This window comes from Rana temporaria, chromosome 8 (genome assembly GCF_905171775.1).
Source record: "Rana temporaria chromosome 8, aRanTem1.1, whole genome shotgun sequence".
Classification (NCBI taxonomy): Eukaryota; Metazoa; Chordata; class Amphibia; order Anura; family Ranidae; genus Rana; species Rana temporaria.
This window is the reverse complement of record NC_053496.1, coordinates 136613380-136739581: the sequence shown is the minus strand read 5'-3', so window position 1 is coordinate 136739581 and position 126202 is coordinate 136613380. Positions and strand designations below refer to the sequence as shown.

At 43.7% G+C, this 126202-nt stretch overlaps 1 protein-coding gene across 1 annotated transcript; it reads left to right on the top strand.

Moving 5' to 3' along the window:
* The first annotated feature begins 9992 nt into the window (after positions 1-9992).
* GPRIN2 (G protein regulated inducer of neurite outgrowth 2) lies at positions 9993-84772 on the top strand. Its single transcript, XM_040320746.1, has 3 exons — positions 9993-10307; positions 42612-42808; positions 82863-84772. Exon 3 carries the CDS (start codon positions 82885-82887, stop codon positions 84691-84693), a length of 1809 nt encoding a protein of 602 aa, XP_040176680.1. The 5' UTR covers positions 9993-10307; positions 42612-42808; positions 82863-82884; the 3' UTR covers positions 84694-84772.
* The last annotated feature ends 41430 nt before the right edge of the window (positions 84773-126202 follow it).

The following is a 126202-nucleotide window of genomic DNA, read 5'->3' as shown; positions in this document are numbered from 1 at the left end:
AGCTAACCATCAAGCGCATGTGTGTGGCCGTGGGGCTCACCCTCCCCGGTCACCAACAGCATTCATATATTATGTGTTCACAATCAATCAAAAAGAAGACAGCCTGTAATCAATGACAGTTTAAAAACCTACGACAATTTTCAAACTAAAACTTAAATACTAATCTACTAATCGTATTCCCACACTACAACTGGTTAAATTGCTAAACAAAGGAAGTACACGTTAGTTAATTATATAATTAGTAATTAACTCTGCATTAAACCTAATTAAAAAAGTGAGGTGGATACAATGATTGATCAATTCACCAGATTGTATCCACTCCACACTTTGGCCACATAATAAAAATTCTTATTAAAATTACATTTTAATAATTGCAGATGAAACAGTTGACGTCCAGTTCTAGATTTAAGCCACTGGGCGTCAAAGTATTCATCAGAAATATCCAATGAGTTTCACTCTTAGATATTTCTCGTATTAGATTGGAACCTCTCCAATTGGGGTGGATCCTGTCAACACCCCAAAATTTCAAACCAGGCGAATCCTGGTTATGATGTTTTTTTAAATGCATAGAGACGCTGTGGTATTTAAACCCAATCTCAATATTATGTATTTGTTCAGAAATGCGTTTAAGCGTTCTTTTCGTGTGACCCACATACCTCAAATTGCACGGACACTGTAAAACATATACAACATGTGTAGTACCACAGGTTATGAATTCTGTGATCTTAAAGGTCCTGTTATCAGTTGAATTGAATTCAGTCAATCCATGGATTGGCTGATTGACTATAGAACAAGTCTGGCACCTTCAACAGGCATAAAACCCTGCATGGTCCCAGAACATCACCAGTCTCACAGTGGATTTAGAACTTTTTTACCCTCCTTATCTCCAAAATTGGGGGCTTTTCTATATATGAAAGAGGGATTAGATGGAAGAGCTTGATTAAGCAAGGATGTGCCAATGACGTTTAAAGATGTTCTCTATTTCTCTATATTGCACATGGAAATTAGAAATAAATCCCCATTCTTGTCTAGAGTTACTCTCATGTGCTTTGTCTCTCAAGCATGTTTCTCGTGGAATATTACTGACGTCAAGAATAATTGTATTTAAATCTTGCTCGTTTTACCCCTTTTGTACGAACCTATTTTCTTAATAATTATAGATTGCAACTGAAAGTCATTATACGTCGTACAGTTTCTCCTCACCATAATTATCTGGCCTTTCGGAATATTTCTTAGCCAGTGGGGGTGATGGCCACTGTTGAGCAGAAGGTAACTATTCCTGTCCATAGGTTTGAAATAAAACAGTGGTTAAGACATCACCTTGTCTCAGAATGTTCACATCCAAAAAATGGATTTGATCTTTGTTGAACACATAATCCAATATTATGTTGTTATTATTGGAATTAACTACTTGCCGACCTGCCGCCGTCGTTTACGGCGGCAGGTCGGCTCCCCTGCGCGAGAGCCCGTAGTATAACGTCGCTCTCACGCTGGCCACTAGGGGCATGCACCCCCCCGTTCGCCCCCGACTCCCGTGCGTGTGCCCGGCCGGCACGATCGCCGCCGGGCACACGCGATCGCTCGTTACAGAGCGGGGACGGGAGCGGTCCTGTCAGGGAGGGAAATGCTGATTTTCTGTTCATACAATGTATGAACAGAAGATCGGTCATTTCCCCTAGTGAGGCCACCCCCCTACAGTTAGAACACACCCAGGAACATACTTAACCCCTTCCCCGCCCCCTAATGTTAACCCCTTCACTGCCAATGGCATTTTTATAGTAATCCAATGCATTTTTATAGCACTGATCGCTATAAAAATGCCAATGGTCCCAAAAATGTGTCAAAAGTGTCTGAAGTGTCCGCCATAATGTACCGGAAAAAAAATCGCTGATCGCCGCCATTACTAGTAAAAAATTGTCGCTCCATTTTTGTTAATAGCGCAAAAACTAAAAACCGCAGAGGTGATCAAATACCACCAAAAGAAAGCTCAATTTGTGGGGAAAAAAGGACGCCAATTTTGTTTAGGATCTACATCGCACGACCGCGCAATTGTCAGTTAAAGCGACGCAGGGCCGAATCGCAAAAAGTGCTCTGGTCTTTGACCAGCAATATGGTCCAGGGGGTTAAGTGGTTAAGCTCCACCATAAATTCATTCAATGAGCTTTCAGTACCCTCCCATATAAACAGGAGGTCGTCTATGTACCTCCTGTAAAAGAGGAGGCAATCCCTCTTTTTAGCAAATACTGACTTATCTTCCCACTCTCTCATAAAAAGGTTTGCCAAACTGGGGGCAAACTTAGCCCCCATGGCTACTCCTCTCCTCTGTGAACAAAACTGAAGATTGACTGTACCAAAAGAAGTTATGAGACAGGCAAAAATAAAATGCCTGTCTCAAAAATACCTTCTGCTTAAAAGGAAGGTCATCCCTTTGACCCAATTCAATGCCAACAAGGCATCGTCGTGTTGAGTAATGGTGTATAGTGAAGACATGTCTGCTGTAACTTCATGTTTACCTGATCAATTTGGCTGATAACTTGTAAAAGATTCTTTGTATCCTTTAAATAGGCTTTTGTCTGTAGACAATAGCCTGTAAAAAGGTGTCCAGGTACTGTCCAAGTTTCGCTGTGACAGATCCAATGCTATTCACAATTGGGCATGCTGGAGGGATTTGGGGATTTTTATGCACTTTAGGCAATGTATAGATCATTGGAATTCTACAAAAGCTAGGCACCAAGGGTCAGATTCACAGAACAGATACGACGGCGTATCTCCTGATACACCGTCGTATCTCTTGTTCTATCTATACGGCTGATTCATAGAATCAGTTCCGCATAGATAGCCCTAAGATCCGACAGGTGTAATTGACTTACACCGTCGGATCTTAGGATGCAGTACCTCGGCTGCCGCTGGGTGGAGTTTGCGTCGTATTCCAGCGTCGGGTATGCAAATTAGCAGTTACGGCGATCCACAAAGGTTTTTCCCGTCGTTACGTCGGCGCACGTCTTACTTTCCCGTCGCAAAGTTAGGGCTGCTATTAACATGGTGTAAAATTACTCCACCAAGTATGCCCGTCGTTCCCACGTCGCTTTTTAATTATTTTTTTTTCGGCGTAAGTACGTTACGCACGTCGCTATTCACAAACACGTCGAGCCGCCGTAATTTCGCGCAAAGCACGTCGGGAAAATTGCGAACGGAGCATGCGCAGTACATCCGGCGTGGGAGCGCGCCTAATTAAAATGGTACCCGCCCCATTTGAATTGGGCGGGCTTGCGCCGGACGTGTTTACGATACACCGCCGCAAGTTTACAGGTAAGTGCTTTGTGGATCGGGCACTAACACTGAAAACTTGCGGCGGTGTAACGTAAACGGGTTACGTTACACGGCCGCAATTCTATGTGAATCTGGCCCCAAGAATTTAATCTCTTTTTTATTCAAAACCCTTTAATCAAATCCCAAGTCATTTATGTCTAAACCTCTGGCAACAAAAGTGAGTATACCCCTAAGTGAAAATGTCCAAATTGGTCCCAAAGTGTCTATAATTTGTGTGGCCACCATTATTTTCCAGCACTGCCATAACCCTGCATGGAGTTCACCAGAGCTTCACAGGTTGCCACTGGAGTCCTCTTCCACTCCTCCATGACGACATTACAGAGCTGGTGAATGTTAGAGACCTTGCGCTCCTCCACCTTCCTTTTGACGATGCTCCACAGATGCTCAATAGGGTTTAGGTCTGGAGTCATGCTTGGCCAGTCCATCACCTTTACCCTCAGCTTCTTTAGCAAGGCAGTGGTCATCTTGGAGGTGTGTTTTGGGGTCATTATCATGTTGGAATACTGCCCTGCAGCCCAGTCTCCGAAGGGAGGGGATCATGCTCTGCTTCAGTATGTCACAGTGTATGTTGGCATTCATGGTTCCGTGAACTCATACAGCCCCAGATCATGACACTCCCACCACCATGCTTGACTGTAGGCAAGACACACTTGTCTTTGTATTCCTCACCCAAATACGATTATCTTGGTCTCATCAGACCACAGGGCATGGTTCCAGTGATCCATGTCCTTAGTCTGCTTGTCTTCAGCAAACTGTTTGCAGTCTTTCTTGTGCATCATCTTTAGAAAAGGCTTCCATCTGGAACAACAGCCATGCAGACCAATTTGATGCAGTTTGCGGAATATGGTCTGAGCACTGAATGTCTGACCCCCCCCCACACTCTTTCAACCTCTGCAGCAATGCTGGCAGCACTCATACGTCTATTTCCCAAAGACAACCTATGTATACGATGCTAAACACGTGCACTGTTCTGAGTGGAACCTGTCATGTTAAACCACTGTATGGTCTTGTCCACCGTGCAGCAGCTCAGTTTCAGGGTCTTGCCAATATTCTTATAGTGTTGGCCATCTTTATGTAGAGCAACAATTATTTTTTTCAGATCCTTATAGAATTCTTTGCCATGAGGTGCCATGTTGAACTTCCAGTGACCAGTATGAGAGAGTGAGAGCGATATCACCAAATTTACAACACCTGCTCCCCATTCACATTCCCCCCATTCCCCATTCACATCTGAGACCTTGTAACACTAATGAGTCACATGACACCAGGGAGGAAAAATGGCTAATTGGTCCCAATTTGGACACTTTCACTTAGGGGTGTACTCACTTTTGTTGCCAGCGGTTTAGACATTATTGGCTGTGTCTTAAGTTATTTTGAGGGGACAGCAAAATGACAAGCTATACACTCACTATTTTACATTGTAGCAAAGTGTAATTTCTTCAGTGTTGTCACATGAAAAGATATAATACAATTTTTACAAAAATGTGAGGGGTGTACTCACTTCTGTCAGATACTGTATTTTTTTTTAATAGAAAGTTTTCAGTTTATTAGATATTTCTAAAACATAGCAAGAATTACACCCGAAAATATATTCTGCTACTCTACTACTTCTACTATGGCAAAACCACATGTGTGAGACTTTTTCACAGCTTACCTAAAGAAAGGGTTAACAAAAGTTGTCCTGTTGTTAAAGTAGAGCAGTTGTCCGCAGAGGAGAGCATTGGTTCAGGGAGGAGGCATAGATGTGGTCTGCAACAGCCAAAGGAATCGTCCAGGCAGCAGGCAGAAATATGGTCCATAAAAAAGTCCTGTGTCAATTACAGGAAGCAGGCAGAGATATGATCAGCACAGCCAAAGTATTAGTCCAGGGAGCAGGCAGAAACATAGTCCTTAAAATGTCCTGGGTCATTACAGGCAGCAGGGAGAGACATGGTCAGCACAGCCAAAGTATTGGTCCAGGCAGCAGGCAGGGACATGGTCCATAAAAAGTCTTTGGTCCTTACAGGCAGCAGGCAGAGATTTAGTTAGGACAGCCAAAGTATTGGTCTAGGCGGCAGGCAGGAACATCAAGCTTAGATCCTCGGTCAGGAAAGAATGGGGACAGTTAAAGGGAAAAGGTAAATTGCAACTTTTTTATACCAGTAGAGGGACTTTCTTTTTGATAAATAAGGCTGTAGCGTCTGATCGTTTAAATCCCCTGCCCCCCCCCTAAGAACTGATTATAATCGTGAATAGGCTTTTGGGTGGGACCACGTTAGGCACTAGAAGGATAAGAGAGATGTTTACATCCTGTTCACCATCCACAATGACACCTCAGTGGAAATTCAGGGAAGACGAGGTCTGGGTTTGCCACATCATCCCTTTAAAAGCGAACACATATTAATTACACAGGTTCTGTTGCTGATTAAGGTGGTAATTTATAGACATGTGCAATGCGGAAAAATGTGTTAGTTTTCGTTTCATTCGCTTTTTTTTAGAAAATTTTAAATTCGTAAATTCGAAATTTCGTAAATTCAAAAATTCGGAATTCGGAAATTCAAAAATTCGGAAATTTGAAGATTCTGAAATTAGAAAATCCGAAAGGAAAATCCAAAAATTCAAAAAGAACGAAAATCCAAGAAACGAACTAACTAATAACTAACTATTAAATTATAGATATTGGAATTTCCTTTCAAATTTGGCTGTTAGTGAACGTAACAAATACAAATTTATCTGAAGTTACGAATTATCTGAAATAACGAATGCCGCACCTAAACAAATGGAACGCAACGAGATAATAATAAATAATAATACATTTTTATTATTATTATTATTAATTTGTTTGAAATTCAGAATTTCTGAATTTCAAATTTCCAAATATAAAAATTTCAAACTTCCGGATTTTTGAATTTCCAAATTTCCGAAATTTAGAATTTTAGAATTTCTGAATATTCCAAAAAAAATCTGAAATTCAGATATTTTTTAATTAACAAATCTGTCTAAATTCCTTAAAAAACTAACTCGGAAATAAATAAATTGCACATGTCTAGTAATTTAACTCACTTGGTGCCTTATCTGGATTAAATTAGCCTCAGAACCTGTGTAATTCATATGTGCTTGGGTTTAAAGGGATGAGGTGGCAACCTTAGGCTGCATCTTTCGTGAATTTCCACAGAGGTGTCATTGGGGATGGTGGACAGGATGTACACATCTCTCTTATGCATCCATTTCATGGCCAACACTTCTTCGTTCCTCAGACTTGCTGATTCCCATTGCCTTTGTAGCCTTGTGTGGTGACCAGACTTTGTGGGAAGCACTTCCTATTTTTTTGGGTGGTACCACACACCAAGGTTTTTTAATGGTACAGGTGGCAGAAAAGGGGCAGACTTGTATAGTAGTTATCAAGGTAGATATAATAACCTTTTTTGAACAGTGGGAATGGCAGGTTCCAGACAATTTTTCCACTTGTGCCGATGTAGGTTAGCCACTCAGGGGGCTGGAGCTGCAAGTCTATGCCTTCGTACACACATCCTGTGGCTCTTTCACAATCCATCCTGGCCCTTTTACTGGGAAAGCATTTCTTGAATTGCAGCCAGCCAGTGAAGTGGACAAGGGATTCGTCCACATAAATGTTTTGGTCAGGGACATAACGTTCAGCAAATCTAAATAATTTATTAGTGGACGGATTTTATATAGTTTGTCATAATTGGGATGATCTTGGGGAGGGCACTGAGTTATTATTGAAATACAGGAAGTGCATGATCATATCATAGTGTGACCTGGACATTACAGCAGAATAAATTAGCATGTGATGGATGGGGTGGGTGGACCAGTAGGCAAGTCATTTGTTTTTCTTGTAAGCCCCATGTTAAATGTAGGGCCCAAAAATAATTTAAACTCCTCTACTGTGAGATGTCTCCAATGAAACAGACAGGCATATGACGAGTTAGGGTTGTTTGCAATATATTGCTCTGCAAAAAGGTTAGTCTGGTCCACAATGTTTTGAAGTAAATCGGCAGGGAAAAACAAACTAATCCATTTCGGAAACATTCTCTGTGTTGGCCTGCACACCTGGATGTTCAGTGAAAGGGATGGTTGTAGCTGACCCTAATAATTGTGCCCTGATTATTTGGGTCTGGTGTGATATTCCAGTGCTGGTACTGGGCCTTTCATCCTGGGGTCTAGTGCCGTTGGTGTGGGTGCCGTTGGGGTGTATGGCGCTGCTGGTGGTTGCCTGTTCTTCTGAGCATGTTATTTTTTTTTTAGGAGAGACTGTTTCCTCCTCCAATTCGGTCACTGATCCAATGGCTCATTTTACCAATCGGAAATGGATGGTGAGGGCTCCTTGCTGCTCTCATGTGACATACTAAGGATTTTACATGCCTCCTCACTAAAAAATTATAAAAAAATGAAGAGTTGGGATCTTACTAGCTGCTATGTGCTGTTTAAAGGGGTTGTAAAGGTAAAAAAAAAAAAAAATCCCTAAATAGCTTCATTTACCTTAGTGCAGTCCACCTTCACTTACCTGTAACTACACACAGTAATGCAAGGCTTTCTCCCTGGTGTGGAGAAAGCCTCTTGAGGGGGGAGGGGGCGAGCAGGAGGCTCAGGACGCTCTCTACTTTGCAGATAGAGAAAGGAGCTGTGTGTTAGTGGGCGTCCTGACACTCCTGCTCGCCCCCTCCCCCTCAAGAGGCTTTCTCCACACCAGGGAGAAAGCCTTGCATTACTGTGTGTAGTTACAGACAGAAGAACAGGAAGTGAGGATTTCTCAGAAGAAATAAGGACATTTAAAAGCAAAATCGAAGGTAAGTGTCCTTCACTGCACTAAGGTAAAGCAAGCTATTTAGGGAAAAATGTTTACCTTTACAACCCCTTTAAGGTTACTTTTCACTTGTGTATTTATTTAATAAAAATAAAATAAAACACCCACTAATCTGCAGTATACAGTAAAACCTTGGTTTGAGGGTAACTTGGTTTGAAAATGTTTTGCAAGACAAGTGTAGCGCCTGTGTACTTTCAGTCCAGGTGCTATTTTAAATTTAGAGGGGGATGAGAGAGCTAATTAGCTCTCATCCAAGTGATTTGTGTAAATTGGGCCTCTGTTCTAGCTGGACTGTATTGTTGGTTCATTCTGTGTTCCTGAGGTGCCTTTCCACCCCTGGGCGACAGGTGGCAGCAGTGGAGTTCAGTCTGGAGCGCCTCTTGCCAGCAGCCAATCAGGAGGGGTTTTCCCTCGCGGGGCATGCTGGGGGAGGGTACTTCTAGAGCAGACGCCATTAGGCAGGGTTTTGTTCCGGGTGTGGCACCCACCTTCAGGGTGTCCCCGCATCACGGGCCCCGGGGATATGGCCTACCAGGCCGGGGTGCACGTGATATGCAGTGTTCTTGGTTCCGGGACCCTATTGGCCCGGGGCAACTGAAGCTATGGCGGGGCCCCAGTGATTGACTGGGTCCCCAAATTCCTAGAAGAGATCCCAAGTGAGTTGTGCTGTTCGGTGGGGAGTCAGCCTGTGGAGAGCCAGAGAGGCAGGCGATCCAACAGGGCCTCGACAATCCATCGGGTATCGTGGTGACCGGACACTGAGAGGTTGGATGTTAGCAACCTGTCAGTCGGTGACCAGTTGAGAACTACCTGAGGGAGATTCAGGCACTAAATTCACTAAGGAAGCTTTACTTCATGATCTACGTTCTGGGACAGGGCCTGTGGCAGAGGTTCCTCCCTGATATTCATTTGCACCAGGTCTGTGGCAGAGACTTGTTCTTATCCAAAGGTTCCGAGTGATACTCTGGCTGCCAGGTCAGTGTGAGAGGCCTGTCCAGGTACACTATACCCATTCCGGCTGGAGTGGCGACAAAAGCAAAGTGCTGTTAGAAGCAGGACTGCTTCTGTATTGTTTAAGCCTGAATCTGCTATTCTTCTCCTCTTCATACATCTCTCCTATCTACCTCAAGTTTATCATGTACCGTGTTGGTACAAATAAAGCACAAGAAAAGACACCCGTTGTCTGGACATTCCGTCATTGCTGCTCTCATCAACTACCCTAGACGTCGGAGCTATAGAGATAACAGGCCATCCCAAATCTAACCAGCGGCTCCTGCGGGGGTAGCGCTACACAAGCAAAATATTTTAATACATTTTGCCTTGATATACAAGCAATGTCTTGATATAAGAGTAGCGTCATGTCACAACTGAGTATAAAAAAGAAGAGAGGAGTCTCTAAGTGTAGCAATATGGTTACATTTAATGAAGGTACAACATTTATAAACTTATTGCCACACTTAGAGGTGCCTCTCTTCTCTTTTATACCCTGTAAAAAATGCTTTGATATACAAGTGCTTTGGATTACAAGCATGTTTCTGGAACGAATTATGCTCACAAACCAAGGTTTTACTGTACTTGTTTTTCACAATTGCCTTCACTCAATATTTGCTTCAAATGACAAAATGAATGAAACATGATTATGACATAAACAGAACTCTGCAATATTGAAAATAATCAAACATGTTCTAACTACCCTTCATGACTCAAATTCAACAATCGATTAAAGTGATTGAAAAGAGCTTGCATGTGTCAAAGTTTTGTATTGTAATGTGACAGAGCTTTAAATGATCTGCTCATCTGTATGTATTTTGCAGTCTTCTCATTTTTTAGACTGCCAAACTAGTGTCTCCCTGACCTCCACTTTATGCTCGTCCGCTTTTGTCTTTATTCCACGCTCCTCCCTGTAATCAGCTGAGACTGCAGCTTATCTCCCCCCTCCTCCTCTAACACCATCTTGTCCCCTGTAACACAAAGGGTGCGAGAGAGGAGGGGGGACAGGGGACACCTGTGGAGGTACTCTGCCTGATGCTCATTCCTTGTCTCCTCCTGGTTCACCAGGACAAAATCAGTCACATCAACATCACTCAACCTGTCACAGAGAACATCTTCATCTCCAAAGACATTCAGCATCTCTGATGTGGCCGGCTCTGCTGTTTCCTTAATAAAACTCCAGGTAAGAACTATCATTTCTATAATATAGAGGTTAAGTAGCCAATCACGTTTTCATAATATTTGATTGTAATTTGCATTTACTCTGCACTTTTTTACATACTTCTAAATATTTTACTACAAATGTTTTCCTGCTCTTTCATTACTACTGACAATAGCAAAATAAATCTTTACATGTATAATAAAACACATATATTCCGTTTAAAGTAATACTAGACATTTTTATATTGGGTTTCACATTGCAAATTAAGCAGCCGTGGTGTATTATTTATTTTATATATAAATGCATCCTCCCCGAAATCTACACCCTATACACATCAATACACACAGATTACTTGATATAGAAATAGTGGAAGGAAATTAGAGGAAAGGGCAATAAACAAAATACAGACCCCCCTGATATTGCTCTAAGAATGTTTTCTTTGGTTCTTTTACTATGAGCAAAAGTTCATTAATATTAGGCGGTGAGTTAGTTTGCTAAGGTGTACATAATAGAACTCTGAGACCCGTACAGGCTCAGCATTGCCCAAGGCATAAGGTAAACCTGACATGAGAGAAACAACTTCTTTCTGAAAATACAAGCAGCCTGACTGTTATACTAACCCTTAGCTTTAATACTTTTGAAGTCAATTATAGAGAATCACGATCATAGGTGTGCACAGCCTATTGCATTAGGGTGTGCACCCCAAAGCTCAAACACATATGCATGTATGTGCATGTGTATATATACTGATGGTGTCAATAAGGTAGTGGACGGTGTTAGTACTTTTTATTTTTATTTATTTAATTTTTTATTATTTAAAAAATATATATATATTATTTTTTTATTTTTTAGGAGCCCCATTAGAGGGCTTTAGTGAAATATCAGGGGTCTAAACACTGTGAATCTGCACCACACGGGGTGATTAGGGTGTGCCCAGGCACACCTGGCACACCCTGTGCGCACGCCTATGATCACGATACATATACAGATGAGGAAAATTGATAAAAAGACAAGTGTCCTCTTCTGCATACTTGGTTTTGATCATCATTTAAAGTAAAAAAACGGGAAAAACACTGCGCTAAACAAAAAATTGAAAATGCTGCTAGTACCAAAAATATAGATACAAATATTTAAGCAAAATAAAGAAAAGAAGAGGTACAGCGCAAATTCTAGTGTATAGAAATTCTGATGTGATACCAAAAAATTCCTGGCGTGACACAAATAAGTGAAGGTGACACAAAATCGTAAGGTCAATTGCTATGCATCACTGAAACTAAACAATTGACTATAAATAAAAATGCACGTGAAAAACCAAAATAACTTGTAAATGAAAACAATATATGAATGTGTATAAAGTCTGTGAATGAATGAGATTGTGCAAGCAAAAAAGACTACAGGTGAGGTATTAGTCCATATGCTCCCAGATATCTTAAAGAAAACTTCTTTAAAAGAGTGAACTTCACAGCGAATGTCTTCAGAGAAAAGGATAGTACAGGGCTGACACAACCTTCCACCAAGGCACACCTGAGTGACAAAACAATGCCCTTACCAGATGTGGAGACCACAACGGTGGTCAGACTGGACCCGGGTATATTTAGAGTCACCCAAATTTTGTGTCACCTTCACTTATTTGTGTCACGCCAGGAATTTTTTGGTATCACATCAGAATTTCTATACACTAGAATTTGCGCTGTACCTCTTCTTTTCATCATTTAAAGTAGTTGAAGCATCAGTGTGCAATCTGCATTTTCAAAATGAGCTCAGCGATGGAAGCTTTCATGACAGAATTCTGTGATGGAATGTGATGCAAATATAGCTTTTTATTGAGTCATTTGGCTCACTATGCCTGGTTGGACCAGGTGTCAGAGGAACACACTCAGGAAGAGTTAAAAATTTTAATTAAAGTAGTATTTAACCCAAAACCAATATTGTAATATAATGCAGCTTGCCAGTTCTTAGATGTGGTGTTTTTTTTTTCTTCTTCTTTTTTTCCCTTTCTGTTTTTAACCGGTAAACTGTCCAGTAACAAACCTGCCGTATTAGAGGGCCAACAGCCGTGGCCAAAAGTTTTGAGAATGACACAAATATTCATTTTCACAAAGTCTGCTGCCTGAGGGGCAGATCCACAAAGAACCGCCCCGCGCAGCGTATCAGAGATACGCTACGCCGCCGTAACTTACTTGTGTTATCTTCGAATCCTTAAAGATTTTGCCCTGTAAATTACGGCGGCGTAGTCTATCTCTGGCGGCGGAATTCAAATCGGCGATAAGGGGGCGTGTATCATTTAAATGAAGCGCGTCCCCGCGCCGAATGAACTGCGCATGCGCCGTCCCTAAATTTCCTGCCGTGCATTGCGCTAAATGATGTCGCAAGGACGTCATTTTTTTTAACATAGACGTGAATTACGTCCATCCCGATTCACGGACGACTTCCGCAAAAAAAAAAAAATTCAAAATAAACGCGAGAACGATGGCCATACTTAACATGGCAGGTCTAACTATACGCGACGAAATACCAGCTTTAACTATACGCCGGAAAAAGCCGACTAGAGACGCCATAAAAAAATGCGCCGGCTGCTCGTACGTTCGTGGATCGTCGGAAATAGCTAATTTGCATACTCAACGCGGATTACGACGGGAACGCCACCCAGCGGACGCCAAAGAATTGCATCTTAGATCCAAAGGCGTACGAAGCCGTACACCTGTTGGATCTAACCCAGATGCCGTTGTATCTTGGTTTGAGGATTCAAACCAAAGATACGACGCGGGTAATTTGAAAGTACGCCGGCGTACTTATTAGTAGATACGCCGGCATACTCGCTCTGTGGATCTGCCCCTTAGTTTTTATGATGGAAATGTGCATGTACTCCAGAACTTGATGAAGAGTGATGAGATGAATTGCAATTAATTGCAAAGTCCCTCTTTTGACATGAAAATTAAGTTAATTCCATAAAATAAAAAAAACATTTCCACTGCATTTGTAAAAAATTATTTAGGGCGGCCAAGAAAATCCAGCAAGCGCCAGGGCTGAGTTAATTCAGCAATTCAGCTGTGGGATCGGGCCACCACCAGTGCAGATCTTACTCGGGAATGGCAGCAGGCAGGTGTAAGTGCATCTACACGCACAGTGAGGAGAAGACTTTTGGAGGATGGTCTGGTGTCAAGAAGGGCCGAAAATAAGTCACTTTTCTTTAGGAAAAACATCCAGGAGGGACTGATATTCTGCAAAAGATGCAGGGATTGGACTGCTAAGAAGTGGGGTAAAGTCATATTCTGTGATGAATCCCCTTTCCCATTGTTTGGGGCATCCAGAAAAAAACATTGTCAGGAGAAGAAAAGGTAAAACATCCTAAGACCATTCATATGTGGGGTTGCTTCTCAGCCAAGGGAGTGGTCTCACTCACAATTTTCTCTAAGAACACAGCCATGCATAAAGAATGGTCCAAACACATCCTCCGCAACACAACTTCTCCCAACCATCCTAGAACAGCTTGGTGATGAACAATGCCTTTTCCAGCATGATGGAGCACCTTGCCATAAGGCAAAAGTGGTAACTAAGTGGCTTGCGGAACAAAACATTGAGATTTTGTGTCCATGGCCAGGAAACTCCCCAAACCCATTGAGAACTTTTTTTCCATCCTACTCCTTTGAATTTTCTCATCACAATAATCAGAAACATTTTGTTTATTTGACCTCAAACTGTCAAGGATTGATTTCCTGACACAATTTCAGGATTAAACCCATTCTGCCGTTTGATTCAAATTAATAAGGTGAAATATGCCGTCCAGACAAAGAATCTACATCTCTCACCTTCCAGCTTCTCAGCCCAACAGGCAGTGACTGGGCCTATCCAGTTCTGGGATCATTCTGGATTTTTTTTTTTACTTTTGTATGGCCAGCCTTAAAGTTATGTTTCTTGAGCACTCCACATCCCTTCCTGTGCCTCAGTATTGATTGCTATTTTCATCCAACCAGTTTAAAGGACATGTACTATTTACGTGCACTTTCTATATATTTTATTTACTGTAACAGGTTCCACTTTCCTTATTTTAAAACTTAATGACTAACATTTTACATATCTGTGTTATATTTCAAAGATGCCAAGGAAAAAGGACATTGCCCTACTAAAGATCTGTGCGCAAAAAGTACACTTTATAGGGGTTGTAAAGGTTTGTTTTTTTATTTTCGAAATAGGTTCCTTTTAAGCTAGTGCATTGTTGGTTTGATTTCCCTTCTAAATTTTTTTTTTCTTTTGTCTGAATTTCTCACTTCCTGTTTCTTCTCAGTAAGCTTTCCACCATCATCCGAGCGGTGGAAAGTAATTTAGAACAGCTTACTGAGGAAGAACAGGAAGTGAGAAATTCAGACAAAGAAAACAAAGAAAAAAAACATTTAGAAGGGAAATGGAAGGAAAAGGTAAGTGGACCAACAATGTGCTAGCTTAAAGGAACCTATTTAGAAAATAAAAAACAAACCTTTACAACCCCTTTTAAGCAGTAATAGTCAGGTGCAGGAGGCTGCAGGTCAACCATGAATTGGTGACGCTACCAGAGTAATCAGGGAGAGTCTGAGACGTTGCTGTCTTTTTTTTTTTATTATTGATTTTCCCATTTTGCATTGTTTTTATTTTAAAGCAGTTTTCAATTAAAATAAGCATGTTGGTAAATGCCATTCTAGAAATGAAGAAAAATTACATATTATTGTAAATGTAGCTTATGGTAAGCTTAAAACATATACTATCATTTTAATATAAGTGGACAGGAAGGTTTAGTTTACATGCATATGAGCAGCTGAGCAAATCTGATATCCTTCTGGCTTAAAGAGACTTTCTGGCTCCCCTGAGCTAGTGCTTTCCCTCAGCTGTATCTGACCTTCTTACAACTGGCTAAGCTAACAATCACCTGATAGCTTTGTACAGAATTCCCCGCGGCTCAGCCTTCACTGCCAGTTTCTACAGTTTTTCTGGCTCAGAGTAATACCATCTCCTCTGTGTAAGGAACTGGGTTAGTCTGAACTGAGGCGTGCACAGGAAATTCATAGGAATCTATAAAAAATCGGTCTCTCATCATATGGATGTAGGCAAGCGTCGGTAAAAAAAAAAAAAAAAAAAAAAAGGCAATGAGGAGATGTTTACCTCATTGCAGGAAAACTCTGCTGACTAATATTTTTATCTAAATTAATGATATAATCTTTTCTGTTAAAAAAAAAAAAAAGTTGTGTTTTTTTTTGTTGTTTTTTTTTAAATGCATACTATTAAAATCACATACAAATGAGACAATAATACATAATAAAATATAATAATAATAATAATAATAATAATAATAATAATAATAATAATAATAATAATATTAATAATAAATAAAATAATAATACATTAAATAAAATTGGAAATATTCTCCTCAGTATGTTATACTTTAGCAAGTGTTAACCAGAAACAAAACAATTGTTATCCGTGATGAACAAAGATGTGCTTTCCTTTCTGTTTCCTGCATTAGTTAAACAGGGAGCATGGTCTCTATTTTCTCACAATGATCACAATTTGGCAAATCAAATAGCTTTTAGTTCATTTTATTTAGTGATTTTTGTATTTGTGTTTTTGTACTTTTTTGTGTGAATGCTAGGACTCATTCACACAGGTGCTTAGCACCGTGCAGCGTGAAGAGCACTTTGTTTACTTTTTCTACTAGTGCTGAGCTGCATGCAGGCAGCCAATAAAAAATTATGGGGCAAATCCACAGAGATCTGCACCCGCGCAGCGTATCAGAGATACGCTACGCCGCCGTACCTTACCTGGCTTTAAATCGAATCCTTAAAGATTTTGCGCCGTAAGTTACGGCGGCGTAGTCTATCTCTGGCGGCGGAATTCAAATCGGCAATTAGGGGGAGTGTTTCATTTAAATGAAGCGCGTCCCCACGCCGAATGAACTGCGCATGCGCCATCCCTAAATTTCCCGCCGTGCATTGCGCTAAATGACATCGCTAGGACGTCATTTTTTTAACATAGACGTGAATTACATCCATCCGGATTCACGGACGACTTACGCAAAAAAGAAAAAAATTCAAATTAAAAGCGGGAACGACGGCCATACTTAACATGGCAAGTCTAACTATACGCCGCAAAACACCAGCTTTAACTATACGCCGGAAAAAGCCAACTAGAGACGACGTAAAATAATGCGACAGCCGCGTGTACGTTCGTGGATCGTCGGAAATAGCTAATTTGCATACTCGACGCGGAAAACGACACGAACTCCACCCAGCGGATGCCCAGCAGACGCCAAAGTATTGCACCTACGATCCGAAGGCCTACAAAGCCGTACGCCTGTCGGATCTAACCCAGATGCTGTTGTATCTTGGTTTGAGGATTCAAACTAAAGATACGACGCGGGTAATTTGAAAGTACGCCGGCGTATCAGTAGATACGCCGGCGTACTCGCTCTGTGGATCTGCCCCTATGTTTGTATAGGCTCTTAACAGCTGAGTTTAACAGGTACACAGGAACAGGTGCACAGACTGTGTGAATGAGCCCTTCTGTTTGTGAAAAAAAAATAGTAAGAAAGATTAGTGGCTTGTTTTTGACACAAGAACAAGTAATAAATAGCTGAAAGGAGTTAAAAATTTTAAAGCACTCGTGAAAACAACTTTCATTCAGCCTTCCCCATTGGCTCCAGTGTATTATGTCAAAACTGTAAAATGTCATCAAAATCTCAAGATTTTCACCAAAATTTTAGGAAACTTTTTTCCCTGATCATGTGATAGGCTCACTGCTTTTCCTGTAAATTGTTGTCTAAAGCCGCCTTACTTGCGTATGTTAGACTGCATACAATGTAATTAATGAAATCTGAGCTATTACAGCCAACAGAATTAAAACCCAACTCCAGTCAAATCTTTTTATTTTGTTTTATATTAAGCAGAGAAGAACCAGTGCCTGACCAAGAAAAAACACATTTTTAGTAGAATGAAGGATTAGAACTTCTGACAATGTTTCTTTGCTGTCCTTAATTTTCTGTCCTAGCAAATCCCACACCTTCAATGTTTTTTACAGATGTTATAGCATAGTTTCTATAATAGGGGTTAATGAAAGAAATAAAAAATAAATAAAAACCTATGATCCAATGAAAGAAACCAGCAAGTTTCCAAGAGTCCAAAGTTTGATAACAATTGATTCGTAGTCAATAGAGCCAACACGTTTTGGGGGCCAAACACACTCCCCTTCACCAGGGCTCCAAAACAAATACAAATACAAAGGTTATAAATCTAGAGATAAAAGGTCATAAAAATATGATAATACATGATAATTATATTTTTGCATTTGTATTATAATTTTTTAGATTTATTTATCTTTAGAAAAACTTTTTTGCTTAAATGTGCATCCTCACAGGGTTGATACTGTGGATGCATCAGTAAACATGTGCCAACGTCCCGATAATTTGAGAATTAATACTTATTTTTAACTAGACATTTGGGGGCAGATCCACATACATCTGCGTCGGGCGCTATGGGCCAGATTCTCATACATTAACGTTGCTCCTGGGCAGCGTAATGTATGTGCTGTACGCTACACCGCCGCAGGTTTACAGGTTTACATCCTGATTCTCAGAACACTTACCTGTAAACTTGCGGCGGTGTATTGTTAATTCGCTCTGCGCAAGCCCGCCCAATTCAAATGGGGCGGGCACCATTTAAATTAGGCGCGCTCCCGCGCCGAGCGTACTGCGCATGCTCCGTCGGGTAAATTACCCGATGTGCATTGTGCTAAATGACGTCGCCCCGACGTCATTTGCTTAGACGTTTACGTAAATGGCGTCCAGCGCCATTCACGGACGTCTTACGCAAACAACGTATTTTTTTTAAACTTCGACGCGGGAACGACGGCCATAGTTAACATTGGTTGCCCCTGCTAATAGGGGCAACCTTACGCGTCGCGTACGCTACGGAAACAACGTAAATTCTCAGCGTCGGACGCGCGTAGGTTCGGGAATCTCGCGTACTTACCTCATTTGCATAGACGACGGGGAAAACGACGATGCGACACCTAGCGGCAGGAAAAAAAAATACTTTTAAGATCTGACAGCGTAACAGCCTTACGCATGTCAGATCTAATGGGTATCTATGCGCAACTGATTCTAAGAATCAGTCGCATAGATACCCGGGGCCAGATGAGGAGTTACGACGGCGCTAATGGTGTTGCGCCGTCGTAACGCCTTTGAGAATCTGACCCAGTGTATCTAAGATACGCTACGCCGCCGTAACTTATCTTTTTTAGTTTGAATCCACAACGAATCCGCGCCGTAAGTTACGGCGGCCTAGTGTATCTCTCGCGGCGTAAGGGCGCGGAATTCAAATGGCTGTGATGGGGGCATGTTTTATGTTAATACGTTGGGGGCCATATTTTGACGATTATTATATTGTTACTTATAAATGTACTTTTTTTATATATTTTTCTACTAATAAATATCTATAGATTTTTATATTCAATACCTGTGTGCCGTTTAAAGTCCAAGCGTCTAGTTAAAAATTATTTATTGTTAGATTTATGATCTTTGAATTTGTACTTGTGTTGTAGCCCCAATGAAAGGGGGGGGTTTGGTCCCCAAAATGAGTTAGTTCTATTTTGCTTTGAATCAATTCTATAATTGTATTACTTCAGACTCTCTTGGATGTTTAGGGCCAGATTCATAAAGAAGATACGACGGCGTATCTCCTGATACGACCGGCCGGATTCGGAGATACGACGGCGTATCTATGCGCCTGATTCATAGAATCAGGTTACGCATAGATCTCCCTAAGATCCGACAGGTGTAAGCAGGCCCAGACTGGGATAAAAAATAGGCCCGGGCATTTTGGATTGAGCAGCCCGTGACATGTTAACCGGCCCTTTCCCCACTCTTAACCCTGACGGAATCCCGGAAGAGGTGTGTGTGTGTGTGTGTGTGTGGGGGAGGGTAGACGAGGGGGGACCAGGAAAGGGCATAGGGGGTGGAGAGCACAGGGAATAACCTTGAGAACATGGGGTGGGGTGAGAGCACAAGTGAGGCAGGGAACACAGGGAGGAATAGGAGAGCACAGGGGGGCAGCGAGAGCATGGGGGAGGTGGAGAGCACAGGGAGGTGGCAGAGAGCACGGGGGGGGGGGGTGGTGTGTGGAGATTACAGGGGGCGGGGAGAGCATGGGGGGATGTGGAGAGCATGGGGGGATGTAGAGAGTGGGGAGCACAGGGGGGGATGTGGAGAGCACAGGGGGATGTGGAGAGCACAGGGAGATGTGGAGAGCACAGGGGGATGTGGAGAGAACAGGGGGATGTGGAGAGCACAGGGGGGATGTGGAGAGCACAGGGGGGATGTGGAGTGTGGAGAGCACAGGGGGGGGGATGTGGAGAGCACAGGGGGGAGATGTGGAGCAAAGGGGGGAGATGTGGAGAGCTCAGGGGGAAGATGTGGAGAGCTCAGGGGGGATGTGGAGAGAACAGGGGGGATGTGGAGAGAACAGGGGGGATGTGGAGAGAACAGGGGGGATGTGGAGAGCACAGGGGGGATGTGGAGAGCACAGGGGGATGTGGAGTGTGGAGAGCACAGGGGGGATGTGGAGAGCTCAGGGGAGATGTGGAGAGCACAGGGGGGATGTGGAGTGTGGAGAGCACAGGGGGGATGTGGAGTGTGGAGAGCACAGGGGGATGTGGAGTGTGGAGAGCACAGGGGGGGATGTGGAGTGTGGAGAGCACAGGGGGGATGTGGAGTGTGGAGAACACAGGGGGGATGTGGAGAGCACAGGGGGGATGTGGAGAGCACAGGGGTGGTGTGGAGAGCACAGGGGGGATGTGGAGAGCACAGGGGGGATGTGGAGAGCACAGGGGGATGTGGAGAGCACAGGGGCGATGTGGAGTGGGGAGAGCACAGGGGGGATGTGGAGTGTGGAGAGCACAGGGGGGGATGTGGAGTGTGGAGAGCACAGGGGGGGGTGTGGAGTGTGTAGAGCAGCCAGGGGGGATGTGGAGAGCACAGGGGGGGATGTGGAGAGCACAGGGGGGATGTGGAGTGTGGCGAGCACAGGGGGGATATGGAGAGCACAGGGGGGATGTGGAGAGAACAGGGGGGATGTGGAGAGAACAGGGGGGATGTGGAGAGCACAGGGGGGATGTGGAGAGCACAGGGGGGATGTGGAGAGCACAGGGGGGATGTGGAGAGCTCAGGGGGGATGTGGAGAGCACAGGGGTGATGTGAAGTGTGGAGAGCACAGGGGGTATGTGAAGTGAGGAGAGCACAGGGGTGGATGTGGAGAGCACAGGGGGGATGTGGAGTGTGGAGAGCACAGGGGGGATGTGGAGTGTGGAGAGCACATGGGAGGGGGGAGAGCTTGGGGAGGATGTGGAAAGCACAGGGGGGAGGAGGAGAGCACGGGGGGGATGTGGAGTGTGGAGAGCACAGGGGGGATGTGGAGAGTACAGGGGAGGGGGGAGAGCTTGGGGGATGTGGAAAGCACAGGGGGGAGGAAGAGAGCACAGGGGGGTGTGGAGAGCACATGGGGGATGTGGAGTGTGGAGAGCACAGGGGGGGATGTGGAGAGCACAGGGGAGGGGGGAGAGCTTGGGGGGATGTGGAAAGCACAGGGGGAGGAAGAGAGCACAGGGGGGGATGTGGAGAGCACATGGGGGATGTGGAGTGTGGAGAGCACAGGGGGGGATGTGGGGAGCACGGAGCGGACGGACAGCAAAGAGGGGGATGTGGACAGCACAGGGGGGTGTGGACAGCACAGGGGGGATGTGGACAGCACAGGGCGGGGGGTGTGGACAGCAAAGGGCGGGGGGTGTGGACAGCAAAGGGGGGATGTGGACAGCACAGGGATGTGGACAGCACAGGTAGGGGGGTGTGGACAGCACAGGTAGGGGGGTGTGGACAGCACAGGTAGGGGGGTGTGGACAGCACAGGGGGGATGTGGGCAGCACAGGTAGGCGGTGTGGACAGCACAGGTAGGGGGGTGGTGACAGCACAGGTAGGGGGGTGTGGACAGCACAGGGGGGGGGATGTGGACAGCACAGGGGGATGTGGACAGGGGGGGATGTGGACAGCACAGGGGGGTGTGGACAGCACAGGTAGGGGGGATGTGGACAGCACAGGGGGGATGTGGACAGCACAGGTAGGGGGGGTGTGGACAGCACAGGTAGGGGGGTGTGGACAGCACAGGCAGGGGGGTGTGGACAGCACAGGCAGGGGGTGTGGACAGCACAGGCAGGGGGTGTGGACAGCACAGGCAGGGGGGTGTGGACAGCACAGGCAGGGGGGTGTGGACAGCACAGGCAGGGGGATGTGGACAGCACAGGGGGGATGTGGACAGCACAGGGGGGAATGTGGACAGCACAGGGGGGGATGTGGACAGCACAGGGGGGGTGGACAGCACAGGGGGGGGGGGGTGGACAGCACAGGGGGGGTGTGGACAGCACAGGGGGGGGGGTGTGGACATCACAGGGGGGATGTGGACAGCACAGGGGGGGGATGTGGACAGCACAGGGGGGGGGGATGTGGACAGCACAGGTAGGGGGTGTGGACAGCACAGGGCGGGAGTGTGGACAGCACAGGGGGGTTGTGGACAGCACAGGGGGGGTGTGGACAGCACAGGGGGGGTGTGGACAGCACAGGGGGGGATGTGGACAGCACAGGGGGGATGTGGACAGCACAGGGGGATGTGGACATCACAGGGGGGGGTGGGCAGCACAGGGGGGTGATGTGGACAGCACAGGGGGGGATGATGTGGACAGCACAGGGGGGGGATGTGGACAGCACAGGGGGGGATGTGGACAGCACAGGGGGGATGTGGACAGCACAAGGGGGGTGTGGACAGCACAGGGGGGGATGTGGACAGCACAGGGGGGGGTGATGTGGACAGCACAGGGGGGGTGATGTGGACAGCACAGGGGGGATGTGGACAGCACAGGGGGGGGGGGTGATGTGGACAGCACAGGGGGGGGGGGGTGATGTGGACAGCACAGGGGGGGTGATGTGGACAGCACAGGGGGGGTGATGTGGACAGCACAGGGGGGATGTGGACATCACAGGGGGGGGGGTGTGGACATCACAGGGGGGGGTGTGGACATCACAGGGGGGGTGTGGACATCACAGGGGGGATGTGGATATCACAGGGGGGGGGATGTGGACATCACAGGGGGGGGGATGTGGACAGCACAGGGGGGTGATGTGGACAGCACAGGGGGGTGATGTGGACAGCACAGGGGGGGGGATGTGGACAGCACAGGGGGGGGGATGTGGACAGCACAGGGGGGATGTGGACAGCACAGGGGGGGGGATGTGGACAGCACAGGGGGGGGGATGTGGACAGCACAGGGGGGGATGTGGACAGCACAGGGGGGGGATGTGGACATCACAGGGGGGATGTGGACAGCACAGGGGGGGATGTGGACAGCACAGGGGGGTGATGTGGACAGCACAGGGGGGGATGTGGACAGCACAGGGGGGGATGTGGACAGCACAGGGGGGGATGTGGACAGCACAGGGGGGATGTGGACAGCACAGGGGGGGATGTGGACAGCACAGGGGGGGGATGTGGACAGCACAGGGGGGGATGTGGACAGCACAGGGGGGGGGATGTGGACAGCACAGGGGGGGGATGTGGACAGCACGGGGGGGATGTGGACAGCACAGGGGGGACCTTTCCGAGACCTGCAGGAGGAAGATGAAGAGAGTGATTGTTCTATATGCAGCAGCCCCCACTGCTCCTTTTATCCAGGTTACAGGAGGGGGGGCTGTACTCACGGTTTCTGTCATCAGGGCGGGCATTATCCTCCGGGCATCGTGGGACCTTTCTCGGCAGGAGACAGCAGCTCTAGCTCCTCCCCATTCTTAGTCACACCCCCATCACCGACGGCTGACCAATACAGGCGGCCGTATAGTAGCTGTGTCATGTAGCTGCTCCTTCTTTGGTTCCGTCCTCCCAGCGCCGATGGCTGAGTTTAGCTGACAGCCGTGCGGCCGCGGAGAGGCTAGCTGAGTGGCGCGGGCTTAAAGAACAGCCTAGCTCTCTTGGGCCCTGCAAGGACTTGCAGCCTGGTGGCCCTAGCGGCCGCGGCACACAGGGCATTTGCCCGGTTTGCCCTATGGCCAATCCGGGCCTGGGTGTAAGTGACTTACACTGTCGGAGCCTAGGCTGCAATTCTAGGCCGGCCGCTAGGTGGCGATTCCATTGCGGTCGGCGTAGAATATGCAAATGAGTCGTTTCGCCGATTCACGAACGTACGCTTTGCCCGTCGCTGTAAATGTACGCCGTTTCCGTAGCGATATGCGGCGTAAAGATAAAGATGCCTCCTAGGTGGTCTAGCCAATGTTAAGTATGGCCGTCGTTCCCGAGTCGAAATTTGAAATTTAACGTCGTTTGCGTAAGTCGTCCGTGAATGGCGCTGGACGCCATTTACGTTAACGTCGAAACCAATGACGTCCTTGCGACGTCATTTAGCGCAATGCACGTCAGGAAATTTTAGGGACGGCGCATGCGCAGTACGTTCGGCGCGGGAACGCGCCTAATTTAAATGGTAAACGCCCCATTTGAATTAGGCGGGCTTGCGCCGGACGGATTTACGATACGCCGCCGCAAGTTTACAGGCAAGTGCTTTGTGAATCAAGCACTTGCCCATAAAACTTGCGGCGGTGTAACGTAAATGCAATACGTTACACCACCGGGATTCTACGTGAATCTGGCCCTTAGTGTCTCATTGTGTGCAAATTCTCAACTCTGTGTTCTTTCCATTTTTCCTGAGGGTAGTGTACCCAGTGACAATTTTGGTGACCTTCTTCTCTGTGGCAGTGTCAGTGAACGTCTGTTCCCTGATATAGGGAACGACGATCACTGACGTCACGCGTCCAGCCCCGCCTCCCTACAGTTATAAACACACATGAGGTCACACTTAACCCCTACAGCACCCCCCTAGTGGTTAACCCCTTTACTACCATTGTCATTTTCACTGTAATCAGTGCATTTCTATAGCACTTTTCGCTGTGAAAATGACAATGGTCCCAAAAATGTGTCAAAAGTGTCCGATGTGTCCGCCATAATGCCGCAGTCACGAAAAAAAAAAAACACTGATCGCCGCTATTAGTAGTAAAAAAAAAAAATATTAATAAAAATGCCATAAAACTATCCCCTATTTTGTAAACGCTATAAATTTTGCGCAAACCAATCGATAAACGCTTATTGCGATTTTTTTTTACCAAAAATAGGTAGAAGAATACGTATCGGCCTAAACTGAGGAAAAACATTTTTTTTTTATATATTCTTGGGGGATATTTATTATAGCAAAAAGTAAAAAATATTGTTTTTTTTTTCAAAATTGACGCTCTATTTTTGTTTATAGCGCAAAAAATAAAAACAGCAGAGGTGATAAAATACCACCAAAAGGAAAAAAAGGACGCCAATTTTATCATGTGCCACGTTGCACGACCGCGCAATTATCCGTTAAAGAGACGCAGTGCCGAAACGCAAAAAGGGGCAAGGTCCTTAACCTGCATATTGGTCCGGGTCTTAACCGGTTAATTAAGCAACTACTATATGTGGCATGTGAGGTTTAATGTTGATAAATGTAAAGTTTTGCATTTGGGGGCTAAGAATATGCATCCATCATTCATACTAGAGGGAGTACAACTGGGTGAATCCTGAGTGGGGAAGGACCTGGGGATTTTGGTAGATCAGAAGCTTAATAATAGAATGAAATGCCAAGCTGTGGTTTCCAAAGCGAGCAAAGTCCTTTCTTGTATTAAGAGCGGTATGGACCCCAGAGAGAGAGATATCATTTTGTCCCTGTACAAATCATTAGAAAAACCCCATCTGGAATCCAGATTTTTGACACCCTAGACGAAACCTCATTTTGCCGCATACCAACCCCCCCCCCCCCCCCCCCGGCTCATCTGTGCATATCAAATGCAGCCTCACCAGTGGCAATCAATGCAGCCTCACCAGCGCCCATCAAATGCAGCCTCGCCAGCGCCCATCAAATGCAGTCTCACCTGTGCCCATCAATGCAGCATCACCCATGCCCATCAAATGTAGCCTCAACAGCACCCATCAAATGCAGCCTCCCAGCACCCATTAAATGCAGCTCTCCCGTGCCTATCAAATGCAACCTCACCTGTGCCCATGAAATGCAGCCTCACCAGTGCCCATCAAATGCACCCTCACCCGTGCCCATCAAATGCAGTCTCATCAGCACTTGTCAAATACAGCCTCGCTTGTGGCTATCAAATGCAGCCTCAGCAGTGCCTGTCAAATGCAGCCTCACCTGTGTCCATCAAATGAAGCCTCACATGTGCCCATCAAATGCAGCCTCACCTGTTCCCATCAAATGCAGCCTCACCTGTGCCAATGAATGCAGTCTCACCAATGCCAATGAATGCATTCTCACCAGTGCTCATCAATGCCGCTACACCACTGCCAATCAACGCAGCCTCATGGGGGAGCCCTTGGTACACACTTAACATTTGGCAGATCAGTCACTATATACATACTGTATATGCATTTACAAATTGTATGTGATAATACAATCTCATATCTCAGCCAGCGACAGTTTTCTCACCACACCAGGTGAAGGTCTTGTGCTCAGCAAACTGCTTTTTATCCGAGGACGTGACCATGTGCTTGGTGTTCCTCATTCCCGACAATGTTAAACTCTGCCATGCCTGCCTCGGTCGGTGCCTCCTACAGGCTCCACCTGCCACCAAGCCTGGAGCACCACCGCCAGGTGCCATACTATAAGCCATGAGTTATGGGCTCCAGTGACACTGCCAGGACAGGCTAGGAGAGCGGCCTCCATGGGGGGTTCAGGTGCAGGTGCTGTCCAGCCTCAGCTCCAGCGACACTGACACAAACCAGGATGCAGAGCAGCCTCCACGGGGGGAAGGGGGGGGTGGTGGTGTCCAGCCTCAGAGGCTGCCTGGTTGATAGTTGCTGGATCTGTTAACAGAGCGGGAGTAGGATCATCAGCGGCGGGCCTAGTCCGTCTAGTGGTAGCACCGGCCCTGTCTGAAATATGCAGTTCAGTTTTGGGCACCAGTTCTCAAAAAGGATATCAAGGAACTGGAGAAAGTGCAGAGGACGGCAAATAAACTGAAAATTGGCACGGAGGAGCTCAGCTATAAATTAGAACTGAATTTATTCTCTCTTGAGAAGAGGCAATTTGATCAACTATTACAAATATATAAGGGGTCTATATAGTGAACTTGGTGTTGAGTTATTCACTTTAAGGTCATCACAGAGGACAAGGGGGCCACTCTTTATGCCTAGAGGAAAAAAGATTTCATCTCCAAATACGAAAAGGTTTCTTCACAGTAAGAGCTGTGAAAATGAGCAATAGACTCCCTCCAGAGGTGGTTCTGGCCAGCTCAGTAGATTGCTTTAAGAGAGGCCTGGATTCTTTCCTAAATGTACATAATATAACTGGGTACTAAGATTTATAGGTAAAGTTGACCCAGGGAAGATCTGCATCCAATTGCATCTTGGGGGATCAGGATGGAATTTTTGTCAGAATTTACATTGCACAGGCTCATGGTAATCAGGTGCAAAAGCCCCAATACTGAAAATACACAGATTGAATATGGGAGCTGTTTGTATTTCTGTCTAGGTCTGAGATTTACACAGTTCTGCTGCACAGCACAGTCCTGTCTGGCAGTTCAGGATACCTGATGTTACTCTGCTGCAGTTAAGTAGCATATAAAGCCAGCCATAGATCGGTCAGTGTTGATGGGGAATCCCATCGGGGGGGTGGGGGGGGTATCAGACATCCCTGCTGGCAGAATACACAGTGTTTATTGCTAGCGGCTATAGCCACTGGCAGTAATTGCATTACAAATTCAACATTCTGGTTGTACCCAGGTTGATTGGTCAATCAACTTGAGTACAATAAGCCTGTCCATACATGGTTTGAATCTTGGCTGATTCCTGCTGAAGTCCCTGAAGAAGTCACGTGGAGTGTGACGTAACGCCGTAGGGAGATTGAGGCCGACAGCGCAGACCGGGAGCAGCGGAGGGCACAGTAAGACAGTGTCATTACACTGCAAGAATACCCCGCTTTTTTTATTGATTTTAATTGTAAGAGTCCAATTTTATGTCATGTATTAAAAGTTTACCGAAATTACTACACTATAGTAGTCTCCTCTCCTCCTTTTGAGCTTGGGTTGGAGCGATCCCCCACTGCCCCCCTTCCCATATTTCAGCTATCAATCTCAGGACACCGGATCGTGGAGATCAGTGCACCATACGTTTGGATAGTCCATAGATGTAAGGAGGCTGATACCACTCATAGGTGCCTATTACCCAGATCCGTGAGGTGAGAGTTTTGGGAGACAGGTGGAGGATCACTAATATGGTTCAATACTACAACTAAACCAGGGGCGGACTGGAAATTTGAACTGTCAGGAGGATTTACCCTCTCATCCATGGGAATAACTTCATATTTGATTATTTTCCATTTTTCTTTTCTTTTCTTTTTGCATTATTGAACCATTTTTTCATCACGGACATTGATGTTTAAGGAGGCACGTGTTGCACTTGATTATAGAGTCGTTGTATTTAACAACAGTTCACGTTTCCTGTTTCTAGCAACAGTTTATGTTTGTTGGTTCTAGTCACTGTTTGGCACAGAAGCACTTTATATTTATCAAAAAAAATAAAAAATACTGCGCTATCTTATAAATACAAAAGCTGCTAACACAGCAAAAGAGATCAAAAAATTTGGAAAAGTGTAGCGCTAACAGTGACACAAATTGTGATAATACAATAGAAATTATATCTGTGAATGAATGGTATTAGAAAGTCCATATGTTAATGGTTGAATCGGTGAGTCAGTTCCAATGAGTAAAACAGATACACAAAATCCAATGCATAAAAAAGTGAGAAGTCCACCACCACTTATGACAAGGGGCTTACCGGATCGATTGGACCTAGACAGGCATATACCCACTAGGCCAATCAGGCTTTGTTAAAGTTGATATACTGAAGCGGGTACACCATACACGTCATGCGATTCGGTATCAATGAAGGCAAACCTCAGACAGATGATTCAAAAATGGTTCCCAGCAAGCAGCAATTTTCAACAGATCACACAGAGGGCATATCAGTAATCCAACCAATAAGCATGAAGAAGAAAAAGCAGGGCGCACATAGCATAATTCCGTAAAAAAGTCGATATTTATTTTAAAAGAGAGTAACTCACATTTTGCAATGGTCAATTGAGCTCATAGAAAAAGGGTAGCAGGAACAACAGCAGTTCATCCCGACATGTTTCGTTACAAAAAGAACATCATCTGGAATTTACGGAATTATGCTATGTGTACCCGCTTCAGTATATCAACTTTAACAAAGCCTGATTGGCCTAGTGGGTATATGCCTGTCTAGGTCCAATCGATCCGGTAAGCCCCTTGTCATAAGTGGTGATGGACTTCTCACTTTTTATGCATTGGATTTTGTGTATCTGTTTTACTCAGTGGAACTGACTCACAGATTCATCCATTAACATATGGACTTTCTAATACCATTCATTCACATGTGGTGTTGCACGATATAATTTCTATTGTATTATCACAATTTGTGTCACTGTTAGCGCTACACTTTTCCACATACATTTTATATTTATATTTGATATTTACATTTATTTATATCAATATTTATTCATATATATTTTATTCTACACGTTTATACTACATTACCTGTGAAATTTATTAGCACAATATCACACAGAGTTAGCACTATTTGTATGTATGCATTGACTTTAGCGCTTATCATTTATTTATACTTATCCATTTTTATGTTTGGTGAACGTTACTAGATTGAGCAGCTTTGGGCATCATCATATCTCTACACATTTATCCACTTACTCACAGTAGCGCGAGAGATTCACTTCATTCACTTTCTCGTCCTGGCTTGTCTGGAGTAATCACGCCTTGCTGCCTGAGGAAGAGCTCTGAGGAAGAGGTGAGTCCTTGAAGCGTATTAGCCTGTTGTACTGCTGGACATTCTATCTGTTATGCGTTATGTCACACTGTAGACACAAAGCTGCTGTGTGTATGTTTAGCTGTGATACATGCATACTTTTGTGAGTATACTGTATTACTAATTCTTTTACCTATTAAAGACTTGTATTGAGAATAATACACTAGGCCTGTGCGCCCTCTGTTCTATTTTCTGTGATGTCAGTGATCCAGTGCTGTGCCCAGCTGCAGTATTCTCTTCCCTTTCTTCCTCTCCTTACAAAGACTCGGGCAGCAGCGGAAGCCATTGACTGTCAGTCAAATCCAGTGAGGAGGGGGGCGGGGCCGAGTTGCACTGTGTATGTCTATAGAGCCCACTGGCACACTAAGAAGAGGAGGAGCCTGGAGTTCCAGAATGCGACCCCTGAAGAGGAGGATTGGGCTACCCTGTGCAACACTGCACAAAAGCAGGAAAGCATGACTTGTTTATTATTCTTAAGCCCTGTACACAGTGCCGAAGTCTTATCGAGCATGCCCGGGTTTCCATGGAGGCATGTAAGTCTGCTGCCACCTTTTGTTTGGTTCTAACTGCTTAAAACACCTAATGGATATCTTGGTGAGTGAAATGTTCACTTTGCTGAATGTTCATTGAGCCAGCGGGAAATCAACAAACCTTAGATATAGTGCCTTTATCCCATTGAAGTCTATGGGATCCAATTCTTGTAATTTATTTCAGGCATCTTTTTAAGTAAAATTTTCAAGCTTTTGGTAAAAAAAAGGCCCGGGCAGTTGGGCACTGCCATGATGTACATGTACCAATGCATGTTTAGCAGGGTGCATGTATTTTAATAAGGCTCAGAGGGTACAATTTATTGAATAACATGTTCTAGAAAATGCCTGTGACGTGGCACACCTGTGGCATTTAGTACAGCAAGAGTAACATTAAATGAAAAATATATATATATATTGCCGTTAAATAACAGTTCCTTCCATGCTAAATTCTGTTTGTAAAGAAAATGGCAGGGGGATCAGGGGTGACATCATTGCCCACATATGGTCAGTGGCGGCGCCTCTATCTATGTGTCCGGCAAATGAATATTCGCTATTTTCACACGAAATCTCCTCCCCACCAGTCAAGAAGCGGGTCTGAGACCCATTTCCCAATTGTCCAAAACTTCAGGCGATCCTATTAGATCCATGGGAGGCCCACCCTCACCTATATAAGAGCTGTCAAAGCAAAAAGACAGAAGTCTCCAGGAGGCGACTTACATTTTGGTGTGGGGTTCCCCTTAATATCCACACTAGACCCGAAGGGCCTGGTATGGACTGGGGGGGGGGAACTCTATGCCATTTTTTTCCCTTGATTTTTCATCTATATTGCCAGGAGCCGGAAATACATTACAGCCGCGGGCAAGTTTAAATGACATTTTTTCCTTTTCGAAATGTCATTATTGCTGCGGCACTGTTCTACACATCGCATAGATGCGCCACTTTACAGGCAGAATAAGGGGACCCCCAGGCACAATATTTAAAGGAATATTTAACTTCCATTGGTCACTTTAAGCATTATTAAAATCACTGCTCCTGAAAAAAAATATAATTAAAAAAAAACATTTTTTTGCATTGATACATAGCCCCTGGGACAGTACCCGGGCCCCCATACACCTTTTATTGCAATAACTTGCATATAAGCCCTTTTAAATGAGCACTTTTGATTTTTCATGTTCATGTCCCATAGACTTTAATAGGGTTCGCATGTTCGCTAGAACTTTTCGCAGTGTTCTGGTGCGAACCGAACCGGGGGGTATTCAGCCCATCCCTATTGACAATATTGAGAAACATTCCACCATTGGAACATGGGGGAGCTTTGTCTGCTGGTGGAGGACTGGGTAAGTAAAATGTTTTTATTCTACCCTAGACCTAAACAAGCAGTTAAGTCTTGCAGTGTGAACATAGCCCCATTGCAAGTAGGAATTTTCTGAATGTCTGTGTTGTGCCTAGTACACTCGTACGGTATTCCCGGTGGTAAAAAGTCTGTCAGGAATCCCGAGGGGAAAACCGAAAGCCTGATCGGTAAGTTTTTCCCCCTACACACGAGAGGTTTTCCCGACAGAAAAACTGTGATCGCAGTTTTTCACATAGAAAAACTGCCCGGAAAAAGACATCTGGGAATCATGGTGGGAAAAAAGAGAGCTGGTCCTCTTTTTTTTTTTTCTCGGAGCATACACACAGCCGGTTTTCCCGGCCAAAAGCTCTCATGGCAGTTTTCCTGACGGGAAAACCACTCTTGTGTACGAGGTTTTGGGCTTTAATTATGCAACATTGCACCATCTAACAAGATCACAGTTCATCTCAAACAGTTGTCAAAAAAAGCAATGTTTGGTTTCAAATGCATCATCCTTACTGGATTTAAAGACATACAGTACAGTATATGTAAAATTATACCACTATGATCATAATTTTGCCGGCACAGACCCAAATGCCATATAACACATCAACTCCTATACTCATATAAAGTCAGTTGTCTTTAATGAAGATTAAAAACTGGCAGATTTATTTAACCCAGGTAAAATTTTTGCCTTCAGCTGATATATCCACCTCATTTCACTCATTGTAATATTCATTGATCCCAAGTCCCTTCAAGTCTAACACATGATGGATCATAATTACGATAACTTGAGCAACATGTTTACCAGATGGTGAGTATAGATCACCACTCTCTATCACATAGGCATGATAATAAATCCTGCTTCGTTTTCCCACAATTACAGATAAGCATATAACCTTCTGAATATTGCTGGATCTGCAGTTCATTAAACGTTTATCTCTATTTGTTTCTCCATTTGGTAGCACATGAATGCTCATATCTATATAATTATGATGTGAACATGCTCCACAATTAAAAGTGCCATTTCTCTGACATAGGTCATTTAGGTTTTATTACCTTTGTAATGGCTGTGGACTAACTTGTTCTTGATAGAAGTCAGTCTCCTCATTTCTGGAACTTTTGGGATAAATGTATTCATTTTCGGATCACTCTGTAGCAGATACCAATATATTTGTGTAATTTCCCTATGTTGCATACTGCATGATCAATATACAATCTCTGCCTTCTCTTTTACTTCTTATTCTGCATACACACGACCGTTTTTCAGGTTCTAAAAAATTAAGTTTTTAAGGGTCTAGAAAAAACAACTTTTTTTCAACCCGATCATTAAAATGGCCTTGCCTACACACAATCGTGAAAAAAATGCTCTAGCAAAGCGCGGTGACATACAACATGTACAACGACACTATAAAGGGGAAGTTCCATTCGGATGACGTCACCCTTTTGGCTGCTTTAGCTGATTTTGTGTTAGTAAAAGACGATTCACGCTTTTCTGTTTGTTACAGCGTGATGAATGTGCTTATTCCATTACGAAATAGACTCCTTTAAATGAATAGTGATGTGTGTATAACCATTTGATGTCACCTTTGATGAAACACATTGAGTGAAGCTACTGCGCACGTGCGACTTATGTTCGGCAATCTTGGTTATGGGAAACTGACCTGTCTACGGTTTCTGATGGTTTTTATCGTCATTTTAATGTGTGTACATAATTTTTTTTAAATAAATGAAACGTTTGTACAGTACTGTACTATGTGGAGTCTTCTATTTCTCATATATATCGGTCATTGAGAATGAGGGAGGATCTGTTGGCTTGACTTCCTGATTACTTGTCTGCCTTCCATCGCTGTTTTTGCTGCCTAGGGCCACCTGAGTGGATGTTCGAGCTTCTGCCAGTGGATTTAGGTGTTGATTGAGCACTTTTAGATTTCCCTGAGTAAGGGTGATCGCTGGCCTTCTGGTAAGCCTCCAGTGTGATCACACCTTTGGTGTCACGTTTGCTGTCCTTGGATTTTTCTTCACTTAGCACGGATTTTTGTATGGGACTTTTCCATATGGACACTTTATACCAAAATGTTTTTGTATTTGGATATACACTCATCATTATTAATTTAAATTAGTCTATTTGTCACAAATGTATTTATTTATGCAAAAATGCGAGGGAAACTTGGACAGCCGCACTCCAAAAATGTTCTTTTAATTAAAATCGATCACAAAATAAACATGCCACAGCAGAAAAAATTGGAACAAAAGCTAATGTTTCGCACTGTAGCTTCAGTGCTTGGTCATAGCTAGTACTAGCACTGAAGCACTGAAGCTACAGTGCGAAACGTTAGCTTTTGTTCAAATTTTTTTGCTGTGGCATGTTTATTTTGTTTATTTTGTGATCGATTTTAATTAAAAGAACATTTTTGGATTGCGGCTGTCTAAGTTTCCCTCGTATTTTTGCATCACTATTGCATTGCCGGCACCCATGGTTTGGTTCCAGTGAGGAGGTTCTTTGAAGACTACTGAACGGTTATTTTCTTTCTCTACAATGTATTTATTTAGTTCATATGTATTATTGTGTATAGTGCTGCACTTTCTTTTTCATTAAATAATAATGTCAGCTTTTTCAATAGCTCTCTTCATAAGTTTTTGACTAACCTCTCATTCCTAGGCAGGTCCATAGGGATTCTACCTCTTTTTTTAAAAGAATATATTTGAGCAATTTTGTCCAATCCGCAAATATTATTCTTAAAGCAGAGTTCCACACACTTTTACAAAGTGGTCTTAAACTAAAGACCACCCCTCATTTATGGATATCTATATATATATATTTTTTTTTTTTTCTTTGATACCTTTTTTGAAATACTAAGGCCCTGTACACACGATCAGTCCAAACTGATGAAAACGGACTGAAGTTCAGTTTCATCAGTCCAAACCTACCGTGTGTATGGCCCATCAGACTTTTGTCCTTCAGACCAAAGTTTTAAAACTTGCTTTAAAATCAGACTGATGGACTGATGACCGATCGGTTAAAACCGATGGTTAGTACGCAAAAGCATCGGTTCAAAACCCGCGCTTGCTCAGAATCAAGTCGACGCATGCTTGGAAGCATTGAACTTCGTTTTTTTTAACACGTCGTTGTGTTTTACGTCACCGTGTTGGCCTCGATCAGATTTTGAACTGATGGTGTGTAGGCACATCAGACCATCAGACTTCAGTCCGTTTTCATCAGTTTGGACTGATCGTATGTACAAGGCCTTAGTGTACTTCCATCCTAGCTTGTCCTCTTTGCAGCGAGCTCTCCTTCTTCACCCCTACTACCTTCTGGGACCTGTGTGTGTCCCAGAAGATTAGCTGGCCATTCACAAAGTGCCACGCAACTCGCACATGTGCAGTAGGACGAATCAGCCTCGGGCTGGCTACATCCCGTGCTCCCTGGACAGGTAAGCGTCCTTATTAAAAGTCAGCAGCTACAAGTAAAAAAAAAATTTTTGTGGCTGGAACTCCGCTTTAGGCAATATATCTAATTATGATGCAGAATGCCAACTACCTGCTCTCAGGATGGTATTTCTTGCTGTGGCCTTATGATATAAAGTACTAGTCAAAATTTTCTAAGAAGGTGATCATGTGTCAATATGAATTTCAAAACATCCATCACAAAGGTGTTATATTCCCTTTGAGATTGGGCATTCTGTTTCTAATCCTTTGAAATGTAATATGCACAGATATTCCACATCAATTGCTACCAACCATACATCATTCTGGACATACAGTAAAGCCCTTTGATTGTTTGGATAAGATAGACAGTACTTTTTGTATAGTGAAGTCTTAAAAATGTCTCTCTGGTTGATCTTTGTGCATTGCAGAGATTTTAACAAACTTTGTTGCAGATTCCTACCTTTTGTTATTCTGGAAAAATAGCTGTGTTTGTCTGTGTCCATGTGCACAGTCAATGGGCACACATTGTCATCACTGATGGGCACAGATTGGTGCTTTTTTAGGCACAGATTGCTATCACTGATGGGCATAGACTGACAGCACTGCTCAACACTGTTGGGAGGGCACTGACAATCAGTGCCCTGATTATCTGTACAAGTCTCCCTTGTAAGGAGATGCCACTGATCGGCTCTCCTCTCCTAACTCTCTGTCAGTGTGAGCCGAGAAGAGAAGATTACCAGTGCATTATTATTCTGTGGCCATCAGTGATACAAGTCAGTGCTGCCTTTCAGTGCCCATCAGTGCCGCCCATCAGTGACACCCATCAATGCCGATTAGTGCCGCCTATTCGTGCCACCTATCAATGTCCATAAGTGCTGCCTATCAGTGCCCATCAGTGCCACCCATCAGTGCCCATCAGTGCCACCCATCAATGCCCATCAGTGCCGCCTATTTGTGCCACCTATCAATGCACATAAGTGCTGCCTATCAGTGCCCATCAGTGCCTCCTGTCAGTGTCCATTAGTACCGCCTATCAGTGCTCATCAGTGCTGCATGTCTGTGCCACATATCAGTGCTGCATATAAGTGCCTCCTCTTCAGTGCCACCTCATCAGTGCAGCTTATCAGTGCCCATCAGTGCAACCTCATCAACGCACATCAGTAAAAGAGAAAAATAACTTATTTACAACATTTTCTGACAGAAACAAATATTTTTATTTTTTTCAAACTTTTCAGTCTTTTCTTTCTTTCTTTTTCTTAGCAAAAAAATAAAAAACCCAGCAGCAGTGATTAAATACCACCAAAAGATAGCTCTATTTGAGGGGAAAAAATTATAAAAAAATTATTTGGGTACATCGTTGCATGACCGTGCAATTGTGATTCCAAGGTTGACAGCGCTGAAAGCTGAACATTGGCATGGGCAGGAAGGGGATGAAAATGCCCTGTAGGCAAGTGGTTAAAGATATTCCAGTCTTAGTCCATAGGGTTCAATGTTGATTTGGCCCACCCTTTACAGCTATAACGGCTTCAACTCTTCTGAAAAGGCTATCCACAAGGTGTAGGAGTGTGTCCATGGGAATGTTTAAACATTCTTCCAGAAGCGCATTTGTGAGGTCAGGCACTGATGATGGACGAGAAGAAATTCTTCATAAATTCCAAGAGCACTGCCAGTGCCACTGAACCTTCCCTATGCCCATCATTATTGATTAGAATTTGGTTGCACATCTTTTCATAATGATAAATATCTATTAACACTACATTCCTACATTTTTTATGGGAGGGCTTTATTTTTATATTTTGGTTAGTTTGCAAAGATTACCCTGCACCCAGATTTTGGCATAATTTGAAATTCTGTTATAGTTTGATTTACAAAAGCAGATATATTTGCATTAATGCTAAATTGAGGTTACGGTTACCATTTCGTATTGAACTTTTTTTTTTGTGTTGGCATCTCATCAAAGTGATCTGGCACAAAATAATACAAATCTAAGTCAATCTAATCTCATCCTCGTATTCGTTTTCATTTTGTAGTTACGCTAATTCTTTGAGGTCCTTAAAATCCCATTTACTATATTGCTCTTCCTCTAGTATTTCTATGTCTCCAATATATTTTCCAGTTTACAGTTTTAATTCCTTTACATAGAAGAATCTTGATACTTGATGTGGCATTTGTATTTTATTGTAGAAAATGTATGAAAATAGAGGGATAATTTCATATACATGTCTGTGAAAACTGTAAAGCCTCGTACACACGGCCGAGGAACTCGACGTGCCAAACACATCGAGTTCCTCGGCCAGTTCAGCACTGAAGCCGCCGAGGAGCTCGGCGGGACGAGAGCTCCCATAGAACAACGAGGAAATAGAGAACATGTTCTCTATTTCCTCGTCGAGCTCCTCGTCGGCTTCCTCGGCTGAAAGTGTACACACGACCAGTTTCCTCGGCAGAATTCAGCCAGAAACTCGGTCGGAAGCTGAATTCTGCCGAGGAAACTGGTCGTGTGTACGGGGCCTGAGGGTGATGAATTTGCGTAGATGGCAATAAGATTAAATATAATGACTGTAGGAAGGTATTATATAAATGAGAATGATAGGAAAACAGGATAAGCATACAATGTATGGATAATGTACTTTTTATGTACAAGAGGACTTTATGAATAACAAAGAAGTGCACTTGTTTTTTTGTTTTTTTAATTGATTTGCACAATAAATTACTGTAAGATTTTAAAGAATATATTCCATGAAGTACCTATGGGAAATTCTGTTTTGTATTGTTTAGAACTGGTATTATATTTATATGGGGAAGAACAATATTTGATGAGAATCTTACCATACATATCTGCTTTGTTGCTGTAAACTCTTAAAACGTGTTAGCTTGAGTCAAGTCCATCTAAATTTGCTAGTGCATTCAATATTACCCTCTCCCCTGATTGACAATGCTGCTGTCCAAAGGTGTCTCTGTTGCTTCTTCATCCAAAGTGGATGGCTCTCGTTTTATAATCTAAACTGCCAAGGACACTGAGATTCAATTTTCTGAGGGCCAGTGACATCAAATTGGACTTACTCTACAAATTATCCAAACTCTGCACTGAACCAAAGACCAACTGAACTCCACCTAACCACTTAAGGACCCCTTCACGCCTATATATGTCGGCAGAATGGCACGGCTGGGCACAATCACGTACCTGTACGTGTCTCTTTAAGCCCAGCTGTGGGGTCGCTCCATGACCATGCCCGCGGCACCCGAGGACCTGATCGCCACTGGTGTCCCGCGATCGTTCACCAGAGCTGAAGAACGGGGAGACGTGTGTGTAAACACACCTTCTCTGTTCTTCGTTGCGGCAGTGTCATTGATTCGGCACTGCATCGCTTTAACTGACAATTGCGCGGTCGTGCGACGTGGCTCCCAAGCAAAATTGGCGTCCTTTTTTTCCCACAAATAGAGCTTTCTTTTGGTGTATTTGATCACCTCTGCAGTTTTTTTTTTTTGCGCTATAAACAAAAATAGAGCGACAATTTTGAAAAAAATTTTTTTTTTACTTTTTGCTATAATAAATGTCCCCCAAAAATATATAAAATTTTTTTTTTTTCCTCAGTTTAGGCCGATATATATTCTTCTACATATTTTTCGTAAAAAAAAGCATTTATTGATTGGTTTGCGCACAAATTATAGCGTCTACAATGGCTAGTAATGGCGGCGATCAGCGATTTTTATCGGTACTGGAACCTTATGGTGCACACTTCAGACACTTTTGACACATTTTTGGGACCATTGGCATTTTTATAGCGATCAGTGCTAAAAAAATGCATTGATTACTGTAGAAATGCCACTGGCAGGGAAGGGGTTAACACTAGGGGGTGAGGAAGGGGTTAATTATGTTCCCTAGGTGTGTTCTAATTGAAGGGGGGTGGGACTGACTAGGGGAAATGACAGATCGCTGTTCATACATTGTATGAACAGACGCACGGTTATTTCTCCCGCTGTTTACACACACAGCTCCCAGTTCTCGCTCTGTAACGAGCGATCGCGGGTGCCCGGTGGTGATCGTGCCTGCCGGGCACGTGCGTCGGCACCAGGGGCGAGCAGGGGCCGCGCGCGCCCCTAATGGCTGGAATGTGAAATGATGTATAGCTACATGATTTCACACAGGCGAGCCGACCTGCCGCCGTATAACTGTGGTGGCTGGTCGGCTAGTGGTTAACCTGCATAATGGTCCGAGTCTTAAGTGGTCAAAGCGGAACTTTACCCAAAAGCCACTTTTCTGCCTCCTCCCTTCCCTCCTCCCCCCTGCCCGCAGCCTTTTGGGACACAGGTCCCAGAATGCAGTGGAACCATTCATAAAGCGCAGCGTGGCTCACGCATGCAAAATGGGAAGCCGACTGTGAAGCTGCAAGGAGTCACTGCCAGCTTCCCACACTAAATCTACCAGCGCCGGGCACCCCAAGACTGATGGGGAACCAGCTCGGGTGAGGACAGCACTGAATTCATGGACAGATAAGTGTCCTTTTATTAAAAGTCAGCAGCTACAGTATTTGTAGCTGCTGACTTTTAATTTTTGTTCCTCTTTAAAGCGGGGGTTCACCCTTAGAGGGCACTTTTCCCCCTTAGATTCCTGCTCGTTATTACTAGGGGAATCGGCTATTTATTTAAAAATATGTGCAGTACTTACCCGTTTACGAGACGCATCCTCTCCGTCGCTTCCGGGTATGGGCTTCGGGAATGGGCGTTCCTTCTTGATTGACAGGTTTCCGAGAGGCTTCCGACGGTCGCATCCATCGCGTCACGATTTTCCGAAAGAAGCCGAACGTCGGTGCGCAGGCGCAGTATAGAGCCGCACCGACGTTCGGCTTCTTTCGGCTATGAGTGACGCGATGGATGCGACCGTCGGAAGCCTCTCGGAAGACTGTCAATCAAGAAGGAACGCCCGCTCCCGAAGACCATACCCGGAAGCGACGGAAGAAGATGCAGCTCGAAAACGGGTAAGTACTGCACCTATTTTAATACAAATAGCCGATTCCCCTAGACCGAACGAGCAGGAATCTAGGGGAAGAAAAAAAAAATTTTTAGAAATGGGTGAACTCCCGCTTTAAGTATTTTTAACTTTTGGAACCCTTATACTTTACTGTTGCTTATGTGTTTTTTATTTTTTAATATCTCTTCTGTAAATATTTCCTGCACATCATTTTTTTTTCACATTAAAACAAATTTAAAAATACTTAAGCTTATTCTCTAAATGCTATAATTAGAAATGGCATAATTTTAACTCTGTAAAGAGATACTATCTATAATGTAAATGTAGCTATATTCCTGTCTGGGTGTGGCAGTGGGAGATATAGACCTGTTTTAAAAGTCTGATTTGCAAGATGCTGTAAATGTGATGTGATGGGTTAACTGCTCAGTTGGCAGTCACTCTCAATCTTCTGGAAATTTGATTGTTGTCCAACAAGTTGCAAAATGTCTGGGCCAGGTGAGAGCATAATCATCAGAAAGATGTTTTTCTCTTTAAAGCTGTTGTCTGAGAACAGTGGTTCTTTTAGCAGCCCCTGCTTCCATGAACTCCTCTTGCAGATAGGTTGGACTTGAACATCCCCCTATGTATAGTGTTCACACCGAATTAAATGTTTAGTAAATGTTTTCTTAACATGGCAAATTTTGACCCCAGTGTTAAAGAGGACTAACTTGTCTACCATAGACTCTATCAACGCTGTAAACGAATGGTTCAATCCAGGGAAAATTGATTAAAAATGCTCCGGAAACACATTATAATTTACCCATCCATGATGCCCTTATCTCCAAATCCTTTCAACAAATTCAACACGATCGCCAGTATAACATTGATATAATTTTCTGTTTTCATTTCTAAGATTATAAAGCAAATCATTTCTAATCCAGTGTTTACCAAAAGCCTTTTTGCGCTGTAATTTTAACTTTCTGTTATGTAAGTAGATTGAGGATTAAAGAGAGTTATTAAATAGTGAATTTGAGATTCGTTTTTAATATGTGTACAAAGAAAAGTATTCTTATAAGATCTAGATTGGTGCTGTTATTTGCAACCCTCCATGGTATTTAAAGCCTGCAGACAACTAGGCTCTGTGTAGTGCCATCAAGCATCCTAAAGAAACGGGGAAACAATAGTAATATATTAGCCAAGATGTCACTCTTGCATACTAAAAGATTGATCACAGGCAAAATGTTTGAAGGAGAACTTGTCATTTCATCCAAAATCAAAATTCCCATACGCTTACAGTATACACACTTATACGTTACCTGTAAATATGTCCCTTCTGTAGACTTTGAAATTCCCAAGCCTGCTGTTGGGTGCTACATTTTAGATGTGACATGAGTAGCCCCAGCAGACTCACAACTGTCAACTGTATTCTCCTTTGCTCCTCCCCTGACAAGAGATTATGTAGGAAGGTGAAGGGAGGAGCAGATGAGTTTTGCCAGCACAGAGGAATTTGATTAAAGAGTATCGAATTGATATACTAAATATCTAATTTAGTATACTAAAGAGTATCCAATTGCCCTAGAGGTTAGTGATTGTGGTGAAGTTTCACTTCAATCATGTCATAGGAAGTAAAAAAAAAAGATTTTTGCTTACATTTGATTAGATGATAGAAATCAGCAGAGCGTCACCTCTTTCACTAGGCGCTGGGACAAAATTCCCTTGCAAAGTGCAACTTCCTTTGTCAATTGAACAGGCTATTATCCCTTAGTAAAATCAACACATTTGTATGTATGTATGTATTTATTATGTTACGCATTATTGTTACCTTATAGATTATTTTCGTTATAAATACAGAACAGACCAAAAGTTTGGACACACCTTCTCATTCAAAGAGTTTTCTTTATTTTCATGGCTATGAAAATTGTAGATTCACACTGAAGGCATCAAAACTATGAATTAACACATGTGGAATTATACATAACAAAAAAGTGTGAAACAACTAAAAAAATATATTTCATATTCTAGGTTCTTCAAAGTAGCCACCTTTTGCTTTGATTACTGCTTGGCACACTCTTGGCATTCTCTTGATGAGCTTCAAGAGGTAGTCACCTGGCGCAGCACCCCATCATTCTCCTTCTTGGTCAAATAGCCCTTACACAGCCTGGAGGTAAAAATAAATGATGGTCCAACTAAACGCAAACCGGATGGAATAGCATGCCGCTGCAAGATGCTGTGGTAGCCATGCTGGTTAAGTATGCCTTCAATTTTGATTAAATCCCCAACAGTGTCACCAGCAAAGCACCCCCACACCATCACACCTCCTCCTCCATGCTTCACGGTGGGAACCAGGCATGTAGAGTCCATCCGTTCACCTTTTCTGCGTCGCACAAAGACACAGGGGTTGGAACCAAAGATCTCAAGTTTGGACTCATCAGACCAAAGCACAGATTTCCACTGGTCTAATGTCCATTCCTTGTGTTCTTTAGCCCAAACAAGTCTCTTCTGCTTGTTGCCTTTCTTTAGCAGTGGTTTCCTAGCAGATATTCTACCATGAAGGCCTGATTCACACAGTCTCCTCTTACCAGTTCTAGAGATGTGTCTGCTGCAAAAGGTGGCTACTTTGAAGAACCTAGAATATGAAATATATTTTCAGTTGTTTCACACTTTTTTGTTATGTATAATTCCACGTGTTAATTCATAGTTTTGATGCCTTCAGTGAGAATCTACAATTTTCATAGTCCTGAAAATAAAGAAAACTCTTTGAATGAGAAGGTGTGTCCAACCTTTTGGTCTGTACTGTATGTCAGGTTAAAATGTACTTAGGTAGACAATGGTTGTTCAGGGGGAACTTGCACGGATGCCAAATTGGGGCCAGCATGTATGTCTTGTGCAGATGCTGCGTGCCAATTGACATGAATGGAACTGATTGCATGCAGATGTACAGAAACACCTGTGCATCCCCTGTGGGCAAAGGAGGCCCTCGCACTAATGTATGCAATAATACACCCGTGTGAATGAGGCCCTAATGCCGATGACTAACTCCATCATTTATGTTCCTTTTATAATCTGATCTGTGTATTAATGAATTGTTTTCATGATTTCTTTCAGCTCGACTTTAGTTTGCTTCTAGACATAACTGCAGCATCTTTCAAGTCCTCTTTTGATGTGCAACCAGGAGACTTCGGTGGCAGCAGATCAACAATGTGGTGAATTACTGAAAGATTGGGCATGTTGGATTCGATGCTAATAGGGTGTGCATGATAAGACGTTGTTTTTATATGGCAGAGTTGGAACCTGGTAGTCTGGTAATTAGTTTTTTTTCCTAGAACAATCATTATTATTTGATGAAAACAAACGTTTATTGATCAAGCTACCCTTTTATTGCAATTCATTTCTAAACAATACAGTTTTTTCATTAAAGTAATTGTTATATTTACTAGCCATACACATAACAATACCATTGTATTGTTATGTGTATGGCTAGCATCCGTGTGATAAGAAGAAAAGCAGTGTTCTCTGCATTTTCCATAACTATATGCCTGTACTTCACAGCCAAACATTTGTAGATACCTGACAATCACACCTATACAATCTGGTTACATGTATCTTTCCAAGGTCCCCCTTTTGAAATTTTATTGACCTCCACTCTTATGGAAAGGCTGTGCCTGTAGGAATATCAGCCTATTCAGCCAAATGAGCATTTCTGAGGTTAGGTATTGATGTTGGACTAAAAGACCTGACTAGCAATTGGTGTTCCAATTTATCCCAATGGTTCAGTAGGGTTAAGGTAAGGGCTTTGTGTAGGCCACTTATTTTCCGCCACACCAAACTCTATAAACCATGTCTTTGGACCTCGCTTTGTATACACAGTCATGCTCGAACAGAAAAGGGCCTTCCTCAAACTTTTAAAATCAAAAGGATCTTTGTGAGCATCTAAAAAAGAAAATATAGATATTTATTGGGATCTAGCTGCTAGAACTTATCACATTCGAATACTAATGTGCTGGAAAAATAAAAACTAATAAATGTGTCGCGCTATTTATCCTCTACTTGAAACAAATTAATTTAATACATTTCATATAACCATAAACCTAACAGAGAATCAAAATGTGCAAAAAGAATCATATGTGCCAATATTTAAATGAGTAAATCCATAAAAATTATTATATAATACAAAATATATCAAAATAAATAATAATGCAGTCCCATCAGTGATAAGCAAATCAATTCATCAATGGTGCCGTGCTTGCACCTATATCTCCTTGTGCTTCTTACTCTGTTAACTTAGTGCTCCATTTATGTGCCAATGTATTAAAGGGGTTGTAAAGGTAAAAAAAAAAATTCCCTAAATAGCTTCCTTTACCTTAGTGCAGTCCTCCTTCACTTACCTCATCCTTTCGATTTTGCTTTTAAATGTCCTTATTTCTTCTGAGAAATCCTCACTTCCTGTTCTTCTGTCTGTAACTCCACACAGTAATGCAAGGCTTTCTCCCTGGTGTGGAGAAAGCCTCTTGAGGGGGGAGGGGGCGAGCAGGAGTGTCAGGACGCCCACTAACACACAGTTCCTTTCTCTATCTGAAAAGTAGAGAGCGTCCTGACTCTCCTGCTTGCCCCCTCCCCCCTCAAGAGGCTTTCTCCACACCAGGGAGAAAGCCTTGCATTGCTGTGTGGAGTTACAGACAGAAGAACAGGAAGTGAGGATTTCTCAGAAGAAATAAGGATATTTAAAAGCAAAATGGAAGGATGAGGTAAGTGAAGGAGGACTGCACTGAGGTAAAGGAAGCTATTTAGGGATTTTTTGTTTACCTTTACAGACCCTTTAAATCACTAGTGCTCCCCCAACAGATGTGTTCTCACCTGATGATGTGTGACCTTACATTTAAGTTTAGTCAGATATCACTTTTTAGTCCTTCTAGGACCAGAGCAGCAGATGCCCATTTTGTCTCCTGTATCTCCTCAAATCATATTGGCGTTCCTTTCCTTATATTTATGGCTCTGATGAAACTGGTATGATTTAAGGAGATATAATGGCAGCCTTTCCGAGGGTTTCCGACTGCATCCCAATGGTCTCTGAGTATTTTCGAGTCTCTCCGGCACCCCCCACCTCTGGCCACATGCGGCATTGCATGCAATGGAAGTCAATGCAGAACAAATTATCTTTGTTTCCATTGACACTATGGGGAAACTTGCTCTGATGTGAGTGCCTTGGATTACAAGCATTTTCCTGGAACGGATTATGCTCATAATCCAAGGTTCCACTGTATATATTCATGAAACTGTTTTTTCCCCCAAAAAACGCATTTGAAAAATTTCTGCGCAAATACTGTGTAACATAAAAAGTTGCAATGACCACCATTTTATTCCCTAGGGTGTTTTCTAAAACAATATATATAATGTTTGGGGGTTCTGAGTAATTGTAAAATTATGATTATTACATATAGGCGAGAAGTGTCAAAATGGGCTTGAGTGACAATGGCTTAATTTCCATAAGTAATATACAAATAATTATTATATATTGTTTCTAACCACTTCAGCCCCAGAAGAATTTACCCCCTTCCTGGCCAGAGCACTTTTTGCGATTTGGCACTGCGTTGCTTTAACTGACAATTGCGTGGTCGTGCAACATGGCTCCCTCTTTCTTTTGGTGGTATTTGATCCCCTCTGCGGTTTTTATTTTTTGCGCTATAAACAAAAAAAGATTGACAATTTAGAAAAAAAAGCAATATTTTTAATTTTTTGCTATAATAAATAAATAAATATCTACAAAAAAATATTTTTTTTTTTCTCAGTTTAGGCCGATATGTATTTTTCTACATATTTTTTGGTAAAAAAAATCACAATAAGCGTATATTGATTGGTTTGCACAAAAGTTATAGCGTCTACAAAATAGGGGATCAAAGTGTGAATAGGAGTGATTGATGTGTCCTCCGTTGCATCCGACACCTCATCCCTATGAGTTATATTATAGGGTTGTGAAAAAGAATGGGAGGGATTATGGCGGTGCCTTAAACAAGTCACAAAAAATTATAGTCAAATCAGTAAATAAATATAAGCATTTTATTGGTAATACAAAAATAGTATTAAAAACATTAACAGTAGACTAGAATTGACATGGGTTATTACAAAGTCCTGACATGTTTCGGCAAAATGTTGCCTTCCTCAGGGGTATGAATCAAAGTATTTTGTACAATCTATTAAAAGATACATACAGGTAATTAGTTCAGAGAATATGAAAAAATGAATGTTTCAAAACAGGGCTGCGTTCTCAGAGAATAAATGAACAAATATGGATCCAATATGTGGAAATTAACCATTGTAAAGAAGCTGAGACAAGCACTGTACCTACCCTGGGTCCACACAGGAAGCAGAGCTATGCTAGCCCTTGCTTGGGGACAGGTTACCACAGGTGGTCCTTTCAATCCCTAATTGGTTCTTTTTGAATTTTTGTTTTTTAGTATGCAATACTAGCCCCCTGCAACCACACTAAGGTCTGATTGGTGTTTTGGGTGACTTTGCGATTTTCTGCATCTGGCTCTGCTTCCTGTGTGGACCCGGGGTAGGTACAGCGCTTGTCTCAGCTTCACAATGGTTAATTTCCACATATTGGATACATATTTGTTCATTTATTCTCTGAGAACGCAGCCTTATTTTGAAACATTAATTTTTTCATATTCTCTGAACTAATTACCTGTATGTAACTTTTAATAGATTGTACAAAATACTTTGATTCATACCCCTGAGGAAGGCAACGTTTTGCCAAAACATGTCGGGACTTTGTAATAACCCATGTCAATTCTAGTCTACTGTTAATGTTTTTAATATTATTTTTGTATTACCAATAAAATGCTTATATTTATTTACTGATTTGACTATAATTTTTTGTGACTTGTTTAAGGCACCGCTATAATCCCTCCCATTCTTTTCACAACCCTATAAAATAGGGGATCGTTTTATGGCATTTTTATTATTCTTTTTTTATTAGTAATGGCGGCGATCTGCGATTTTTATTGTGACTGCGACATGGCAGACACATCGAACACTTTTGATGCTATTTTGGGACCATTGTCATTTATAGCGATCAGTGCTATATTAAAATGCACTAATTACTGTGTAAATGACACTGGCAGGGAAGGGGGTTAACCACTAGGGGGCGAGGAAGGGGTTAAGTGAGTCCTAAGGAGTGATTCTAACTATGTGGGGGCTGGGCTACCAGTGACACAACACTGATCACTGCTCCCGATGACAGGGAGCAGTAGATCAGTGTCCTGTCACAAGGCAGAACAGGGAAGAGCTTGTGGCAGGGGCGTGCGCACATCGGCGGCCCGCGCGCTCACACATTGCTTTGCACAGCCGTGCCATTCTGCCGACATATATCTACTGGCGGCGGTCTGCAAGCGGTTAAGATAATTTACTATATTTTCAAAAACTGTACTCAAGCAGGTGGCTTACCCGACAATCTACTGAAGTTTGAAGTTATAACTTCAAACCAGTAATTTCACAGTAAATAGATAAATAATAAATTATTATCTTATAACATATAGCATAATAATATATGATTTAGCTTGAATATAACAGTACCTTTTAAACAGCAGCAGAATTGGATTTTCCCTCTTAACTGTGTGAGAAAAACATGGGGTTGTGGGTAAATCTTATACCCATAAACCCATGTTTTTCCTTGTGGTTATTGGACAGCTGGGGCTAATGGTACTTTACCATTGGTCCAAGGCTCCAAGCTGTCCATTGAGCTCAGTGCCTCTGACAAGAATTGAGGAGAGGCATTGTGTGAGGGACCTGCCAATAGATTCCGGCTCCGCGCGCACACTGCTGTGCAAAGTGAACAGCAGTAGCTGTCTGTGCATGTGCGTCGGCACGTGCCAATGGCACACGCATGACGGGTGCGTGCACGGCTAAAGCGCGCACGTGCACGCTAGCACACGATTGGCACCATTTTGCCTTTAAAAGTCAGCAGCTGCAGTGACACTTTGCTGTCTGATCTGCAGCGTTGTACCAGTATTCTGTGACCCTGTTGAAACCTGCTACCAGTACCGACCCGGCTCCGCCTGACCACCCGAACCTCTCCAATCCGACGTTTGGCTTGTTCTGACCCCGCTCTGCCGCCTTCCGTTGCCAGACCCCCTTGCCTGAACCTTGACCACGCTTATAGCCTTCAAGAACCTCTGTCTGATCACCTGCTTGACCCGGCCCGTCTGAGCCCGCTACTGTCTGATTGCTCTGTACCTAACCCGGCTTGCCTCATCCAGCTCCTGCTGCCGCTGTTCCAGTACCTGTGCTAGCTCCAGAGTCGCTGACCTTCCACTCCTGAAACAGCTGTCTCCTGTGCCAGCCATCCCTGAAGGATCACCGTCCTGTGCCTGACTGCTACCATCACCCAGGCACTTCTACGTCACTGCGCTCCCGAGCTCGCTGTCCCCACTCCAGCAGCTCCTGAGCCAGGGCTGTAAGAGAGGCCTCCTCCTGCAAACTAGGCTCCGACTACCAGGTACGTTCTTGTACATAACACACTGTGAGCTCAACCTCTCAGTCTTCTGCAAAAAGAGTGTGTCAGCTTGTATTTAAACTGCCCGCTCTGTATGTAGCTTCTGACAGGCTGTGCAAGGAGCCCCGCATCTCTGGTTCCATAGGTCGTAGGAGACCCAAATTTTTACCAGTGGTGAGGTAGGACTAAAACCACGTACATGCGGTCGAATTTCCGATCATCTGATATACCGACCGTGTATATGCCAAATCTGACTTTTTCGTCAGAATTTCCGATGGACTTAGATAGAGAGCAGGTTCTCTATTTTTCCGATGAAAAATTCCGTCTGAGATTTGCCCGGTTAAGTCTGACCGTGTGTATGCGGCATTAGGCTACCTACCCCCAATTTGGGGTCTCTGTGACCTCAGGTCGCCGAGCTACAACCCTCGAAGCTCGTTTTTTTTTTATGTTCATTGCATGTGAAGCTCTGCCTCCCCTGATGGCACGTCCCTGGTATCAACCGTCTCTCTCAGGTTCAAAAGACATGAAAAGAAACTAAAATTCAACAAGGTGAATGAGCCTAATTAAGAATAAATCCAATTATTTTAGGAGTCCTAAATCGAAGAGATGCTAATACCAAGGTGTATGAACACTTTAGTATGATGGCCCATCCCATCTGATCGGATTACTTACCACTCTGCTGGATCCATCCGCGTCTTCTCTCTTATGGCGAGACCAAGCTGTTTTGACCAGTTGTTAAAGCAATGGTCCATCCCATCTGGTAAGGAAGCATTTCTCTTGTTGGTGCAGGTTACATCACTTTCGTTTGAAGAGTTTTTGCTGTATCACTGGGTGTCATCTTCAGTTACTTTTATATGGACTTTCATTGCGCTGCACTTACATATTTTTTTCATTTGCTACATTTGAGGTCGTGATTACCTTTTTTTGTGTTCAGCTTGCAATATTTTTAGTTTAACTGTATTATTTGTGCGCTGATTGTTGCTTTTATTGTTTAATAATCTGACATGCTGGATCGATGGATTGACTTGGTTACATTTAGCCTAGATATAGATGGATCGAATCTAAGTCGGTCTCTGCTGAACCAGCTGAGATTCAATCCATTCATGGCTGGCTTAAGATCTTTAGTGGAAATAGAGTTTTGTTAATGGGGCTTTAATGTAAGGCTGGTAAATGCCTAGTAGCTGCCCCTAAGCAGTTAACTATAGGCTTGTAGTCTCTGGTGAAGTGCTCTGTGGATGCACAACATCTGATGCAAATGTCAGGATTCCTTAAAAACTTTTCAAATGGCTTTGAACACGTTTGAACAGAGGATATGGGTTGTTGTGAATGAGACAGCAGGGGTTTGGGTCTTTTTGACTTTGTTTACTGTTGCTGCTGATAGTGGATGTAACTCATGTCTTTTCTAAGGGAGACATCACTTCTTCAATTTGTTCTAATCTCTCCCATTATAGATTAAGGCCTTCATCTAGCTTGTGTTTATGAACAGTTTTAGGTCTCATAACACAGTCTGCTGACTGAGGACTTCACCATCTGATTACAAAATCAAGTTCTTGCATGGGTTTGATAAGGCTCAGCTCATAAAATTTCAAACAAATTTTCTTTTCGAAAATCAGAAATTTTGTGATTTGATGGTGCCACCATTGATTTTAAAAAGTCTACACCAGTAGGTGGCACTGCAGTGTTACAGTTTGTATTCTATGGTAATGTAATGAGAGGAAGTGTTTGTCTTTCCTTCCTGTGCACTCATTTGTGCTCTCTTCCTATTGCGTGATGATAAAGACATGTTCTGATATTTCTCCATGGCAGTAAAGTATTCTCTGCATCTAAGAAGCTTCCTCGCATGATTTCAATGTCCTGCTAATAGATTATGTGCCCAGCAAACCCAGCAGCACCCAGGCACTGGAAAGAGAGTTCTGCAACTCAGTGAGTACAGTGAATCAGTAAGTACTGTATACAAGCTGCTTAAAGATGGCAAGTAGTTCAGATGAGAAGTTTGCAATTGCAAAGCTGAACAATGCCAATTATCAGCTGTGGAAGTTTAAACTAGAAATTATTCTAACCAAGGATGACTTGTGGCGAGTGCAAACAGACAGACCCACAAGAGGAAAAATAGGCAGGCAAAAGCAACCATAAGCTTACTAGTAGAAGATGACCAGCTTATCCACATAAGAAAAGAGAAAATGACCAAAGGTATGTGGACTTCAGTACATAAACTGCTTGAGCATTCATGCTTAAACAACAAGCTGTTTCTACTAAGAAAGCTGTATAAGATAAGACTAGAAAAAGGCCATCATATGGGTGACCACATTAAAGATATGCTAAAAATCATAGAGCAGTTACCATCTGAGATGCCATCAAATATAACCATATAGTTTCCCTGCTCCTCTGCAGCCTTCCAGAGACATATACTGCTCTTAACGCTTTAGAAAGCAGACTCGAGCAGAAACTGACACTGGAATATGTAAAAGGGAAATGAATCAATAAATATGACAGAAGGAAAAAAAATCCGCACCATGATGACAAAGCTCTTAAGATGTACAAAGGCACAAAGTACAACAAAGAAAGCAGAGCCTGTTTTCGCTGTAAAAGGACCAGTCACTTAAAAAAGAACTGTTCTATCTGGAAAGCCGAGCAGCGAATAATACACAGTGACAATGGTGGAAAATACATAAGCAAAGAAGTAGCCTCATACCTGAAGAGACAAGGAATAGTACATCAGACAACCACACCATATACATGAACAAAACAGTGTAGCAGAAAGGACAGCGTAATGTCTTCTTAGACGATGATGTTTTCTTAGACAAAACACAGTGGGACAATCCCTGCTGATGCCATTGCGTTGCCCTTGAGATACCTAGATGTTAAAACTGCTTTCCTATATGGAGACATAAGGGAAGACCTTGACATGGAGCAACCACCAGGGTTTGAACAAGGAGACAACCTTGTATGTAAACTGCAGAGGAGCCTCTATGGTCTTAAGCAATCTGCAAGGATGTGGAATGATAAAGTTGAACAAAGTACTTACTAAAGAGGGATTCTCAAGAAGTAAAGCATACCCCTGTCTCTACTCCAGGAATTTAGAAGACAGATGGATAAACATCCTTATGTATGTAGATGACATTATAACCTGTTTTGAACAAGAAGGGGATTATTAACAGATATTTCACAAGCTGAAAGGAAATTTTGAAATCAAAGAACTTGAGAACATTAGCTATTATCTGGGAATCCAAATAGAGAAGAAGATGGAAGTTATCTTCTCAACCAATCTCATAAAATCTTGGAGCAATTCATATGCAAGATGCTAAGGAAATGAAAACCCCTATGGAACCAAGCTATCTAAAGACCAATGAAGAAGAAAACTTTCTACCAAACAATGACATGTATTGCAGAGGAATTGGTAAGCTGCTATATGTTGCCACTGTGACAAGACCAGACAGCAGTAATGGGCATACTATGCAGGAAAGTCTCCGCTCCCTGTCAGTGTGACTGGAACGCAGTGAAGAGAGTGATGTAATACCTAAAAGGAACAATTCAGATGAAGTTACGGTTACCAGCAACATCAGATCCAAAACTGGTCGGATATGTGGATGCTGATTGGATCGGGGACTGCACAGACCACAAATCCACAAGTGGATTCATCTTCCAGTATGGGGAAGAAACCATAAGTTGGTCTAGTCAAAAGCAAGCAACTCTCTCGCTCCATCTTCAAGTGAACCAAGCAGCACATGCATGTCAAGTAGTGATATGGATTTGTCAACTTTTTGTGGACATTGGGATAGACATGTCAAACCAATTCCCCATTTATAAAGCTAACCCAATCAGAAAGGGTTAATCCTAGGACCAAGCACATCGATGTCAAGTATCACCTACTGAGGGACAATCAAGAGCAAGGTGCTAATGACATTCAATACTTCCCGTCAGAGGAGATGACTGCCGATGCACCGACCAAGCCTTTGTTGAAGGAACATCATGTTTTTTTCCAGAAGAAGCTGAATGTAATTTGACAGCCCATGCTGTTAAAAAGGGGTGTTAAAAGAAGCAACAGAAAATAGCTTTTTATATTGTGAAGTATGTATTATATCTTTCTACACCAGTAGGAGGCACTGCAGTGTTACAGTTTGTATTCTATGGTAATGTAATGAGAGGAAGTGTTTGTCTTTCCTCACTGTGCACTCATTTGTGTTCTCTTCCTGTTCCATGATGATAAAAACATGTTCTGATATTTCTCCATGGCAGTAAAGTATTCTCTGCATCCAAGAAGCTTCCTCACATGATTTCAATACCCTGCTAGTAGCTACAGCCCCACAAATGGTGCGAAATTCAAAAGAGAATTCCTAGTTACGATTATCAGAAGAAAATTCTTTCGAAATTCAACCCATGTATGGCCTGTTTTAGTGAGGACTTGTAATATGTCTAAAGGTCGATCGGTATTTAGAAGTTTATATTTACTAACACTATTGCATTTCCATATCCTGTGTAATGTGGGAGACCAGATATAGTGAATGCATGGTCCTGGAGATGCATGATCATCAGATAGATTATCAGACATTTCTCTCTTGTTTGAGTTATAATTCTCTTAAAGCTTTGAAGAAGAAATAAAGTAGAATAGTAGCGTCAACCTAACTAATCTTAAAAATGCCTCCCCGCCCCTCCTAACACCTATGCTTACTATCCTGTGTAAAAAAAGATGTATATACTAACCTATTCTCAGCCTGCTCTGGTCATGTGACCTCATGTTCCAGATAGCAAGCAATTGCGCTGCAAGTTTGAAAATTACTTGCCAAGCTATGGCTAGACTTGTCAGCACAATTGCAGCAAGTCCGCATTGTATGACTCCAGATCAACTTTCTTTGCAAACATTCCGCAAGTCTGCTGCAGGTTCTGGTTCAGTTATGTTGTGCTATAGGCATCTCATCACAGGGGTCACTATGGCTGAATTTACATACTGCAGACTTGCAGAGCTCTTGCTGTAGACTCACCACTACAACTTTACTCTTATTAGAGACTTGCCATGCAAATTTGCTACACATTGGAAAAATGTCAAATATAACTTGTGTTTCAAGTGCTCTGCAAGTGTACAACTTGCCAGTAAACATGTGCAGCAAGTTAACAGACTTACAATTCAACAGTGCCACAAATTGCTCTATGACCCGGCCTTGTGTAGTATGTTCTGGCGCTGGATACTGATCAGACAGAGAGAGGGAGAGATTTTTATCTAGCTAGCTAGAGCAGGCAGGCTAGTCAGTTAAAGTTACAGTGTGTAGAGGATATATATACATCCCAGGTGTTGTACATGTATTTATACACTGTATAGTTTAGTTAGATTAGTTCTTCCTAATCTGTCAGGCAGTTGATTGTGTTAGCAGCAGTGTTCTTCTCACGTGTTGTATTGCCCGTGTGCTCAGTGCACCTAAACCTACTTGGTGTATACTGCAAGTGTGCTCATTACTTTGCACCTAAACCCACTTGTGTATACTGCAAGTTTGCTCATTAGTTTGCACCTAAACCCACTTGGTGTATACTGCAAGTGTGCTCATTACTTTGCACCTAAACCTACTTGTTGTTTACTGCACTTGTGCTCTATAGTTTGCACCTAAACCTACTTGGTGTATACTGCAAGTGTGCTCTATAGTTTGCACCTAAACCTACTTGGTGTATACTGCAAGTGTGCTCTGTAGTTTGCACCTAAACTTCTTGGTGTGTACTGCACTTGTGCTCTGTAGTTTGCACCTAAAGATTCTAGAGCAGTGATTTTAATGATGCTTAAATAAAAAAAAAAAAAAAAATGAAAATTCCTTTAAATATTGTACATGCTGGGTGTCTATAGTATGCCTGTGAAAACATCTTTGAGAACCCGGTGTTGTAAAAAATCCTTGGACCTGTGAAAAAATCGAACCGCGTCACTTCCGGTGCTCCTACGTCAGGAGCACAGCTGATCGCGGGTCCACGGCGCATGCGCAGATGCTTTTTTTGGTCCGTGAATATCCTAGACTGGGGTAGGCGGATCAAGCTAAAATCAGAGACTCAGGTGGGCGGGCGGAGGCGGAGCAAGAGTTTTAATGACATTATCGGCAGCACCGCCTCCAGCCCCGTCCCTAAACACACACTAGCCTGCTGCTGAGATTGGAGGATCCGCGGAGAGCGGAGGACATTGTATATAGAGTATGAGATCTCAGTGTATACCTTGTATTCTCTATGGGAGGATCTGCACCATCAGACAATTAGATTCTATCTTCAGATTTTCAGTAAAACTTTGAAAATGAAATCTAGAATCTGATTGGTTGCCGTGCAGAGCGGCACCACATTCTGTCTTCTCCAGTCTTGGTAAATCTTCCCCCCAATATATCACACATTGTAGGGATCACCCTCCCAGCTGTAGGGATCAGACCCCCCATCCTTCCAGCTGTAGGGATCAGACCCCCCATACTCCCAGCTGTAGGGATCAGACCCCCCATACTCCCAGCTGTAGGGATCAGACCCCCTATCCTCCCAGCTGTAGGGATCAGCCCTTCATACTCCCAGCTGTAGGGATCAGCCCCCGATTCTCCCAGCTGTAGGGATCAGCCCTCCGTCCTCCCAGCTGTAGGGATCAGCCCTCCGTCCTCCCAGCTGTAGGGATCAGCCCCTCACCATCCTCCCAGATGTAGGGATCAGCCCCTCACCATGCTCCCAGCTGTAGGGATCAGCCCTCCGTCCTCCCAGCTGTAGGGATCAGCCCTCCGTCCTCCCAGCTGTAGGGATCAGCCCCTCACCATCCTCCCAGCTGTAGTGATCAGCCCCCCCCCATACTCCCAGCTGTAGGGATCAGCCCCCCCCCCATCCTCCCAGCTGTAGGGATCAGACCTCCATCCTTCCAGCTGTAGGGATCAGACCTCCATCCTTCCATCCGGAAGGTACAGACCCCCCATCCTTCCAGCTGTAGGGATCAGACCTCCCATCCTCCCAGCTGTAGGGATCAGACCCCCCATACTTCCAGCTGTAGGGATCAGACCCCCATACTCCCAGCTGTAGGGATCAGACCCCCATCCTTCCAACTGTAGGGATCAGACCCCCATCCTTCCAGCTGTAGGGATCAGCCCCTCTCATCCTCCCAGCTGTGGGGATCAGACCCCCCATCCTTCCAGCTGTAGGGATCAGACCCCCATCCTTCCGGGGGTCTGACGTTACCTACTATGATATGACAATCTCACATATATATCTGCATAAAGTTACATAGTTATCTCATTTAGCTGGTTGAAAAAGACACTAGTCCACCCTGTTCAACAAACATAGAATAACCCCCCCCCCCCCCACACACACACACACACAAATCCATATACACTATCCTACACCCACAGTTGATCCAGGGTAAGGCAAAAAAATCCTCCAATAAAGCATGATCCAATTTGCTCCAGCAGGGGAAAAAAATTCTTCCTGATTCCCCAAGAGGCAATCAGATATTCCCTGGATCCACTTTACCTATAAAAACCTACTGAAAGCAGACTAAATATTTTTATGTCTCATGCCAAAATGCTAGCAATAAAAAGGGACCAAATTCCTGTCTTTGAAAAAACATGAAATCCTTGGATTAACTACCACTTATCACCATTCTGCGATAACATAATTCTCATGCCATGGTAGCTGACAACCTTACTCAGATAAAAGTAACTTATAAACCCAAACTCTTAGAACCTAGCTGTTAAGCTCTGTACACACGATCGGTTTGTCCGATGAAAACAGACCGATGGACTGTTTTCATCATACAAACCGATTGTGTGTGGGCCCCATCGGTGAAAAAAATATATGGAACATGTTTTAAATTTTTCCTATGGATAAAAAAAGATAGAAAAAAAACGATTGTCTGTGTGGAAGTCCATCAGTCAAAAATCATGCATGCTCAGAATCAAGTTGACGCATGCTCGGAAGCATTGAACTTAATTTTTATCAGCACGTTGTAGTGTTTTACGTCTCCGCGTTTTGGCATGGTCGGATTTTTGATTGATGGTGTGTAGGCAAGACTGATGAAAGTCAACTTCATCGGATATCTGATGAAAAAATCCATCGAATTAGATTCCATCAGATATCCGATTGTGTGTACAGGGCTTTACCCTACTCTTTGCTGTGAAGATCATAATTTTATTTTTACATCCTCAGACAAAAAGCCATGTTACCTGTGCCAATCCAGTGAACTCCTGCACTTTCTTTTCTATCTCTCCTACTTCTCTTTCCTACTCTTCCTTGTAGCTCTCTTTTTCTGTGTGTCCCTTTTTTTTTTCTTTTAAAATTTTATTTTTGGTTCTATTTTTTCCTTTTTCCATTTTTTCTTTTTCTTCTGAATAGTAATAAAGTATTATTCTACTTAACAGTTTTAATAGTTCTGGTCCAAGCTATTACCTCTTACAGTAGCAGAATTTTTACCAAAGTCAGTTATCTTACGTTTTATTAACTAATGTACTTTTTCTATAGTAGTTAATTAATCTACCTATCGGTAGTTTACTGATGGACCTTAGAGTTTTACCATTTTTGTTAAACACGTATGGCTCATTGTAATATTGATTACAACTGTATTGTAACATACTTGCTTATTCAATCAATAAAATACTTTGACAAGGAAATCAACTTTCTTCTAAAGGCTAGCTTAGACAGGCTCTAGGAAGCCCTAGGTATCCCTCAGCATTCCTTATGTTGCACTCACACTGACACTTCTAACCAGTGAGTGTACTGTGACTTGGAAGAGGGGGTCCTGGTTGTTGCCGGGGACACTATAGTCCAGTGTAAGTGAGTGCAGACCAACAATGGAGTGGCAAGGGAGTTCAATCTCAGGCACAGTTCAGTTTAAATGGTCCTAATATGAGTGCACCCTTATGCCGCATACACACGATTGGACATTCTGACAACAAAACTGTGGATATTTTTCCAACGGATGTTGGCCTTAAACTTGTCTTGCATGCACACGGTCACAAAAATGTTGTCGGAAATTCCGAACGTCAAAAACGCAGTGAGGTACAACACGTACGACGAGCCGAGAAATCTGATAGGAACAACTGATGTAAAGGGGCACTCTGATAGGGATGTCTGATGTAAAGGGGCACACCTAATATAGAGGGGCACTCTGATGGCCACACCTAATGTAAAGTAGCACTCTGATGGGCACACCTGATGTAATGGGGACACCCGATGTAAGGGGTCACTGTGATGGGGAACCTTATAGAATGGGGACAAATGGGGCCATCAAATGTAAGGGGGCCTTCTGATGCAGAAATCTGATGTAGGTGGGGATACCTGATGAAGGAGGCACTCTGACCGAAATACCTGATGTAAGGTGGAACTTTGATGGGAAAATATTAATTTAGGGGGCACTCTGATGGGGACACCTGATATAAGGGGGTACTCTGATGGAAACTGATTCATGTGGGCAGTCTGATGAAGTCACTCAATGTAATGAGTTACTCTGGTAGAGGCACTTGATGTAAGGGGGGACACTAATGGGGATATTTACTCTTACATCGTTTTACCAGAGTGTGTGGAGGAAACAGTAACCAAAACGCCAGAGTGCATGGTTTGCCCCAAAAAAAGGGAAAGTAGACTGTACAATCTTTCTGAGTCATAGCACAGGCTTGAGATTTGGATCTCGGGCAGAAGAAAATTTTAGTGACCTACTTGAAGTTTAATTCAATACCCCTGACCTATGAGATAAAATGCCTAACATCTATTAACATCTAATATTTGGTCTAGTATTTGGTCTTAAAATGCTGGTCATTTAAATCCATGAATATATTCTTCTCTCTGTATTGTTATCAGCTCAGGCGTTTTGAAAACAAATTATGTTTTGTATCTAGAGATAGCCAGTCAGGAATGTGTACTTTTTTACAAGCTAAACTACTTTACAATAGGGTAATAAAGCCAGCCTGATGCTATTAGCCAGGATGGATACCTGCTTAAGGGTTCTAATGACTTAATCCTGGAAACTGGAATGTTATATGAAAGCTATTAAAACACCAGACTTGGATGCTTATTCACTTATTGGCTTAGGTCCTGTTAATGAGGTTTGTGATAGGCATCATTAACAAATTCCTGTTTATTAGTTATCTGCTAGATAATGTTACAACCGAGTGGATAATGGCCATTTCTGAGTTGAATCATGAGGTTATAACAGGTGTCATAGTACCTGTGAAGTGTGCGTACCTGAGTGTTGTCTGAGTAGTGTGTGTGGATAGTTAGTACTTGTGTATTGTGTACTTGTGTATTGTGAGTGCACGTAGGTCCGTTGGTCTGCAAGTGCACGTAGGTCTGCGATTGGATGTAGGTCTGCTGGTCTGCAACTGCATGTAGTTCTTTTGGTCTGCGAGTGCACGTATGTCCATTGGTCTGCGAGTGAACGTAGGTCTGTGAGTGCACATAGGTCCATTGGTCTGCGCGTGAATGTAGGTATGTGAGTGCATGTAGGTCTGCTGGTCTGTGTGTGCACATAGGTCTCCTGGTCTGCGAGTGCACGTAGGTCTGCTAGTCTGCGAGTGCATGTAGGTCTGTGAGTGCACGTAGGTCCATTGGTCTGCGAGTGCACATAGGTCCGTTGGTCTGCGAGTGCACATTGGTCTGCGAGTGCACATTGGTCTGCGAGTGCACATAGGTCCGTTGGTCTGCGAGTGCACATTGGTCTGCGAGTGCACGTAGGTCCGTTGGTCTGCGATTGTACGTAGGTCCGTTGGTCTACGAGTGCACATAGGTCTGCGAGTGCACGTAGGTCCGCTGGTCTGCGAGGGCACGTAGGTCTGCAAGTGCACGTAGGTCTGCTGGTCTGCGACTGCACATAGGTCCGTTGGTCTGGCGAGTGCATGTAGGTCTGAAAGTGCATGTAGGTCCGTTGGTCTGTGAGTGCACGTAGGCCTGCCAGTGCACGTAGATCTGTTAGTCTGCGAGTGCACGTAGGTCGGCAAATGCACGTAGGTCGGCGAGTGCACGTAGGTCTGTGAGTGCACGTAGGTGCATTGGTCTGCGAGTGCACGTAGGTCTGCAAGTGCACATAGGTCCATTGGTCTGCACATAGTTCTGCGAGTACCTGTGTATTGTCTTGTTGAGTACTTGTGTATTGTCTTGTTGAGTATTAGTGTCAGGAAGCTATAATCCCCAATCCTCATTTAATTAATAGGTACGATGCCCGGCGGGTGTGGAGAGGCAACTCAATGTACATCTTGCGGGATGTATGTGTTCCTTTATCATCCGATCCAGGGCGAATACTGCTGTGCAAAATGTAAGCACATTGTTTCCCTGGAAGCCCAGGTTCTGAATCTGGGGAAGCAACTGTCAGCACTGAGAAAACCCTCCAAACTAAAGGAGAGCCAGGAATGTACCCAGCAGGTGCCAGCAGGGGCCAGCACAGAGGTGGGTGGAGACACTAGAAAATAGTAGATGGGTGACAGTCAAGATGGGTAGAGGGGAAAGTGCCAGGGAGGCTGATCCAGGACTGGAGCATCCCAGTAAGCACGCTCCATTGAGTGACATTGGTAAAACCATTCAGGGACCAGCGCTGCTGGAGCTGAGGGACTTTTCTAGCTGCCAGGGGAAGAACTCCTCCAGTGAGAGTGGGGGGGAAGCGAAGGGAAAGGAAAGATAGATTCTGGTGGTAGAGGACTCAATTCTTAGGACAGAGATGGCAATCTGTAACAAAGACCTGAAGCTCCAAACTGTATGTTGTCTACCGGGCACTCGAGTTCATCACATCACGGATCTGGTGGACAGATTACTGGGAGGGGCTGGGGACGGCCCAGCTGTCATGGTGCACGTTGGCACCAATGACATAGTCAGAGGCAGATGGAGTGTCCTCAAGAACAATTAAAGGGACTTGGGAGCTAAATTGAGGAAAAGGACCTCCAAGGTAGTATTCTCAGGAATACTACAGATACTTTGAGCAGGGCCGGATTAACAATGGGGCTGATGGAGCTGCAGCTCCAGGCCCCTTTCTCAAGATAGGCCCATTTGCCCAAAAAAAAAAAAAAAAAAAATGTTTTTTTTTTTTTTTTTTAAGATCGAATTTGGGGGGTTGTAGCTCGATGACCAGAGGTCACAGAAACCCCACATTTGGGGGTAGGCATGGGAAGACCTACCCCACAACTGGTTAAAATATGGGACGGCTATCATTTATGGTTCCGGAGATACGGGCCTGCTTGCACAGCCTGTCAGAAGCTACATTCAGAGCGGCCAATATAAATACAAGCTGACACACTACAGCAGACTGATAGGATCACAGTGCTTATAATAATTATTTGTATATTACTCATGGTAATTAACCCCTTGTCACCCAGGCCAATTCTGACACTTCTCTACTACATGTAAAAATCATCATTTGTTTTTTGCTAGAAAATGACTCTATGGTGGTCTTTGCACTTTTTATGTTGCACGGTATAGAGCTGCATGATTCTGGCTAAAATGAGAATTGCAATTTTTTTGCTTAGAAGATAGATCACGATTCTCTCACGATTGTTGCGGCGTAACATCATCTTTCACATTAAAACAAAACAAAAAAAAAAAATGGGCTAACTTCACTTTTTTGTTTTTATGGTTTTTATTATTCATTGAAGTGGGAAAATGCAGTGTGACATAAAACAATGCAGCAATAGCCATTGTATTCCCTAGAGTCTCTGCTAAAATATATATAATGTTTGGCAGTTCCAAGTAATTTTCTAGCAAATAATATTGCTTTTTAACTTAAGAAACAAGTGTTGGACTTTAAGTGGTTAAATTTAGTTACAATGTTAGTTAGTTACAATGTTTCATTTTGTTTACAAACTTCGCAGACTGCCTAGATTTGTTCTTTACACACAGAAGTTTATCCCTTTGATCTAAGAAGGAAGTGTCAGTTACAATGTTTCCTGTTAAAAACTTGGCAGACTGCCCAGATATTTTCTTTTGACAGCTGAAAGTCTCTCCACTTGTTACATGAAAGAATCAGCAAACTCTGCATTGAAGATCGTCAGGGGGGTTGAATCGAGATCACGATTTTTTTAACGATTAAATGTGCAGCTCTAGCACGGTATTTGCGCAGCAATTTTTCAAACATGTTTTTTTGGAAAAAAATGTTTCATTCATTAAAAAAACAGTTAGTTAAGTTAGCACAATTTTTTTTGGTATCCTAAGCGATGCTTTACATTTTTTTAGGTTACATGTTTAGAGTTACAGAGGAGGTCTAGTACTAGAATTATTGTTCTCGCTCTAACGATCGTGGCGTATGTAACCTGTGTGTATCTGGCTCTGATACTACCAGTGCCTACCCAGCCACTGACTAGTATCTCTCCCCAGCCTGTCCCCACACACCCTCTCACCTGCTGACCTGTGGATGGGGGAATCACTCCTGCAGTGTTATTGTGTTCTGCCAGTGCGTACAATGATCAGTGTTGCTAACTTTAGCTGGCAGCACTGATTGTCTTGGGAAAAACCTAACAGGCTGGTTGTACTCAAGTTGATTAATAGATTGACTTGTGTAAAACCAGCTAGCCCATACATAGATTGACTATGGCTGGTCTCTGCATAATTGGCGTAATTTCAATCCATGTATGACCCGCTTAACCACTACTCAGTCCCTAAATATCCTTCCACTCCTGTACATAGTGCTCACTGTCATACTCTCCACACTACTTTCCTGTACATAGTGCCCACTGTCATACTCTCCACACTTCTCTCCTATACATAGCGCCCACTGTCATACCCTTCACACTCCTCTCCTGTACATAGTGCCTGCTGTCATACACTTCTCTCCTGTACTTAGTGCCCACTGTCGCACCCTCCACACTCCTCTCCTGTACATACTGCTCACTGTCATACCCTCCACACTCCTCTCCTATACATAGTGCCCACTGTCATACCCTCCACACTCCTCTCCTATACATAGTGTTCACTGTCATACCCTCCACACTCCTCTCCTATACATAGTGAATGAATGAATGAATGAATGAATGACTTGTATAGCGCAACGCATGCGAACTGAATCGCCTCTGGGCGCTTTTTCCAGCCAGTATCTGCTTGGCTGGTGCGGTCATTTTTACCCCGTAGGATCATGACACACTAAGGACACACAGTCATACACACATATATACATATATACTGGGCCAATTTGGACGAGATCCAATTTACCTACCAGCATGTCTTTGGAGTGTGGGAGGAAACCGGAGTACCCGGAGGAAACCCACGCAGACACAGGGAGAACATGCAAACTCCAGGCAGATGGTGTCGTGGTTGGGATTCGAACCAGCGAACCTTTTGCTGCTAGGCGAAAGTGCTACTCACTGCACCACTGTGCTGCCCACTATCATACCGTCTACATTCCTCTCCTGTACATACTGCCCACTGTCATACCCTCCACACTCCTCTCCTGTACATACTGCCCCATCATACCCTCCACACTTCTCTCTGGTACGTACTACCCTCTGTCATACCCCCTCACTCTTCCTGTACATACTGCCCATTGTCATACCCTTCACACTCCTCTCCTGTACATAGTGCTTTTTTCCGTACCCTTTGTACTCCTCTCCTGTACATAGTGCCCACTGTTAGACCCTCCACATTCCTCTCCCTCACCTGCACATACTTCCCACTTATATACCGTCCATACTCCTCCCCTATGTCGCTTACCCACAAAAACTGTTCTTTAAAATTATACTGAATATCCTCAATGTTACCAGCTCTAGAATGGACACACTTTTGTTAGTTCAACTAAAGGAAATATCAGTTCTCATATTTGTTCAGTCCCATTATTAGTACTCATTTAATTTTGTGATTACTACTATGATGTATAGAGGAACATCGGGGATCTCAGCTACTCTAAATATAGCACTTATATAAAAAAGTGGCCCTGAAAATATTTTTTAAATGTTGGCAACTGTGCACTTAGGCACTGCCCAAGGGCCACCGTCCACCGGGTTAGTAGGGGGGCCCCATGAGAGGCTCCTGGGATCCTGTGATAATAAAGCGGTAGTAAACTTTCCTGACATTACTACTTTTTAGAGGCCCTGGGGTAGGTTATGCCACAACGTACAAGTATGCACAGCATATTAGCACATTAGTGTACACTTACATTTTCAGACTGAGCCCTCCAGTGCTGCGATGAATCAGGCGGGGCCTGGACACTTCCATCTTCACCCGGTCTTCCTTCTGGGTTCTGTGCCTTTGGTCACTTGCCTTGGCTGGGCTGCGTTCATGTCATTCCCACGCATTTATTTATTATTTATTACACCCCATTCACACCTCCGCGACAAAACGCCCGACGCCGGCCGCTCGTGCCGCTGGAGGGGAGAATTCCCATTGCTGTCTATGAGATGGTTCACATCTCATAGACGCCGTACACCTGCGGCATGAAAAAAAGTCCCGGACCCTTTTTTTCAGGCGGCATTGGCGTTCGGCCATACAAAGCAATAGGAAGGATTTGTAAAAAAAAAGTTACACTATTCGCGGCAAAATACGCCGCGTACGCGGCGTTACTTGTCGCGGAGGTGTGAATGCAGCCTAAAAGGCCCCACCAAAATCCTCAGCACCAGGCCCATGATGTTCCTAATCTGGCCCTGACATCGAGCCACACCAGAAAGGCAGAGGGAGATTAGGGAAGTAAACAAGTGGCTGAGGAGCTGGTTTAGTAAGGAGGGGTTTGGGTTCCTGGAGGACTGGACAGACTTCTCAGTCGATAACCAGTACTGTAGAAGGGATGGGTTGCACCTAAATGAGGAGGGTGCAGATCAGCTTGGAATGAAGATGACTAGGTGACGGGGGAGGGTCCAGAGGTAGAGATATTCAGCGTGGAACATATTACAGAGGGTAGTATTGGGGGCATTAGTGGTAGGGTAACCAAAGCACATAAACCCAAGGTAAGTATAGTAGCAAGTCCTAGTTGCAATCTCAGAACATCCAATAAGAGGATAGTATGCGACCGGTCTAAACTACGTGGCATGTTCACCAATGCCAGGAGTCTGGTGGACAAGATGGGTTAACTAGAGATACTGTTGTACGAGGAGGATTTGGATTTTGTGGGAATTTCAGAGACCTGATTCAACAGCTGTCATGATTGACTGGCAATCATTCAAGGGTATACCCTTTATCGCAAGGACAGAGAGGGTAAAAAAGAGGGAGGGGTATGCCTATATATCAAGCATAATGTACAAGTGAATGTAAAAGATGACATCACTAAGGGAGCTAGGGAGGAAGTGAAATCCTTATGAATAGAGCTCCACACAAGCGGAATTTCTGTCGGAAAAAAGTTGGATGGTTTTTCCGACGAAATCCTGCTCAAGCTTGGCTTGCATACACACAGTCACACAAAAGTTCTCTGAACCTTTGAGCGTTAAGAACGCAGTGACATACAACGCTACAATGAGGCAAGAAAGGTAAGTTTATTTCTTCCGAGAATGCGTCAAATTGTTTCCGAGCATGTGTGTTTTTTTCCAGTTGGAATTCCATACAGACGAACACATTTTCCAATAGGATTTTTTTCCATCTGAAAAATAGAGAACCTGCTCTCTATCTGTCAGAAAAAGTCAGATGGGGCATACACACGGTCAGAAAGTCTGACGATAAGCTCCCATCTGACTTTTTCAATCGAAAATCCGATCGTGTGTACATGGCATAAGGAGGAAATAATACTGGAAGTATGATATAGGCCCCATAACCTGAGAGAGGAGGGGGAGACAGATCACCTATCACAATTTGGATTAGCAGCAAGGATGGTGTTATCATAATGGGGGATTTTAATTATCCAGATATAGACTGGGTGGAGGGAACCACGCATTCATCTAAATCTCGCCAGTTTCTAAATGTCTTGCAAGACAATTTTATGGGTCAGATGCACCAACTAGAAATAAAGCGTTACTGATTACCATCAATACAGACCTGATAACGGATGTGGAAATACGGGGCAATTTAGGTAACAGCGATCACAGGCCAATTGGCTTCAGTATAAATCACACAAATAGGAAACATAAGATGAATACAAAGACACTGAATTTCAAAAGAGCCATCTTCCCTAAACTACAAACCTTGCTAGAAGGCATAAGTTGGGATAAAATCTTAGGAACAAAGAACAAAAGCATATTAAATAGGGGCATTAGCCAATGCATCCCATTGGGTAATAAATTTAAGAGCGATCAAAATTCCTGGATGGCTTAACTCCAATGTAAAAATGCACATAAACGCAAAGGAGAAGGCCTTCAAAAAATACAAGGTTGAGTGATCATCATCAGCATTCAGACCTTATAAGGAATGCAACAAGAAATGAAAGGGTGCAATTAGGACGGCTAAGATAGAACATGAAAGACACATAGCGGAGGAGAGCAAAAAAATCCTAAGAAATTTTTTAAGTATGTAAACAGTAAAAAAGGAAGGACCGACCATATTGGCCCCATAAAGAATGAGGAAGGACATCTGGTTACAAAGGATGGAAAGATGGCATAGGTATTTAATTTATTCTTCTCCTCAGTCTTCACAAGGAAATCAGGGGGCTTCAGTAAACAAAACTGCAGTGTCTATCCTCATGACACATCACAGGAAACACCTCCATGGTTAACAGAGGACAGAATTAAAATAAGACTTGGGAAACTTAACCGCGACCAGATGGCTTGCACCCGAGGAAACTCAGTCAACTAATTGCCAGACCATTGTTCCTAATTTTTACTGACAGTCTACTGACTGGAATGGTACCAGCTGATTGGAGAAAAGCCAATGTAGCACCAATATTTAAAAAGGGCCCAAAATACATCCCTGGGAATTACAGACCAGTTAGCCCAACATCAATAATATGTAAGTTCTTGGAGGGGATGATAAGGGACTATATACAATATTTTAGTAATGAGAACGGTATCATTAGCAGTAATCAGCATGGATTAATGAATCATTCTTGCCAAACCAATCAATTAACCTTCTATGAGGAGGTGAGTTGCCATCTAGATAAAGGAAGGCCCATAGACGTGGTGTATCTGGATTTTGCAAAAGCATTTGACACAGTTCCCCATAAACGTATACTGTACAAAATAAAGTCCGTTGGCATGGACAATAGTACTCGAAATAGTCAGGGGTGGGTAGTGGGGTCCCCCAGGTTTCTGTGCTGGGACCAATCATGTCTAATTTGTTCATAAATGACCTGGCGGAGGGGGGTAAACAGTGCAATCTCTGTATTTGCGGACAATACCAATCTAAGCAGGGCAATAACTTCTCTGCAAGATGTGCAAAAAGATCTGAACAAAATAATGGGGTGGGCAACTACATGGCAAATTGAGGTTTAATGTAGAAAAATTTAAAATAATGCATTTGGGTGGCAAAAATATGAATGCAATCTATACACTGGGGGGAGAACCTCTGGGGCAATCTAGGATGGCAATGCCAAGCTGCTGCTAACAAAGCAAACAGAATATTGGCATGCATTAAAAGGGGGATTAACTCCAGAGATAAAACAATAATTCTCCCAATCTACAAGACTCTGGTCCGGCCGCACCTAGAGTATGCTGTCTAGTTCTGAGCACCAGTCCTCAGGAAGGATGTATTGGAAATGGAGCGAGCACAAAGAAGGGCAACAAAGCTAACAAAAGTTCTGGAGGATATTAGTTAAGAGAAAAGGTTGCGAACACTGAACTTATTCTTTCTGGAGAAGAGACGCTTGAGAGGGAATATGATTTCAATTTACAAATACCATACTGGTGACCCCACAATAGGGATAAAACTTTTTTGCGGGGGAGTTTAACAAGACACCTTAAACTACATAGAGGGTTCTTTGCTGTAAAAGCGGCAAGGATGTGAAATTCCCTTTCACAGGTGGTGGTCTTAGCAGGGGGTATCAATGGTTTCAAGAAATTATTATATAAGCACCTGAACGACCACAACATACAGGGATATACAAGGTAATTCTGACATATAATCACACACATAGGTTGGACTTGATGGACTTTTTTCAACCTCACCTACTATGTAACTATGTAACTATGAATCAGCCGTTCTTGTGAAGCTTCCATACCCTTGGAGAAATGTTTACTCCTGGGGTATAGTTCTTGGAGGGAGTCACTGTTGGCTCTGTGTCTCCTATTTAAAAAAATATTTCATTATAATCACAATATCTCCATAGACCCAGTCTGTCTGGACAGTGGGCCAGATTCTCTAAGAATCTGCGTTGGCGTAGTGTAAGCCATTTACACTACGCCACCGCAACTTACAGGAGCAAGTGCCGTATTCCCCAAACACTTGCTCCGTAATTTGCGGTGGCGTAGTGTAAATGGCCCAGCATATGGCCGCGTAATTCGAAGGGGGCGGCTTGCATTGAAATTAAACTGCGAATGCGCCGGGCTGAAAAATAGCCCAGTGCGCATGCTCCAGCTCACGACGGAAAACGTCAATGACGCCGACGTGTGCGTCATTGACGTAAAGTCGTATTCAAGAACGACTTAGGAAAACGATGTAACCGACGGAAAAAGACGACGCGGACCCGACGCCATACTTAACATGGCATATGGCGGACTGGCGTAAGGTTACCCCTCATATAGCAGGGGTAACCTTACGCTTACGGAAACGACGTAAGCGACGAGTACACGACGCAAATTTGTTCGGGAATCGGCGTATCGGGCTCATTTGCATAGTCAAATGAGACCTGAACGTAAACGCCACCTAGCGGCCGGCGTTGCATTACATCTAAGATCCGACAGTGTAAGTGACTTACACCTGTCGGATCTTGGCCGTATCTATGCGAGAATGATTCTAGGAATCACTCGCATAGATACCCGGGCTCAGAAACAGGGATACAACGGTGTTTCCTGAGATACACCGTCGTAACTCTTCTGAGAATCTGGCCCAGTATGATCACTGATGACTTGGGACCATCTACAGGCAGCTCAACTTTTTAATAAGACACATAATTTGAATCCAACACAATTTTATCTCAAGTAATGGATAGTACAGAGGATTTTTTTCAGTCTTTTAGAAGTGTAAAAAGACAACAGCTTTCATCTTTCAAGCTAAGTCTCTGTGAATAACTAACACTGACTGAACATGGATGAAATAATTATTACTAGACAGGAGGGGAGGAAAGAGGAAGATACCAAATTCACACAGTAAACCCAAAACCGCCACTAGATGTCAGCATACTGTAAAACCGTAATAACCTGATGCAGTTCAATAAAATACATAAAATATACAAGAAGTGGGGAAGGACATTACTCATATTTGCAGTGGCAAAAAAAAATGATATGAAACCCCCTGAAATTAAGTTGATTCCTCCAGTAATTTGCCATAAAATGTGATCTACTCCTCATCTAAGTCACAACAATGGACAAACACAATGGGCCAGATTCACAAACAGCGGCGCAAATTAAGTTACTCAAAACGTATGTCATTTAAGTTACGGCGCCTTAATTTTGTGTCGTAAGTGCTGTATCCACAGCGCATTTGCGCCCCAAATTGCGCAAGCATAACTTAAATCCCGAGGTGTAAGGCGGGGTTATTGCAAGTGGGAAGGAAGTGGGCGTGCTCCATTGTAATGAGCCGTGACCCCATGCAAATGAAGGGCCGGCCGTACTGCGCATGCGCGTACGAATTTGCACCTCACTGGGCATGTGCAGAACTTGGCTCGGCGCAATCAGTGAGATAGGAAAAAGGCCAAGCGTACTTAGTTTGAGAATCGCCCTGTGTATAAATAGCCCCAGACAAACACACTTCCCTTGCAAAAGTACATCCCTGTGTTCCCCTTCCTAGAGCAAGTTGCTTCTGCTCTGTCGTCTGTTGGTGTGTGTTGGTGAGTTTAGTGTTAGTTAAAAGATTTGGAGGAGTAGTAGAGTGTAGTAGTTGTGTGTTTTTTTTTATTGTATTTTCTGTTTGTTTTTTCGGAGTTTGTTTTAGAATTTGTATTAGCTGTCTGCTTGTGTGGTTTGATTTTTGTGTTTGTTTGTTGTGTGAGTATTTTTGTTTGTTTGTTGTGTGAGTATTTGTGTTTGTTTGTTGTGTTTGTTTTTTGTTGTTGCTGAGTGGTGGGTGTTATGGCACCGAAGCGCAGGAAGCTTAATTTTTCTACCACAGAGAAGCAGATACTTGCTCGGGCCATCGCCCAATATGGGCATTATTTGCATGGCCCTGAGAGCCGGAACACCACCCCGGCCAAGAGGAAGGAGATCATCCAGAAAATCACGGATCAGATCAATGCGGCGGGGGGGGAGACAAGGACCCCCAGTGGGATACAAAAGAAGATAAATGATCTTAAGAGCCTGGTCCGTGACAAGATGGCCAAGATCAATGCCCATGCCACGGCACTGGAGGAGGCCCAGCCTGCCCCGTCAGGCTGAGTGAGGAGGAATGGGCAGTGGTCCAGTGTTTCCACCCACAGCAGGTGGTGGGCCTGCCTGGCTATCAATCTGATTCTCCTGTGAGGACAGGTAAGTTTTGGGTTTTTCTATCTGGTGATTAGCATGTGTGGGTGGGGGAAGGGAAGATGTGCCAAGTGTGTGGATCCTCCAACCTGTGATTGTTTTGTGTCCTCCACAGATGGCCAGGGGATTGCTGGGCCATCAGGCCAGGAGGTTGCTGGGCCATCATGCCAGGAGGTTGCTGGGCCATCAGGCCAGGCTGCTGCACCATCCCCTGGACAACAGGCTGCAGAAGAGTCCCAAGAAGGGCAGGAGTCCCCAGGGGAGGGGAGTGGCCACACCTCCCCTCATGAGGAGGTTGAGGGGGAGGAGGATGAGGGGGTGGAGGCTGAGGATGAAGATATGGACATTGCCAGGCAAGTCCTTTTGGCCTCGGATTTGTTGACCCTTGAGGCTACCCCTGAGGCTGGCAGCAGTCAGGCCACCATCATGGGTAGCCCTTCCCACTCCTCCCCCAACAGGCCTCAACCCACAAGGGTCTCTCTCTCCCCTCCTTCCAGGCCACAAGCCTCAGCTGCAGGCAGGATGGCGACCCATGAGACCAGGGGGGTGGACGAGCGTCTGCCGGCCAATCTGCAGAGGGACAATGCCCGGCAGACCCGCAATCTGGGTCAGATCAAACAGACTCTGACGCAGATGGAGGACAGCCTGGGTTCAATAAGGAGTCACTCACTGATGTGGCCACAAACTCCTTGGCGGTCATCACATGCCTTTGTGACCTGCAGACCGCCACAACAGGCGTGGCCCAGGAGGTGAGTGCCCTGACCCAGGCTGTCCAGGACAACACCCGGCCTGTCCAGGCCAATACGGCTGCCCTCAATCTCAGTCTGACCAGGATAGAAGTGGCTTTGGAGGGCAGGCTCACCCACCCCCCCAGGATGATCCTCCTTCCCCTGCTCACCCACCCCCCCAGGATGATCCTCCTTCCCCTGCTCACCCCCCCCAGGAGGCTCCTCTGGTTGACCGTGGCCATGCCCGTGGGCGGCCCAGGCGTAGCTTACGCCTCCGCCGTTAATTTTGCGGGGTACTTTTGATTTTTGATTTTTTTTTTTTATATACTGTACTTATGATTTGTTTAATGTGTGTGAATGATGTATGAATGTGGGGGTGGCATTCCTGATTAAATAACAGTGTCACCCTCAGTTTTGGTGGAGTAGGGATCCCCAGGACCAGGGAGAAGTGATCCCAGGTCCATGTGAATGGTGTATGAATGCACAGTGACATAATTGGAGCCATGGCGTGGCGTTACTGCTCCCAAGTACCATTGGGGGGTACTTGGATCTAATCCAATTAGATGTGCATGTGATGTGTCTGTGCTAGGGACCACAGTGGGTGTGCATTCATGCATTCTCATTGTGCCATGTTTAATGTGTGTGTTTACTGTGCAAAGATGCCTTCTGCGAGGCGTCTTCTGGCTGCTGTTCCCTCAGAAGCGGGGGTACCCTAGGTTAGGGGGGAATGTCTGGTTCGGGGGTCAGGTCATCACGTATGTCAATCTCCAGGCCCCTTCTCACTGCGAAGTTGTGCAGAATGCAACATGCCCCGATGATCTGGCACACAAAGTTTGGGGAATACAACAGGGTACCCCCAGACTTATCCAGGCATTGGAAACGGGACTTCAGGAGGCCAAATGTGCGTTCCACCACTCCACGGGTATGTATGTGTGCAGCATTGTAGTTTTCCTCTCCTGGGGTTTGGGGGTTCCGGTATGGAGTCATAAGATGGGGTCCCAGTGCATATGCAGAGTCACCTGGAAGGGAAAAGACAGGAGGATGTTAGGCATGCATGTGCCCCTCGTGATGTCTGCATCATGGGGGGGGGACAGTCATACCTGACACCCATGTCACTCACCAACCAGCCAGCTGTCCCCATACACGTTCTGTTCCAATTCTCTGGAGATGTTGCTGTGACGGAATATGTAGCTGGCATGGCTGGATCCTGGGAATTTGGCACAGACGTGCCATATGAGGCATTGGGCATCCACTATCACCTGTACATTGATTGAATGCCAATGCTTCCTATTGCGGTACATGTGCTCTGTCTCATGGAGGGGCTGTAGTGCCACATATGTGCAATCAATGGCCCGATGGTGCATGGGAATCCTGCAATTTTGAAAAAATCGGTCATTGTGTTCATTCGCTGGACCTCCTGGGAGGGTTTGATGAATTGATTGGCCATGCGTCTGAGGATTGCAGGGACAACCTGGTGCACACATCTGCTAATGGAGGATTGTGACATCCCAGCCACACCTCCACTTGTGCGCTGAAAAGAGCCAGTGGCCAGGAAATGGAGTGTTACCTTGATCAGTGGCTGCACTGCATGTGAGCGTTGTGTTGGGCTATTGAGGTCATCCTGCAGGATTGTGGTTAATTCCAGGATGGCTTCACGGTTGAATCTGAAGTTGCGATACACCTCAGAAGCAGCCATGCCAAACACATCTAGGCGTCTGCGGTATACCCTCTCCTGTGCCCTCCTCCTCCTCCTCCTCCGTTCCCTCCTCCTTCTTTGCGCCTCTAAAGTCACTAGTGCAGTTATGAGCATGGATGGCCCTGGCATGTTGGCAGACAGATTGTAGTCCGGCAAGTGTGTGTGCTCAGCTCTTCCTTAATGGTGTTGCTTTAGCTGACCTTTACACGGCTGGTGTAAAATTAGGGCTGCTTTTATAAAGTGTAACTTCCCGCCGGGAAACTAACAGAAGCGCACAGGGCGTAATCTACGCCGCACACACTTAATTTTGTGGATCGCCTTATCTCCCTCATTTGCATCTTTGCCTATCAAAACAGCGGCGTGTCTAGCATATTTTGCGTGCGAAGAAGCGCCGGTGTAATTATTTTAGGTAGGACGGAAAAACCTGGATTTCAGGCGTATCTCGTTTTGAGGATCAGGCGCAAAAATACGCGCTGCGCAAATTTCAATTACGCCGCGCATCTCGAGTTAAGTCGGTGCATCTGCTTTGTGAATCTGGCCCAATATGCGTAATCTGATAACACAGAAACAATTCCAATTTCTTGTGTTTTTTTGAACATGCCTATCAAACATTTATAGTGCTGGAGGCTAATTACTTAAAAAAAAAGATAATTGGAGTCAGTAGTTTGGACACCAGAAGCCCAATTATTAAAACTAGTTTGGAGGTGTGGTTTAGATCTACTTTGATCAATAAAAGACAGTCAAACATTTTAAGATTGCTGTTTAAAGGAAGCATAGGCTGATGTGAACCATGCCTTGAAAAAGCAGCTCTCTGAAGATGTACGGTCAAGAGTTAACTACTGCCTAAGGATGGAATGCGGTATAAAGCAATCTCAAAGTGCTTAGTTATCAATCAGTCTACAGCTGGACAAATTGTCTATAAATGGAGACATTTTAGTACTGTGGCTACTCTTCCTAGAAGTAGGCATCCAGCCAAGATGACTACCAAGGCACAACACAGAATCCTCAATGAAGTAAAGAAGAATCCACAAACAACAGCTAAAGACTTGAGGACATCACTGGAAATGGCAAACATCCACGTTCATAAGAATACCATATATACGTTTTTGAACAGGCAGGGGGTTAATAGCAGAATACTAGGGAAGAAGCCCCTGCTCTCCAAAAAAAATACATTGTTGCGTGCCTGAATTTCACCAAAGAGCATCTTGGTAAATGGCAAGGCTACTGGGAAAATGTTTTTTTGGACTGATGAAGCAAAAAGTTGAATTGTTTGGGGAAAAATACTCACCACTATGTATGGCACAAAAAGGGAATGCTTACCAACACATACTCAATACAGCATCCCAGTAGTGAAGTATAGTGGAGGGAACTTCATGATTCGGAATATTATGAACTTGCTGAAAATGATCTTAGCTTGAATAATGAAAATTAATGTAGCCACCATATCTACGGACTGGTAAGCTGCAAGATAATATGTTTTTGTTCTTGGGTCTTGATGTCCAATAAAATGATATGCGGGAAACAATTACCTCAATAACCAGTGCTACTATGTAGTAGGCACATACATGTGTATCCATGTTTTATCCATTCAAATCCTAGGTTGCCGTTAAATATTTCTCACATTTCCTACTCAGAAGCCTGGCCTTGTCCCTGTCAATTCCTAGGTAATGTGTTTGACCAAGCTTTGTAATTTGTGGCCTTACTGAGCACAAGTGGGACCTGTAAAGGAAAACTGGAAGAGACCTGGTCCCTATTTTTCTTACTACAGAGCCTTGACAGGGAAATTTACAGGAAAAAAAAACTGACTGTGCCTTCAGGAGATGCCAACACTATCATGCAGCAATCTGTTCCCTGTTGCTGGACGGTACACATGCTCACTTTATGGTAATTGCTCAAAAATGACCACTCATTAAATTGTGTTCACTTTCTAAAAGGTAAACTTTTGCTTCTATTTATCAGTGTGACACTAAGGGTAATATAGTGCATTGCATGTATTTCTCATTCATAATAAGTACTGTATATACTCGAGTATAAGCCGAGTTTTTCAGCACATTTTTTGGTGCTGATAATGCCCCTCTCGGCTTATACTCGAGTCACCTTTTAGCGCCTGATCTTCCGTAGGTCCCCTGAACCCCAAACTTGGCACACTTATAGCCCCATTCTCTACGAGTGTGCAAAGTTTGTTGTCCGGGGGACCTACAGCTGGGGAGCACCGATTTTTCAAAGTTGGGCACCCCTTCCATAGAACCCATGTTACATGGTAATTTCTCCGGTAACTTTGGGGACCCGGTACTGGACCCCCTGGACCCGAAACCTGGCACCCATGTAGCCCCTGTTCTCCTCTACAAGTGTGTAAAGTTTTCTGTCTGGGGGACCTACTGCCAGGGAGCACCAATTTTTCATAACCGGACACCCCTTCTATATATTCCCATGTTAAACGTAAGTCTAGGCATGGACACAGTGAGGCATGGGCACAGTGAGGCATGGGCACAGTGAGGCATAGACACATTGAGGCATAGGCATGGTGAGGCATGGGCACAGTGAGGCATGCAGATGGACACCCTAGTCTTATACTCGAGTCAATACGTTTTCCAAGTTTTTTGTGGTAAAATTAGGTGCCTCGGCTTATATTCGGGTCGGCTTATACTCGAGTATATACGGTAATCAAATACATTTCTTGCACGATACAGATGACCAGTATTACAGAAAATAGTTTTGTGCTACATCCAGGCCCTTTTAGCATTACATCTGAATGTATTTTTCTGCATAACCATTTTGTATGCTGATTTTTGCCTTTATTCTATAATCCTATAGGCAGATGCAGATTATCTGTTTAATGTGGTACTCGTTTTCCTAAACACTGCAAATATAAAAAATACTGATTATTTGTCTAGGAATAATTTATGTACTGTAACCTGAGGTCTGTAGCATTTCAGAAAAAGAACAGCTTTATACATTTAATGCAGACACTGCTTCCCTTGTTTGTACTTTTCTTTTTTATAAATACCTTTTCTCTTATTCTTGTCTAAGTATTCAGTTTTTTTTTGTCTATGCAGGAATAATGTAGTCTGTACTATCTGCAGATTCCTGGGATATCACCGCTATGAATCCCTGGACCCTTCAGGCAATTCCAAGAGTACTAGATATGCAGGCGCCTGCCAATCCTTCACATGCACACCCAGTGCTCTACCCATGGAATTGTGGTATTTACAGCTTTCTTATACCATGGCAACGTGTAAACAATATGATTCTTGGGTATGCAGGCATGGGATCTCCCAGGGTATCATCCTGCAGGCAGCAAAAAATACTAGGAGTAAGGGTACAGATGATTTTTTTCTCCCTTTACTTCCTAGTAAATGCACCAATAAAATGTTGTACAATACAAATGAAAAAATAGATATTTACAGTTCAATATAGGTTGTCATTTTTATGGATACTTTAGAACTTTTTCACCCCTACTGCAAACTGCAAATAAGGCCCCCTTTTGGATTCTCTGCCCTTACTGAAAATAGCCACCAGGATATAATTACTAAATATGAAAACTCAACAGCCTGCATTTTTAACAGTAAATATCTGTTTTTACATTGGCATTTTACAACATTTTTATTGGTGCCTTTCTTTTACTGTTTACAATTCGGGTATAGGTCCTTTTAAAGTGTTGATACTTCAGCAGTGACTAGTCAAATACCTACTTAATCTAACCTTTGGTATGTAAAGTCAGTAGTTTATGTCACTCTGAACTGTAATACAACCTGTAGCTTTCTCTTGCATGTCTTCCTATAATCAGCATTGTACAGTACCTCACAATCATGGAACCAGAAGTGCACATTTGATGCTCACGCCTATTTAATGCAACGTACGTACGGGCAAAATATCCGACTGTGTGTATGCTCCATCGGACATTTGCTGTCGGAACTTCCGAAATCAAATGTTTGAGAGCTGGTTCTTAAATTTTCCGACAACAAAAGTTCTTGTCGGAAATTTCCGATGAAATTCCGATGTGTAGCCAATTCTGATGCACGAAAATCCACACATCCTCGGAATCAAGCAGAAGAGCCGCACTGGCTATTGAACTTCATTTTTCTTGGCTCGTCGTACGTGTTGTACCTCACTGCGTTCTTGACGTTCGGAATTTCCGACAACATTTGTGTGACTGTGTGCATGCAAGACAAGTTTGAGCCAACATCCGTCGGAAAAATATCCAGTTTTGTTGTCGGAATGTCCAGTCGTGTCTATGTGGCATAAGGGTGCACTCATATTGGGACCATTTAAACTGAACTGCGCCTGAGATTAATTAAACTCCCTTGCCACTCCCTTGTTGGTCTGAACTTACTTACACTGGACTATAGTGTCCCCGGCAACAACCAGGACCCCCTCTTCCAAGTCACAGTACACTTACTGGTTAAAAGTGTCAGTGTGAGTGCAACACAAGGAATGCTGAGGAATACCTAGGGCTTCCTAAAGCCTGTCTAAGCTAGCCTTTAGAAGAAAGTTGATTTCCTTGTCAAAGTATTTTATTGATTGAAAAAGAAAGTATGTTACAATACAGTTGTAATCAATATTACAATGAGCCATACGTGTTTAACAAAAATGGTAAAACTCTAAGGTCCATCAGTAAACTACCGATAGGTAGATTAATTAACTACTATAGAAAAGGCACATTAGTTAATAAAAGGTAAGATAACTGACTTTGGTAAAAATTCTGCTAACGTAAGAGGTAATAGCTTGGACTAGAACTATTAAAACTGTTAAGTAGAATAATACTTTATTACTATTCAGAAGAAAAAGAAAAAATGGAAAAAGGAAAAAAAAGAACCAAAAAGAAAAAAAAGGGACACACAGAAGAAGAGAGCCACAAGGAAGAGTAGGAAAGAGAAGTAGGAGAGATAGAAAAGAAAGTGCAGGAGTTCACTGGATTGGCACAGGTAACATGGCTTTTGTCTGAGGATGTAAAAATAACATTATGATCTTCACAGTAAAGAGTAGGGTAAAGCCCTGTACACACAATCGGATATCTGATGAAATCTAATCCGATGGATTTTTTCATCGGATATCCGATGAAGCTGACTTTCATCGGTCTTGCCTACACACCATCAGTCAAAAATCTGACCGTGCCAAAACGCGGTGACATAAAACACTACGACGTGCTGAGAAAAATTAAGTTCAATGTTTTCGAGCATGCGTCGACTTGATTCTGAGCATGCATGGATTTTTGACTGATGGACTTCCACACAGACAATCGTTTTTTTCTATCGGTTTTTTATCCATAGGAAAAATTTAAAACAAAATATTTTTTTCACCGATGGGGCCCACACACGATTGGTTTGTCCGACGAAAACAGTCCATCGGTCTGTTTTCATCAGACAAACCGATTGTGTGTACAGAGCTTAACAGCTAGGTTCTAAGGCCCCGTACAGACGACCGAACATGTCTGCTGAAACTGGTCCGCGGACCAGTTACAGCAGACATGTTCGGTCGTGTGTAGGCCCGAGCGGACAGGATTCCAGCATACATTTGCCCGTCGGGCCTTTTTCCAGCGGGCAAATATTTCTGGACTTGTTTTAAAACAGCCCGCTGAAATCCTGTCTGCTCGGACATGTTCGGTCGTCTGTACAGACCTACCGTACATGTCCGAGCGCCCGCCATCCCTCGCATGCGTCGAATGACTTTGACGCATGCGTGGAAGCATTGAACTGGCAGGGCCGCCCACGTCGCCACGTCATCGTAATTTTTTACTAAAATTTGAAAGGATACAAAGCATAACCTTAATATACTCCCTCAAGAACTGGTTTTGGCCAGCTTAGTAGATTGTTTAAAAAAAGGCCTGGATTCTTTCCTAAATGCACATAATATAACTGGATACTAATATTTATAGCTAAAGTGGATCCAGGGAATATCCAATTGCCTCTTGGGGAATCAGGAAGGAATTTTTTCCCCTGCTGGAGCAAATTGGACCATGCTTTATTGGAAGATTTTTTTGCATTACTCTGGATCAACTGTGGGTGTAGGATAGTGTATATGGATTTGTTTTTGTGTGTGTGGGGGAGGGGGGTTATTCTATGTTGGTTTAACAGGGTGGACTAGTGTCTGTTTTATCAACCAGCTGAATGAGATAACTATGTAACTTTATGCACATATATATATGTGAGATTGGCATATCATAGTAGGCAGGGCCGCCATCAGGAATTATGGGGCCCCGTACACAGCTTCAGGCATGGGCCTGGGGGGGGTGCAGCCGCGAAATGAGAAGAATTGAGAAAGAAGAAAAAAAGAAAAATATATAAAAAAAAGGTGGGTAGCCATCCGGGACCTCTGGGCCCTTTAATAAAAAAAAAAAAAACCTCTGGGTCCTTTTTAATAAAAAATAAATAAAAACAAATATATAAAAATAAACATTTATAAAAAAATATATAAAAAAAAGGGGAGTTTCCATCCAGGGCCCTGGGGACCTCTGGGCCCTTTAAAAAAAAAAAAATATATATATATATATATATATATATATATATATATATATATATATATATATATATATATATATATATATATAAAAACAAAAATCAAAAATAAACGTTTCTAAAAAAAAAAAAGGGGGCCTGCCATCTGGGTTTTTTTTTTTTTTTTAAAGGGGGTTGCCATCCGGGCCCCTTACAGGTGTACTGCCTGTACCCCCCTGATGGCGGGCCCTGATAGTAGGTAAGGTTGAATAAAGACAATACTCTATATCAGTGAGTTCCAAAACAGTGTCCATCAAACATCAAATAAAAGATAAGTAACTGGACGCAGAACAATAGATAAACCACAATACATGTTTGTACTACAGTACAGTTTGTATTACAATAATAGTTTGGCAATATACACAAAAACATATTCTAAGCACCAGTAACTTAGTAAGGAGCGCTCATAGATTTGATAAGAATGTTGGGCCTGTTATGCAGAAAACAAAGAACTATTTAAGCAGAGGCCTTCACAGTAGGAGAGCTGAAGAGAATAGGAGGAGAAAAAGTGTAGAAAAAGAAGAGCAATGGGAAGAGCGGAAAGGAAGTCAGGGACACTCCAGAATCCAGAATCCTGGGACCTCAGTGCCTATAACTGTGCATAACTAGTAGTAGGCATAGGTATATTGAATCCATGGAGTCCATGTTTTAAAAAAAAATATTGTGCGTGTCTATAAGAATGCTGGTGAGCCTTTCAGGAAGAAAGTTGATTTCAATGTCAAATCCACTCCAAGCTCTTATGATGCCTCTAAAACTTTCCTGCAAAGTTAGAGCCCATTTTCAAACTTTTGCAAATAGGAAAGATATGTAAAAAAAAATTGAAATTTATTTTCCGAACTGTTGTGTCCAGAGTTTGTATCTGAATGTATTATACTGGCAAGCTTGCAGGACGAGTTATAATTGTACATTTCATTGCACCTAAAGTAACCCATATTGTCACGTCACATGTCCCGTTACTTTACTGTAGCCTTTTGCCCTATAGCTTTAGTAAATAATCGCCTTGCATCTGTTCAGTATATAGGGAACGAGCGCACCCACTGCAAAACAATGGTTCAAAATTCTTTGTATTATTTAATAAGATTAGAGAGCTTATGTAATTTAACTTTCTGTTTTTATGTTGCATCAAATTAAATAGGTCAGATCTAAAGTTACAAGACATGCAGGGGAGGAGGAGGAACAAAGTTGTTGCTTTCATAGAACAAATTAATGAGAGCAACAGACTTAGGATCAGTCTTACAAGCCAACATAAGCTTAGCCAGAAATAGTATGCATTAATTCTATATCTCCTCATGTAATCCTTCTTCCCGTCTCCAAACACATCTTTACAAATTGTGAGTTGTGTCTTTTGTTTCTGTTGCTTTTTCAAGTTTTAACTGTTATACTAATGACCATATACTATATGCATATGTAATAATTAAATGCTACAATGAGTGGTATATAACAGCTTATAACATTCTCATATTGCATTTTGTATTATATTTATATTATATGTAATATATTATAATTATATTATATTATATTACATTGTCACAGAGTAGATTATTCAGTACCCTCCAATAAATCTTGTTATTAATAACTACTATAGGATCAAAACTAGGATTAAACCGTAAATGCACAATTGTCTTCATTTTGAGTTTGTTTGCTCCATTATCCTTAAGTATATGTAAAGCCAAATTTTAATTTTAATTTTGGATAAAATGTATAATGGTTAGAAACCCCCTACTTGTATTGCCGGGTGTATACCTCCTGGGGACATTTATCATCTCTATTTGTCCTAGTGGCCATTGTTTTCAATATACAGGGTGGGCCATTTATATGGATACACCTTAATAAAATGGGAATGGTTGGTGATATTAACTTCCTGTTTGTGGCACATTAGTATATGTGAGGGGGGAAACTTTTCAAGGTGGGTGGTGACCATGGCGGCCATTTTGAAGACGGCCATTTTGAATCCAACTTTTGTTTTTTCAATAGGAAGAGGGTCGTGTGACACATCAAACTTATTGGGAATTTCACAAGAAAAACAATGGTGTGCTTGGTTTTAACATAACTTTATTATTTCGTGAGTTATTTACAAGTTTCTGACCACTTATAAAATGTGTTCAATGTGCTCTCCAGTGACATGCAGCGAGTGCTACGCTGTGGGCTCTTGCTGAATGAAGCTAGGACAGCCACTGATGTTTCTTCATTAGACCCCTTTCACACTGGATACGCCTATAGCGGAGCGTTAAAATCGCGGTAAAATAGCAGAGTTTTACCATGATTTTAATGCTCCGCTATAAATGGCCCACCCTGTAGAAAGTGATGATAAATTCTCTGTATACAAGGATATATCCCCTCGCTTTGGAGAGATCTTCCCTTATTAATTATTGTTTCTCTTAGGCCCCGTACTCACGACCAAACATGTCTGCTGAAACTGGTCCGCAGGCCAGTTTCAGCAGACATGTTTGGTCGTGTGTGGGCGCGAGCGGGCCGAATTCCAGCAAACATTTGCCCGCCGGGCCTTTTCCCAGCAGACAAATATTCCTGGACTTGTTTTAAAACAGTCCGCTGGAATTCTGCCCGCTCGGACATGTACGGTCGTCAGTACAGACCTACCGTACATGTCCAGGCGCCCGCCGTCCCTCGCATGCGTCGAATGACTTTGACGCATGCGTGGAAGCATTTTAAAGGCGGGCCGCCCACATCGCCGCGTCATTGTCGCGGCGACACCGCGTCATCGACGCGGCGACACCGCGGACACGCCCCGCGTATTGTTTACGCGCGGACTTCTGTACGATGGTGTGTACAACCATCGTATAGAAGCCCTCTGGCAGACATGTATGGTGAAAACGGTCCGACGGACCGCTTTCACCATACATGTTTGGTCGTGAGTACCCGGCCTTAGACAGGATGTGAAGGGAAATCTCCCCAATGGGGCTCAGAGCAAGCTTTACCACTCCCCTATTGAAAACTTAAAAAAAGTTTTGGATTTACATACACTTTATACATATTAGAACAATATTGTTTTTTGTATCAAACATGATACAGGAGCCAGCTTATGGCCAGTAACACTATTGGGTGTATGTAAACATGATCGCACATTTGCTCTCTGCAAATAGGGCAAAGCATGACTATTATTAGACTACTTCCTGTACTGGTTGAATTTTTATTCTCAAGAATTTAAAATGGAAAATATTGCATTTCGCCACTAGATGGTGATAAGTATCTTGGAAAGTCTTATGGTACTCAGCGCAATCTAATGGGCAAATGTGGTATTTCTATTTTAAATCAATGAAAAACAATCAACATTGGATATTCAACATTGAAAAAGCTTCAACTAGCACAGGAAATGGACTAAAAACATTTGTCGCATTTGCACAGAATGCACATGCACTTTTACTTGGCGAATTGTTATTCCAATTATAAATACACCCCGAGCAATCCTTTGACAGGTGCAAAGGTGCTGCCTGCCCAAAGTTGATATTTTTTACAGTACAGACCAAAAGTTTGGACACACCTTCTCATTCAAAGAGTTTTCTTTATTTTCATGACTATGAAAATTGTAGATTCACACTGAAGGCATCAAAACTATGAATTAACACATGTGGAATTATACATAACAAAAAAGTGTGAAACAACTGAAAATATATTTCATATTCTAGGTTCTTCAAAGTAGCCACCTTTTGCTTTGATTACTGCTTGGCACACTCTTGGCATTCGCTTGATGAGCTTCAAGAGGTAGTCACCTGGTGAAGCACCCCATCACTCTCCTTCTTGGTCAAATAGCCCTTACACAGCCTGGAGGTGTGTTTGGGGTCATTGTCCTGTTGAAAAATAAATGATGGTCCAACAAAACGCAAACCGGATGGAATAGCATGCCTCTGCAAGATGCTGTGGTAGCCATGCTGGTTCAGTATGCCTTCAATTTTGAATAAATCCCCAACAGTGTCACCAGCAAAGCACCCCCACACCATCACACCTCCTCCTCCATGCTTCACGGTGGGAACCAGGCATGTAGAGTCCATCCGTTCACCTTTTCTGCGTCGCACAAAGACACGGGGGTTGGAACCAAAGATCTCAAGTTTGGACTCATCAGACCAAAGCACAGATTTCCACTGGTCTAATGTCCATCCCTTGTGTTCTTTAGCCCAAACAAGTCTCTTCTGCTTGTTGCCTTTCTTTAGCAGTGGTTTCCTAGCAGATATTCTACCATGAAGGCCTGATTCACACAGTCTCCTCTTATCAGTTCTAGAGATGTGTCTGCTGCAAAAGGTGGCTACTTTGAAGAACCTAGAATATGAAATATATTTTCAGTTGTTTCACAATTTTTTGTTATGTATAATTCCACATGTGTTAATTCATAGTTTTGATGCCTTCAGTGTGAATCTACAATTTTCATAGTCATGAAAATAAAGAAAACTCTTTGAATGAGAAGGTGTGTCCAAACTTTTGGTCTGTACTGTATCTCTGTAGATGCTGTTAGGTTAAATCCCTCATAGATGTGTCTGATGCTACCATAAAAAGTATTACTTCTTATCTAAAATATGTGTATGAATTAAACAGCTAATGCTCCAGTTAATAAAAATGTGTCTGTTTTCTTATACAGGTCCAAAATAACTCTATTTATCATGACAAATAACATTCATAACCTTTCCACTCATTCCTGCCAGGGAGAATTGAACTTAATGTACATTGAGAAGACTATTCCTGGCAGTTATTCATTGTCAAAAAGTTCTTCAGGATTGCCCTGTATTAGCCTTGAAGGCTCACAGACAAAACCAGAGATGCATAAAAGCCTTAACAGCATTCGTTGTGTGCCCAAGTGTAATGAGAACAGCATTCAGCATTCACACAGCTCCAACTTGTTGTCTACCCAAGACACAGCAGTTGATCAGTGTTCTATGAAAACAAGCTGCAATCATCTTTCTGTAGACAAAGCAGAGGAGAAGATGCAGCATAAGAATCACTACCTTTCTGCAGACTCCTCTCTAGCTGCCACAGAGCCTGAGATCACACGCAGCTTTGTCAGATACAACGTTTCTGAAAATATTTCTCTTCTAGGGCGCTCAGAAATGTCAATGTATGAAGCTGAAAGCCTTGAAAAGCTGGACACCCCAAACACGATTGTCCAAAAGAGCTATTCAGATTACTGCTGTGGCCGTAGAAGTTCAGTGCCTCATTCTGTCAATGAAATCAGTGCCACATATTCAAATCTATCCTCATCTGGCAGTATCTCTGGTTCTGGCAGCGAAAGGACTTGTAATCTCAGTAACGTAACGCAAGACTCTGGAATAGTTCACTCTTTATCAAATTTTCAGAACAACCTAACTGATGCCACTTCTCCTGATAGAGATCACAACATTCCACTGTGCCATTTGGACAGCAGTTCCATTCAGCACAATATAACAGTTTATGCCGTGCCAGGGACATATCAGCATGGCATTTTAGGACCAAGGAACTCTGGGAATGGTTTTCCAAATAATGGACACATATACAGTCAGTCACACTACAATATACCTGGGGTAAAGTCTTGTGATAATATATCTGAAACTAAACTCCATCCCCAAGCTATGATTTTTCACAACAGTTGTTCAGTGCATTGCTGCAGGAGCCATGAACCTATGATAAAAGCAGATGACACTGTTGCTGCATATTGCCACTCTCTGCCCATACCATCTGTTCAACTTTCAACTGGACTAGGACATTCAGTTGGTGATCCAAGCTCACTGAATACGCAGTCGCAATTGTGTTCCCATTTGACACTTTCTGATAAGTTGGCCTTTCCAAAACTAGTGTCATCGGTCAGTGAATCTGGACTTGATGCTAAAAAGCTAATAAGATGTGGACAACTTACATTTCCGCAAGCTCTTGTCTCAATTGAAGAGCTGCATCTAAATAGTTCAGTAAAGGGGGACAATGAATTTCTCCTTAAAACCATGGACAATTCACAAGATGGCTTGGAATTTAATTTGGGTGCAAAGATGAAAGATAACTGGACAATGACGTCTATGAATTATTTATCACCAGAGCAAAGACTCCCACTTAGCTGCAAAGATGCTGAAGTACAAACTATTATTATTATGGAAAATAAATCAGTGTCAACTATTCCTTGCCTTCAAACCACTGGACATTCCCACTTACATCCTGAGGTTGGACTAGGGTTTAACCTGCAATGTCCACAGACCCCTGTACGGGAGGTACGGTGGGATAATGAAGGAATGACATGGGAAGTCTATGGAGCTGCAGTAGACCCTGAAGTCCTAGGCTTAGCCATTCAGAAGCATTTAGAGATCCAAATTGAACAGCATATGCAGCCTTCTGAACGGTCAGGTGAAATCGAACAGCCTGCTAAAGAGAAGAGTAAATCATTTAGAACTGTAATTCGTTCTCTAAGACAATCTAACTGTTGTGTGAGGACAAACTCAACATCTGAGTGATAACTAAAAGCCTACATAGCCATTGTTAACTGTGTGATGTCACTACAAAATGTTACACAAATATACATTTATTACACAATGGCCCAGATTCAGAGAGCAATTGCGTCTGCGTAACCATAGTTACGCAGCGCAATTGCTTACTTGCGCCGGCGTATCGAATGCTCCTGATTCAGGAACCTCGATACGCCAACTGCAGCCTGAGATATGACTGGCATAAGGCTCTTATGCCGTCATATCTTAGGCTGCATTCTTACGCAGGCCGCTAGGTGGCGTTCCCGTAGTGGTCAGCGTAGATTATGCAAATTGCATACTAACGCCGATTCACAACCGTACGCGCGCCCTGCGTACGCAGTTTACTTAGTTTGCGTACGTCGGTTTTTGCGTAAGGCTGCTCCTGCTAATAGCAGGGGCAGCCAATGCTACGTATACCCGTCGTTCCCGCGTCGCAAAGTTTAAATTTTACGTCGTTTGCGTAAGTGAATGGCGCTGGACGCCATTCAGGTTCACTTTGAAGCAAATGACATCCTTGCGACGTCATTTACCGCAATGCACGTCGGGAAAGTTTCCCGACGGAGCATGCGCACTATGCTCGGCGCGGGAACGCGCCTAATTTAAATGATCCACGCCCCCTACGGGATCATTTAAATTACGCGCCCTTACGCCGGGCAGTTTTCCGGAGCGCACACGCAATTTACGGAGCTACTGCTCCGTGAATCAAGCGTAGCGCAGGAAATTTACGGAGGCGCAGCGGCAAAACGGTGCGCTGCGCCTCCGTAAAAAATGGGCAAAGCTACCTGAATCTGGGCCAATATTTATAGGTAGATTCAGTAAGAATTAGGCTGGCTTATCAGTAGATAAGCCGACCTAACTCAGAATCTACGCCGACTTATGTTTAAGTGTATGCTCAAACAGAGATACGCTTAAACATATCTAAGATACGACGGCTTGCGCCATCCCATCTTAGGTTGCAATATTTCGGATGGCCGCTAGGTGGCGCTTCCATTGCGGTCGGCGTAGAATATGTAAATTAGTAGATACGCCGATTCACGAACGTACGCCCGGCCGCCGCAGTACATTTACGCCGTTTCCATAAGCCATTATCAGGCCTAAAGTTATTCCATCTATTAGATGGAATAGCAATGTTAAAGTATGGCCGCCGTTCCCGCTTCGAGATTCGAAATTTTTACGTTGTTTGCGTAAGTCGTCCGCGAATAGCGATTTACGTCGTTTACGTCCACGTGGAAATCAATAGGCCCGTGCGGCGTACTTAGCCGCAATGCACACTGGGAAATGTAGGTGCCCGGCGCATGCGCAGTAAAAAAAAAAATTCAAAACCGTAAGGTCAAGCCTTATTGACATAAAACACGCCCCCCTTACATACATTTGAATTTGGCGCCTTTACGCCCGCCCGCTTTAGGCTACGCCGCCGTAACTTAGCAGGCAAGTACATTGTGAATCATGTACTTGCCTAGCTAACTTACGGCGGCGTAGCCTAAACACTCTAAGCTACGCCGCCGTAAGTGTAGGCACATCTACCTGAATCTACCTATTAATCTTTACAGGGTGCAATCACTTATGCAGAGTTGTGAATGTCAGCAATGTCCTTTGTTTTATCTAGTAGTCCAGGCTTTTTAAAAAGCAGATCAACTTCAAATTTTTTAATCATAAGAAGATTCTGTTGACCAATCCTTTTTTTCTCAGACAGCAGTTTAGATCTTGCCTTTTATTCCAGTCTTTCAGTATTATTTGTAATGTGGATTTTGTTTGGAAAAATGCCTGTTTTTTGTGAAAGAATTGATTTTTAAAAAGGAAATTTTGATCTAGGGAAAGTTACAGTAATCTACTCTTACTTATTTGAGTTGACATGTATTCCTATACTAGCAAATATACTGTTTATATTTATTGTAAGTATACGCATTGATCATTTTGTATGATATTTGTGCTTTAATAAAATTCTACAATTTTGCCAATTCTGTAGTTTACTAAATAAAATGTAAAAATATAAAAATGCATTTTTTCAGGGCCACTCTGTGCAAAACGAACTGCACAGTGGAGGTAAGTATGATATGTTTGTTTTTTGTTTAAAAAAAAAAAACCTTTAGTGTCGCTTTAAGTAGATGAGAGAGCCAAGTCAATGAAGTCACAGGGCAGGGCCACTGGGGACATCGTTAACTGGGGGTAGGGTCAACAACATCATAAGGGGACAGGGCCACTCGGTGACATTATTACCCATGAGTGGTCAATGAAGTCCCAGGGTAGTCCCGCCCCTTGTGACAACATTGACCCCACCCCCTCATTTACTTAAGCAGTGTCAATCAGCAAGAGCAAAGCATTGACAGTTTTTTTTCTTTATCCAGGCAGCAGGCAGTGTTCATTATGACTTACTATAGATCTACATTGGAGGACATTTAATTTTTTTTAAATAAAACATTAAGGCCCGGATTCACATACATCGGCGCATATTTATGCCGCCGTAGCGTATCTCTTTTACGCTACACCGGCGCAGCGCACAGAGGCAAGCACTGGATTCACAAAGCACTTGCTCCCACTCGCTGTTAAAGATACGCTGGGTTTCCTCAGCGTAAGCCAGCGTAGGTGGAAGTGGGCATGAGCCATGCTAATGAGGCGTGACCCCATGCAAATGATGGGCCAATCGCCATAGAAGTACTTAAAATGAACGGCGCATGCGCCATCCCGTGGGCGCATCCCAGTGCGCATGCTCAGAATCACGTCAAAACAACTGCCTAAGATTTGTCTAATCACTGCCTACGACGTGAACGTAACCTACGCCTAGTCATATTCAACGTTTACAACGTAAACGACAAAAGATACGACGGCTTGTGTTCCCTGGTCCATACCTTTGCATGAGTTGCGCCTCCTATATGGGGAATAACTTTACGCCGGATGTACGACTTACGCAAACCGCGTATATTATGCGTCAGGCGCAACTACGTTCGTGAATCGGCGTATCTCCCTCATTTGCATATGTGTATAGAAAATCAATGGGAGCGGTAAAAGCGCCCAGCGTAAATATGCGCCCACGATACGACGGCGTAGGCAAGTTACGTCGGTCGTAGGAATCCTATTTTTAGGCGTATCTCAGATTGTGGGCACGGCGCACATATACGACGGCTCATAGGTAGACTTACGCGGCGTATCTGGAGGTACGTCGGCGTAAGTGCTTTGTGAATCCGGGCCTAACAATTTTTTGGGGGGTGAATGTGTAGGAGGACTATGTACACTACTGTACTGGTCAACTGCGGGAAGGTGACCAGTAGATCACAAATAGAGTTTCTTTGAAAAAGTATTCATACCGCTTAAAATTTTCCACATTTTGTCATGTTACAACCAAAAACGTAAATGTATTCTATTGGGATTTTATGTGATAGACCAACACAAAGTGGCACATCATTGTGAAGTGGAAGGAAAAGGATAAATGGTTTTACATTTTTTTTAAATAAATATCTGAAAAGTGTGGCGTGCATTTGTATTCAGCCCCCTTTACTCTGATCACCACTCCATATCAGTCTGAGGCCTCGTACACACGACAGAGTTTCTCGGCAGAATTCACAGAGAAACTCGGTCAAACCCGGATTCTGCCGAGAAACTCTGTCGTCTGTACACTTTTGGCTCGATGGAGCCGCCGAGGATTTCGTCGAGAAAATAGAGAACATGTTCTCTATTTTCTCATTGTTCTATGGGAGAAGGCGGCCCGCCGAGCTCCTCGGCGGCTTCATCCCTGAACTCGACGAGGAACTCGACGTGTTTGACACGTCGAGTTCCTCGGCCGTGTGTACGGGGCCTGAGTACATGTTATTTATCACTACCCTTTGAACCCATCCCTGTAACCATTTTTTTTTTTTACCCAAGCACAAACCCTATGGTCTAAGCCTGCAGACCTCAGCTTGAAAATTAAGCGTTTATGGAGGACTGTATCAAATGCTTTTGCAAAGTCCAGATACACCACATCCACAGGCCTCCCTCTATCTAGATGGCTGCTTAGTTCCTCAAAGAATGTTAGATTGGTCTGGCAGGAACGTCCTCTCATAAACACATGCTGATTACCAGTAATGATTAGGGATGAGCCAAACACCCCCCTGTTTGGTTCGCACCAGAACTTGCGAACACACCAAATGTTCGTGTGAACTTTAGAACCCTGTTAAAGTCTATGGGACTCGAACATTTGAAGACTAAAGTGCTAATTTTAAAGGCTAATAAGGGTTGTGGGGATGAGGCCCTTGTCCCCATCAACATGTGGACATCCTCCCCATGTTGAGGGCATGTGGCCTGGTACGGTTCAGGAGAGGGGGGGCCGCACTCTGTCCCCCCCTCTTTTCTGCGGCCGGCCAGGTTAACATGCTCGGATAAGGGGCCTGGTGTGGATTTTTGGGGAAACTCCACGCCATTTTTTTTTATTTGGGGTGGAGTTCCCCTTAAATTCCACACCAGACCTGAAGGGTCTGGAATGGATATTTGGGGGGAACCCCACGTAATTTTTTTTTTAATTGACGGCAGGGTTCCCCTTAATATCCATACCAGACCTGAAGGGCCTGGTAATGGAATTTGGGGGGACCCCCACGCCTTTTTTTTTTTATGAATGAATTCTCTCTGAATTGCCAGAGCCGACAATTCATTATTGCCGCAAGTCCGGTTTTGAAAGACTTTTTTTCCTTTCAGAAATGACACTTTGTGCAGGGACAGTTCTATGTACGGGAAATATGCAATATTTCACATGCTAACTTTACACCCCCCCTAGGTACGAAATTTAAAGGAATATTTCACTTTTATTGTTTCACTTTTAGCATTATTAAATTCACTGCTCCTGAAAAAACTGCCGTTAAAAAAAAAAAAAAAAAAAAATTGCATTGATACATGTCCCCTGGGACAGGACCCAGGTCCCCAAACACTTTTTAGGACAATAAATTGCATATTAGCCATTTGCACTTTAGATTTCTCCCATAGACTTTAACAGGGTGTTCCGCGGCTTTTCGAATTTGACGCGAACACCCCTAATTGTTCGTTATTCGCCGAACAGGCAATGTTCGCGTCGAAGCTCATCCCTACTAATGATATTCTTGTCCTCAGTAAAACTTTGGATATAATCTTTGTGATGCAATTGCCTATATGTCTCAGTTTAATTCTCCCTGCTAATTTAATGCTGTGTTAGAGGTAACAGGTGTTTTCATGTGTGACTCATCTCTCTGTGAAGACTGTTCATATGTTAAATAAGGCTAGCTTTTGAAAGGCCTTTAATTGTGTGATAACACTGTCTAAAAACCTATTGATGCTCAGAGGTGTTAATAGGTGTCAAGCTGCATGCAGGGACAAAACGTCTGCCTAGGAAACTCAGTGTGTGAAGGTGGTTTGTTGTTATGCTGTTTAAGGAATGTGCAGTGATTAGACATGATAATTATCGGTCAGTGCCGACCTGTCTAGAATGTTTAAGTAATTAGCCTTAGTGTGTGATTAGGGGGAGTGGAGATCTCATTGTTGCTTTAATGTCTTGGACTGTATAAAAAGCTGAGAAGAAAACCATTAAAGTGTGTTGTTCCAGCAGTAAGCTTGGCATGTGTGGCTTATTGGGGCGACTCCAGGAATATTCCCCCTTGTGGAATATTGGGTGATTATCTTTATGGGAAGAAGGAAAGACTTTGACGGGGATATCATTCTAATACCGTCACAATCCCTAATCATCCCCTCCAATAATTTACCCACTATTGATGTTAGGCTGACTGGTCTATAATTCCCAGAAATATGTCTCTGCCCTTTTTTGAATATTGGTACCACATTGGCTTCTTTCTAATCAGCTGGCACCAATCCTGTCAGTATGCTGTCCACAAAGGTTAGGAACAATGGTCTGGCTATAACTTGACTGAGTTCTCTGAGGACTCCCGGGTGTAAGCCATCTGGTCCTGGTGTTTTTTTTTTGTGTTAAGTTTATTGAGTCTTTCGTTGACTCTGGCCTCTGTTGGCTATGTGGGTATGTCACGTGTTGTGTCACTAACATTACAGGCGCTGTCGGTAAACCCTTATTTTTCCTGCGTAAAAACTGTGGAGAAGAAGGCATTTAGTACAGTTGCCTTCTTTGTGTCATCTGTAACAATCCCCCCATCCTCATCTTTTACGTGTGCAATGTGTTCTCTTTTTACTGTTAATACATACAGTATATAAAATAAATTGGGGTTATTTTTACTTTCTTCCACTGTATGTCTCTTTCAATTTTTTTAGCCGCCCTAATTGTGATTTTACATTTCTTATTACATTCCTTGTAGTGCAGGAATTCTGATGGTGACCCAGTCCCTTTACATTTTTTAAAGGCAATTCTTTTTTACTTGATGAGGCTACTCACATTACAGTTTAACCACCCAGGTCTAATTTTTGCTTTACTATATTTATTGCACAATGGAATGTACTATTTGATGACTTTGTTTAATATACCCCTAAAGCATTCCCATTTCTCTTCTGTGTTCAATGATTCCAGAATTTGATCCCAATTAATGTCATGTAGCAAAGACAGTAGCTCAGGAAAACTGTCTTGTTTGAAATCTAGCATTTTTGCACTACCCATATGCCTCCTTTTCCTGTGATTTATGGTAAACGCAATCATCCTATGATCTCTAGATGCCAAGTTATTGCGTATCTCCAGATATGAGATCAGACTTGGCTGTGATGTGATTCTCCAGTGCTGGTACTGGGCCTTTCATCCAGGGGTCTTACGCAGTTGGTGTTTGCTGACTGACCATTGGGGTGTGTGACACTGATGTTGGCTGCCTGGTTTTCAGAGCACCTTATGCTTTTAGGAGGAACCCTTTTCTCCTCCTATTTGATCACTGATCCACTTCTTTTGATGGGTTTGTACACCGAATCAGAATTGTACAGTGAGAGCTCCCTGCTGCTCTCATTCATCATACTGATGATTTGAAATGCCTTCTCACTAATGTAAAATTGTTGAACTTGGCTGGCTCTGGTGACACTATGGCAGGTAGACTGTTATTGGGAAGCTGTGCGACAGGTACACTGCTGATGGGCTCTGATGGTCAATGTGCGGCAGGTACACTGCTTATGGATGATATGAGACAAGTATACTGCTGATGGGCAGTGATGGGTGATGAACGACAGGTATACTGCTGATGTCTGCACTGATGGGTGATGTTTGACAGGTGCACTGCTCATGGATGATATGAGACAGGTATACTGCTAATGGGCACTGATGGGTGATGAGCAACAGGTACAATGTTGATGGCGGCACTGATGGGCGATGTGTGACAGTTACACTGCTGATGAACACTGATGGGCAACAGATACACTGCTGATAGGCATTGATGGGTGACAGGGGCACTGATGAGCAACAGGTTGGTACACTGCTGATGGACACTGATGGGCAACAGATACACTGCTGATAGGCATTGATGGGTGACAGGGGCACTGATGAGCAACAGGTTGGTACACTGCTGATGGGCAACAGGTGCACTGATGGGCACTGATAGACAACAGGTACTGCTGATGGCGGCACTGATGAGCGATGTGTGACAGGTACACTGCTGATTGACACCGATGGGCAACAGGTACACTGCTGATAGGTATTGATGGGCGACAGGTGCACTGATAGGCAACAGGTGCACTGCTGATGGGTGACAGGGGCACTGATGAGTGACAGATACACTGCTGATGGGTGGATAGGTGATGTGATAGATGCTCTTTATTCTGGAGTGTTGAGCATACAGTAACAACAGTTAGATCGGTATCCAGCTTTCATTTTTTGTTTCTATTTCTTGAATTGTGGAATGTGCTTCTTTTATGTGCTTTTTTAATGTATGATACATTTTTCAATTTTGTCTCCCTCTAAGTTAATAAAGGTCATTTGGCTGCTGATGGAATGTCAGTATACATTAGAAGAATACTTAATGACAGAGATGCTATAGACATGGACGGGCTCTTTGTCTAAATTCAATGTTTGTTTTCCAGAACTATGTGTGTTCTCTCCTGGTTGGGACACACACATCACCTCATATTACTCACACACCACTTCCAGCCAGGCAAATGTTTGTTGTTAGAGGGAAAAAAAGAATATTTTTAGACACAATGCATCCTTTTGTGTTTTCATTTTCAAAGAAAAGAAACATGGTGATAACAAGCAAAGCCTGCTTGCGTTTGCAGTTTTAGAAAGCCAGTGAGATCTTGTTATGCGGCTTTCATCACCACAAATTGAAGATGTATAAGCAATGATAATTAGGTGAAAAAATGCCATTTGTAGCCTGCCTCACATGTGAGTGCTACAATTCAATGAAAATAACGCTAAAGCGTATCTTTGGTTTAAATATAAAATCATATATTAAATTCCACATTACATATATTTCCAGCCTACTCCTATTAATCTGAATGACCTTGAAGTTTGTAAACTTACTTACCCCACACATTTACCTCCTTGAATTCCGTTACATGTATTCATTATGTCCAGTGAGTAGGCACTGCTGTGTCACACATTTCATAGAGCCTGTCTTCTTAATTACAGAGGTGCTGAGAGGTTGAGTCAGTATAGGAAAAACAGCTTGCAGGCAGCAAGGTACCATGGGATGTGTAGTCCTTAAAAATCAAACATAAACAGCAGAGGAAATGCTACATGCATGGAATCCACGAAGTTGTGGAAAGTGATGGCTACAGATAGGCAGAACTCATAACAATAAAAAGGAGATTTTTCAAGTAAAGTTATTTTGGATTGTCCTCAGGCAATGCCCAAAGCTGAATATGTACAGGACAGTAGTCACAGATACACTTAATCATAGTTCCCAACTGTCCCTGATTTTGAGGGACTGTCTCTGATTTGGAACAAAGTCCCTATGTCCCTCTTTCCTCCTCATTACTCCCTCATGTTGGTCTGATCCATATAGTTGTAAATAAAATGCACTTTTTATCTATCAAAAAGTGTTTCCCAGTGCTAAACCTTTCATCCAATTTGTATATTGCTGCATTTGTAAATTTTAAAAACCAGCATAAAGGAATAGTAGTGTTAAAAAAAACACTTGTGGGTTTATCTAATCATTATTTTAAAATATAATTCTCCTTTAAGAGGGTGTGGCAGGGTGTGTGTCCTATGCTTACATATATTTCCTAATAGGTGTCCTTTGTTCCAAATCTCAAAAAGTTGGGAGGTATGCCGTAATGGTGACAATACCCTTTGATGAAGTCACGCGTTCAGTGACGCAACGCATCAGGAAGGAGCCGGGTGTCATCACCATGTTTGTGAAGCTGAACTGCGCAATTTTTAACTGTGAGTTACTACTTGTTTTTTTAATAAATTATTTTGGATTACTACACCATGGAGACCCCCTTCTTTCATTGCATGTAATCTATACTTGATGAGCTTGAAAAAAGATCCCTAAGTCAAGGTTGTCTAGTCTTGGATACCACTGGATATAAATCGATTAGTGTGAAATCAGTACTTCATTTACTTAGAGGCTTGACTTGACCTGTAGGGGTCTTTGTATGAGGTGAGAGTCTGGGACAAACCAATAGCACACAGCGGATGGTGAAAATACTGGGATGAACTGGATTCCATTGTTTTATGCACACGCACTTTATTTTATGAACTTTTTTCTGAATCTTCTGTGATTGGACATGATTTTCACTAATCATCACTTTTTACATATGTAGCACTACCCCCGGTAGAGCTGCTGAGTATTTTTGGGTGGTATGTTACCTCTATATTCTCGCTGTCCACGGTGAAAGAAGAGTCTGAAGAATTTCAATGTCCACACAATGCACTTATTTTTCTTGGGTTTATTTTTTTACAGAACTTCAATAGAAAAGAAGGTGGAAGGGTGGAAAGGTTAGGTAGGTTCAAGTGCATAATCACAGATAGGGAAACACTCCTGCTTCCAGCAAACAGTTCTCGTCGCCACTCTAGCCAGAGTGGGTATTGCTCACCCGGATAAGCCCCTCTCACTGGCCTAGCAGCCGGGATGGCGCACAAAGTGAAGTCCAGTCTCTGCCACAGACCTTCCTTTATGAGGAGACACTTTGGTCCGGAATCCTCTGCCACAGGATTCAGCACCCGGATCTCTCCTGCTTCAGCTTTAGTAGAACTTTTAGACCCGACAGGCGACACTGTCAAGCCTCTCGGTACGCAGTGCATTGTTCAATGAAGTTTCCAGGCCTTCTCCCAAGGTACCAGCCTCTTGCATGGCCCTCTTTAGGATAGGTTCTCCCCTGGATTCCTTCACCAAGTGGCTTCCTCCCGCAGGACGGACAGCACAGGATCACCCTTGCAAGGTAGGCCCCAGCCAGACTACTGGGCCTACCAACGAAGTCAAAGCCCCGGGCCAACGTGGTCCCGGAACCAGGATTCAGGACACGCACCTCAGACCAGGCGGGCCACGAGGCGCATGAGACGACAGACAGACCACGACGACCCTGACCTAATGCCGTCTGTCCCTTAAATACCCCTCCCCGGGATGCACAGCAAGCAACCACTCCCACTGATTCGCTGCCGAGGGGAATACCCAATGCTTCTTGACCTTGCTGCTGCCCCCCTTGGCCTGGGGTGGTGCCACCCCCAGACGAACAATGGTGGAACTCATATAGTATTGTTTATTAACACAGAGTAAGCGCCACATTTTTATGCTTTTTTATGCCTTAATGGTGCATTCCATGCTGACATCAACTTGGGTCCCAAACAATGTCAACTAGTTATACTAGACAAAGCGACTTCACAGACACACAACAAAGTGGCAATTTCAGGGGGGTTTCCAAACTCACAAACTTATTTTGCAACACTGGAAATCAGAACCCGCCCCCTGCTACTGAAGGAATGGATATGAATAATGCGTACCAGGGCCAGATCTAGCTGCTCTGATGTGGGGATGGAGTAAAACATTTCAGGGGGCCATAGGAAGTGAGGTCAGCAGGACAGTGTATAGGAGGCAGTAGGGCAGTATACAAGGGATTAGCAGGGCAGAGGATAGGGTCAGCAGTTTGTAGGGCAGTGTACAGAGACTATTAGTTTGTAAGGCAGTGTACAGTGGGCATGAGGGCACTGTACAGGGGTAAACAAGGCAGAGAACACAGGGTCAGCAAGGTAGTGCACAGTGGGTCAGCAGGGCAGTGTACAAGAGGTCAAGCAGGGCAGGGTATGAGAGATCAGGAGTGTACTATAGTCAGATCAGGAGTGTACTATAGTCAGTAGGGGTCGGTAGGGCAGAGAATAGGGGTCAACAGGGCGGGGGGCAGGGATCAGCAGAGCAAATGAGAGGGGAAAGCCTGGTGGAGAGCAGGAGTTATCAGGGCTAAAGACAGGGGTCAGCGAGGCAGTGTACTGGCGTCAGTAGGGCAGAGGACAGGGGTCACATGGGCAGAGAACAGTGATCAGCAGGGCAGAGGATAAGGATCTGCCGGGCAGTGTGGCAAAGAAGAGGGGTCAATGAAAGAGGTAAGGGGGGCAGCTGTGTAGAGGACAGGGGTCAGCAGGACTAATAACAATTAAAATTGTTATTTGTCATTGAAATGAATTAACGCTCAAGTGCTAAACATGCCTAGTTTAGGTGCGTTTAGACGCATATAGCAGCATCAAGCGTTTTTTCGGCCAAAACTCTGCTGCTCCTGGATGCACTGGCAGTGTTTTTTTTTCCCTGCCTGTAAAAGCCAGTGCCACTAAAAGGCTTATGTGTGCATGGACATATAGGCTAACATACAGGGTAGTTCAGAAGCAGGAAGAAAAATGCCTGAAGCCCCTAGAAGGAGCTGCAAAAACATCCAGTGTGCATGAGACCTAATGTAACACCAGTGGCAGCTTGGCCTCTCCTTCAGCATCTCTCACTGACTGGCAAAAAAACAAAAGAGAGAGAAGCGCCTCTGAGTATGCTGCTTTTAATTTTAAAACAAATAATATATCCAGCACTTACATCATAGTAATATGGTGCAGTCGTGGGAGCTGGTGTACATCTGTGGCAGACAGTCCGCAAAGCATGAGAGCTGGGCAGCCGGAGGGAGCCGGGGAGAGAGACGGCTAAGTCCTCGTTGTTGTGCCGCTGCTAGGCAATGAATTCATCAGCTGTTGCGTGACGTCAGATCGGACGGAGGCTGAGGGGGACCACAACGCGTTTCAGAGCATGCGCACGGAAACAACCAGCGCGCTCCTTTTTCAAGTGTCACTTGAAAAAGGAGCGCGCTGGTTGTTTCCGTGCGCATGCTCTGAAACGCGTTGTGGTCCCCCTCAGCCTCCGTCCGATCTGACGTCACGCAACAGCTGATGAATTCATTGCCTAGCAGCGGCACAACAACGAGGACTTAGCCGTCTCTCTCCCCGGCTCCCTCCGGCTGCCCAGCTCTCATGCTTTGCGGACTGTCTGCCACAGATGTACACCAGCTCCCACGACTGCACCATATTACTATGATGTAAGTGCTGGATATATTATTTGTTTTAAAATTAAAAGCAGCATACTCAGAGGCGCTTCTCTCTCTTTTGTTTTTCTCCTGTATACACTGAGCTGGCTTCGCTCCCGGATAGCAGCCCTGATTTACTGCCTTCAACCGCAAACAGTTCCTCATTGTCATCAATCACAGCCTTTTTTGGCATTCTGCTGGGACTGAACCTATCATGGACCCTTGAATATGAACAGTCATACCGTATATCCCCAATGTGGTTTGTGACTTTTATTACCAGTTTTTAATTGATCTTTTAATTTCAAGATTATTTTATTTTTATTATTATTATTATTTAACCCTTTGTTGATTGTTTCGTGCAAACACCCTGAGCGCTGTACTCCATCCATTTTTTCTCTCACTGACTGGCATGTTGTTGTAATCCTGTACTGCTGCTTAACCACTTCAATACCGGGCATTTTCACCCCCTTCCTGCCCAGGCCAATTTTCAGCGCTGTAACATTTTAAACAATGATTGCGCAGTCATGCAACACCGTACCCAATTTTTTCCCCACAAACAGAGCTTTCTTTTGGTGGTATTTGATCACCTCTGCGGTTTTTACTTCTTGCGCTATAAACAAAATAAGAGTGACAAGTTTGAAAAAAAAAAACACAATATTTTTTACTTTTTGCTATAATAAATATCCCAATTCGTTTTTTTTAAAAACAACATTTTTCCTCAGTTTAGGCCAATATATATTCATCTACATATTTTTGGTAAAAAAAATCACAATAAGCGTATATTGATTGGTTTGCACAAAAGTTATAGCGTATACATATTGGGGTAGATTCACATACCTTTTGCGGCGGCGTATCTCCAGATACGCCGCCGTAATTTGAATTCCGCGCCCGCGTAGCGTTACGCCGATTCTCAAAGGCCGTTACGCTGAAAAAATAGGCTTCCTCCACGAACGTAACTTGATTGCGGCGGCGTAGAATTGTGTGCAATATAACTTTGGCCGCTAGGGGCGCTTCCGTTGTTGTCGGCGTAGAATATGCTAATTTCCTAGATACGCCGATTCACAAACGTACGTGCGCCCGGCGTTCGTTTTTTACGTCGTTTGCGTTAAGGCTTTTTCGGCGTAAGGCTGCTCCTGCTATTAGGAGGCGCAGCCAATGTTAAGTATGGACGTCGTTCCCGCTTCGAAATTTGAATTATTTACGTTGTTTGCGTAAGTCGTTCGCGAATAGGGCTGGGCGTAATTTACGTTCACGTCGAAACCAATACGTCGTTACGCCGTACTTGGAAGCAATGCACACTGGGATATGTACACGGTAAATCACGTCAATCACGTCAGGTCATCACATATTACCATAAAACACGCCCCCCTTCCCCATTTGAATTACACGCGCTTACGCTGGCCCCATTTACGCTATGCCACCGCGACTTACGGAGCAAGTGCTTTGTGAATACTGCACTTGCTCCTGTAAGTTGCGGAAGCATATCGTAAATACACTACGCTGTGCCGCCGTAAATTATAGCGTAGCTACCTGAATCTACCCCATTAGGAGATAGATTTTACTAGTAAAAGCGGCGATCTGTGATTTTTATTGTGACTGTGACATTGCGGCAGACAGATCGGACACTTTTGACACTATTTGGGACTATTCACATGTATACAGCGATCAGTGCTATAAAAATGCACTGATTACTGTATAAATGTCACTGGAAGAGAAGGTGTTAACACTAGGGGGCGAATAAGGGGTTAAATGTGTTACCGAGGTAGCGAGTCTAACTGTAGCATGAGGGCACTCACAAGGGGAGGAGACCGATCGGTGTTCCTCTGTACTGGGAACACATCATCAGTCTCCTCCCACCTGACAGGATGTGGATCTGAGTGTTTACACACACAGAGTCACGGTCCTGCTCTGATATCAGGCAATCACGGGTGCCCGGCGGACATCGTGGCCACCGGGCACGCACATCGGCTCCCGAGTGACGCGGCGGGAGCACGCGTGCCCCCTAGATGGCCGGGAGGTCGAGGACGTCATATGACGCCCGCCCAGGATGGGAAATTCCTCCTGCAGACGTCATTTGACGATGGCTGGGATGGGAAGTGGTTGATGGGTGAACTTTCAATGTCATCTCCAGGAAGAATAGCTACTAATAATATGTGTATGAGAGTGACATCTTGTGGAATACTTTGAGAACTACAGTAGTTCTAAAGGATATTTTCTTGAAGGCTAATTCTGCAAAGCATAATTATCAATTTTGTTTATACAGCTGCAGGCATCTTCCTGATACTGTTTTTTATAGCTGGCGGTCGGCTCTCTTGTAATAGCAATCAGAGTGGCTAACTATCCGCTTGATTGCTAATACAATCAGCTGGAGGGGACGCTACCCCCCCACCACCCCCGCTGCCTTCCACGACTTAGTCAGGCTCTTCCGTCCAAGAGAGACCAGCTATTTGTGGTAGTAACCTGGAATTTATTAAATACCATCACTTCTGGTTTACTCGGATGCCATTTTTCCAAAAAACAAAAGTATTCAAAAACACAGATCTTGGTGTTTTGAAAGCTTTTAAGGGCAGAAGAGGGATTTGGGGTCTTATAAACCCCAAAACCCTCTAGAAAGAGTACCTGTCACATGCTTATTGCTGTCACAAAGGATGTTTACATTCCTTGTAACAGCAATATAAGTAATACAAAATAAATGTAAAGCAACAGTGTAAAAATAAAATAAATGAATAATAATATATTTTTTTAAGGGCCCTCCTGTCCCCCCATGCTAGCGTGCAAAGGCGAATGCATGGGTCAGTCCTGAACGCAAACAGCGATCATTCCACACATGTGAGGTATCGCAGAGAAGGCTATATTATGGGCAGTAATGCTAGCACTAGATCTCCTCTGTAAATTTAAAGTGGTAACCTAAAAGGATTTTAAAGCGTCCCCCGTGGATGCCAAAAGTTATGTTTGTTGCCGTTGCACAACCGTGAGTAATTTTAAAGTATGACATGTTTGGTATCTATTGGCATAACATTATCTTTTATATTTTACAAAACAAATGTATTATGTATCGTGTTTTTTTTTTTTTTGCATTCAAATAAAAAAAAAAAGTGTAGTTTTCCCCCCAAAAAAGTGTGAAAGACCGCTGGGCAAAAAATTACTCACCCACCAAAAAATTACTCACCCACCAATGTATTCTCTTAGAGCCTCTGCTTTAAAAAAAATATATATAATGTTTGGGGGTTCTAAGTAATTTTCTATAAAAAAAATACTGATTTTTACATGTAAACAAAAGTGTAAAAAAAAAAAGGCTTGGAGCTGAAGTGGCTACAATGTAGACTTTTTCTAGAAATATTAATAATAGTGCAACCTGGATACATGTAAAAATGCCCAATATGAGAATAAACATGTAGGTAGGCGATGCTGCGGACCTGAAGAAGGGGCTGTTGTCTCTTTTTCAGGCTGGAAAGAACTCATAGGGGGCCTAAATTGTTCCCTGTCATGCCAGCATCTTTCCAGCATGTGAGATATGGATGGCCATCTTGACACAGAAGTGCCTAAATATTGTAGCACTTTTTGTACCATCCGGCATGAGTGCAGTGTGGAAGAAAGTCAAAGGCAGAGCAGGGTGGGAGCAGAAGTAGTGCTAGGGCAAGGTACCTGGTGAGTATGGAGAGCATAGGTTTCCCCTACAGGCAGGGCCGGATTTCCCACAAGGCCAGGCCTCGAGGCGGCAGTGGGTGAAGGGGCGGCGCCGCTCCTGCGGCAACTTCTTGGCTTTCGCGGCCGCCGCCCCTCCACACTAACATAGCCCCCCCACAGGCAATGGCAGTGTAATGTACTATTTTTCGCTGCCCGCCGCCACCGCTGGAGGTCCGCGGCCGGCGGAGATTATCTCTCCGCCGGTAGTCATTTTCCAGAAGACCACAAACAAGAAGGGAGCCTGCCGAGTGGCTGCAATGTAGAGGTTATGATGAGAGAGAGGAGAAGAGGAGAGCACTGTGGAGGTTATAATGATAGAGAGGAAAAGAGGAGGGAAATGTGGAGGTTATGATGAGAGAGAGGAGGAGACGAGGAGAGAAATGTGGAGGTGGGGACAGTGACACCTGAGATGTAAGGAAGCACTCCGCTGGCTGGGGACAGTGACAGGGCTCCCACTCATTCTGCATTATGGTGAGTTGAACTATTTCATTTTATATTACATTGTAATAATAGATGAGTCTGTGATGAGGGATCTTTTATGGGGGGCTTTGTGATGGATGACCTTATATGGGGGCTTTTTGATGGGGGGAATCTGTGATGGGGGATCGGCGGCTGTCTCGGCTCCTCCTCGCAAGAACTAACCCCCTTCATGCGAGCTCTCTCACATATGGGTTAGTTATTGCGGGTGAGCTCCCGTGATACAGTCCCGTGATATAACCGCCGACTGTATCACTTGGCCCCTGTGTGTGTGTGGGGGGGGGACACGGCCTTGGGGCGGCACAGGGAGTAAATCCGGGCCTGCCTACAGGGCTCTCCTGTCTGCCAGCTTGTGAAGGTAAAGAAAAAAAAAAAGAAAACATCTCTATACTTACCTGCTTTATGTAATGGAATTGCACAGAGCAGCCAAAAAACTCCTCTTTTCAGGGTCCCCCGCTGCCCCTCCTTGCTCATCCTCTTTGTCCAGTGCCCCATGGAAAGCAATGAAAGCTTGTTCCCAAGCCCCACTGCTGCACCCAATAGAAACAGACAACGGGACTCGCCCCCACCCCCTGCCCCCTCGTCACCAGCTTTGATTAACAGCAGTGGGAGCTAATGGCTCCTGGTGCCGTACCAAAGCCAGTGCAGACGTGAAAATCACTGGATCGAATGAGGGCTTAAGTATAAGGGGGATGAGAGACCAAATTCGATGCCTAAACATTTTTACCTTATTGCAAAGAATGCATTAAGGTAAAAAAAAAATTAGACTAGAATCACTTTAAGCTGTCTCTTTCCAGTAGCCAGAATGTCCAACACCACTCCTGAGGACTTAAGCCTCGTACACACGGCCGGTTTTCCTGGCCATAAAAAAAAGCCAGGAGAGCATTTGGCCAGGAATTTTGGCCGTGTGTATGCTCCCTAGCAGTTTTCCCATCAGGAAAACAGACGGGAATCCCGACGGGAAAATACAGAACCTGCTCTCTATTTTCTCTATTTTCCCATCGGGATTCCCGGCAGTGCTTCCTGCCGAGAAAATCGGTCGTCTGTATGCTTACCTGCAGGGTAAAAAAACTGTACATGCTCGATAACACTTTGACACATGCACGGTAACATACAACGTTAGTCTGGGGTGTAGCAAGATGGCGGCGACTGAATTGAATGTGACGAGACACCGGGTCGTCGTTGTCAATGGGTCACCACGTTCTTGCCATTCAAAAGAATGGCGGGTTTTTGTGTGGCTGTGTGTATACACGACTTTTCAGGGCGAGCCTGCCAGGAATCCCATCCGGAAAACCAACGTTTTTTTTCCCGACAGGATTCCCGGTCGTGTGTACAGGGCTTCAGAGTTCTCTACAGCAGTGATACCCTTTAAAGGAAGTGCTCCTTGTGCATGCAGCAGCCTGTGAGTCTCAAGTGCCTTGTTGATACCACTACCTCTCTCTCCCCAAACAAGTGAAGTAAAAATTTGAAATGGGAAAGAGGGACGCCCTTTAATGGTAAAGGTTTCTTTTGTGCTGGCCTTTTAAAATAATAATGTGATACAAAGGTTTGTATGAAAGGTTTATTGTTGTGTAACACTTTAGATAATTAAATATTGCATATACTGTATTATACAGGTTTACACATCTGTCCAAAAAGATAAGAGGTGCTTCCCTCCAGTTGGGAGGTGTGTAACCTCCTGTATTTTTTAATTTATTTTTTATTTTACATCCTAAAGCAACCATGTAGTGTTGACCCCCTCCCATTTTTTGATAGACTTGGTAAGCCCCACCCAAAAAGAGCAATCACAAAAGAAAATGTGCCTTCCAACACCTCAGACCTTGATCACCATCCATCCTGAGAGCCCAGTATTGTAATGGTTATTCAGAAAATGTGTCATAAAGTTCATATTTTCCACTTTATTCATATTATCTACTTATACATGTGGGAGGAATGCAAATATACTTGCGGCCTCAAAAGTAAAACAACAACTAAAGTAGTATGAAAACCTTGTTTTTTGGGAACTGTGTGTGATGAATTAACCACTTGCTTACTGGGCACTTACACCCCCTTCCTGCCCAGGCCAATTTCCAGCTTTTGAAATACAATTGCGCGGTCATGCAACACTGTACCCAAATTACATTTTTTTTTTACACATTTAACCAAAACAACAAACAAAAAAGACAGAAAATGTTTAAAAAAAAAAAATTGTTTTTCATATTTTGTTAGAACATTTTTCTCCTTCACTGATGGGCACTGATGAGGTGGCACTGATGGGCACTGATTATGCAGCACTGATAGGCGGCACTGATGGGCACTGATAGGTGGCACTGATAGGCAATGATGAGGCGGCACTTATGGACACTGATCAGGAGGCATTGATGAAGCTGCACTGATGGGTGGAACTAATGAGCACTGATAGGCACAGAGAGGTGGCATAGAGAGGTGGCACTTATGGGCACTGATAGGTGGCACGGATGGGCACTGATGATGAGGCACTGATGGGCACTGGTGGGCACTGATAGGTAGCACTGGTGGGCTAGGATTTGCAGCACTGGAGGGCACTGATTAGCACCCCTTGTTGGCACTTAGGGGACCGATGTCCCTCTAATAGAAGCCAGTTAATAGCTTTATTATCATTATTATAAACGATTTATATAGCGCCAACAGTTTACGCAGCACTTTACAATGTAGGGGGGGGGCAACACAATTACAGTACAGTTCAATACAGAAGGTACAGGAGGGCCTTGCCTGTAGAGCTTACATTCTAAATGGAGGGGGTGGTGGTACAAAAGGTAATAGCTGCAGAGAATGATTTGATGGGGGTGGCTCAGGGACAGTTGTTAGGTGGGTGTGGGATAGGCTTCCCTGAATCTTTTCTGAATATGGCTTTATTCTTTTCGTCACATTGACAGCTGGCAACCGACTTCTGTTTACTTCCGTGATCAGCTGTCATTGGTTGACAGCTAATCACATGGTAAAGGGCCCGCTGTGATTAGCCCTTTACCCTGCTCTGTGATCAGCCAAGTCCGTAGAACTCGGTGAACACAGAGCGTGCCGAGCGGGCGGCAGGAGTGTACATGTACGCCCGCCCGGCATTTGAGGTCGGCTATAGCATGGACATCAAGTGGTTAAGACACATCTTTTTTAGCTTCATCTATGACTGTGCATTGTAATTTGTGTTGATACACAATGAACACATGCATTATACAAATGTTTTTTTTTTTTTTTTGGGGTACTTCCATTCATTTCTAACGAGCACATGATCAACAAAATAATCAAGGCACCTGACTCCTTTGTGCATAACCATGAATACATGTGAATACACTTGTGCTGTATTGTTGTGATTTGCATTACATTTTTGGATGCTCATTAACCACATCCCTACCGCGTCATTGTGAGCCCTTCATCGATCCGGTTGGACGTCATATGACGTCCTGCGTTCCCGGCGATCTAGGGAAGTGAGGAGACCAATGTGTGTTCCCAGTACAGAGGAACACACATCGGTCTCCTCCCCTTGAGAGTCCCCTCCCCCCTACAGTTATAACACATCTTAGGGAACATATTAACCCCTTCAACGCTCCCTAGTGGTTAACCCCTTCCCTGCCAGTCACATTTACACAGTAATCAATGCATATTTATAGCATTAATCGCTGTATAAATGTGGGTGGTCCCAAAAACGTGTCAAAAGTCTCCGATGTGTTCGCCGCAATGTCACAGTGACAGTAAAAAAATCGCAAATCGCCGCCAATACTAGTAAAAAAATTAATAAAATAAAAATGCCATAAATCTATCACCTATTTTGTAAACGCTATAACTTTTGCGCAAACCAATAAATATATGATTATTGCGATTTTTTTTATCAAAAATATGTAGAAGAATACGTATCGACCTAAACTGAGGAAAAAATTGTTTTTTTAAAAAAAATTGTGATATTTATTAAATAAAAAAGTAAAAAATATTGTGTTTTTTTTAAAATTGACGCTCCTTTTGTTTAAAGCGCAAAAAATAAAAACCGCAGAGATGATCAAATACCACCAAAAGAAAGCTCTATTTGTGGTAACAAAATGATAAAAAAATTGTTTGGGTACAGTGTAGCACGACAGCGCAATTGTCATTCAAAGTGCGACAGTGCTGAAAGCTGAAAATTGGCTTGGGCAGGAAGGTGCGTAAGTGCTCGGTATGGAAGTGGTTAAATCACAAATTAAGAGGCAGATGCATTGCGTGCAACCATAGTAAACACATGAGGCACAATGTGAATGGGCCTCTACCCCCGGTTCTCAGATCTGCTCTGAAATTTCTGCCAGAAATGATAGCTCAGACGCTACTATGAAGTGGTCTCCTTATTCTTGTGCTCAGATCTGTTATAAAATTGCAATTTAATAGAAGTAAATCCAGCAGGAGTTAAATTAATCTTGTAATGTTTTAACTAACTAAACAAATGTATAACTTTTTAGAATAAAATAGCTTAACACTTAACATTTATCTGTGGTCAAAAAATCATATATTAATTTTCACATTGTATTTTAACTCCTTGGCGCCAACAGTATGCATATATGCAGCCTCTCAGTAGGTGGGCCTTAATGCCAAGTGGCTGCATAAATGTGGCCCAGTGTAACAACTTACTCTGCTGAGAGTGCGCTCCCAGCACAGTAGCCAGTGGGGATCGGTAAGCTCCCGATGCATACTTGCGTTTGGAAGCTTTCCGATCATGGGGCCACTGTGACAGCCGATCACAGCAGTCACATGACCTTAATGCCCGCCTCCACCTCCTGGCTTTTAGAACTCTCAAAAGACCAAGAAGCGGTTGGCAGGAAGAGGTTTATTATTTCTAACCTACTCCCATTAATCTGAATGATTTTGAAGTTTGTAAACTCACTTTGTGAAGATCCCCACACATTTGCGTCCTGGAATTCTGTGACATGTATTCACTATGCCCTGTAAGTAGGTACTACCAGGGCTGCTGTTAGAAATCACGGGGCCCCGTACAGCCTACCCAACGGGCCCTCCCGTCCCCGCCTACCTAGAAAAAATGCAGCCTTGTCCTGCCTTTTTCTCCTGCCTGTTATAAATGTGTCCATTTACATCAGGCTGTTTGATCTGCCATGTTTAGGTCTGGAAAAATAGAAAGAGGATGCAATCCTTTTCCCATTTTTTTTTTTTTTTTGGAGCTGAGCAGACCAGTGGCAGCCGCTCCATACAGGGCGCAGGGCTGGTCTGTTTGCCGCCCTTGGAACAGACCCGGAATTAGGTGGATATAAAAAGACAGAGAGGTACATTTACATCCAGACTCCTGTAGACCTACATGAAGGTATGTACAAAAAATTGACCAATGGATCCAAGTGGGGGCCTTAAAAAACACAGCTCAGCCATTTACTGCCCCCAAACACAAATGTAACAAAACATCTAGGGCCATATTCTCAAACAAGTTACGTAGGCGTATCAACAGATACGCCTACGTAAGTCCGTTTCCTATGTTTAAGTGTATTCTCAAACTGAGATACACTTAAACATGCCTAAGATACAACAGCCTGCGCCGTTGTATCTTAGGCTGCAATATTTACGCTGACCGCTAGGTGGCGGTCAGCGTAGAATATGCAAATGACTAGTCACACCGATTCTCGAACGTACGCTTGCCCGCCGTAGTGTTTTAACGTCGTTTCCGTAAGCGATACGCGGCGTAAAGATAAAGATGCCCCCTAGGTGGCGTACTCAATGTTAAGTATGGCCGTCGATCCCGCGTCGAAATTTCAAAATTGAACGTCGTTTACGTAAGTCGTCCGTGAATGGCGCTGGACGCCATTTACGTTACAGTCAAAACAAATGACGTCCGTGAGACGTCATTTAGCGCAATGCAAGTCGGGTAATTTACCCGACGGAGCATGCGCATTACGATCGGCGCGGGAGCGCGCCTAATTTAAATGATCCACGCCCCCTGCCTGGATCATTTGAATTAGGATGGCTTACACGGGTGGACTTTACGCGATGCCGCCGCAAGTTCACAGGTAAGTGGTTTGGGAATCCGGCACTTGCCACTTAAACTTGCGGCGGCGTAACGTAAAGTACATACGTTCCGCCGCCTGAAATGTTTGAGAATATGGCCCCTAATGCTTAAGATTATCATCATCATCATTATGATGATCAGAGCATAGCAGGTGCTGGTATGGCTCTGTCAGTGTCACATTGCTGTTGAATGCTGACTGTTACCATAGGCAGTGGGTGGCTGCTGCCAGGTCTATAATATGGACGGTGCATCGGCTTGTCTGCCTGCACCCGAATAAGGAAAAAAAGTCCCTCCCCTGCTGTCATCTCCTGGGCCCCTATGTTGACCTGATGGGGCCCAGGAAAATGTAATTACCCTCTGTTTAGCAAGTAGAGCAGAGTATGGTTTAGGGAAAAAAAGTTTTATTTATTTAAGCAAAAATAACTTTAAAGTCGCCCGGGCCCCCTGCTGGACAGGGCCCGCTACAAAAGGGCTGGCTGTACTGCCCTATCAGCGGCCCTGGGTACTACTCTGTCACACGTTTCACAGAGCCTGCCTAGAGAGGTGCTGAGAGTAGGAGTTTCTGGAGGCGGAGTCATTACAGGAAGGATTGTTAGCAGGCAGCAAGGTACCGTGCAATATGTAGTCTTTAGAAATGGAAAGTAAACAGCTATGCAGGGAAGTATGCAGGAAACTCAGGAAGGTGTAATAAAAGATGGCCAGCAGACAGGCAGAACTCACAACATGAAAGGAGAGATTGATTGGAACGTCAATATTAAAGGATCACTAAAGGAAAACATTTTTTTGGCTAAATAGCTTCCTTTACCTTACTGCAGTACTGGTTTCTAGGGATGAGCTTCGAGTTCGAGTCGAACTCATGTTCGACTTGAACATTGCCTGTTCGGCGCACAATGAACAATTAGGGGAGTTTGCGGGAAATTCGAAAAGCCGAACACCCTGTTAAAGTCTATGGGAGAAATCTAAAGTGTTAATTTTAAAGGCTAATATGCAAGTTATTGTCCTAAAAAGTGTTTAAAATCAGCATGTGAAAAAGCGCATGTTTCCCGTACATAGAACTGTCCCTGCACAAAGAGTCATTTCTGAAAGAAAAAAAGGCATTTAAAACCGGCTTTGCGGCTCTAATGAATTGGCGGCTCTGGCAATTCAGAGATGATTCATTCATAAAAAATAAAAATAAAAAAGCTGGGGGTCCCCACAAATTCCATTAACATGCCCTTCAGGTCTGATATGGATATTAAGGGGAACCCCGCCGTCAATTTAAAAAAAAATGACATGGGGTTCCCCCCAAATATCCATACCAGACCCTTTAGATTTCAAATGTTCGAGTCCCATAGACTTTAACAGGGTTCTAAAGTTTACACAAACATTTGGTGTGTTCGCAAGTTCTGATGCGAACCGAACAGGGGGGTGTTCGGCTCATCCTTACTGGTTTCATGTCCTCATTGTTCGTTTTTGCTTTGAAGTTGCTGTAATTCTGCTCTGATCTCCACACTTCCTGCTTGTCTGGCTCCTTATGAAAAATTTCATGGCAGCTTTTCACTGTGGTTCAAGCTGTGTGTCTAAAACTCCTCAGAACCAATCAGATTCATTTTAAAAACAAAACACTGCCCTGGATTTGTTTGTTTTTGTTATGTGGGTCTCTTTACTTCACAGAAGCATGAAACCAGTTTAAAAACTAGAGGCACATTATATGATTGAATTTAATCTATTTTTAATCATTTTTAAAAGGAATCAGTTAACTTTTATGTCTCTATACCCTGTAAACAGTCATTTCAGCAAAAAAAAAATGTTTTCCTTTAGTGACCCTTTAACTATTGTTTGTATTGCTATTGCAATGCTGATATTATAAAATTATATTATAGAATGAAAGTGCATGCTGTACTTCTGTGTATATTTTGGCAACATGTAGAGACATTTAACAAAGAAAAAAAAAATCTAATGGACGTTTCAAGATTCCCTTTTTTGTGGCTAGCCCCTACACTTGTAAAGAAAATGTTTGACCTTCTGCTGGGCCTCTGTGCAAAGTCCATGTATGATTAGCTTCCAACAATGGCATCTATCCATGGCTTTAATATAAGTATAACATTTGAGAGAATTGGGATATTGTTAAAGCAGAGTTCCACACAGATTTTTTTTTTGCTAATCCTTCTGCTAGACTGCATTAAATACTTTAATGCGTTTGGTTAATAAATTTGCCATTCAATTCCCGGATTTATTATGTACTCACATTTTTTTCTTCTCTGCAGAATTAATACTGACATAAAATCACACAAATAGGTTTGGACTAGATGGACTTGTGTCTTTTTTCAACCTTACCTACTATGCAACTATGTAACTATGTACGCTTCCATGTGAAGCCCACTAGGAGTCTGTTCAGGAATATGGTGCTGCTGGCTACCCAGCAAGCACCCCCTGATCTTGTGTGTGTGCAGTATACACAGGCCATAGTGCAGGAAGATGATTTTGTTGCCATAACAAGGGGCGGCAACGGGGGAAGTGCTCGTCCCATTGTTATGGCTACGAAGATAATCTGTTTTGTTCTGGGATTGATGAAAGTCATCTCCCAGGAGGCATTGCAAATCCGGAAATGATGAAGGAGGAGGTAAGTGATCCGAAAAAAAAATGATATGCCAATTTGTAATTACTGCACACATTACTGCTGGATGATGAGGACCAGTGGCGGTGGGTCGATAGAAGGAGCAGGAGCGCCGCTCCCTCTAGCTCCTGCACCGCCACTGAATACAATACACAGATTCATGCATTGCACTGGTGAGTGCCGGCCATCTGAATAACGGCAGCTGGTTGGCTTTGGAAGTGCCTATCAGAGCCAGCGGCCTGAGGGCTGTAATCAGCTTCCAAATAGTTAACCAAGGGACGCACAGGGGGTGCGTTCCCTGGCTAACAATGACAGGCGTCTCAGCCAATCAGGTTCACCGGTTCTGGTTACCGGTAACCTGATTGGCTGAAGCATCATCGAGGAAGGGAGAAGACATCGAGGGACCGTGGAAGGAGAATGGCCGACCCCAGAAAGGTAAGTGCCGGGCGGGGGGGCAATCTGGCAGCATTTTACAGGGCACAGTGGCTACAATTGATGGTCACAGTGGCAACAATTGATGGGGACAGTGGCGACAATTGATGGGGACAGTGGCGACAATTGATGGGCACAGTGGCGACAATTGATGACACAGTGGTAACAATTGATGGCACAGTGGCTGCGTTTGATGGCATGGCGCAGTGGCTGCATTTGATGGCACAGTGGCTGCGTTTGGCATGGCACAGTGGTGACAATTGATGGGCACAGTGGCGACAATTGATGGCACAGTAGTAACAATTGATGGCACAGTGGCTGTGTTTGATGGCATGGCACAGTGGCTGCGTTTGATGGCATAGTGGCTGCGTTTGGCATGGCACAGTGGTGACAATTGATGGGCACAGTGGCAATAAATGATGACACAGTAGCTGCGTTTGATGGCATGGCACAGTGGCTGCATTTGATGGCATGGCACAGTGGCGACAATTGATGGCACAGTGGCGATAATTGATGGCATGGCACAGTGGCGACAATTAATGGCACAGTGGCGACAATTGATGGCATGGCACAGTGGCTGCGTTTAATGGGCACAGTGGCTGTGTTTGATGGGCACAGTAGCTGCGTTTGATGGGCACAGTGAGGCTGCAATTGTTTTTTTTGTTTTTTTGTGACCCCAAAAAAAAAAATTGAGCACCAGCCGCCACTGATGAGGACTTAAATATGTGGGTGGAACTCCGCTTTAATGTCAAGTAATCCACAATTACCATAGTTTGGTTCACTATATTTAGAACAGTTACAAGTTGATATATGATAGATTGTTCTGGATTTTTGCACTTTGTTTTGCTTTTTTTTATTCAGTCTACAAAAACAGTGTCTCGTTCCTCTTCCTCCAATGTGACAGAGCATGTGCTTGTTGATTGACTGCTCAGGAACTGAACACTGTCACATGGGGCAGGGAGAGTCCTCAGCCCTGTGTAAACTCCCCAATGTAAGTGCCAAGTCACAATTAGGAGCAGATACAGGATGTTTATGGGGGGAAGTATCATATCTGGAGCAGTAGTCTATGGTAAAATGTATAAGCATGCCACTCTACAACTTCAAATAACTATAAAATTAATACAATTCATGTATTGTAAATAATGCAATACAAAGTTTTTATATACCATATAAAAATCTTTTACAATGCAAAATAACATATTCTTTATAACATGTAAAGAAGAAGCACTCGCATTAGTGCAGATAAATAAAGCTACTTTGTATATATATAAGAACAAAACAAGAGAATATACGCACAAATAGTCATTTCCACTATGCTCTGCCCTACACGTTTTGTCATAAATTATGTTATTAAGGTCAATTGTGTTTGGCAACTAATAGTATAGTAGGTTAGGAGGTAGGTTGAAAAAAGTCACAAGTCCATCAAGTCCAACCTATGTGTGTGTGATTATATGTCAGTATTACATTGTATATCCCTGTATGTTGCGGTCATTCAGGTGCTTATCTATTTTTTTTTTTACTTTTTTTTAAACCACCGTTGAGACCACCACCACCTGTGGAAGAGAATTCCACATCCTTGCCGCTCTAAATCAGTTTCTATCCTTTCATTGTTAAATTAGATGAACAGAAGATCATTGGTTGCCATGCATAGCTGCTTCAGATGCTGTCTTCTCCAGCTTTAAAGTGGAGTTCCACCCTGAAAAAAAACTTTACTCCAAAAATAAAAAATAAAAATGTTTTACTTACCCGAAATAGCTGTTGCTATGCGGAAGTCCCGAATCTGCCTCTTCATCCTCCGCGGTGGATCCTTTTCCTCCTCCTACACTCAGTTTCTTCTTGTGAATGGAGCGCGCTGCATTCTGGAATTTGTGTGTATCCCAGAAAGCAGCCGGTCCATTCACAAAGCGCCGCGCTGCTCGCGCATGCACAGTAGGAAACGGGCAGTGAAGCTTCACTGCCTGTTTCCCTTACTGTGGATGGTGGCGCCTGGAACTGCCAGGATCAAGGATCGGCCTCGGCGGGGGGCCGACATCGCTGCCGACTAGGACAGGTAAGTGTCCTTATTAAAACTCAGCAGCTACAGTGTTAGTAGCTACTGACTTTTATTTTATTTAGACCTACCAGACCTCCGCTTTAATAAATGCCCCCCTATGTGTACTTTCAACAGTGAAGATAGTGGTGGAGGAATGAAAAGAAAGTGAGAATAAACAATTGCTGGGCCACCAATAAGGTGAAATTATTGTTTTGCCCTGCATGAGCAAAGCTCACATTCACTTTAGGTTTACGAAATGTTAAAACTTTAATTCTTTGTTTGAACAATAGATTCTGTTTTCTGTCCCATCAGCAGATCGTTATGTCTTTTAAGTAATTACCCTTTTTGAAATCTAATCCCGTAATGCTCCCCTTGAAAACTCCAAAATTTCTTGGCAGTTTCTCATAAATCCAATTATCTTCTCCACAAAGTATTTCACCGTGTGCCCTCTGTTCTGCCTGTTACATCAAAAGTTATGCCGACTATCAACTAAAGAAAAAACTTCCAGCAAAGTCAAAAAGTTTTACTCAACATTGAGACGTGGAAAATATTTTAAACATATTCCAATCTGATGATGATCTATCACAAAACTGCTTCATATTATTACCACTCAAGTCAAAATTAAGTGAAGTTCTGTTTTGAAGTTATTGTTTAATTTAAAAAAAGGTGTTGATGTACCTACCTTTGTCACCTTTGTTTCATTAATTTTAGTTGTCTGTTTATTTGAAACTAAAATCCAGGTAGTATATCAAAGAGATGACAGCTGGTGGAACACTAGGGTGAAATAAAATATCAAGCCAAGTGCTTAAACTAAATGATCAGCATTAGGGATAAGAAAAATAGATTTTGTAGCAAAATTGCCAAGTTTGCCAACCGCAATACCTTGCCAAAACATAAACATCTTTGGGGAATCTATTATATACCATACTTCATCCTGTAATGAGGGGCAAGCGCCATTTACCACTTATAATTAGGGGCAGGGGAGGGCTGGCAGCCTTAGGCCTGGGGGGCAAGTCCAGTCAAGTGGCCCATAGAGCGTGGAAAAGTGATGGATCGAGGAAAACAGTCTAAGATTTTCCATGATCACAAGAGTCCGCACAGAGCCTCCCCTTACATCAGAGTCCGCACAGAGCCTCCCCTTACATCAGAGTCTGCACATAGGCCCCCCTTACATCAGAGTCCGCACAGAGGCCCCCCTTACATCAGAGTCCGCACGGAGGCCCCCCTTACATCAGAGTCTGCACAGACCCCATATACATCAGATCTGATGTAAGGGGTGTTTTGGGAAACTTGATTTAAGGGTGCATGCTGTGGACTATTGTGTAAAGAGGGTCTCTGCTCACCAAAGCCTGCCCCCCTCCCCTTTAACAAAGTCCACAGAGCACCCCTTTTTATACACTGGGAGGCAGGAGAGACTAGAAAGTGTGAGCTTACCAGGATGGAGGCTGAGGCGCAGGCAGGCTGTCTGATGCTTTTTTGGGTTCAAACTTCCTGTCCAGTGCCCACACATGCCTGGGGAGTGTGGGCAGGGGAGACTCAGAAGGAGGAGGAGCAGATGAGCTCCATCTCTCCTCATGTCTGTGCAGAGAGAAAAGGGGATGGTGTGCGCTGAGGCTGAGCTATGTGTGAGATGAGACATAGCTCAGCTCTGCAGCCATCTACCTCAGAGCTGACACAGGCACAGCTGCACAGTGGGAGGTGAGCAGTGGCCGTGACCTGTGTTAACAGAGCTCCAGCAGGCATATTCCTGCTCTGCAAAAACAGCATTAGGTAGTGGCGGCCGGTGGCTGTGGATAGTGTCACCAGCCCGGGGGGAGATTTCCACCCTGCCCCCCCTGCCAGCCCCCCCCCCCCTGATTAGGGGGTCTCAGGCAATGGTAAGCAGGGCATGAGTTTTGTTGGTGGTGGATAATAGTGTCACCTTGCTGGATTTTCACACATTGTCAGTGGAGTTGTTTCACATAAAATCTTTCTTTCTTCACTATTTATGTTGCACACTTTTGTGAGTATATGGTTTGATGAATACATTTTTATCATATTTATTGAGGTATTATGCAATGTGTGCTCTGTACTCTATCTTTACCGGGTAATGAGTCATAATTATCCCAAAATACCAGATTGCTCGTCTACAAGTCGTCCAGAACATGGCAGTAAGACTGGTAACAGGAAAAAAAAACTGGGAATCAATCACCCCGTCCCTGAGGACCCTCCATTGGCTGGCCGTAAAGGACCGAGTCACATTTAAGGCCCTCTGCCTGACGCACAAATGTATACAAGGACTCGCCCCCCTAATATTTATGTGAGAAAATAAAATATCACAACACCAATCGTGTCCTTCGATCAACTAACCCAAATCTACTCCAAATCCCCAAGGCCCCCTACAAGTCCAAAAGAGAACTAAGATTTGTAATCCAAGGACCTCGACTGTGGAACGCGTTACCAACTAACATCCGAACGGAAGTAAATCATCGGGCCTTCAGAAAAAAACTCAAGACCCACCTCTTCTGAAGGCTGAAGAAGAAAATCGATACCAAAGCACCTTGAGGAGATTCAGTTCGTAGCGCTATACAAATACAAAGCTTTATTCACTCACTCACTCAATTATGGCCTTGAGCCATTCTGAGGAGCAGTGAGTCCTTCTTTGAGGAATCCATTATACTCCATACTTTACCCTGTCATGAGGGACAAGCGCATTTGGTCTCCTATAGTTAAGGGGCCTCATCCTCCGGTAAGAGGCACATGACCTAAAGGAGTGATGGATAAGATTGTCATCTTGTTATATCCGGAACATTGTCCTTTTTTTCCTCTCGCAATTTATTTTGGACTATGTAAGGTGGACATTAATTGCACTTTGTTGCACACTTTCTTTGTTTTGACTATTTATTAAAGAGATAGCAGTACACAATTTTGCATATAAGATTGTTTGATATCTGTGTATAATTTGTGAGAGCTGCTGTCACTTATTTGTTATATATATATATATATATATATATATATATATATATATATATATATATATATATATATATATATATATATATATAGGCCCAGATTCACAAAGCACTTACGCCGACGTATCTCGAGATACGCCGCGTAAGTGCAAATATGCGCCGTCGTATCTATGCGCCATGCCCACAAACCGAGATACGCCTAAAAATAGGCTTCATCCAACCGATGTAACTTGCCTACGCCGGCGTATCGTGGGCGCATATTTACACTGGACGCAAGTGGCCCATCATTTGCATGGGGTCACGTCTCATTTGCATGGCTCACGCCCACTTCCACTTACGACGACTTGCGCTCAGGAAACCCAGCGCAGATTTGGCAGCACTGGCTTTGGGAATCCAGTGCTTGCCTCTCTGCGATACGTCGGCGTAGCGTATATGAGGTACGCTACGGCGGCATAAATATGCGCCGATGTCTGTGAATCCGGGCCATAGTATTTTTATTACTGATATATTTCATTAGCAACAGCACCGAGCACAGAGTTTACTGGGGCCTTTGACTTATGGTATAGCATAACCCCTTCCCGCCCGTGCTATAGCCAAAGGATCGCTACAGCACGGGCATACAATGCCGGGAGGGCATCAATGGACGTCCTCCTGTGCTCATGCTGCCCACACGCCCCCTGCGGTCTTCAGACTCAGCTGATCACAGATCGGGATAAAGGGTCAATCACAGCGGGCCTTTACCACGTGATTATCTGTCAGACAATGACAGCTGATCACACGATGTAAACAGAAGTTGTTATCAGCTTTGTTTTTCCTCACGCTGACGGCATGAGTAGAAAAGAGGAAAGCTGATAACCGGCTTCTGTTAAATGGACATTGGTTCCAACATCGCTGGCCAGTGCTGCTAATCAGTTTACACCTATATGTAAACACAGACTTAAGCTGCCCAAAGATGGATCAAAATGTGTCCAGTTCAGCAGGAATTGGACGAATTTTGATCCATCTATGGCTGTTTCCGTCTGACAGAAGTCAATCTAACAGACAAGTTCTGTCAAACGGAAATGTTGGAAATGTTATGTGATCAACAGCTACAGTAAGGAGTCCTTGCTGTCAGAATACATTCACCATCCAATTTCTTTATCGACCTTGCTTGGAAGGGGATGTGAATGGGGAACATCCTTTTTTTTTTTTAACAGCCTGTTGAATGAGAAACAACAATCCATCTATAGAAAAGAGAAAACTGCGCCAACTAATACATGTACTCAGCAAGCAAGGCTAGTATAAATATGACAGTATGAACAAAGTCCAAATGAATGCTGAATATTGAATGGACGCCTCAGATAGTGAAAATCAGGACGAACAACAGCCAGGTGCACTTGACATCCTTGGAAACCACCACCACATGGAGAGCAGCTTACTCAGAATGTGGAGATTCAGATCCGTATCAGGTGACCGATCCATTGGTCATAAACATAATTGAAAGAAACCGGACCATAGCGTGATAACGTTTAAAAAGCAAGTTTATTCAGTATAAAATCTTACATGCTTACAATTCACGGATGTCTGTGAGTAACAAACAAATGCCGGCCGTCACACTAGGAGCCCTTCCTCCTTGCGTTGAACGCGGTGACATCACTGCACGCCGTCCCAGACGCGTTTCGTCATGAGTTTGACATTTTCAATGGGGATGGGCTCTGCAATGATTCACCGCTATATATACCCAAGCCTGGTTTTGATCACAAGGAACAGGAAGTAGAAAAAAACTCCATATTGAATATGGGAAAAAGGGGCTAATCCAGCCCATGACGGACTAGGATAAGCACCAATAAGTTTGTATCTACTAAAAAGTTATTTTCAGAGAACCCTATAAACAAAATGAAATTAAATAATAAAATAATAAAAGCAGGTTCCTAATAAAGGAATCAACTCCATAGTTATACGGCCAAAAATGTATACAAAATAAAAGCACCAGCAACTGATATTAAATTGCAGTGTTAACCCCTATTAGAGAAAACTAGGTATCTCTCTATAGCTACAGATAATCACTATCATTGAAAAGTGTAAATGTGTATAATAATAAATACAAAAGACCTGATGAGGTTAAGTCCACACATGTTTTGATTTTCACATGTCTTTTGTATTTATCATTATACACATTGACACTTTGCAATGATAGTGCTTATCTGTAGCTGTAGAGAGATACCTAGTTTTCTCATGTCCATGTTTTGTTTAGTGTAGGAGACCAGATATTGTGAATGGTGGGTTTAGTAACACTTTAAACGCAGGCATGTCCGAAGTCCGGCCCGCGGGCCAAATGCGGCCCCCCTGTTGATTTAATATGGCCCCCCTGGGGATTTGGATATATATTGTTTGTGGCCCCCAGGGCCACAAAAGATATACACCGTATTTATCGGCGCTGTCTTGGAGGGGACAGGACGAGCGCCGTCAGAATACATGAAGAGAATCTCCTATTTACTCAGCAGCGTCTGTATTGGAAGTCCCGTCTCCTGGGATGCCACTGGACGACTGTTCTGTCTATCATAGGAGGCGGGACTTTGTATTAAAGAGGCCACAGAGTAAACAAGAGATTCGCCTGTTTGTAATGTGTCGGTACTCCTCTTACCCCCCTCCCTTTGCCCTCCGAGGCTGCAAATGGGCATCGATCAGGCTGCACTGATGGCACTTGTGAGGCTGCACTGATGGCACGTGTGAGGCTGCATTCATGGCAATGGTAAGCCTGTGCGTGTTATACGCCGATAAATATGGTTTATGGTCGTTACCCTCTGACCGAGAGAGATGTGGATCACATAAACACGCAACAAGACTTACAACATAAATAGACCTGAAGTGTGCCTTGGTGGTCTGGTCAGTATGCCAAGAAAAGGGGGCATACCCAAGGTAAGTAATGGGTAGTTAATTGAAGAAGGACATGCTGAGAAGTGCCCTGAAAAAGGGAAGGGCGGGAGGGTGTCGAATGCGATTGAATGTGAGACTCACGGACATGAGGTGAGCTGGAAAGAGTCGGCCCAGTGACGTGTAGTACCGCACACTGAACCGACAAAGAGCATGTGTGAGTGGGCTGCTTAAATACCCTCCGGGCTCCTCCCATAAACTCAGGCCACCATACTGGCCTTCTTATTTATGGTCGTTACCCTCTGACCGAGAGAGATGTGGATCACATAAACACGCAACAAGACTTACAACATAAATAGACCTGAAGTGTGCCTTGGTGGTCTGGTCAGTATGCCAAGAAAAGGGGGCAAAAGACTCAGATAGGGAAATAGTTTATATTGATTTCTTGTATTTATTGAGCCAGCTTACTAAAGGCTTGTGCCATTCCTTCATGAGGATTTGGGATGTATGTGGCAAAACAAGGAGACTTCCATCAGCCTGGTATCTTGATTACGTAGTCTGGTACTCCCTGTTGGGAGGCAACTGAGACTGCTCCAATTCGGAAAGAATGTCTAGAGAACTGACTGGGGTTTGAAGCCCAAGTTACTTAGGAGGATTCTGACATGCTTGACACACTGGCTGACACTCAGGGAGCTGGTTTAGAAAGGGTAGCAACGAGCTACCATCAGAGTGGCTGGGTAGGTGGAGAAGTAGTGGGTCGAACACCGTCACTGGGCGTCAGGCGTTGTCAGTCTGAAACAGGTTGATGTCAACCCCAGGGGCTGGTTTGTTGCGTTTGCAGACTGTGAGAGTGTAGTGGTTCGAAAGCGAGTCGGGTGGCGTCGGAGCAGTGTGTGACTGCCGGAGCTGCTGACTAAATTCACTAGGTTGTAGGGAACCGTAGAAGGCCTGGTAGATGGCTGTTGGGTGACTAGACTGGGCAAAGCGCTAAACAGGGAACGAGTAAGGATTTTAGACATGTCCCTAAAGAGGGGACTCTTGAAAGGTAGGTGCTTGCCACTGACTACAGGTTGGTGCTTCTGTATGCCCTGTAGGAGGGACTTGACTGCATGGGCTCGAGAATACTGACGGTTTACTGGGGTCCTGCAGGGACAGGAAATGCTGGATGCCATCTAGATATGGCGTGATAGTATTGAGAAATGGTCAGCTGCATGTGGCAATACGATATGAAGGCTAGGATGTGTCCAACTGCTGCTTCGGGGCAAGGGGCCAAAAATTTGCGATTAGTGTTCCAAGCAGTGCGATAGGCCTTCAGTGTGTTGCGTGCCAAGGAGTGGTTAATAAGTTGGATTGCGTTGGCGAGATGCGACTTCAGTCCATCGTCAGCAATGTCCATGGTGGGACAGGGATAGTTGTTGGGTCGGCTCCAGGCTCTTGCTGGAAAAAACATACATTCCAAGGTTGGAATAGGAAAGCGCATCAGCTGCTGCATTTGCCTGGAAAAGGTCTACATAAGATATTAACTGGTGACGGAGTGACAGCTGCGCGAGCCTGCGCAGGAAGTGATGGGGAGTGACTTAGATCTATCTTAATTGATGATGTCGGCTGTGGCCTGATTGTCTGTGGTGAAGAACAGTGTCTGTCCTGTTCAAGTGTGGTCCCAGACCTGGGCAGCTGCCACGATGGGGTGCAGCACGAGGCGTGATGAAGACTGGGTGAAGCAAAAATTTAAGAGAATTTCTGGGGGCCAAGGTTTGGAGAACCAGTGGCGGCCTAAAAAATGGCTGCAAAAGCCTTTGGTGGCTCGGCTGACACTGCCGGGATGAAGATTGAAATGATGTTCTATCAGGTGGGGAAGTTGTCCCACATAGCTAAGTCTGCTACTGATGCTTGGTCTAGTTTGAGAACTTGGACTGGATCTTGCATTGGTGTGAGAAAATCAAGACAATACACAGGTGCTCAACAAGACGATATACATGCACTCGCAGGCCAACGTGCACTCGCTGGTGCTGGATGAAAACCTGAACTAACCGCAGGGAAAAAACTGAGAAGAGATGAGTGGCCCGCGTGCCACTGAAGATGAATGGCCAACTGGGTGCCACTGTGTGTTTGTGTGGCTGATTGTTTGTCACTGAGGTGTGTTTGCAAGTTTAGTTTGTATTCGGGTTTGCACGTAGGTGCGTGCCGCTAAGTGTTTTATACTACTGCAGACAATATTGTGCGGTTGCAAGGGTGTCAGTGAGTGTCAGGTTGCTGGGACGATATTGTGTGGTAGGAAGGGGCCTTGAGTATGAAGGTTTGATGGTATTGGTGGTTGCAAGGGTCTCAGTCGTTTGCTGAGACGATATTGCGTGGTTGCAAAGGTCTCGATGATTATGAGGTTTGTTTTGAGATGGCATGGTGTGGTTGCACAGGTCTCAACAAGTGAGGGGTTGCTGAGACGATGTTGCGTTTTGCAATGGTCTCAAATGAGTGTCGGCCGCTGAGACAACTTTGTATGGCTGCAAGGGTCTAAATGAGTGTCAGGTTGCTGAGACGATATTGCATTTGCAATGGTCTCAAATGAGTGTCAGGTTGCTAAGATGACTTTGTATGGCTGCAAAGGTCTGAACGGGTGTCAGGCTGCTGAGATGAGATTGTGTAGGTGCAAAGGTCTAGAAGGGTGTGAGGTAGCTGAGATGATATTACATTTAGCAAGGGTCTCAAATGAGTGTCAAGTTGCTGAGACAATATTCCCCTTTATTTTAATTTGAATTTAATTGAAAACGACTGTGAATGAAACGCTGGTAAACATGAGTTACCGCATCTGGCAGTGTTTACAAGCTGTTACAGGCATTGGCGTTTCGAATGCGTTTCGAATGCCTCTGAACATCCGTCTGAACCCATTTTTTTTTTTTTTTTTTTTTTTTTTTTTACCAACAGCAGTGTACATGAGGCCAAAGATGATTTGTCTGGCTGCAAGGGTCTCAATGAATGCCAGGTTGCTGGGGCGAGACTGTATGGTCACAAAGGTCTTTGACGAGTGGGAGGTTGCTCAAGACAGTATTGCGTGGTTGCAAGAGTCTTGAAGAGTGTGGGGCTGCTGAGACGGTATTGTGTTTGCAAGGGTCTGAACTATGGTGTGAGGCTGCTGAGACGGTATTCCGTGGTTGCAAGGGCCTTGATGAGTGTGGGGCTGCTGAGACGGTATTGCGTTTGCAAGGGTCTGGATGAGTGTGGGGCTGCTGAGACGGTATTGCGTTTGCGAGGGTCTCAACAATGGTGTGAGGCTGCTGAGACGGTATTGCGTGGTTGCAAGGGACTTGATGAGTGTAGGGCTGCTGAGATGGTATTGCGTTTGCATGGGTCTCAACAATGGTGTGAGGCTGCTGAGACGGTATTGTGTGGTTGCAAGAGTCTTGATGAGTGTAGGGCTGCTGAGACGGTATTGCGTTTGCAAGGATCTCAACAATGGTGTGAGGCTGCTGAGACGATTTTGCATGGTTGCAATGGTCTCAAGAGGTGTCAGGTTGCTGGGCCGAGATTGTGTGGTGACAATTTTTTTTTTTGCATATTTTTTTTTTTTTTTTTTGCGTTTTGTAAGGGTCATGTGTTGCAAGGGTCTTAACAAGGGTATCAGGCTGCTGAGACAATTTTGTGTGCTTGCAAGAGTCTCCATGAGTGTGGGGCTGCTGAGACGGTATTGCGTTTGCAAGGGTGTCAGGCTGCTGAGACAATTTTCTGTGCTTGCCAGAGTCTCCATGAGTGGGGGGCTGCTGAGACGGTATTGCGTTTGCAAGGGTCTCAACAAGGGTGTCAGGCTGCGGAGACAAATTTTGCGGGCATGCAAGAGTCTCCATGAGTGTGGGGCTGCTGAGACGGTATTGCGTTTGCAAGGGTGTCAGGCTGCTGAGACAATTTTCTGTGCTTGCCAGAGTCTCCATGAGTGGGGGGCTGCTGAGACGGTATTGCGTTTGCAAGGGTCTCAACAAGGGTGTCAGGCTGCGAAGACGAATTTTGCGCCGTTGCAACGGTCTTAACAGGTGTCAGGTTGCGGGGCTGAGATTGTGTGGTGGCAATTATTTTTTTTTTCTGCACTTTTATATTTCTTTTTTCTTTTTGCGTTTTTTTTTTTTTTTTTTGCGTTTTTTTTATTTTATTTTATTTTTTTGCGTTTTTTTTTGTTTTGTTTTGTAAGGGTCATGTGTTGCAAGGGTCTTAACAAGGGTGTCAGACTGCTGAGACGATTTAGTGTGGTTGCAAGACTCGATGAGTGTGGGGCTGCTAAGACGGTATTGCGTTTGCAAGGGTCTTAACAAGGGTGTCAGGCTGTGGAGACGAATTTTGCATCGTTGCAACGGTCTCAACAGGTGTCAGGTTGCTGGGCTGAGATTACGTGGTGGCAATAGTTTTTTTTTATTTTTATTTTTTTGCGTTTTATATATTTTTTAACTTTTTGCGTTTTTTTTTTTTTTTTTTTTTTTTTTTTTTTGCATTTTGTAAGGGTCATGTGTTGCAAGGGTCTCAGACTGCCGAGATGATTTGCATGGTTGCAAGGTCTCAATCAATAAGAATTGGGTTACTGAGAAAGGATAGAAACACCTGGTTTGTTTGTACCTTAAGCAAGCAGTATAAGGTAGAAGGACAACACCTGTTTGAATCGTAGGTTCCGCAGGGGCCACTAATGAACGATATGGGAGACAACGAATGGTAGCAAATTGATAAGACATAAAGCATGTGTAATCTTACTTGCGACAGTGGGCCATGCGAGTGAGTTTGCGGCGGACTGTGGCTGGAGTGAAACATGTCGGGAACGTGTAGCGTGATGCCGTGCATGGGGCAAAACAAGGAGGTTTGGTGTAGAAAATAGAACACGAGAAGTGCGTATCAATGCTTTGTAAGCTCCACTGCGGGAACCAAACATATGGTACGGGTGACACCATGAGTGGCCACGAATTTGACATGACAAACAAGCTAACGAATCCTACCTGGGACAGTGAACGTGCGACTGGGTTTGCTTTGGACTGGAGTGGATGTGCAACGCATCCCAAGAGTGTGGTGTGGCGCCATGCATGACGCACAGGCAATAACTTTGGTAAATAAATGAGAGAGAAGAGCCGTGTACAAGCAATTCGTAAGTTCCGCTGTGGGAACTAAAACACACGACATGGGGGAAACAATGAATGACAACGGTAGAAAGTATGCAATTGTATCTGATACAAAAAGGTTGTGAAATGCATGAAATTAATCTGATACGAATTGATAGTAAGGAGTATTGAACGAATCTGATACGAATTGGTTGTAGAGTGTATGCTACCCCTTGCTTTGAAACCGAACACCTACCAACCACCCATCCCCCCAGGCTAATCAAGTGCAGACAAGGCACCATGTGAGTCCAATTACCACCTCAATCTGCCAAAGAACCCATACAAACACATGTCAATCTCCAAATGGATTTACAAATGAATCGTATGTTTGGCAGAAGGAAGTTGCAAATGTATTATGCCTGAGCCGAATGATGTTGGAACATAAGCAAAAGTAACTCAGGCAGATTTTTTCCCAAAAGGGATGCAGGATAGGAAGCATAACGAATTGTAAGATTGCACAAGATTCGAAAAGGTTTGAATCCTACCTGCGACAGTAAGCGGGAACCGCCGGCGAAGACCATGAAGGGAGAAACCGCAAAGCGCTTGCGATATTGAATGTGAGACTCACGGACATGAGGTGAGCTGGAAAGAGTCGGCCCAGTGACGTGTAGTACCGCACACTGAACCGACAAAGAGCATGTGTGAGTGGGCTGCTTAAATACCCTCCGGGCTCCTCCCATAAACTCAGGCCACCATACTGGCCTTCTTATATATCCAAGTAACACGTCCAATCTCATCGCAGCGCTCTGGGATTTGTTGGAGCCACAGAAGAAATATATACAGTACATCGAAATAACACACCCAAGCTCATCTCTTCACCACACACAGCCACAAAGGCAAGAGAATTCTTGTTGGGCAGTGTATTAGTGCTCGGACGAACACACTTAGATCAAATTTTAATGGTTCAAAGAATGTCAGGCAAAATTGTCGGCCCTCAAGCATGTTCACTTCATCAAATCTGGCCCTCTTTGAAAAAAGTTTGGACACCCCTGCTTTAACGTGTATATTAAACAGTTTTTTTTTTTTTTTTTATGTTATACAATTGACAAAGGTAAATTATATTTATGGTAAATGATATAATGATTGAAAATAAGTAGCAAAACGTATTAACTAGAATAAATTGTTGTGAAAAAATAAAAGGAGGAACAATCTATGTTGTTTGTCTATCTCTCATTCAGGTACATTGTTGTTCTGGACTCTATAAGGACAAAGAAGTGACATTTCATTCAACAGGATCCACCCTACCAAAAATAAGATATTTTGTTTAACCACTTCCCGCCTGGCCTATGGCCGATTTACGTCCGGGAAGTGGTTATGAAATCCTGACAGGACGTTCTAGAACGTCCTGCAGGATTTCATGCCGCGCGCGCCCGTGGGGGCGCGCATCGCGGCGATCGGTGATGCGGGGTGTCAGTCTGACACCCTGCATCTCCGATCTCGGTAAAGAGCCTCCGGCGGAGACTCTTTACCACGTGATCAGCCGTGTCCAACCACGGCTGATCACGATGTAAACAGGAAGAGCCGCCGATGGCTCTTCCTCACTCGCGTCTGACAGACGCGAGTAGAGGATAGCCGATCGGCGGCTCTCCTGACAGGGGGGGTTAGCGCTGATTGTTTATCAGCGCAGCCCCCCCTCGGATCGCCACACTGGACCACCAGGGATGCCCACCCTGGAGCACCAGGGTGGGCAAAAAAAAAAAAATGACAGAAAAAAAAAAAAAAAAAAAATGACAGAAAAAAAAAAAAAAAAAAAGCATAAAGAAAAAAAAAAGATGCCAGTCAGTGCCCACAAATGGGCACTGACTGGCAACCTGGCAATAATCAGTGCTGCTACCCCAGTGTCCATCAGCGCCACCCCAGTGTCCATCAGCGCCACCCCAGTGTCCATCAGTGCCACCCCAGTGCCACCCCACAGTGCCCATCCATGCCCAGTGCCCACCTATCAGTGCCCATCTGTGCCACCCATAAGTATCCATCAGTGCCGCCCATGAGTGCCCATCTGTGCCGCCTATGAGTGCCCAGTGCCGCCCATGAGTGCCCATCAGTGCCGCCTATGTGTGCCCATCAGTGCCGCCTATGTGTGCCCATCAGTGCCGCCTATGTGTGCCCATCAGTGCCGCCTATGTGTGCCCATCAGTGCCGCATACCAGCGCCGCCAATCAGTGCCACCTCATCTGTGCCCGTCAGTACTACCTCATCGATGTCCATCAGTGCCATCTCATCGGTGCCCATTAGTGCCGCCATATCAGTGCCCGTAATTGAAAGAGAAAACTTATTTACAAAAAAATTAACAGAAAAAAATAAAAACGTAATTTTTTTTCCAAATTTTCAGCCTTTTTTTAGTTGTTGCGCAAAAAAAAAAAATCGCAGAGGTGATCGAATACCACCAAAAGAAAGCTCTATTTGTGGGGAAAAAAGGACGCCAATTTTGTTTGGGTACAGTGTAGCATGACCGCGCAATTGCCATTCAAAGTGCGACAGTGCTGAAAGCTGAAAATTGGCTTGGGCGGGAAGCTGCGTAAGTACCTGGTATGGAAGTGGTTAAACTCAGCTTTATTCACATAATGTTCTACACTCCTTTCAGGATCTGCAAGAATCTTTTTAACTGCCTCATCGTAACTTTTTTAAATATTTACAATTACAGCATGCGGTACAATCTCAGTTAAAAAGGGGTAAAGATAGTGATAAGACCAATGCCACTCTTAACTACATTAGCAGTGGCGACAGAAAAAGGCCATTATTTCATCTCTATATGGCCAACTTGTAACTTAAATAAACTGTAGAAACTGTGGATATCGGTCCCACAGTTGGCCCCATCTTCATTGAATCTTGTTGCTACTTTGTAGGGTGGTCAATTGTAGCTTGTTATAATAAGCACAGTTTCAGAAGGAAAATGGAGGGCCATACCAGTGGGTAAGAAAGAAAGGAGTGAAATAATCCACCTGTAGTAGTAACTTTTCTCATAGTCATAGATATACAGCTCATTACATCAGG

Coding starts and splice junctions, on each gene's coding strand:
- GPRIN2 (XM_040320746.1), top strand. CDS start 82,885: ATGACAAATAACATTCATAACCTTTCCACTCATTCCTGCCAGGGAGAA.